Here is a 103144-nt window from a genome sequence, read left to right on the forward strand (position 1 = left end):
ACAAGAAAGTCCAGTTGCCTCGTGAAAAAGCATCTTTGGGATCTCTCAACCATCCTTGTTCTGTTTTGTTTTGTTGCTCAAATACAAAACTGTAAAGCAACGGCAAGGAGAGTAAATAAATGTTTCCTGCAGAGCAGTGGGGAAGAAAGCTATCTGTGTCCACAAGTTCCATTTAATTCTTCCAGTTAAAGCGACAGGTTCAGATTGCTCTTGGCCCATATCAAGCTAACAAAAATATCACTTATCACTTTGTCCCTTTGCTTTTATCAAACCAGCATTGTTGATCCTCATATTTTAAGTTCTTAGAGGTGATGGACACTCTTCTGATGACTCTCTTCTCAGGTGCCCTGCACACTGTGTATAAAGTAAAAAAAAAAACACACTTCCAAAACTCAAGTCCATTTGGGGGTGAGATATTTTAAGAAGAATGTAACAAATTGGGACCAGAATAACAGAGTTGGAAGGCATCTTGGAGGTCTTCTAATCCAACCCGCTGCTTGGGCAGAAAACCCTGTATCACTTCAGACAAATGGCTGTCTAATCTCTTCTTTAAAAAAAACTCCAGTGTTGGAGCACCCACAACTTCTGGAGGCAAGCCGTTCCACTGGTTGATTGTTCTGACTGTCAGGAAGTTTCTCCTTAGTTCTAGGTTGCTTCTCTCCTTGATTAGTTTCCATCCGTTGCTTCTTGTCCTGCCTTCGGGTGCTCTGGAGAAAAGGTGGACCCCCTCTTCTTTGTGGCAGCCCCAGATCAAGTGGAGGGCAAAGGAGTCAGGACGAAGTGTGGAAATAGGTCCTGTAAGGAACAGTTGAAAGAAATGTTGATCTTGAGTTTGGAATAGAAGAAGATAATACGGACAGGAACGGTTGGATAAGCATTCTTCTAATTCCTGAAGAAGGCAAATACTCACTTTCTGTTTGCCCAGAAGACAAGGCTTAAGGAGTTAACAGAGGAGAGCCTGTTTGGAATAATAGTTGAATGCATCAGGTCGAAAACTAGGAGACTGGGAGTTCTAGTTCTGCCTTAGGCAAGAAGCTAGCCGAGTCACTGGAAAAGAGACATTTTCTTTTTTTAAGAGCTGGGGGCCATAATATTACACATAATGTTCAGGGGCGTAAGAGCCATTCTGTCCAGAATAATGATGTGAAGTGGATGACACCAGATGACACCCTGGCAGAATCCAAATATTCTTATTTTTCTGAATTTTGAGGAAGCAGTGAAGGATATTTTCCCTGGTTATATTGGGTGAGTTCCCTCCTTCAAGTTGGCAGGACCAATTTTTGACCATGTGGAGGTCACATAGTTCAAAGGCAGTTCAAATACACTCTGCAGAGTGAAGACAGGTCCAGAACTATTTCGTATGGAGAAATCACTTTTCGGTGGGCAGTTCTGCTGCACTTCTTTGCTCTTGGAAGGAGACAAAATTTGGGCCTGCCAACAAGAAAATAATTTGGAGAAGCAACAGTGGCAGCATCTATTTATTGGTTAGAGGGTGCATCTGGAGGCTGCTGTTCCTTAAATGTATTCCATCTGGCTCACAAACGGTTGGGAAAAATCACTCAATTCTTAGAGGAGCACCTTATGCTTCTGTGTACACACGGTTCAAAGTTAGTCGTTGAATGGAATGATGGCAGCAGCTTTAGAGCAAATACTCTGAGTGTAGAAAGCTTCAAATTCAAAGACGGCGCCTGCAGTTAAAAGGATCTTATGTAGCAATAGAAGAAAAGTTATTTCTGCCCCCGCTTCTCCCTGAATTATTACTATGGGATTTCAAATTTCTAAACTACCTGGCTCCCATACAAATGCATATATTCTTATCCTTTTGCTGTATGCTTGTGTACAAAGACACATACACATACACAAAGAGACGCACACACACACGCACACACACACACACACAGAGCAAGGATAATAAAGGACATGGGTTTCTCTGCAAAACAAGACAAACTGCTCTTCAGCTGCCTACCCTTAGTGCCTTCCCCAGTCTGGTGCTCTTCCCCCCCAAAAATTGGATCATAGCCCCCATCATCCCTCACTGAAGATGATGGGAGCAGGAATCCGCTACGACGTGCCAGGTTGCAAAAGATATCCCCACAGCACTTTCTCGTAATCTCTATTAGCTTTCGGTCCTCCTCCATCTGAACTGCTCTCAATCTGGCTGGTGGCCTTTGACGGTCACTGTTAGAATTTGGTCTATCGGCGGTGGTGACAGACTTTATCCCCCTTGAGTTTGTGACAAGAGCAGCACGCTGGTGTTCCGTTGCATTAGGTTTTGCAGCCGGAGCCGTTAAGTATCACCACCGGGGCTCCGGGACTCTCGTTCTGGAAGCCTTCGAGCTTCTCGACCTTGGCTAAAGGGTTGTTTACAGTCATGGCTTCTTCTGTATCAATCTCCATCTTCTCCTTGTAAAGGTTCCCTTGGAGAAAGAGGTCACTCTCTGCTGAGGGAGCTGCGCTGTCCTCTTTGGCTGCATCTTGATGGCGCTCATATCTGCACCCCTCGTGGTGGCTGTGGTTGCCGAGACGGCTGGATGCAACCACTGCTTTCACGGCAGCCTGTGTATGTTAGACATGACGTGACAAAGAGTGACATTGGTTTGAACGTATGTGTTTGTTATTATAAAGGAGCTTGTAAAAGGAATGTTGCTGGCGGGGACTGTTACGTCTCCCTGGCTAGCAGGGTTTTATATATTTTATATCTATGTTATATGCGTAGTTTGGTCTAGTAATTAAGGCGCCAGGCTAGAAGCCTGGAGGCTGTGAGTTCTAGTCCCGCCTTAGGCATGAAAGCTAGCTAGGTGATCAGGGCCCAATCGCCAGGAGATGGTGAGTTCCGGTCTCTCCTTAGGCATGAAATTCAACTGGGTGACTTTGGGTCAGCTACTCTCTCTCAGCCCAACCCAACTCACAAGGGTGTTGTAGGGAAAAAAGGAGGAAGAAAAAGTATTAGATAGTTTTTCCACTTTAAGTTCTTTATAAAAATAATGAAATGCAGGCTATAAATCAAATAAATAAATAAATACTGTTGGTTGCTTTTAACTGAGTTTTAATTCTCAATTAGACACCCAAGAGCTGCCCCTCTGGGTGAGATGCAGAACCACACAGGCAGTCCTGCTTTAATGTCTGCTCCCTCAGCGACTATTTAACGTTATGATAGCGCTGAATGAGGGATAATGGGTTCTCCTTGTTGTCCCATCCCCATGGTCACATATTCACTATCTGGAGGCTTGGCAACTGGCTCACAATTATGATATCACAGCATCCCATAGTCATGTGATCACCATTTGTAGCCTTCCCTGCCAGCTTCTGACAAACAAGGTCAGTGGAGAAGCAAACAGGAAGTTGAAAATGGCTGCCGTGTGACTGTGAGTAATGAATGGTACGTGGGAATGATCTTGAGGGATGAGGGGAAGGGATGGTGTTCAGAGGATGATCACACAAGAAGGGGAGGAGCCCCCAGTGGCTTAATGGTCAGGAAAAAAAAGTTAGGAAGGACCCATCCTAATGGATCAAACATTTAAAAGTGATGGTGGGAAATTTGTATTTTCAGACTTGCAAGACTGATGTCAGCCCTTCCAGTTAAACCAGACCAGGAAATGTAACCAGACGAGCTAATTCTACTTTAATTGTAAGGTTACATTGTCAAAATCTTGCAGGTCTGAAAGTACAAATCTCCTCCCATCTCTTTTAACCGTGTGATCAGTTAGGGCAGGGGTAGGCAACCTTGGCTCTTTTAGGACCTGTGGACTTCAATTCCCAGAATTCCTGAGCCGGCCATGCTGAGGGGAAAGGGAGAGGTTTCCAAGCTGAGCCATGCTGGCTCAGGAATTCTGGGAGTTGAAGTTCACGAGTCCTAAAAGAGCCAAGGTTGCCTACCCCTGAGTTAGGGCGAATCCTGCCTTAGTTCTTTTCTCTGACTGTTAAGTAACTGATGGCTCCCCCATCTTTTATCTGATCGTTTCCTAGACAGCATCTCTACCCCTTATCCCTCAAGGTCATGCTAAATTTAATACTGAAGTTCAAATCCTGCATGTTTCTTAAGAAGTTAAAGAAAAAGATACACTAGAAAGTTTTGATTTTAGAAATGTGCTTAAAGGAAAGTTTTAACTTTTTTTTTTTAAAAAAAGGTATTTTTCCCTGTAAGGTCAAAGAATCTGAAAGAATATAGTGAACCTTGTTAATAAAAATGGTGATAGTTCAGAAAGATTATTAGGCGCAAACAGAAATTTCCATAGCAAGAAAGATAAAGCAGGAAGGGTTAAATTGATCAGTTTATTCAAAGAGGAGAATATATTTAAGTATGTTTTTCACTTGGATATATCACTTCTAGATTTTGTGCTTGTGGTGGAAAAAAAAATAAAATTTTGACTTTGGTTTTGTCGATTAGATAGATTTGTCATTACAGAAATGTCTAGTTATATACTAATGTGTAAAAACAAAAAGTTGAGGCTGGAGTGTTTTTATTTTGTACTGTGCTAAAGAGAATCGGAAGTCAGCGCCATTTTTTCCTTTTTTCCCTAGTATCTCACCTTTTCCTCCCCCCTCTCTTTTTCCTTCTCCTATTTTATATATTACATAAATAAATATAAAAAAATATACCATGGGACGCTGGGCCTGTATGGGATTTACCTAACAACAGCACTGGGATTGCTGGAACTGCCAATGTTAAGTCGGCATGGTAATGTGACATCATGCCTTATGATTGCATTGCTTAGCAATGGAGTTCCTGATTCCAATTACTGTCGGTCACTGAGGACTACTTGTATACATTTATTTTAATTAATTACATTAATTCATTCTCATCGGCACCATGTTCTCTAATACTAAGCACAGGTGGCTGAGTGCCAATGGAATAAAAATGTGGAAGAGTGAAATAAAAGCCACAACTGGATCACAGTTACAAACATCTGGCAGGCATTGTTAAGACCTCCCAGGCAAGAGATCTCATCCACCCCAGCCTGCCATTGGCTGCAGGTGTTTCTGTCTCAGAAGAATCACACACCTAACATTTTTTGCACAAGAGGAAAACTTCAGGCCCTCTATTTTAACTCAGAGAATGCCCTCCCTGGGTTTAAAATCACCCTCCTTCCAAAAGGAAAGATTAAGGGACGAGAACCGTCACTCTGTTCCTGCATGATTCTAAGTTGGGACACTTGTAAAATGGGTCGGTCGGGTGTCTGATCCGATTTTATGACCTTTTTTGCAGTGTTAGTTAAGCAAACCGATGGTTGGCTGTGGGCGTGGTTTTGCTGAAAGCAAGTGCTGGTTTATGGCAAAACCGTCGTGAAAGACGGTCATGACTTGATTTTGACACACACACCCTGCAGGCAACTGTACTATGCTACTTTGGGGTGGCTTGCCTTGCACCCTGATTCTGAGCCTCTGGCATTGAGCTTGGGCCCCTAGTTCCCAGCCCCCATGGGGGACCCCAGACAGGAGGGCAGCGTCCCCAGAATCTTACCTTTAACTTCCTCCTGGCATTAAACTCCTGCAGTTTCTTCTGAGTGCTGTCCATGTGTGCAAACTTTGCAGCTTTGCCAGTCACCCAAGGGTGCTCTAGAGCTTGATGAACTGTTAGCCTCTTCTGGGGATCCAGGACAATCAGCTTTTGGACCTGCAAAGGCCAGAGACAGATCTAGTGTGACAACTCCAGGTCGTAACATGTCGTGTCCACCTAGAGTAGCCCCCACTGCAGACCAGCATTGGGCCACGCATGCCAGCAACCGGGCCATGCAAAGCCCCATTCGTGTGATGCAGGCAGCACCCAACGCCTCCCTCTGGTCCGCAGAAAAACCTTTCTCCATGGAACCAGTCTCTTGGGGGGCCGCTGAGATGGGCAGCAAATAAATTTAACAAATAATAATGGATGTAAATAGCCTTTAGGGCCGTGGTGGCGAACCTATGGCACGGGTGCCACAGGTGGCATGCAGAGTCCTCTCTGTGGGCACATGCGTCGCCCCAGTCCTAGGCCTTCAGCTGGGTTTTATAAAACCTTTTCGTTTTAGGCTTCCGCCACCGTGTACAAAAAAAAAGGTTCAATCAATCAATCAATTTCAACTTCTCGGGGAAAAAAAAGTTCTCACAAAGTTGGAATTGATTGATGGAACTTTTTAGTCCCACCCAGTTTGCTGTTACCACCGCAGCCATGCCCACCCAACGGGCCACGCCCACCCAACAGGCCACGCCCACCCAGCACCTGACTGTATATAAGTGGGTTTTGGATTGCAGTTTGGGCACTCGGTCTCTAAAAGGTTCGCCATCACTGCTTTAGGGCATGGCTCCAGGCTATCTGAAGAACCGTCTCGCCCCATAGGACTGTCCTGTCCCACTTGCTCTAGCAGACGACATTTGCTTCAGAACCCCTCTGTCAAGGAATTCCGGTGGGCCGGATCTGGGAGCAGAGACTTTTCTGCTGTGGCCCCTACCTTTTGAGATACTCTGCCTCCAGAGCTGAGGTCCACCCCCCCCCCACTCTCTTGGCCTTCTGGAAGGGCTTTAATTCCTGGCTGTTCTGTGGCCCCAATGGGTTGTACTATACTGGGAGTGGCTGATGGAGTACAGAGACAGCCCCACGCCCATGCTGCCTGTTCTCTTGGTTTTTAGTTTCTATTTAATCCTCGTTAATTTTAATTTTAATTGTTTCCATATTGGTCTTTTTATCATTTTGCAAACTGCCCAGAGCAGCTTCAGTAGCGTAAGGGAAGGCATAGAAATTTAATCAATAAAATAAAACTGTGCTAATTGAGGGTGTCTGCCTGGCGAGGGGATGTTGGAGAAGTCAAAATGATGGCCCTCACTGTGCAGTCCAAGCCGTATCTCTTATACAGGGGTCTTCAAACTTGGCCTTTTTATCACTTGTGGACTTCAACTCCCAGAATTCCTCAGCCAGGCACACGTCCACAAGTCATAAAAGGGCCAAGTTTGAAGACCCCTGAAGTCTTAATATATTGGAGCAACAATGATCCAGTCTTAGAGCTAGGAACACATTTGATATTTGGAGATCATGTGGTCTTGCCCTAGCAGAAGGGATTGATTAGGAATGTCTCCTCTTCACAAAAAAAGGAGGACCATGGGGTGGACTCAGCCAGTCAAGGCACTTGTAGCAATAGAAGAGAATATGTGTAGCTCAGGTTCAAACTGTGGGATCCTTGGTGCTCTCGGAGTTTGATTGTTTTCTTGCAGACATCTCCTTATCCAACTAGGTAACATCATCAGGGCTACAGGGGCAAACTCCACTCCCTTCTAGCCCTGAACAGGTTAACTAGTTGGGTAATGAAATGTCTGCCACAAAACAACCAAGTTCGGAAAGCACCAAGGACCCAGGGACATGGAATCGGTGTCCCATTACTCTCTCCAACCCCAGTGAGATCCAAGGATATCTCTACAGAAGAATGGAAGGCGAGTCTGCTACTTTCATTTGCAGGATGATGTTTGAGGGGACATGGTGGCTGAGGAACAGGGCTTCAACCCTTCAGAGCAAGAGCAAGAGCATTTAGGCTTATATACCACTCCATATATTACATCACTCTCTGGGCAGTTTACTATCTAGAGCAGGGGTAGGCAACCTCTGCTCTTTTATGACTCATGGAGTTGAAGTCCATGAGTCATAAAAGAGCCGAGGTCGCCTACCCCTGATCTTGAGCAAAGGTAGGGACTTACGGCCCCTTTATGACTTGTGGACTTCCAACTCCCAGAATTCCTGAGCCAGCATGGAATTCTGGGAGTTGAAGTCCACCAAGTTCCACAGTTCCCCAACCCTGAGGTAAAACATTATTTGCATTTTCCCCCCAACCATCAGGGTCCTCTTTTTACTGACTTCGGAAAGGTGGAAGTCTGAGTCAACCTTGAACCTTGAATCAGGATTGAACTCCAGGTTGTGGGCAGAGTTTGCCTCCAATATTGCACTTTAACCACTGTGCCACCAGGGCTCCTTTATGCCTGCCGAGCAGATGCAGACAGGGGCCAGTCATCCATCAGGGCCGTGCTCAAAATACAGGAACTCACCAGGTCCTTGGCATTGAGGGACACTTCATCCCACCAAGGGGAGACAAACTCATAGTCACAATTTAGGATTCGGCTGTACATGTATTGGTCTCCTCTTGGGTCAAAGAAAGGCTCAAAGCCACACAGTCTGGGGAAAAAATGGAAGAAACAGATGCCTATACCCTTATTTATTTATATTCTGGCTTTATTATTTTTACAAATAAATCAAGGTGGGAAACATATTCAGCACACCTTCCTCCTCCTATTTTCCCCACAACAACAACAACCCTGTGAGGGTGGGTTAGGTTGAGAAAAAGTGATTGGCCCAAAGTTACCCAGCTGGCTTTCGTGCCTAAAACAAGACTAGAACTCACAATGTCCTGGTGGCAGACACTCCCCAAATCACAAGAGTATAAGAACTACAGGTATGGTCATTCTAATCTAGACCTAAGCATTCATTTAGAGTAGAGGTCGTCAAACCTGGCAACTTTTAAGACTTGTGGACTGGAGTTGAGGTCCACAAATCTTAAAAGTTGCCAAGTTGGAAGACCCTTGATTTAGAGACCATTCAATGACTCTGAAAAAAGTGACTTGTAACCATTTTTCACACTTACGACCACTGCAGCATCCCCACACGGTCAAGGGACCAAAATTCGGACCCTTGGCAAGATTTATGACGGTTGCAGTCCCCTGGGGTCACGTGATCACCTTTTGCGACCTTCTGACATGCAAAGTCAAAGGGGAAGCCAGGTTCTCTTAATAACCACATGACCAACTGGACAACTGCAGTGATTCCCTTAGCAAATGTGGCAAGGAAGGTTGTAAAATGGGGCAGCAAAGCCCATTTAACAATTGTCTCAGCAGCAGAAATTTGGGGCTCAATTATGGTCATAAGTTGAGGACGATCGGTATTTCTTTTTTGATCATAAGTCAGGTCATCATAAGGATGACCTGTAATTGGGCTTTGGTTAGCTATCTTTTTTCCCCCCTTCTTCTTGATGTATTTTGTTTTCTTTTGCTTTTTATCTGTTAGTCACGCTGAGTTATTACTGAGCCGGGCAGACTTGAAAGTGCATCAATCAATCAATTAATGTGGGAGGGGCTTAATTCACTGACTCATCATCATCATCATCATCAAGTTGGAAGGGACCTTGGAGGTCATCTAGTCCAGGGCTTTTCAGCTTTTTCACCCATTGTACCACTTTTAGGATATGGCAACCTCCGAGTACCACCAGTCGCCTAGCAAGGTGTTAAAAACTTGATGACCAAAAAAAAAAAAAAGAAAAGAAAAAAGTGATGAAGTACAGGTAGTCCTCGACTTACAACAATTCGCTTAGTGACTGTTCAAAATTACAATGGCACTGAAAAAAGTGCCCCCCAAGCCACAGCCAAGCAAGACACCCGCCCGCCTGCCCGGAGGCGCTCTTCCTCCTGTCCGAGGTTTTCATTGTTGTGAGCATTTCTGTTGAGGATTGGCAGCGGGGGTGGGGTGGGGGGGAGTTTGTTTTTTATTTCCCCCCCCCTCTGCTGGGTGGTTGCAGCAGGTTTTCGTCACTTCACATGACCCTGGGACACTGTGACCGTCATAAATATGAATCAGTTGCCAAGCATCTGAATGTAAATCAGAAGACCCTGGAGATGCTGCAACATTCCAGCTGATCGGCGCTTCTTCTGGGCTCAGAAGTGCCAGGATCAGCGCCGAGCTCCAGCTGGAGTCTGGCGCTGATCCTGGTGCTTCTGCTGAGCCCTGACAGCCCTGCAGCTCCAGCCGTCTCTCGCTCAGGCTTGTGTGGTGCTGCCACCAGTCCAGCTCATTCCCCTCCCCCGCTACCACTTTTCTAGGATGGTCGTGTACCACCTGCCAGGTGCCAATGTACCACAGGTGGTACCCGTACCACTGGTTGAAAAGCCCTGATCTAGTCCAACCCCTTGCTCAGGCAGGAAACCCTATACCATGTCAGACAAATGGTTGTCCAGTTTCTTCTTTTCCACTACCCCCTCTGCTGCATTCCTGTTCACTGGTTTCTTCTCCAATCTCTTCCCTCTGTAGGGCCTGCACTTACATTGCAAAAGTAAAACTAAGGTCTTTTTTCGCATACACTGCCCCAAATATATTAAGGGCTTCCTTGTGTATCGGCTTTCGATGCCACTGCGATCAAACAACTCTCAGTGATATAGAACAAGTCACTGCAAAATATAGGCACGTAAGCTATCCTTAATAGTTGGATCACACGTTAAAAATCATAACTTACAATAATATAAACATCGATAGGGTGTTCCTTCAATAAACTACAATTTTAACAGACTTCTGGAAGAGCTCTGATTTAATGTGCTTCTGAAATGACAATAATGTGGAGGTTAATCTAGCTTCTCATTAACTGAGAAACATTTCCTGCTGGCCTCAGTGGCCCTCACTTCATGGTTTTGGAGAACTACAAAGCATTGTTTCCTGAAGTGTTCTTATTGGGCCATTGATTCTTAGCTGAAGGCGGTGACCCTTAGGGCATCTCAGTACTGGGCCAACTACAGTTTTATAAGTGGAAAAAAATCCCCCCCTTAACTAGAAGCCTGTTAGCAACAGATTTATTAGCCTCATGCAGCAGAGGACCTTCTCCATGGCTCCGGGCTGTTCCTTAGACAAATAATAATAATAATAATAATAATAATAATAATAATAATAATAATAATAATAATAATAATAATAATATAATAATAATAATAATAATAATAATAATAATAATAATAATAATAATAATAATAATAAAGTTGGAAGGGACCTTGCAGGTCATCTAGTCCAACCCCCTGCTCAGGCAGGAAACCCTATACCATTTCAGACAAATGTTTGCCCAGTCTCTTCTTAAACACTTCCAGTGTTGGAGCGTTCACTGCTTCTGGAGGCAGGTAGTTCCACTGATTAATTGTTCTAACTGTCGGGAAATTTCTCCTTAGTTCTAGGCTGCTTCTTCCCTTGATTGGTTTCCATCCGTTGCTTCTTGTCCTGCCTTCGGGCGCTTTGGAGAATAGCTTGACTCCCTCTTCTTTGGCGCAGCCCCTGAGATACTGGATCACTGCTATCATGTCCCCCCTTGTCCTTCTCTTCATTAAACCAGACATACCCAATTCCAGCAACCGTTCTTTATATGTTTTAGCCTCCAGTCCCCTGATCATCTTTGTTGCTCTTCTCTGCCCTCTTTCTAGAGTCTCAACATCTTTTTTATATCGTGGTGACCAAAAACTGGATGTAGGATTCCAAGTTGTGGCATTATAAAGTGGTATTAACACTTCGTGTGATCTTGATTCTATCCCTCTGTAAGTGCAGCCTAGCACTGTGTTGGCTTTTTGGGCAGGTGCAGCACACGGCTGGCTCCTATTTAAGTGATAGCCCATAGTCTTTCTGTATGGCATAAAATCATAGGGCCAATCTCCTAGCAGGCGGTGGTGTCCATATTTGCCCTGTGCAGGGTAACAGTAAGGAAAGAAACTGTACAGGTAGCCCCTGACATATGACCACAATGGAGCCCAAAATTTGCATTGCCATGTGTGACTGTTGTTGAGTGAATTGCGACGCATTTTACGACCTTTTCTACCCTAGCTGTTAAGTGAATCACTGCAGTTGTTAAGTGACTCATGTGGTTGTTAAGTGAATCCGGCTTTCCCCCATTGATTTTGCTCATTGGAAGCCAACTGGAAAGGTTACCCATGGTGAGGGTTAGGCAACCTTGGCTCTTTTAGGACTCGTGGGCTTGCAACTCCCAGAATTCCTGAGCCAGCATGGCTCAGCTTGGAAACCTCTCCCTTTCCCCTCAGCGTGGCTGGCTGAGGAATTCTGGGAGTTGAAGTCCACGAGTCATAAAAGAGCCAAGGTTGCCTACCTCTCACCATGGTGATCACATGACTGGGGACATAAATTACATGTCAGTTGCCAAATGCCCGAATTTTGATCACATGACCGTGGGGATGGTGCAAAGGTCATAAGTCACTTTTTTCAGTTACCAGAACAACCTGTGATCTGGAACAAGCCCCCTCTTGGCATCCTTACACTTTTGCCTATTGGCATCCTTACACTTTTGCCTATTCCTATTTATTTGAAAGCAAATAAAAAAGAAAACAGTATGCCTGTCAGCGTGCATCATGTGTGAGTGTGGGAAGTCAGAATTTTGTGGTTTTTACTTGGAGAGAGAAATAAACAAAGTGAGTGGGAGGGAAAGAGATGGAGGCTGAAAGGAGCTGATTTATTTTTAAGTCGGAAGCAGAGAATGGTAGAAATTAGGGGTGGGTGAGAATCACCCCCTCTCTCTCTCCAAAAAAACGATAACCCAGAATAAGAAAAGGCACACTTCACATCATGCTGGTTTGCTGGGCCCTGCTTGAAAGGAAGAGAGCGCGAGCGAGCAAATCACAGTGACAGGAGTTTTGTGTCAAAGTATTTTAGCATTACTCACAAAATGTATGTTATGACGCCTACAGACCACATATCCACTTCAGGGCCATATGGTGAGCCATGGAGGATTTCAGGTGCTGAAGGCATTTGAAAAATAAACAAAAGACAGAAGAGAGAGAGAGAGAGAGAGCAGTTGGCAGACATATCTTTGCTTCCATTTTTCCCCGCCTTCTCCCTCTATGACTCTCTTCCCTGCTCATCCCCTAAGCATCAAGGTTGAAAACTCACACTCCTTCAGGGATGATTGGCAATTTTCTTGCAAGTTTTCCAACCTGACACTTGCTATCACTTTCACTTTTGCAAACTCATGGGGAAGGAAAAGAGAGTGGCATGTTATTATTTGCCCATGCTTCCCTGGTGGCCCGTTGAAGCAGAATGGATAAAGCCTAACACACCTGTAGCCCAAATTATCTGCCCAAAGGCCTTCTCCTTCGAGTCAGGCTAGGTCACAGGTCTGCCGCATGCGGCTCTTTCAGCCGTCTCCTGCGGCTCCCAGTCCTCTGCCATGTGCAGTCCCAAAAAAATAAGTGGGACTAAAAAAGTTCAACCAATCAATTCAAATATGCAGGGTAGGTGCATCTCTCGCCTTGGCTCCACTCTTCAGTCAAACCCTGTTCTGCGCATGCGCGCATGTACATGCATGTGCACACATTTTTTGCGGCTCCCAGTTTTTCCTTTTGTGAGGGAATGGGTTCTGAGTGGCTCTTTCACTGTTTCAGGTTGCTGACCCCTGGGCTAGGTGGTAAAATGAGGATGCTAAAGCCAGATGACCACTAGATCAATGTTCCCCAACCTTTCTGGATTGGGGGCCTGGCACGGGGGTGGGGGGGGAGGAGAGGAAGGGAGAGGAAGAAAGGATGGTTTGATGTGAGGGGCAGGCATGGCTGCGCCTGCCGCTTACACCAGCGGGGCTGCAAGCACCAGCACCCGCTGCTCGCATGACTCAAGCTGTGTATGTGCACCGACCCGCCACTCACGCAGCCCGGTTGCCATTAGGCCACAGCCCGGTAGTGGGTTACGGCCCACAGGTTGGGGATCCCTGCACTAGATGGTAGAAAAGATCCCTCAAACACTCTCTGTTGCCATCTGGTGGTTGTCTGAACGTCTGCAGCTCAGATCCTTTAGGCCAGGTAGCCATTTTCTCATTTAAGGCATCTTTCCACAAGCTTCGTAATGTTTCTCCAATGGGCCTTCCAGAGGTGAATACTTCAGCACACTTCATTTACACGCTGGTTTGGGAACAGTGGCAAGAAACAGTTTTTAGGAGCGAATAACACTGGTTGCTAAGCTGAAAAAAAACCACCAGATCTGAGCTGCAAATCTTCACATGACCACTAGGAAGCAGTAGAGAGAAAGTAAGTCTAACATTTTGCTGGCATCTTAGTGGACATCTGGATTTTCACATCCCAAATATAGTATTCCTGCAAAAGGTCCTTTCCTAGAGAGCACAATTACGTATGCTGTTATGTGCTTTTTTCTTAAAAATAGGGCCCAGAATACCGAGCTTGCCTTTCTCTTGCACCCATATCTCTTTAACAGGGACAGAGTTCCCCATTGCTCTCCATCACATACTCACCGCAGTATCCTGGTGTGCCACATACAGTTTTCATCGTATCTTGCTCATCCACAATTTTAGATAAACCGAAATCACCTGGGAGGGGGAAAAAAGAAATTGTTGTGTGTACTGATAAAAAGAGAATATTTGTAGCTTAGGGTTAAACTGTGGGATCCTTGGTGCTCTCTGAGCTTGATGGTTTTCTTGCAGACGTTTCATTACCAAACTAGGTAACATGATCAGTGACTGCAGGGAGTGGGGTTTGCTGTCGTTTTATATTCTAGTAGCTCGCCCTATATTCTAGTAGCTCAGGGTTGGTGGGAGCGGTGCTGGAGATTCTTTAGTTGGGCTGTTTACTGTTAGCTTGTTTGACTGTGTGTCATATAATATATGTGGGTATATGTATAATTCTGTATTTGTTTGTTTGTTTTCATCATATTTATGTAGTGTATATTGGAGATGGTGACCCTTTGAGAGCTATATGCAATGAAATTTCATTTTAATGTATGCCGATTAGTGTACATTCAAACTGACAATAAAGTTATCGTTATTCTATTCTATTCTATTCTATTCTATTCTGTTCTGTTCTGTTCTGTTCTATTCTATTCTATTCTATTCTTATTCCTTTCCATATTCTATTCTATTCTATTCTATTCTATTCTATTCTATTCTATTCTATTCTATTCTATTCTATTCTATTCTATTCTATTCTATTCTATTCTATTCTATTCCCTATTCTATTCTATTCTATTCTATTCTATTCCTTTCATTCCAATTTCTATTCTATTCTATTCCAATTTCTATTTTATTCTTTTTTTTTTTAATTCCATTTATATCCCGCCCTTCTCCGAAGACTCAGGGCGGCTTACAAGCTTAGCAGTAGCCTTCATTCTATGTATATGCCTGCTTATTAGGGCTTTCACACACACCCCAAGCGGCATTATTACAAAGTCAGCTTAATTGCCCCCAACAATCTGGGTCCTCAAACACTATTCTATTCTATTCTATTCTATTCTATTCTATTCTATTCTATTCTATTCTATTCTATTCTATTCTATTCTATTCTATTCTATTCTATTCTATTCTATTCTATTCTATTCCCTTGATTGGGGTACTGTTTACTTCCTGATTATTGCTCTGATGTTAATCTTGCTGTTAATCTCTGCTCAATTAGATGTTGGAGGGCACTGAAAAAATTGTCACAGCATCCACTTTGGGCGCTTGGCAATCAGAAGATATTTATTTTGGTTGCAGCACCCTGAGATCATTTGGTCACCATTTGCAAACTTCCCAGGGGGCTTCCAACAAGGGAAGCCAATGGGCGAAGCCAGATTTGCTTAATGACCATGTGATTCACTTAACAACTTCAGTGGTTTGCTTGGCAACCGTGGAACAAGAGTCACAAAAATCAACTGCAACTAACTAAATCTCCTTGCTGAGGGATGGAAATTTTGACCCCAATTGTGGTCGCAAGTCAAGGACTACCTTATCAGTAGCTCAGGGTTGCAGGGTGAAGTCCTTCATGCTCTCTTGGCTTGGTTGATGTTTTTCACAGTTCATTACCCAATGAATGACTTAGCAATGTCATCAGCGTAAGAAAACCAGCCAAATAAGAATTTGGAACTCCAAGTGAAAAGAATATTTATAATTCAGGATTCAGTTATGGCAGGGCTCTTCAAACTTGGCAACTTTAAGACTTGTGGACTTCAACTCCCAGAATTCCTCAGCCAGCCCAGTTTGAAGACCCCTGTTCTAGTAGTTCTGGCATGGTTGGCTGAGGAATTCTGGGAGTTGAAGTCTACAAGTCTTAAAGTTGCCAGGTTTGAAGGCCACTGAGTTATGGAGTCCTTGATGCTCTCTCTTTGACGCTCTCTGAGCTTTTCTTGCAGACGTTTCATTACCCAACTAGGGAATGTCATTATTTGCCAGGAAAGAATGCTATGTCATTCTGCTTAGAGCAGGAAATACTGTTAAAACAGTAATTCCAATACAGATACCGGTAGTCCTTGACGTATGATCACAACTGAGCCCCAGATTTCTGTTGCTAAGTGAGACATTTGTGAAATGAGTTTTGCCCCATTTTACGACTTTTCTTGCCACCGTTGTTAAGTGAATCACTACACTTATTAAATTAGTAACATGGTTGTTAAGGGAATCTGGGTTCCCCATTGACTTTGCTTGTCAGAAAATTGGAAAAGGGGAATCACATGACCCAGGGGCACTGTGACTGTCAAAAATATCAGTCAGCTGGCAATCATCTGAATTTTGACCACATGACCCTGGGGATGCTGTAACAGTTATAAGTGTGAAAAACGGTCATATGTCACTTTTTCAGTGATGTTGTAACTTCGGTCACTAAACGAACTCTTGTAAGTTGTTGTGTTTCTGCATGTAATGCTGTTAAATTAGTCAACCCTTAATTTAAGGTATAACCTGAGGGAAAGAAGACCCATTTCTCCCAAACATCTGTTAAATTCAAAATCCTGTCATTTGTGTAAGCTGCATAATGAGATTATAACGCAAATCAGGTACATTTACACAAATGTCACATCACATAACATCTTACAAAATGCATCATAAATTCTTTTTTTTCTTTGCTTTGGATCAAATGATTTTATATCCTTCATATCAGTTTACGTCAAATGACATGTACTGACGCAAAGGGCATGATTTGCAACGCCTGCAAAACGACATCATCACGCAATTGAAGTTAATTGCCACAGTGGTGTATTTTTCCACCTAGCGGTTCTTTGCAAACAATGGATTCCTGCCCCCCTCTTAGTCTGTTAAAATAAGTTTTCATTACATAATATTTTCTGTTTACTTCATCCCAAACATACCAATTTTGAGTGGAGCATCGGGGGAGAGATCTGCGTAGAGAAGGTTTTCTGGTTTGAGGTCCCGGTGGACGACTCCATTTGAATGCAGATACTAGAAGAGACAAAGATAGAAAAACACGCAACATTTTGTGGTAAAAAGTCCCTTACTTCTGTATGCTGTCAAAAAGAATTCCTTTGGAACAAGCGAATTAATTATTTCTTAATTATTTAATGTAATTAATCAAATTATCCAGCTCAAATGACAAAGTAGCTTTAGGTGGCATTTGAAGGCATTTCAAATTTTTCTGACTCGTGGCCTTTGTGTACCACAACAGAACTGAAAAAAATGACTTATGACCTTCTTTCACCGTTATGGCCTTTGCAGCATCCCCATGAGCATATGATCAAAATTCAGATGCTTGGTAGCTGATTCACATTTATGACCGCTGCTGGGTCTCAAAATCATGTGACCAACTTTTGCGACTTTCTGACAAGCAAAGTCAATGGGGAAGCCAGATTCACTAAACGAGTGTGATACTAACTTAACAACAGAGGTGATTCACTTAACAACTGAGGTAAGAAAGGTTGTAAAATGGGGCAAAACTCACTTAACAAATGTCTCACTTAACAACTGAAATTTTGGGCTCTGTTGTGGACGTAAGTCAAGGACTATTTGTATTAATACAGGTAAGCCTCGACTTACGATCACAATTGGGACCAGAACTTCTGTCATTAAATAATGTACATGTTGCCCAATTTTTGCTACTTTTTTTTGTCACGGTCATTAAATGAATCCACCATCCCCCGTTTACTATGCTTCTCAGGAGCCTCTGAGAGGGTCACAATGGGCAATTATGTGGCCCTGGGACACTATAAACATCATAAATGCATGCCAGTTGCCAAGTGCCCAAATTCTGATCGTGTGACTGCAGGGATGTTGCAACGGATTTTCTTTTTCAGCACCATCACAATTTTGAACGGTTGTTAAATGAATCATCATAAGTCAAGGACTATTTGCAGTAGCATTCCAATGTAAATCAGTAAGGTGTTACAAGTACTGAGGCTTTTCAAGCCTAGTGTACCATTATTTGGTATCTTATTATATAAGGCCTCCTGCTTGAGAAGGATGTAGGACTAAAAGAAAGACTAGAAAGAGTACAGAGAAGGGCAACAAAGATGATTGGGGGACTGGAGGCTAAAACATATAGGGAACGGTTGCTGGAATTGGGTATGTGTAGTTTAATGAAGAGAAGGATGAGGGGTGACATGATAGCAGTCTTCCAATATTTCAGGGGCAGCCACAAAGAGGAGGGAGTCAAGCTATTCTCCAAAGCACCTGAAGGCAGGACAAGAAGCAACGGATGGAAACTCATCAAGGAGAGAAGCAACCTAGAACTAAGGAAAAACTTCCTGACAGAACAATACACCAGTGGAAGAACCTGCCTCCAGAAGCTGTGAATGCTCCAACACTGGATGTTTTTAAGAAGAGAATGGACAGCCATTTGTCTGAAATGGTATAGGGTTTCCTGCCTTAGCAGGGGGTTGGATTAGATGACCTCCAAGGTCCCTTACTACTACTACTACTTCTTCTTCTTCTTCTTCTTCCTCTTCTTCTTCTTCTTCTTCTTCTTCTTCTTCTTCTTCTTCTTCTTCTTCTTATTATTATTATTATTATTATTATTATTATTATTATTATTATTATTATTTGTCTAAGGAACAGCCCGGAGCCATGGAGAAGGTCCTCTGCTGCATGAGGCTAATAAATCTGTTGCTATTATTATTATTATTATTATTGTTATTATTATTATTATTATAAAAGACCTCCAAGGTCCCTTCCAACTTTGACAATGTTCTGTTGTGTTCTAAATTTATTAGCTTTGCATCAACGCTTTCTGCATTCTGTTCAGGATGGTTATAGCCTTGTTTCCGAATCATTAAGATAAAATCCAGCTTTTATTCAAATAAGTGCCTCAGTTCCTAAGCAATTGGAGGAGATTATTTATTTCAATTGCTAATTTCTTTTCATTTTCTTGTTTTCTCCCAAATCATTAATAAAGACAACATGTATTCACAGATTACACCGGAACCGCAAACTGATCAAATGATAGGCAATTCTTCACTCGTGCTGTGAACAAATGATAGACACAATTCCAGGCCCAAGAACAAATTATAGGAACAAAATAAGATTCTCTACTATTGAAATTATGGGCAGAAAGTGCACGGAAGCTGCTTCTGCTTAAAAACGGCAGGGAGCCCTTTGTTGGATTATTTCTGAATAATTCTGAATAAATGTTATATCAGGAGTTTAACCACAGCAACAGCACATTGCTCTGTACTGTTGTTTGGCCGGCTGGGGAATTCTGGGAGTTGGCGTCCACAGGTCTTCAAGTGGCCAAGGACGGACATCCCTGTCTTGCATCCCAATTGTACTTTTTATTCGCTCAGCTGTTAAGATCTCTGACCATTTGGATAGCATTTCTTTCCCAGCTCAGAGCGATGGAGCCAAATTCTCACTTTTGCACAAAGCCAACGACGGACTACTTTTGTAAAAGAATGTCTCTCATATTTTAAAACCCCTGGTTGCCTTGGAAACCATCTTCCCTGGCCTTTAGTACTGCGAAACAGCGGCCTACTAATGTTCCCTCAAAGAATTATAGATTTCTTCTTGTTCTTTTATGCAGTGCTGAAATTTAGACCGCAGGAAAGAGCTTAATGCCAAATACACGCTACCATTTCGTTCCCTGCTCGTCCTGTTTTTTTAAGCGGCTTCTCGTCAGGAGCAATTCCTCAGGGGCCGGGAGGGAGGGGGCTGAATACCAAATATGGAATTGTTTGCATTTCAAAGGTTTGGGGAATGTTATTTATGAAACTCGTGCGGAATAGAATTACACATAGAATTAAGAATGTCCCTTAAGGGGGTGTCATTCCAAACCAAGATTAATGTATGATTTGCAAGGTGAAGCCAGCCACCTTCTCCCTGCTTGTGAATTATGCTCTCCAACCTCTGTTGCTGGCAGCTTCCACATTCACAAAGCAATAATAATAATAATAATAATAATAATAATAATAATAATAATAATAATAATAATAATATAATAATAATAATAATAATAATAATAATAATAATAATAATAATAATAATAATAATAATAATAATAGAAAGATTGTGGCAAATGCAAGCAAGGGTAGTACCAATAGTAATAGGCGCCTTGAGTGCAATCCCAAAACAACTGGAGCACCAATTGAACACCATCATCGGCATTGACAAATCTGCCATTAGTCAATTGCAAAAGGCAGCCTTACTAGGAACTGCTTCCATCCTGTGACTATATCCGTAATACCATCAAACATCCACATCTGCCAATCCCAGGTCCTTGCTAAGGACTCAATAGGTAGACAAAAATGACAAATCCAGTCTGAACATCTGGCTGACTGTGCAATGATTGATGATGATGTTGTTGTTGAAAAGGACCTTGGAGTTCGTCTAGTCCACGGGTCGGCAACCCAAGGCTCCAGAGCCGCATGCGGCTCTTTGAGCCGTCTCCTGTGGCTCCCAGTCACCCGGTGCGCGTGCACCTCTCTGAACGGGAGGAGGTGCGCGCGCACCACTCCGAACGGGAGGAGGTGCGCGCACACCACTCCGAACGGGAGGTGCGCGCGCACCACTCCAAAGGTTTGGAGAGGTGTGTGTGCACCTCTCGCACCTCCGCCCGAATACCCGTTTGGAGACCTGCTGATGTTCAGGCGTAGGTGCGGTTTGGAAACCTGCTGGTGCTGGTTTAGAAAGCTGCCGCGGCCCGCAGCAGCTTTCTAAACCGTCAGCAGGTCTCGACACAGGTGTTCGGGCGGAGCTGGGTGCGCACCTCTCCAAACCTTTGGAGAGGTGCGCGCGCAGCAATGCCCGAACACCCGTGATGAGACCTGCTGGTGTTCGGGCGGAGGTGCGGTTTGGAGACCTGCTGGTGCCGGTTTAGAAAGCTGCCGCGGCCCGCAACAGCTTTCTAAACTGGCAGCAGGTCTCGACACGGGTGTTCGGGTGGAGCTGGGCGCGCACCTCTCCAAACCTTTGGAGAGGTGCGTGCGCAGCTCCGCCCGAACACCCGTGTCGAGACCTGCTGGTGTTCGGGCGGAGGTGCGGTTTGGAGACCTGCTGGTGCCGGTTTAGAAAGCTGCCGCGGCCCGCACACAATTCTCCAAACCTTTGGAGAGGTGCGCACGCAGCTCCGCCCGAACAGCGGTTTGGAGACCTGCTGGTGCCGGTGGACGCACCTGCACACCAGCGGCGACGGGTCTCTGTGGTGACGGGCGCCGGAGTCACCCCCGGGACCTCCAAACTGCCACCCGACCTCCGCCCGAACACCAGCAGGTCTCCAAACCGCTGTTCGGGCGGAGCTGTGTGCGCAGCTCTCCAAAGGTTTGGAGAACTGCGCGCGCGCGCAGCTCCGCCCAAACACCCGTGTCGAGACCTGCTGGTGTTCGGGCGGAGGTCGGGCGGCAGTTTGGAGGTCCCGGGGGTGCCTCCGGCGATGCCCGGGCTGAAGGCGGTGCCGCAACCCAGCGCCCATCACCACGGAGACCCGTCGCTGCTGGCGTGCAGGTGCGTCCACATAAAAAAAAGTGGAACTGCGTGCGTGTATCCACGCGCACGCATGCGCAAAAAACATTTTGCGCATGCGCAAAACATTTTGTTTTATGCGTGTGCGTGTGCGTGGATGCACGCGCGCGGCTCCCACTTTTTTTTATGTGTGATGGAACCGGTTCCCAGTGGCTCTTTTGCTTTTTCAGGTTGCCGACCCCTGGTCTAGTCCAAACCCCTGGTCAGGCAGGAAACCCTATACCGTTTCAGACAAATAACTACCCAGTCTCTTCTTAAAAACTTCCAGTTTTGGAGCATTCACAGCTTCTAGAGGCAGGTAGTTCCACTGATTAATTGTTCTAACTGTCAGGAAATTTCTCCTTAATTCAAGGTTGCTTCTCTCCTTGATTAGTTTCCATCTGTTGCTTCTTGTCCTGCCTTCAGGCGCTTTGGAGAATAGCTTGACTCCCTCTTCTTTGGGGCAGCCCCTGAGATACTGGAACACTGCTATCATATCCCCCCTCGTCCTTCTCTTCATTAAACTAGACATATCCAATTACAGCAACCGTTCCACATGTTTTAGTCTCCAGTCCCCTGATCATCTTTGTTGCTCTTCTCTGCACTCTTTCTAGAATCAGCCTCTACTTTCAGACATTGGTTGAACAAGCTGAAACTTGGTTGGTTAATCTGTCAAATAAACAACTACAGGATGTTCTCGACTTACAACCATTCATTTAGTGACCATTCGAAGTTACAATGGCACTGGAAATAGTGACACGGTCATTTTTGACACTTACAACTGTTGCAGCATGATCAAAATTTAAATGCTTGGCAAATGGCGGGTATTCATAATGTTAGTTGTAGTGTCTGTTGCAGAATTCTGACAAGCAAAGTCAATGGGTAAGCTGGATTCACTTAACAACCATGTTACAAACGGAACAACGGTGGAAAGAAAAATCATATGAGGCAAAACTTACCTGATTGCCAACAGAAATATGGGACCAAATTGTGGTCGTAAGTCGAGGTCTACCTGTGCTAATTAGACCTAAACAACACTGCACCAGTAATCCTTGAATTACGACTGTAATGGAAGCTACCCATTACAATAATAAATCATGACGGTGGGAAAATGGGTCACCCACATCACCTACCCGATTTTACAACATTTTTGCCGCAGTTGTAAAGTGAACACTGCATTCAGTAAGCAAAGCCATGGCTTACTATAGGGTGTTTTTATCAAAAACAAGAAGCAAACGCCTATCTTTGGCAAAAAGATTATAAATGTATTTTTACAGCTGTAAATGCAAAATGGCTGCTGAATACCTAAAATGCGATCATATGACTGTGGGGTAGGGGCCCCGGGCATCAGAACTAGGCTATAAGTTGTAATGATCTGTGGTAATATCAAGGACTACGTAGCTAAGCACCTGGTTATAACCTGAGGACTACTTGTAAATCATGATTTTTCAAATCACATCCATTCAAATAAATCTTTTAGTGTTTTAGTGTTTTAGTTCTTCCTTTCTGCTCCAATTTTTCCCTCAGGCCTGTTCTTTACCCTAGAACAGGGGTAGGCAACCTCGGCTCTTTTATGACTCATGGACTTCAATTCCCAGAATTCCTGAGTCAGCTATGCTCCATGTATCATAAAAGAGCCGAGGTTGCCTACCCCTGGCCTAGAAAAAGTTTGCCTGTAACACATTGGATCTATTGCTGCCGTCCATCAAATAGTTTCTTTGATGGTGCAAAATAGAGAAAGGATCACCTGATGGCCTACTTTCCTTCTTGATTCTACTGCTGTGATGTACATAAAAGAGTTAGGGCTGGAATAGCCATAGGTCACTCCCTTACTCTCCACGTTAAATTACCCCCAGAGAGCTCGAAGAGCCAGGTCTTCAGGTCCCGGCGGAACGAACGGAGGTCAGGGGCAGTCCTCAGCTCCACTGGCAGCTGGTTCCAAAGGGCAGGCGCACCCACTGAGAATTATTATTATTATTATTATTAATAATTTTATTATTATTATTATTATTATTATTATTATTATTATTATTATTATTATTATTATTATTAGAGCCTTGGTGGCGCAGTGGGCTAATGCCTCCTTAAGTAACACCAGCTGCCTGCAATTAGTGCAGGTTCGAGTCCCACCAAGCTCAAGGTTGACTCAGCCTTCCATCCTTCCCAGGTAGGTAAAATGAGGACCCAGATTGTTGGGGGCAATTAAGCTGACTTTGTAATAATGCCGCTGGGGGGGTGTGTGAAAGCCCTAATAAGCAGGCATATACATAGAATGAAGGCTACTGCTAAGTTTGTAAGCCGCCCTGAGTCTTCGGAGAAGGGCGGGATATAAATGGAATTAAAATAAAAATAAATAAAAAATAAAATTACCAATGGCTCAGGAAATTGCAATTCATTTTGAGGTCAATTCTTGTTCATATCTCTCTCACACATTGCCTGCATTTTATTCTGTTTTGCCAGTTATTTTTATTTTTTTAGAGAAAACAATCTTTGCTGATGCTTTATAAATATCCCTCAAGCTCTATTTTGGCTCGCTGAACTGAGCGCGCATGTGCTTACTGTGATCTGAATGTAGTGATCGACTGGCTGTGTGCTAGGGGTAAAATAAATTGGAAATCATCCATAATAATTTTCCAAGACAGCACTCAGTCGCAACCAAATCCCAGGGGAAATTGTGCAGCTATTTTTTTGTCACAGTTGTTAAGCACGTTACTGCGGTGGTTAAGTGAATCATAAGGTCATTAAGCAAATCCAGCTTCTCCCTCTGACTTTACCTTGCAGAAGCTGGCCAGGAAGGTCACAAAGGGCCATCGCATGACCCCAGGACGCAGCAACCATCATAAATACATGCCGGTTGCGAAGCATGTATTTGGATCAAGTGTGTGAGGATCGGTTGTAAGACTTTATGAGAAAAAAGTCCTAAGTTACTTTTTTCAGTGTCACTGTAACTTTGAACAGTCACTAAATCAGGGGTCTTCAAACCTGGCCCTTTTATGACTTGTGGACTTCAACTCCCAGAATTCCTCGGCCACAAGTCATAAAAGGGCCAGGTTTGAAGACGCCTGCCCTAAATGAATGGTTGTAAGTCGAGAACTGCTGGTAAAGGCGGAGAGAAAATTCCAGAGGTTGACAGAAGAGGGACTCAATTTGATGGGAAATCTGTAGTTACTGAAGGAACAGCTGGCTGTCAGTGACCGAGGGAAGAAAATATTCACTCTGCCTATTGAGATCCTATTTTCTCAAACAGCCTTGTGAAACTACAGTAAAAAATATTGTGCACATTAGTACATACAAATATGTCAACAGATTTTAGAGAGAGGTAGTCCTTGAGTTACGACCACAACTGAACCCAAAATTTATGTTGCTGAATTTATGTTTGTTAAGTAGGTTTTGCCCCATTTTACAACTTTTCTTGCCACACTTGTTGAGTAAATCATTGCATTGGTTAACTTAGGAACACGGTTGTTAAGTGAATCTGACTTCCCCATTGACTTTGCTTGTCAGAAGCTCACAAACGCGGATCATGTCAACCAGGGACACTGCAGCCGTCATAAATATGAACTAGTTGCTAAGTGTCTGAATTTGGATCGTGTGACCACGGGAACGCTGCAACCGTCGTTAAGTGTGAAAAACGGTCATAAGTCACTTTTTAGGGCTGTTGTAACTTTGAACGGTTACTAAATAAACTGGTGTAAGTTGAGGACTTACTACAAATTTTTGACTATAGAAAACAGATGGTTTTCACAGTCCCCAACCACTGTGGACTGGGATTCAGAAAACTGTATTCCACATCGTCTAGGACGCTATTTCTTAACCTCAGCAGCTTTTAAGATGCTTGGATTTCAACTCCCAGAATTCTCACAATTGTAAGATGTGTGGCCCTCAGCTCTCAGAATTCCCTGCCTGTCAACGCTGTAAACATTGGAGGACCCTGCTCTGACAACTGATGAAAATCTCAGCCATTTTCTCTTTGCTTTTAACATGCTTTTCCTGTTTATAAATCAGGTGCAGAAGGGGTGGGGGTTGGGGGTTGGGATGAAAGGGTGAGCTCAGCTAGCCATAATAATAAATGCTGCTTTGTGGGAACCCAAGGACGAATTGCTAAAGTTTTGGCGGGCTGAGGAGCTGGGGAGAAAGCCCAGGTTTCAGGCTAATTGGAGAACGTGATTTATGACTGCTTATTGGAGGGTGGGAATTGCAATTTGTTACTTTGTATCCGGGGGAAGGAAAACTAGTTTTGGGTTCAACTATGTCACGCCGATACTTGGTTTCCTGAATAAAATGTTCTTTGAGGAAGAATTCTTGCCTTGGAGTTCTTTTGATGGGTTTCATCTATCGGAACCATGACATTAACCGCAAACTGCCTTCTATCCTGACCACCCTTGGGTCCTGAGTTCCAGTCACCTTCCCTAAGTCAAGGGATAGGCTGATAAAGACTTAGGGAAAATCTCAGCACGGAGAAAAAAGAAGCGCCTGTAACCAGCACCCCGGCCATGGCTGCTGGCTCAGCGGAGGGAGTTGAACTCCACACATCTTAAAAGTTGCTGAGCCTGAGACACACTGATGTAAACGACCCCCAGATGCCTTTTTCATCTTTACTTTCTTTTTCTCTGCATCCCTCCCTTCCTTTCGGTGCCAATTATTATTGGAATTATCTTTGCTTTCTTTTGCCCCAGCTGTTCTACTTTTTTTTTCCAAGTCTTTCCATTTTGTCATTTTCACCAGGTCTTTCTCCTGCTATCCCCAGGTATTGCAATGTGCACCATTTATTATTCTTCCTACCAACGTAGGGAAACTACTGGTTATAAGCTGCTGATTTCAGAGCACTGAGAAGGGCAGCTTTCAAAGATAATAATAATAATAATAATAATAATAATAATAATAATAATAATAATAATAATAATAACAACAACAACTGAACGTTGAAAAAAAATTAAGTCACAACTTCAAAAAACGAAGCACACGCACAAACTTCCCACCATCAGAGGGGCACTCCTGCATAAATCCATGAAAAGCAAAGGCCTCAATTGTGTGCCTGCCTATGAAATTCCACTTACAGAAAAGGTGCCTTTGAAAGGTGGCAAAATTTATGTCTCCGTTTCCTTGGCAACCAAAATTCTACCCTCCAAAACAGATGCAAGGACATGAGCCTAGAAAGAAGGAAGGAAACAATTCAAATGGCTTACGGAGACAGCTTCCAGGATCTGTTTCACCACGTGGGCTGCATCCCTTTCGCTGTAGAATCCCCTCTCTACAATCCTGCGGAGATGAAACAGCGTGCAGATTTTTAAAATATATATATACACATTTATATATTTTTACCCTGCACAGCCAGCCTGACTGCCAACCTGTAAATCTGCTTTGGGGGTGGGGTGGGATGGGGGAACGCTTAAAAATAAATAAGCTGGCAGGTGTATTGGTTTCTTTTCTGTTGCTTTAATGTGTGATACAAGGCGGAGGAGGCGGGGAACGTTTGCAGCAGAGATGGCAGGAATGGCAGGTTGCTAGGCAACCAGAGCACTCCTTTTCCTGGTGGATGCAAAAGGGAGAAGGCTGCAGGGGTTGCTAGGCAACCATCCACACATTCACTCCTCCCTGGTTCTCTGTCTTTGCTGCCATCTAGAAGTCACCCAAAGTATCGCAGCCCAGATTTGTTAATGCTCCTAACTTGTGAGCATCTGCAATGGGTTTGCGGGGAAAGGCCTCGGGCAATAGAAAGGAAAGGCCTTGGGAGATAGAAGGGAAAGATTTAGGGAGAAAAGGAAGGAAAGGCCTTGAAAGATAGAAGGAAAGGATCTAGGGAGATAGAAGGGAAAGACCTTGACAGACGGAAGAGAAATGTCTTGGGAGACAGAAGCAAAGGCATTATAAGATAGAAGGGAAGGGCCTTGGGAGAAAGAAGAGCTGCAGACTAGATTAGGGCTTTTCAACCAGTGGCACGGGTACCACCTATGGTACATTGGCACCTGGCAGGTGGTACACGACCATCCTAGAGAAGTGTTAGTGGGGGAGGGGAATGGGCTGAACCGGTGGCAGCACCGCACAAGCCTGAGTGAGAGACGGTTGGAGCTGCAGGGCTGTCAGGGCTCAGCGGAAGCGCCAGGATCAGCACTTCTTCGGGGCTGTCGGGGCTCAGTGGAAGCGCCAGGATCAGCACCAGGCTCCAGCTGGAGCTCGGCACTGATCCTGGCGCTTCTGCTGAGCCCAGAAGAAGCGCCAATCAGCTGGAATGTTGCAGCATCTCCAGGGTCTTCTGATTTACATTCAGATGCTTGGCAACTGAATCATATTTATGACAGTCACAGTGTCCCAGGGTCATGTGAAGTGACCAAAACCTGCTGCAACCACCCAGCAGAGGAGGTGGGGGAATAAAAAACAAACACCCTCCCACCCCCCACCCCCGCTGCCAATCCTCAACAGAAATGCTCACAACAATGAAAACCTCAGACAGGAGGAAGAATGCCTCCGGGTGGGCAGGCAGGTGTCTTGCTCGGCTGTGGCTTGGGGGGCACTTTTTTCAGTGCCATTGTAACTTCAAACAGTCACTAAGCGAACTGTTGTAAGTCGAGGACTCCCTGTACTTCATCACTTTTTTCCTTTTTTTTTTGGCCATCAAGTTTTTGACACCTTGCTAGGCGACTGGTGGTACTCAGAGGTTGCCATATCCTAAAATTGGTACAATGGGTGAAAAGCTTGAAAAGCCTTAAGGATACAGCATTAACCCTTTAAATGCTAAATGTTCTAACACAGTTCTTAATTCCTAAGCTAACTATGTAATGGACCAGCTGGCTGTACACTGGCCCAGCACAGGCACCCTTGACATGCAAGGAGCTTCAGATCCAACCATGTCACACGTGGGTGTCGTTCCTTTTAATGGCAGGAGAGCACACCAGACTCTTTCCTTTTACATTTTCCTTAGTCCAGGGGTGGGGAACCTGGGCTCTTTTATGACTTGTGGACTCCAACTCCCAGAATTCCTGAGCCAGCGCTGCTGGGAGTTGGAGTCCACAAGTCATAAAAGAGCCCAGGTTCCCCACCCCTGCCTTCGTCTCTCTTTTGGAACCTTCATCTTCATCAGGGAGAAATTGGATCTGACCACCAGTGACTGTCCTTCCAGAGCGGTGGGAATCCGCCCTTACTTCCTTTTCACAGGCTGGACTAGATAACCAACCTGGCAAAGGTACCTCAGCCCACAGATAGAGGGAGGGCATAGGAAGCTGCTCAGAAGGGACCCTCACCGTTTTTTTGTTTTTTTTTTTGCAGAATAAAAGGAAAGGAAGGGAGAAATATTTTTAGACTTGCAAGATTGTATTCGGATAACCTTACAATAAAGATAAGAGTTGGTATTCATTGTTGTGCTTCTTGTCTGGATTACCTCTCAAAGAGCTAACAGCACCACACATTTAAAAGGGGGAGCTGGGGGCTTTGATCGTGACTTGATTTTTTTATTTCCACCCCCCCCTCAGGGTGTCCCTTTGTGCAGTTAAAGATTCACAGAAAATGAAAGGAAGCCCATTTTTTAAGAAGAGGGGGAAAATTGCTTCCCTGTCTATTCTGGAGCCCTGATTTCCTGGTGGTCTCCTATCCGTAACTAACCAGGCTTGATCTCGATTAGCTTTCCAAAATCTACCAAAATCAGGCAAGAAGGGAAAAAGAAACCCTTTCTTTGCTTATATATCCTATTGCTAGTTACTCACGATCTCTTGTAATCACTAGATATTCATGGAAGTTTATCTGGCTTCTTAAACAATTATTCAGTAACTTGGCCTCTTGCCCCAAAGTGGCTAATTCTATTTCCTCTTGATATCAACCAATTCATCCTTTCATTTCATGCCTGGTTTGCAATGGCCATTCACAGACATCGTGATTAATTCCCCATCCCAATGGGTCACGGCCATCCATCGTATTTATTTTCCAAGGACTCTAGGTTGTAGGTGAAGCTACAAGCTGTTTGAAAACACAGACGATGCTAGAATTTCTCATTTCCCTTTGCAATTGGCCATTTCCCCTTTAGCTCTGTTGGTAAAAACAAAACAAAACTAAAACAAATTTAAACAAATTAAAGTAAGGTCAATCAAGGAAGCCTGGCTGGTGCAGGCACATTTATGTCCATCAATTCTAAAAAATTAACTATCTCCATTTTCACCAAGAGCTGATGCCAGAAAGGCAGAAGGCAAAGCTATAGACTCTGTACTGATAGTTGTGAATCAAACCAATCAACTTTTCTGTGTCCCAAACACATCTTTTCCCCATGGCAACAAATTACTCTCCTTCCCTTTGTTCAATTAGTCATCTTTAATTAAGAACCTGCCAATTAAGCCAAGGTTTCTCCTGTGTTACCTGTCAAACAGCTCACCACCTGTCACCAGCTCAAGGATGAGTGTGATCTCTGTGGGGGTTTCAAAGATGTCTTTGAGTTTGATCTAAAAGCAAATAGGAAGAAATATAAAAGGATGAGTAACTTTGATCTAAAGCTTTGCAGAAATGAGGAAAAAGCGATGGAAAAAGCGATTCCAAACACACTTTTTGCATGCCCATCTTCACAGATGCAATTATTGTGCAGATTGCGAGATTTAGAAAGAAACCTCAATCTTCTTGATCTTATGACATTATATGCATCAATATTAGAGGTTGGCAAATCCTTTGAGGTTTATTAATTTGGCACAGTACATTATGCCCTTTGGGTTGAAATTAAGAATAATTTCAAAACTGTACTAAAATCTCTATCCATATTACAGGTAAGCCTCTACTTACAATCACAACTGGGACTAGAGTTTCCGTTGCTAAGCCAAGGTGGTTGTAAGTGAATCGCACCTGATTTTAAAACCTTTTTTTGCCATGGTTGTTAAGTGAATCACTGCAGTTGTTAAGAGAATCTTGATAAAGCAAATCCAGCTTTGTCAATTGACTTTGCTTATCAGCAACTGGCTGACAGTGGCGATCTCGTGAATAGGACGCTGCAACCATTGTAAATACATGCCAGTTGCCAAGCACCCAAATTTTGATCATGTGACCGTGGGGATGCTATGATGGTCATAAGTGCGAGGATGGTCGTACGTTAATTTTTTTCCATGCCACAGTACTTCAAAAAAAATGGCTGTAAATCAAGGTTTAGGTGTAATACACTTTCTCTAAATATACACATTTTGTTTGCCTTTTTTCTGTTTTGCAAACTATTTTCCCTAGCAGGTCTTTTTCCTTTTCCCCCCCTCAAATGTTCTTGTAACCTGGCACATTTGGAGAACTGGGAATTTAAAATGATGATTCAGTTTTATTTTGGGAATTTTGCTGCAAAAAAAAACTGATATTAGATCAGTTTTCATTCAGATGCAAATTGCACACATTTCTCACCAATAATGATTCAGATGCCTAAGCTGTTCTGATTTGTTTGTGTGTGTGTGTGTGTGTGTTATTTTTAGAGTGCTAATTTATATTAAAAAGTCCAAACTGCATTGCCAGCAGGGTCCTCCTATTCTGAGACCTCAAATAATATATCCTTAGGTGGAATCTCTTCTCTGACCCAGAACAATGGTATATCAAAGACACTGCAAGAAATAAAGTTAAGAGCATTGTGGAAAGCAAAGTGAAGGTCTATATCCAGCCCAGAAAGGTGAAGGATTTATACAGGTAAAGGTAAAGGTTCCCCCGCACATGCGTGCTAGTCGTTTCCAACTCTAGGGCCCGGTGCTCATCTCCATTTCAAAGCCAAAGAGCCAGCGCTTGTCCGAGGACTTCTCTGTGGTCATGTGGCCGGCATGACTAGATGCCGAAGGCACACGGAACGCTGTTACCTTCCCACCGTAGTGGTCCCTATTTTTCTACTTGCACTTTTACGTGATTTCGAACTGCTAGGTTGGCAGAAGCTGGGATGAGTAACAGGCGCTCACTTTGTCACGCAGCACTCAGAATTCGACCCACCAAACTGCCGACCTTCTGATCGACAAGCTCAGTGTCCTAACCCACTGAGCCACCGCGTCCCTTTTATACAGGTAGTGCTTGACTTATGACTACTTGCTTAGTGACCATTTGAGACTATGTCATTCTCCCCAAAATGTACTTATGACCTCAATTCAAAGTTCGATGGCCACCCCCCTGCAATCATATGATAAAATTTTGATGCTCGGCAATCAATCTGCATTTATGGCTGTTTGCAGCATGCCACAGTCACATGACAACATGAACAATGTTGTTGGCTTTTTTGCCAGAAATCAACATTTACTTTCGGTTCCCTAAAAAAAACAAAAAAAACACGCCCCTTGCTGACAATGTGTTCATTCAATGATCACGGTGTTTGTTTAATGACCGTTGCGTTCACTTAATGCTAGTTGCAAAAAAAATAATAATCAGGTTGGTCACATGGCTGACTTCACTTGTGACTGTCATGACATATGACAGAAAATCTGGGCTCCATAACGGTCATAACTCAAGGACTACCTTTAAATGCCTTAAACAAGCAATAGCATTCACTGAGACACACTATGGAAGCAAAAATTGGATTTTGAAGAAGTAGAAGAGGAAGAGTGAGGATGCTTTTGAGTTTTGCCATTAGACAGCTAGTATGGACAGGCTAAAAATAAACGGATCATCAAACAAATCAATTCAGAGATGTCAAATTATCATACTATGGATGCATTAAGCAAAGAATTCAGCTTCCTGTGTGCTGGACCAGTATACATTCAGCTGTTCCATTTTTTATCTAGTTTAGGAATTAAGAACTGTGTTAGTGTATTCAGCATTTACAGGGTTAATACTAGCAGCATTGTATGTAAGAACCGGTAGCCTTTACAGGGTTAAACGTTATTTCCTCAAGAGATGCCTTATGGGAATTGTAGTCTTAACTGTTTAGTGAATACCATGCTTCTAGTTAAGTGGGTGGAGTTTTAAGTTTTATAGCAGGACTTCCTGCCTTTGTCTATGTTCTACATCTCTACACGAATGCATGCAAGGACGCTTCTTCGCTCCAAAACAATATGGGGTAAATTTACCTTCAATCTTTTACACTGTCAGGATGGACAGATGTGCCATGTTGGAGGATCTTATCAGCAAACGATGCCTGACCAATAAAGTCTGTTTAACACCATTCTGCAGAGTTTATGCTATTTGGATCATTAACTATAAAGCAATTTAGTTCGTGTTCCATCATACCCTGGCGGAGACTCTAATGCTGGGAAAGCTGAAAGGAGGAAAGGAAAGAAAGGAGGAAAGGAAAGAAAAGGAGGACAAGCAGCAAAATGATAGAAGGACTCTGTTACAGTGGCGAGGAGTACCACGTTGGAAGATCTGAAGGGCCAGGTTGGGTAAAGACAAATTTATCTCTGTGGATACTAAGAGTCGACACCAACTTGAAGGCTAGTCCTTGACTTATCACTATTTGCTTAGTGACTGTTCAAAATTACAACAGCCCTGAAAAGAATTTATTTATTTATTTATTTTAATTCCATTTATATTTATTTGTTTATTTGTTTGTTTGTTTTATATACCGCCCTTCTCCCGGAGGACTCAGGGTGGTGTACAGAGCAATGAAGTAAGATACAATAAAACAATAGAGTGAGAAAATTTTAAAACCCATTCAGTCTTGTCCGGGTTGAGTTGAAGCCTGTTCCTCCCCATCCATTCCTGGACCGCTTCCAGGCAACGGGACATCACGTCGAGGGCATCACTGATGTGGTTTGAGGTCAAGATGAAAAGCTGGGTGTCATCAGCATACTGATGATAACCCACTCCAAAACCACGAATGATCTCACCCAGCGGTTTCATGTAGATGTTGAACAGGAGAGGCGAGAGGACCGACCCCTGAGGAACTCCACAAACGAGAGACCTTGGGGTCAACCTCTGCCCTCCTGCCAACACCGACTGCGAACGTCCCAGGAGATAGGAGAACCACCTTCTCCGAAGACTCAGGGCGGCTTACAAGCTTAGCAGTAGCCTTCATTCTATGTATATGCCTGCTTATTAGGGCTTTCACACACACCCCCAAGCGGCATTATTACAAAGTCAGCTTAATTGCCCCCAACAATCTGGGTCCTCATTTTACCTACCTGGGAAGGATGGAAGGCTGAGTCAACCTTGAGCCTGGTGGGATGCGAACCTGCACTAATGGCAGGCAGCTGGTGTTACTTAAGGAGGCATTAGCCCACTGCTCCACCAAGAATGACTTATGACCGCTGCAGTATCCTCAGGATCACGTGATCAAAATCCAGGCACTTGGCAACTGGCCTGTATTTATGACGGTTGCGCTGTCCCGGGGTCCTGCAATCCCCATTTGTGACCTTCCCAGCTGGTGTCCACAAGCAAAGTCAATGAGGGAAGCCAGATTCGTTTAACGACCACACAATTCACTTAAGAACTGCAGGGATTCGCCTAACCAGTGTAGCAAAACGGTCATGAAATGGAGCGGAACTCACTGCCTTGCTTAGCAAGAGAAATTTGGGGTTTCAGTTATGGTCGTAAGTCGAGGTCTACCTGTAATCTCTGAACCAGAACATCAGCTGTGGATCACTGCAAAGGTTTTGGTTGGAAAGAGCAACACACTGTGTAATAAGGGAGAAGACAAAAGACACAGTACAACTGAAAGCAACAAAGACTCATATCTTCTAGGCTGACCTGGATTGATGATGGGTTTTTAAATATGTTTTAATTTTTAACTGTAGTTAATTTATTTTGGGGCTGTTATTTAATTCTTTTTTAATTTTTGTATTGTTGTTTTTATTGTTGTAAGCCGCCCTGAGTCCTTCGGGAGATAGGGCGGCATATAAGTCCCAAAAAATAAAATAAATAAATAATAAATAAGCATTACACACACTGCATAGCTGCAACTCAAAAATCAATGGAAGACATAAACCATCTTTTTTTTTAAAAAAAAAATATTGCCTGGAATCAGTTTTGATGAGTTTTTAGCCAGCAAATATATCAAAAATTTTTTATATTTATTATAAATACACATGAATATTATATCTGATCTAAATATACTAAACACACGTCAAAAGGTTTGACTTTTTAAGGCTTAGGCTTAGCAACAAAGGAAGTAAATCACAAGATTATTGAAAGATTCCCAGCTGTCATAGCAACCTTAAATCACAGCTTTTTGTATTCTTTATGAAAATACAATGAAGCTAAAACCTACAGCCTATTAGCTGAGAGAGAAATATTTGCAACCCCCCCTTCAAATTTTCTTTCTAACTAACCCTCCCTCCCTTCCTTCCAGAAAATTGTTCCATAATAGTTTCTTAAGATGTTAGTGACACTGTGAATTTCATACCACTTTAATCATTACTTTCCCAGCTCAGGGTGCTTCCTTCAGTGATCCTACAATACCAGTCACACCAGGAAGAGGCTTAATGCTTCCTTTAATATAGGGCTCTTGCAATCTTTTTTCTTATTAACTTCAAATGTTTACAATCCTATTATCACTTCGTATCAGCTGAATGCTGGCAGCAGAAGGGAAAGTTACACGTCGCAAGGGTAAACAATGAAATGAGTTTTGTCATCTTCTCTTTTCTTTAATGGAACTTTGAAGAAAGAAATGTGTACAGAGAACAAAAAACAAACCTGGTATTATTATTTTTTTAGAAAAAGGAAAAAAAAGAAAAGCTGAGATTTTATTGTTCGTGCAAGAAACTAGATCGGTAACTATGTAGGTAGGAGAAAGAAATTCATAGCGTTTGGTATATTCTCAGGGCCACTGCACAGAATCTATCAGTTTGCTAAGGAAGGGGGGGGAGAGAGAAAGGGATAGAGAGGCAGATGAATAAAAAGATGATAGAAGATAAATGATTGTTAGGAATAGATGACGTATCTATCTGATGATACATTAATTCATGGATAGAAGATAGAAAGAGAGAAAGATAGATGAGGATAGATAATAATAGATTTATTATCTATCCTAGATGATAATGATTGTTAGACGACAATAAATGGATAGATAAGACAGACAGACATAGAATCAATGGTGGATGGATAGATAGAATTGATGATAGCTAGTTAGATGATAGGTAGCTATCTAGCTAAACAGTCAGACAGAGAGAAAGAAAGATCGTGATCTTATAGTGGACATCTCAATGAAAATCCAGAGTGCAACAGCGTCATTTATTTATTGATTAAATTAATTTGCAGTCCATCTCGCTGTCATGTGATTGGGCAACTTACAACCTATTCAAGAGGATTCCGTGCTCGGAATCATTAGGAAGGGAATTGATAATGGAAATGGCAATTTAATAAAGCCATAATAAAGGAAGTTTATGGTATTTTGGCCTGAAGAGCAATATTTTAGAGCTGGCAGAACTGTAAAAGGAACACAAAAAGAGACACCGGCTGAAGCAGCTCCCTGTGAGAAAGAATAAAGCGACTGTGTGGTTACAATTTAGTGACCATTCAGAGTTGTGACGGACCTCCCCAGGGTTACTTACGACCCAGATTCGAAGTTTTCACAGCTGGACTTTCCAACAGTCACGTGACTGTATTTTTGGATGCTCGGCAACAGGAAATCAGGAGATTAAAAAAAAACCCACCTCAGCATGACACGAAAACAAACCAAATATGATTACCGATGTAAGCTAACCATTTTAAGTACTACAGAGATCTGTTACTTACAATATTTGGATGGGAGAGCCTCAGCAAAACTCCAATTTCAGTTCTGACAATTTTCTTGTCAATCTGCAAAGAATAACAATAACAATGATGTTGCTATACTGGGTGATGCTAGGATTGAGGAAAAGCAAGACTATTCTAGACAAGTCCCTGTAAGGTTTTTGGCAAGGTTTTTCAGAAATGATTTTGCTATTCAATCAGTTTTGGCTTCCATCCTGACTTTTTTGATGCCTCCCCAAAGATAATAATAATAAGTTGGAAGGGACCTTGGAGGTCATCTAGTCCAACCCCCTGCTCAGGCAGGAAACCCTACCTACACCATTTCAGGCAAATGGCTGTCCAGTCTGTTCTTAAAAACTTCCAGGGTTGGAGCATTCACCGCTTCTGGAGGCAGGTTGTCCCACTGGTTTATTGTTCTCACTGTCACATACCCAATTCCAGCAACCATTCCCTATATGTTTTAGCCTCCAGTCCCCCAATCATCTTTGTTGCTCTTCTCTGTACCCTTTCTAGAGTCTCAACATCTTTTTTACATCGTGGTGACCAAAACTGGATGCAGTATTCCAGGTGTGGCCTTACCAAGGCATTGTAAAGTGGTAGTACTTCACGTGATCTTGATTCTATCCCTCTGTTAATGCAGCCTAGCACTGTGTTGGCTTTTTTGGCAGCTGCAGCACACGGCTGGCTCATATTGAAGTGATACTCCTTTTAACAATCATGCATTGTTCTTGGCTATCAACCCTTTAAGGTAGGCCAGGTCAGAAAACAGATAGCATGTTAGAACTCTACTGATTTAGATTATACAGACAGTCCTCGCTTAATGACCGCAACTGGGACAATCCGCATAGCCTAAATCAATAGAGTTCCATGACTTGTGAGAGTTTTGCTGGTTTCTGGCCCAAAACGCCCATTTGGAAGAATTGGTTGATGGTCCCAATTGTGGTCATTAAGTGAGGATTATCTGTATAGGCTAAATCAATAAGGTAGAGTTCTAAGATGCTATTGTTTTCTGATTTGGCCTACCTCAAAGGGCTAATAATAGCTAAGAAAAATGCAAAGAGCAAAGAGGTCATTAAGTAAGATGCTCGTGTGACTGCTTAGCTCAATGACCACAATCCTAGCACTCCCTGTTGCAGTTGTTAAGTGATCTCATGGGCCATTAAGTAAGCAGAATCCTTCACTGTGCCTATAGAGTTGCAGAGAGGGAGGGATTTTAAACTCAGGTCTTAGCAGGTGTGGCACTTAAAATCCTTCTCTCCCTGCCTCTGTGTGGCTCTCCACAGAAGTGGAGAGACAAGTATTTTAAAGTTTATCCAATGGTGGGATTTAGCCGGTTCACACCGGTTCGGCAGAACCGTTAGCTAAATTTTGTTGAGTTCGGAGAACCGGCTGAACGCACACTGCTTCCAGATGTCCATTCTAGGCCTCAGAGGTCCACCAGAAGTACGTGGCTGTCACTTCCAGAAGTCCATTCTAGGCCTCAGAGGCCCAGTCCTGCATCCACGCAGAGAACTGGTTGTTCAGGTATTTGAATCCCACCAGTGGGTCTATGGATTTCAGATGTTGAGGTTCAAGCAGGCACGGAGCTGGGGGCTTTCTTTGCATCGAATGAATGCAAATATATGTATGTCCCAGGATAATGTTGCAGGATCCAATCTGGGTTGGTCACTGGGACCGGAGGTTTTTTTTTCTTCCGAGCTTTCGGACTTGCGCTAAACCCATCTTCAGGGAACTTCTCCCTAACGGAAGGCATGCTTTGGGTTATTTTATGCACAGTGTTTGTGTGGTGCTTGGTTTTGTGTGGCTTTTTATTTGTTGGTTGGGGTATTGATGGTCGGCTATTAAGTCGTTGGCTCTTGTTTTGTCGCAAAGGTGCTTTTTCAACAGGCAACTGGACTTTTTTGTTTTTCTTTGAAGTAGTTTCCCTTCTCATCCAAGAAGCTTCTTCAGCTTCAAAGGAAAAAAAAGTCCAGTTGCCTCTTGAAAAAACACATAGACCTTGGCTCTTGTTTTCTTGTGCTGCCAAGTCCTCAGCTCCTACGGTAAGTACCTGATAAGAAATTTCTCTGCATCCTTCCATGGAGTTCTCAAGAGGGATTTTGAGCTTCGTGCCTGCTTGGATCTCAGCAGCCGAAATCCAAGCAGGCATGGATTGGCAGGGACCACTTTCAGCTAGAGAAGGAGTCCTTGGACCATCAGCTTGCTGGCTTCCCCACTGACTTTTTGGGGAAGCCAGCAGAGAAGATTGCAAATGGTGAGTGATCAGGTGATTGCTAGGTGCTTGGCAATTGGTTGTAAGTGTGAACAGGTTGTATGACACCCTGATAGTGATCATGTAACTGCAGGTGGTGTGTGTGTGCAAAAACTCTGCAAAAATCAGAAGCGCTTTAATACGGCACCCTTTCCAAGGCCGTCGTAATTTAAAACAGTCATTAAGTGATCAGTTGTTAAATGAGGACCATCTGTAATAACAGAATCTTGGAAGCCTGGCAGAATTTCCCCTTCCTTCCCTCTTCTGCAAGGTTAAGATAGAGTCACTTTAAATTTGTTTCTAACGTTCTATTTCTGTCCTGGGATTAAATCATGTATCATTATCGTGTACATTTTCCAAGGTCACATCTGTGATTCTCTGTACTATATTTCCATTATTTGTAATTTAACAAGATACAGAGAACTCCAGATTTTGGAAGCCAAGAGGTTGGCTGAGTCACAAGCAAACATTGGAAGAAAAAAAAATCTAAAAATGATTTGCAGAATGGATCGCTGGCTTATCAACATGTAAATTAAGCTATTCTTTCCACTAAGAGGTCAAGAAAGAAGATTTTTGAGCAATATAAACAACATTCTGCCAATTATTCTGTTTCGAATATAATCTGCCAGGCCCTTTTAATCTTTTTTTAAAAGTATTAAGTTTGAAGTTATTCCATTAACAAGTTATTCCATTAATAACATTAATGGAATTATGGAATTCCATTATTTCCATTATAAAGATGTGTACTTGTCTTGGGCTAATTAATTTAGTATAATAAGATTTGTTTGTTTTCAAAACAACATGAAACCAGAGTATTCTGTGGAACTTACACAGAGGCTGGGGGTATTGTAGTGTGTGGGTGTGTATGAGTCAAAATGATGGGGTTGTGATTGTGTGGTCATGAATTCCATCTTGACCTTTCCCACCCCTTGCCTGCATGTATGCCTCTGCAGCCACCATGTTCCCAAACTCATCTGAAGGCTTGCAATGAGTTACCACTAAGATGCTGACGATATACAATTATAGAATTGTATATTTGTATATAGAGTGATCCTAACTAACAGTTATAAGTAGAGGACCATCTGTACTTTTGCCTGGTGCTGGTTTTGTGTCTTTTGTCTTTTTCTTTATTTTTTAAATGGTTTAACAATTCCAATCTGCTAGGAGTCCCTGAGAATTGGGTATAGATACACTTAATAAATTATTATTACTGTATTATGAATGATTACCCAAGGTCATACAGGCAGTCCTTGACTTACAACGTTCGTTCAATGATCGTTTGAAGCTATAATGGCACTGAAAAAAGTGACTTAGGAACAGGCCTCACACTTAGGACCGTTGCAGGATCCCCACGATAATGTGATCAAAATTTAGGTGCTTGGCAATCCGCATGTATTTATGTTGGTTGCAGTTTTCTGGGATTACATGATCACCATTTGAGATCTTCCCAGCTGCTTCCAACAACCAAATTCAATGGGCAAGCCAGATTTGCTTAATGGCCATGTGATTCACTTAACTACAGTGGCAAAAAGGTCATAAAATCAGCACGACTCACTTAACAATCACTTTGTTAGTAATGGAAATTATGGTCCTAATTGTGGTCATAAGTCAGGGACTATCTGTAGTCCCTAAAAGGAGCAGTTCTGTGTCTTGGGAAGGGAGGTCTCCTAGATTCACAGCTTCTGCTGGATCAGCAGGTAGAGCCAGTGGTGGGATTCAAATACCTGAGCAACTGGTTTTCCGCGTGGATGCAGGCCTGGGCTCTGACTTCTGGAAGTGACATCCACGTACTTCCTGTGGGCTGTTCTAGGCCTGGGAGGCCCCCCCCCCAGGCCTCAAACGGACTTCCCGAAGCAGCGTGCGTTCAGCCGGTTCTCCAAACTCAACAAAATTTAGCTACCAGTTCTACCGAACCGGTGCAAACCGGCTGAATCCCACCACTGGGTAGAGGGAACCAGCTGAATCCCACCACCGGGTAGAGGGCATTGATGCACCTTGGCTGACCCTTCCTAGATCTAGAAGCCCTAGCAATAATGGCTCCTGCTTTGATCTAGACGTGTCTTGACTACTCCAGTGCACTCTTTGTGGGGCTGCCATTGAAGGTTACTACAAGACTGTCAAAACCATCTTACTGAGATAGACTTCTGAAGAGCAGGTGAGATTACAGATAGTCCTCAATTTACAACCACAATTGAGCCCAAAATTTTTGTTGCTAAGTGAGGCATTTGTTAAGTGAGTTTTGCCCCATTTTACGACTTTCTTGCCACAGTTGTTAAGTGAATCGCTGCAGTTGTGAACTTAGGTACACAGCTGTTAAGTTAATCTGACTTTCCCATTGACTTTTCTGGTCAGAAGGTTACAAAGATGATCAAATGACCCTGGGACACTGGACCCGTCATAAATAGGAAAAGTGGTGATATCTCAGGGGCTGCCCCAAAGAAGAGGGAGTCAAGCTATTTTCCAAAGTGCCTGACGGCAGGACAATAAAGCAACGGATGGAAACTAATCAAGGAGAGAAGCAACCTGGAACTAAGGAGGAATTTCCTGACTGTTAGAACAATTAACCAGTGGAACAACCTGCCTCCAGAAGCGGTGAATGCTCCAACACTATAAGTTTTTAAGAAGAGACTGGACAGCCATCTGTCTGAAATAGTGTAGGGTTTCCTGCCTGAGCAGGGGGTTGGACTAGATGACCTCCAAGGTCTAAAATGCACCTTAAAAATTCACTTTGACTTATCCATGGACTAGGGCTCAGATTTATTTTTTAATCATAGGCTTTAAAGGATGATGTAAATGTTTACGGTTTCCCGTCTCTTGCTGAACACATTTCTGGGAGATAGGTAATTGCCCTATCTGGAAATCGTTAACAGTTTGAGTATGATGCAATTTTCAAGCAAAAAGTCATTAGTAGATTGGAGAAAGGAACAGTTCTGCTGCTGTCAGAGAATTTAAGTTAAATGAAAATTAAATTTCCTTGTGATTTTTGATTGTGATTTTGTAGCTCAGTTTATCTGCTGATGGGTTTATCCATGAGAATACAGTCATAGAAATTCAGTCTTTAGTACAGTGTTTCTCAACTTTGGAAGATGTGAAGCCTTCAACCCCCAGAATTCTCCAGCCAGCTGCCTGGGAAATTCTGAGAGTTGAAGTCCACAGATTTGAAAATTGCCAAGGCTGAGAAACACTGAGCTAGTATCTCTGCTTTAAAAATGATTCAGGCAGCCAGACAGAGGAGCAGAACCTTTTATTAGAAAATACTGGGGGAGCAATCAGAATCCCGTGGGTGTGGAATCATGACAGACAAGATGGCGGATGCAGCATTGCAATCCAAGCCTAGCCCATAAAAGGGGCTTGGATTATGGTATCACATCCACTGTTTTGCCTGTTCTGGGCCACACAAAAGGGTGGTGCTTTTTTGACCCTTTCTATCTACAGATGTTGCTGAAGAGTTACTTGTTGTTGTTGTTAGCTGCGAAGTCGTGTCCGACCCATCGCGACCCCATGGACAACGTTTCTCCAGGCCTTCCTGTCCTCTACCATCTTCTGGAGTCCATTTGAGCTCACGCCTACTGCTTCAGTGACTCCATCCAGCCACCTTGTTCTCTGTCGTCCCCTTCTTCTCTTGCCCTCGACCTTTCCCAGCATTAGGCTCTTCTCCAGTGAGTCCTTCCTTCTCATTAGGGGGCCAACATATTTAAGTTTTAGCTTCAGGATCTGGCCTTCTAAAGAGCAGTCAGGGTTGATCTCCTCAAGGACTGACCGGTTTGATCGCCTTGAAGTCCAAGGGACTCACAGGAGTCTTCTCCAGCACCACAATTCAAAGGCCTCAATTCTTTGGCGCTCAGCCTTTCTTATGGTTCAGCTTTCACTGCCATACATTGCAACTGGGAAGACCATAGCCTTGACTATACGCACTTTTGTTGGCAGGGTGACGTCTCTGCTTTTTAGTGTGCTGTCTAGATATTCCATGGCTTTCCTCCCCAGGAGCAAGCGTCTTTGAATTTCTTGGCTGCAGTCCCCATCTGCGGTGATCTTGGAGCCCAGGAAAATAAAATCTGTCACTACCTCCATTTCTTCCCCATCTATTTGCCAGGAATTGAGAGGGCAAGATGCCATGATCTTGGTTTTCTTAATGTTAAGTTTCAACCCAACTTTTGCACTCTCCTTCTTCACCCACAACAAGAGGCTCTTTAGTTCTTCTTCACTTTCTGCCATTAGAGTGGTATCATCTGCATATCTTAGGTTGTTGATATTTCTCCCGGGAATCTTAATCCCAACTTTTGATTCATCTAACCCTGCCTTTCTCATGATGTGCTCTGCATATAAGTTAAATAGGCAGGGTGACAGTATATAACCTTGCCGGACTCCTTTCCCAATTTTGAACCAATCAGTGGTTCTGTGTCCAATTCTCACTGTTGCTTCTTGACCCGCATATAGGTTTCTCAAGAGACAAATAAGATGGTCTGGTACTCCCATCTCTTTAAGAACTTGCCACAGTTTGTTGTGATCCACACAATCAAAGGCTTTAGCATAGTCAATGAAGCAGAAGTAGATGTTTTTCTGGAACTCTCTAGCTTTCTCCATGATCCAGTGTATGTTGGCAATTTGATCTCTAGTTCCTCTGCCTCTTCGAAATCCTGCCTGTACTTCTGGTAGTTCTCGATCCATTAATTTGTGACCAGCTATTTTACGAGTATGGCCTTGGAACAGGAGTTCCACAGTTTGCAAAGCATTTCTGGCCATTTTAAAATGTCACACACCCTTCGGCAATAATGAGAGCACATTTTGGGCACTTGGCAACTGGCTTTCCTTTGTGACCCAGTGTTGTGATTTTGTGTCAGCCTGTGATCCTGGCAGCTGGGTCCAGGGAATCAGGGGAGGAGGAGGAGGGGTCTGGGGAGCCATCAGAGGAGGAGGAAGGCTCTGATGAGCTACACGCTACAGGACTTACAAAGTGAAGAAGAACCTGGCCCCTCCACTCATGATCAAGCTGACAGCCAGCTGTGCTGGGAGGCTGAGTCGGACTCGGAGGAAGCATAGATGGAAGACCTCAGAGACGCTCGTAAATGCAGACAGGTCATACGAGTAGGTCAGAGGGAGGCAATGGGGCGACTCCAGGGGAGAAGGAGAAAGCAGTGAGAAGCCACGCCTTGGGGGCTGCATAACAAAAAAGGAATGTGTGGGCAGGGCTGGTTGCTGGAGGCAACCGTTTGCAAAGAACTTCAGTGTCAAGAGATCATGGTCTGTTTATTTTGCCTGTGAGTTATTTCCTGTTTGACTCGTGGTCCGTTTTGCTTTTGGAAAAGTGTTTTGTTGCTTTTGTTTTTTGGGGTTTATTTTTCCAGTCTACTGTTAAAAGAAGGGTTGTCTTTGTGAAGTAACAAGGACGTACGTAGGCTGGGAGAGAACACCCAATTGCAATATCCCTCAGATCACAGTTTGTGACTTCCTTGTTGGTTTCTGGCAAAAAACAGAGCAAGAACCCCTCATTTCAATCCTGAGCTACAAATATTCTCCTTTTTCAGTATGTATTGGTTCATTTAATGACCACAGTGAAAAATGGCAAAAAAATGGATCTGGTCATGTGGTTGCCTCAACGTATGACTGCAATGACTTACAAATGGATTTCTGATCCCAACTGTGGTCATAAGTTAAGGACTACCTGTATTGCCATGCAGTGTAAACTGCTCTAAAGTTAATCTGGAGCAAGTTGCCACTGTTTTTACAATGGTATATCAATTTCTTGGGAGACTGGTTGTCCCCCACTGCAGAAAATCATCCATGTTCCTCTGTATTCATATTCTCCCCTAGGCTATTTTGTAAGGAACACGGAAAAACACGAGAGAGTCAGTTTGGCCTAGTGGTTAAGGCACAGTCTAGAAGTCAGGAGTCTGGGAATTCTAGTCCTGCCTTAGGCATGAAAGCTAGCTGGCTGACTTTGGGCCAATCATCAGGAAACAGTGAGTTCTAGTTCCACCTTAGGCATGAAAGCTGGCTAGGTGACTTGGGCCAATCACCAGGAGCTGTGAATTCTAGTTTCATCTCAGGCATGAAAGCCAGCTGGCTGACTTTGGGACAATCATCTGGAAACAGTGAGTTCGAGTTCCACCTTAGGCATGAAAGCCAGCTCATTGACTTGGGCCAATCACCAGGAGCTGTGAATTCTAGTTTCATCTCAGGCATGAAAGCCAGCTTGCTGACTTTGGGCCAATCATCAGAAAACAGTGAGTTCTAGTCTGCCTTTGGCATGAAAGCGGCTGGGGGATGTTGGGTCACCCAAAGCCTCTCAGCCCAATCCACCTCATATGGATGTGATTGTGGGAAAATAAGAGCACCCTTTACACCAGGCATGTCAAACTCGTGACGTCACGTGACGTCGCACGATGTATCGTGACTTTTTCATCATTGCCGGCAATGGGGAGGGCGCGGTTTCGTTGTGATGCATCCGGCCCGAGGGCCAGCAGATTGGCATGCCTGCTTTACACTGTCTTGTCTTAGTACAAATTAAGGCAGGATACAAAGCTAGTAAAAAAAAGTGTGATGGAAGGAAGAGATTTACACTTACCGTTTTCTTCAATATTTTGGCAGCATACTGGACCTGCGATCCTTTCTCTTCGCAACTGTAAACCACAGAGGTGGCCCCCCTAAAACAGACAAGGATCAGAAGTATTGTCCCCAAAACCAAGACTGGAATCACACACACAAATGGACACACAAAAAATATGACTGATTAATATTAATCTATAACCCCCCCACACACACACAAATAAAGGAAATTATAGATCCATCATAACTGTGCATTTTCAATATCTGGATTTGGTGCGCACAATCTCTGTCTGGAGATAATCTATTTTTGACTTGACTTTTTCTGGGTCCTTCCTGCTGCTATGTTGGATTTTCTAACCATTCTTCAATCAGAAGAAAAGGTTTCTCCCTCAGCCCTGAATCAACACTTAAGCAAAATCAGGATGACCACAGGGCACCAAGGAAAGTGAGCCCGTCAAAGACTCTGGAAAGGGTGCAGAAAAGAGCAAAATAAAAAAAAGATTAGGGTCTGGAGGCTAGAACATATGAAGAATGTTTTCAGGAATTGGGTATGTCTAGTTTAATGAAACCCCTTCATGGATTACTGCCTTGTCGTGGCGAAGGGGCTTGCGTAATTCAATGAAGCTATGAGCTATGCCGTGCAGGGCCACCCAAGACGGACAGGTCATAGCAGAGAGTTCTGACAAAATGTGATCCACTGGAGAAGGAAATGGCAACCCACTCCAGTATCTTTGCCATGAAAACCCCATGGACAGTACCAAAAGGCAAAACGATATGATGCTGGAAGATGAGCCCCTCAGGTCAGAAGGCGTCCAATATGCTACTGGGGAAGAGCAGAGGGCTAGTACTAGTAGCGCCAGAAGGAATGAAGCGACTGGGCCAAAGCCGAAAGGACGCTCAGCTGTGGATATGTCTGATGGTGAAAGGAAAGTCCGATGCTGTAAAGATTTTTTCTCCATAGGAACCTGGAATGTAAGATCCATGAATCAAGGAAAGCTGGATGTGGTCAAACAAGAGATGACAAGACTGAACATCGACATCTTAGGAATCAGCGAACTCAAATGGACAGGAATGGGTGAATTTAATTCAGATGACCATCAGGTATACTACTGCGGGCAAGAATCCTTCAGAAGAAATGGAGTAGCCTTCATAGTCAATAAAAGAGTAGGAAAAGCAATACTGGGATATTATCCCCAAAATGACAGAATGATCTCAGTTCGAATCCAAGGCAAACCATTCAATATCACAGTAGTCCAGGTCTATGCCCCAACCACCAGTGCTGAAGAGGATGAAATTGACCGGTTCTATGAAGCCCTACAGCACCTTATAGAACTAACACCAAAAAATGATGTCCTTATCATCATGGGGGATTGGAATGTTAAAGTAGGAAGCCAAAAGATAATCAGAATAACAGGCAAGTTTGGCCTTGGAGTACAAAATGAAACAGGGCACAGGCTGATAGAATTTTGTCAAGAGAATACGATGGTCATAGCAAACTCTCTTTTCCAACAACCCAAGAGACGGCTCTACACATGGACATCACCAGACGGTCAACACAGAAATCAGATTGACTATGTGCTCTGCAGCCAAAGATGGAGGAGCTCTATACAGTCAGTAAAAACAAGACCAGGAGCTTACTGTGGCTCAGACCATGAGCTTCTTGTTTGCAAAGTTTAGGCTTAAACTGAAGAAAGTAGGGAAAAGCACTAGGCCACTCAGGTATGAATTAAATCATATCCCGGTTGAATATTCAGTAGAGGTGACAAATAGATTTAAGGAATTAGATCTGATAGACAGAGTGCCTGAAGAACTATGGACGGAGGTTCGCAACATTGTACAAGAGGTAGCAACTAAAACCATCCCAAAGGAAAAGAAATGCAAGAAAACAAAATGGCTGTCTGAGGAAGCTTTGCAAATAGCTGAGGAAAGGAGGGAAGCGAAAGGCAAGGGAGAAAACGAAAGATACGCCCAATTGAATGCAGAATTCCAGAGAATAGCTAGAAGAGATAAGAATGTCTTCTTAAATGAACAGTGCAAAGAAATAGAAGAAAACAATAGAATAGGGAGGACCAGAGATCTCTTCAAGAAAATTGGAGAGATGAAGGGAACGTTTAATGCAAAAATGGGCATGATAAAGGACCAAAATGGTAGGGACCTAACAGAGGCAGAAGAGATTAAAAAGATGTGGCAAAATTACACAGAAGAACTATACAAGAACAAGCTTAATGTCCCTGATAACCACAATGAGGTGGTCACTGACCTTGAGCCAAACATCCTAGAATGTGAAGTGAAGTGGGCCTTAGAAAAGCTGAGCAACAACAAAGCTAGTGGAGGTGACAATATTCCAGCTGAGCTATTCAAAATCGTAAAAGACGATGCAATAAAAGTGCTACACTCAATTTGCCAGCAAATTTGGAAAACTCAACAGTGGCCACAGGATTGGAAAAGATCAGTTTACATTCCAATTCCAAAGAAAGGCAGTGCCAAAGAATGTTCAAACTATCGCACCATTGCACTCATTCCACATGCTAGTAAAGTTATGCTTAAAATCCTACAAGTTAGACTCCAGCAGTATGTGGATCGAGAATTACCAGAAGTACAGGCAGGATTTCGAAGAGGCAGAGGAACTAGAGATCAAATTGCCAACATACACTGGATAATGGGGAAAGCTAGGGAGTTCCTGAAAAACATCTACTTCTGCTTCATTGACTATGCTAAAGCCTTTGATTGTGTGGATCATAACAAACTGTGGCAAGTACTTAAAGAGATGGGAGTACCAGACCACCTTATTTGTCTCTTGAGAAACCTATATGTGGGTCAAGAAGCAACAGTGGAGAACTGGACACGGAACCACTGATTGGTTCAAAATTGGGAAAGGAGTCCGGCAAGGCTGTATACTGTCACCCTGCCTATTTAACTTATATGCAGAGCACATCATGAGAAAGGCAGGGTTAGATGAATCAAAAGTTGGGATTAAGATTCCCGGGAGAAATATCAACAACCTAAGATATGCAGATGATACCACTCTAATGGCAGAAAGTGAAGAAGGACTAAAGAGCCTCTTGTTGTGGGTGAAGAGAGAGATGCAAAAGTTGGGTTGAAACTTAACATTAAGAAAACCCAGATCATGGCATCTGGCCCTCTCAATTCCTGGCAAATAGATGGGGAAGAAATGGAGGTAGTGACAGATTTTATTTTCCTGGGCTCCAAGATCACCGCAGACGGGGACTGCAGCCAAGAAATTAAAAGACGCTTGCTCCTTGGGAGGAAAGCCATGGCAAATCTAGACAGCACACTAAAAAGCAGAGACATCACCCTGTCAACAAAAGTGCGTATAGTCAAGGCTATGGTCTTCCCAGTTGCATGTATGGCTGTGAAAGTTGGACCATAAAAAAGGCTGAGCACCAAAGAATTGAGGCCTTTGAACTGTGGTGCTGGAGAAGACTCCTGCGAGTCCCTTGGACTGCAAGGCGATCAAACTGGTCAGCCCTAAAGGAAATCAACCCTGACTGCTCTTTAGAAGGCCAGATCCTGAAGTTGAAACTCAAATCCTTTGGCCACCTAATGAGAAGGAAGGACTCACTGGAGAAGAGCCTAATGCTGGGAAAGATCGAGGGAAAGAGAAGAAGGGGACGACAGAGAATGAGGTGGCTGGAGTCACTGAAGCAGTAGGCGTGAGCTGAAATGGACTCCAGAAGATGCTAGAGGACAGGAAGTCCTGGAGGAACATTGTCCATAGGGTCGCGATGGGTTGGACACGACTCCGCAGCTAACAACAACAACAAAGTTTAATTGGTGATATGATAGCTGTGTTCCAGTATCTCAGGGGCTGTCACAAAGAAGAGGGAGTCAAGCTATTCTCCAAAGCGCCCGAAGGCAGGACAAGAAGCAATGGATGGAAACTAACCAAGGAGAGAAGCAACCTGGAACTAAGGAGAAACTTCCTGACAGTTAGAACAATTAATCAGTGGAACAACCTGCCTCCAGAAGCTGTGAATGCTCCAACACTGGAAGTTTTTAAGAACAGACTGGACAGCCATTTGTCGGAAATGGTATAGGGTTTCCTCCCTGAGCAGGGGGTTGGACTAGATGACCTTCAAGGTCCCTTCCAACTTTATTATTATAAAACTTTTATTCATTAAACATGAAACTCAATCAACTGAACACTCAAATTGACTGGCACTGATGGTTGACACGGGTTGCTGCCAGCATCCTAGGTATCAACCAGGTATCTCCTTAAAATGTAAGATGTTCCGAGTAGCACAGTTTTTTGTAGCTTTGCTGGAGTTATTGCAGGAAGCTGCAATTTCTTGATGTATTTTGCAAAGTTTTTGGACATAGTTCCCAGTGCCCTGATGATAATGGGTATCACTGTTAAACGTTTCATCCATAATTGCGCAGTTTCGATGGCCAGGTTGCGGTATTTCGTAATTTTTTCCAGTTCTTTTTCTTCGACTCTGGCATCTCCTGGTACAGTGATATCAATCAACTGTACGCTTTGGTTCTCTAAAATTGTGGTATCTGGCGTTTTGTGTTCCAAATGGCAATCTGTCTGTATTCGGAAGTCCCACAAGATCTTCACCCTCTCATTCTCGACTTTTTCCACCCTACGTTCCCACGCTTTTTGGACAGAGGCAAGTTGTATTTTTTACACAATGCCCAGTGGATTAGTTTAGCAACTTGATCATATCTAGCTTTGTAATCAGTTTGCGTAATTATTATTATTGTTGCTGTTATTATCAACTGTAGCAAAGAAGGGCGTAATATGGGACAAAATTCATTTAATAGCTGTCTTGCATAGCAATAGAAATGTTGGGCTCAATTGTGGTCATATGTCGAGGACTCCCTGTATCTCAGTCCACAGAAGGATGGGTGTGGGAAGACTCTTGGAATGGACTCTCCTTGTTTTCCAGAGAATAAAAGGAAATGTAGCAAGGAATACATTCAGACTTGGAAAAATTCTGTTAATACAGAGTTCCCCAACCTTTCTGGGTTGGCAGCCCAGAAAGGGGGGTGGGTGGGGGAAAGAGAGGATGATTTTGTGGGAGGGGCAGCCGAGGGAGGCCCTGAGCGCCTGTGATGCTCACTCGAGTGAGGCTGTGCGTGTGCGCACACCAGCCGGGCACTCACACAACCCGGTTGGGAATAGGCCGGGGACTGGTAGTGGGCCATGGCCCACAGGTTGGGGACCCCTGTTGTTAATATAACCTTAGAATGAAGATAGAGTTAGTCAGTGCTTTTTTTAAAAAAAAAAGGTGCCAGAACTCAAAGGTACTGTCACTGGGAGCGATGCCGGTGTCTTGCTACGGTGTCGTCGCCCGTCCTTTGCACCCCCACCACATGCTGCGGGGATTCCCCTCCACACAGCCACCGTGGGGATTCCTCTCCCTGAAGTTGCCACGCCGCGGCCCGTGCTGAGCCCCCACCCGGAGCTGCTCCGAACCCCGACCCAGAGCTGTGTTCCTCGTGGCAGTGGTCTCCGGCACCAAACAGCCGCTTTCCAACCACATCCAGAAAAGTTTGTAACGAACATTGGAATTCTCAAGGCCATGTTTGGTATTTCCTGGAAGGAAAAAGCAATCCCTGCTGCGTTACTGATCCCAGAGAAGCATTTGCATGTATGCCCGGCCACCCTGTTTAGGGTGACCCGTTCCCTTTTAAATCAGGGGATGGGGTAAGATCCCTTGCAGGTACGGGCTGAGGAGTTTAGTCAGCATCTGCTGGACAAAATCGCTCAGATTCGGACCGGTCTGGACTCTGACTGGGCAGTATCTGACGAGGGGGAAACGACGGGTCTGGCTGATATTATTTGGGAGGAGTTTGACCCTGTGACGCCGGATGAAGTGGATAGGATCATGGGTAGATTGAGTACCGCCACATGTTTGTTGGACCCATGTCCCTCCTGGCTGGTTTATGCAGCTCGGGAGGTCACACGAGGCTAGTTCCAGGCAGTGATTAATGCTCTGAGTGAAGGGTGCTTCCCTGCCGCCTTGAAGGAGGCGGTGGTGAGGCCCCTCCTCAAGAAACCTGCCCTGGACCCAGCCATTTTGAATAACTTTCATCCTGTCTCCAACCTTCGTTTTCTTGCGAAGGTTGTTGAGAGTGTGGTGGCACGGCAACTCCCGTTGGTCCTGGAGGAAACTGAGTATCTGGATCCATACCAATTGGGTTTCAGGCCCGGGTACAGCATGGAGACAGCATTGGTCGTGCTGGTGGATGATCTCTGGCGGGCTCGGGATAGGGGTTATTCCTCTGTCCTAGTCCTATTAGACCTCTCAGCGGCTTTTGATACCATTGACCATGGTATCCTGCTGCGATGTCTCCTGGGGTTGGGAGTGGGAGGCACTGTTTTACAGTGGTTCTCCTCCTACCTCTCGGGCTGTTCACAGACGGTGTTGGCAGGGGGGCAGAGGTCAACCCCAAGGCCCCTTGATTGTGGGGTGCCCCAGGGGTCGGTCCTCTCTCCCCTCCTGTTCAACATCTATATGAAGCCACTGGGCGAGATCATCCGTGGCTTCAGGGTGAGGTATCATCAATATGCTGATGATACCCAGCTTTTCATCTCCACCCCGAACCAACCCAGTGATGCCCTCGACGTGATGTCCCGGTGCCTGGAAGCGGTACGAATCTGGATGGGGAAGTACAGGCTCCAGCTCAACCCGGCCAAGACCGAATGGCTTTATGTATCGGCATCTCGTGTAGTCCAAGATCTTCCATCTTTGGTTATGGGGGGAGAGGTGTTGCCTCCCGTTGATAGGGCGCGCAACTTAGGTGTCCTCCTGGATGCACGACTCAGTTTAGAAGACCACGTTGGAGTCGTGGCCAGGGGGCCATTTGCACAGGTTCGCCTGATGCGCCAGTTGTGACCCTATCTGGACTGAGATGCTTTACGTACGGTCACTCATGCGCTCGTCCCCTCCTGTGTAGATTACCACAATGCTCTCTACATGGGGCTGCCCTTGAAGACCACCTGGAGGCTTCAGCTGGTGCAGAATGCGGCTGCGCGGGTTGTGATGGGAGCATCCCGATACTCCCATATTACATCCCTCCTGCGCGAGCTGCATTGGTTACCGGTTGCCCTCCGGGTGAGATTCAAGGTGCTGGTCCTTACCTATAAAGCCCTACATGGCTTAGGCCCGGGTTATTTGCAGGACCGTCTGCTGCCAGGAACGATTTCCCATCGCCCTGTGCGCTCGCACAGAGAGGGCCTCCTCAGGGTGCCATCAGCCAGACAATGTCGGCTGGTGACCCCCAGGGGGAGGGCCTTATCTGTTGGGACACCTACTTTGTGGAATCAGCTTCCCTGGGAGCTCCGGATGGCCCCAGACCTTCGGTCCTTTCGTCGTGACCTTAAGACATATCTTTTCCAATAGGCCGACCAGGACTGATGATAATGGGGTTTTAATTATGATTTTAAATGTTTTTATTGGTTTTAGTGGGACTTCGACATAATTTAATTCCTTTTTAATATTTGTATTTATTGTATTTTATTGTTGTTAGCCGCCCTGAGTCCTTCGGGAGATAGGGTGGCATACAAGTCTCATTATAAATAAATAAATAAATAAATAAATGCAGGTATCCTTAGGGTGCCATAGTTTTGGGTGAGAAATATTGGTTGCAAAGTTGGCATTTCTGGATGTAATACAGATCTTTTGGACTTATTTTTGTTTCTTTGCATGTTTGATATTTTTAAAAAGGCATATGCTACTGACTACTCTTATGCACATATGTAACATCTTTTGAAAGACTGTGACTAAACAAAATTTTAATGTTCAGATAATACCACCCGAAATTATTTTAGCCTTTTTAATAAATGTTGTTATTGATGTTAAGCTCACCATGGAAAATATCATATATTGTTATGTATATCCTAGGTTAATTATTTAAAGACTGAAGTGCAACATAACTAGATTCTAAATTATCTATTTTTCAAAACACACAACAGTCCAAAGAGTAAAAGTAAAGTCCAAATTAAGAATATTTCATTCTTAAGAATTGTTTAATTTAAAATGGTTCAGTGGTTATAGATTCAAAATAGTTTTCAAGGGTGTACAAAAGATACTATTTTTTTCTAGCATCAGCTAAATTAGACATATTACATTGAGAAAAATGTATCTCATTTCTTTCCTGTTACCTTTATTGATTTCATTGCAGAGATGTTAACATAGGAAATAAGATTATTTTGTTATCTAATTTTACCTTCCAAAAGACAGAAGCAGATGAAAAATGTGAGGTTCTTTCCTGTTGACTTTTTTGAATTAGCTGTTTTAGATTCTAAAAGTTTAGTTCCCAAAAGAAGTAACTTTGTAAATAATTTTAATGTCCTCCTTTAGTGCAGGGTTGGCAACCTTGGCTCTTTTATGATTCAAGGACTTCAACTCCCAGAATTCCTGAGCCAGCACAGCTCAGCTTGGAAACCTCTCTCTTTCCCCTCAGCATGGCTGGCTCAGGATTTCTGGGAGTTGAAGTCCACGAGTCATAAAAAAGAGCCAAGATTGCCTACTCCTAAAGCCAATAGAGGGAGGGGTTTTTTTGCACAAAAAAAAGGTGCTGGAATGCAGTTCTGAGCATTCTATGAGAAAAAAAGCCCTAGAGTTAGCACAATATTCACTATTGTGAATATCTCAAAGGGCTAACGCAGGGGTAGGCAACCTTGGCTCTTTTATGACTCGTGGACTTCAACTCCCAGAATTCCTGAGCCAGCATGGCTCAGCTTGGAAACCTCTCCCTTTCCCCTCAGCATGGCTGGCTCAGGAATTCTGGGAGTTGAAGTCCCCGAGTCATAAAAGAGCCAAGGTTGCCTAACCCTAGGCTAACGTTAACCTTTCAAGTATGAAAGCGTTCCCCCCCCCCGTCCTTTTACTCTCCGGAAAACCTGGGGAGTGTCCCTTCCTTTCGCAAAGCAGAAGGGGAGGTAAGAGAAATGGTCACTAATCCCTTTCTAATCTCCTGTTGCAGGGAGATGCTGACAAGATGGGGTCCAAAAAGGCAAGATGGCAGCCATTACAGTGAAATCAGAATGTCACCTGTTGTTGTTGTTTTTTTACATGCCCTAATATACTTTTAGATACAGGTGATCCTCGACTTACAACGCCCAGCTGAGCCCAAAATTTCGACTGCTAAGCAAGACAGTTGTGAGGGGAGTTTTGTCCCATTTTACAATCTTTCTTTCCACTGTTGTTAACTGAATCACTGCAACTGTCGCCGTGGGAATGCTGCAACGGTTGTAAGTTGAAAAGCAGTCATAAATCACATTTTTCCGGTGGCCGTTGTAGCTTCGAACAGTCACTAAGCGAACAGCTTGTAAGTCAAGGACTTTGCGGTATATTGCTTGTTGACAGGAAGCAGATCTGTCACTGGAATTCTTAGAACGCTATTTCTTCTTAATAAATCTTGCTAAGGAGACTCTGAGGGTTTGCCAGGAAAACCAATTACTTTGGGTTTTATGCAGAAGCCGAGTCAAATTTGGGCATTTTAAAGCACTTTTCTGAGATCAAATCCAAACCGCTTCACAGCTTCAGGGCACAGAAGCCACATTAATTGTATACCTAAGTGGTGTTTGCTAGATCCAAAAATCCTGCAGTACAGAATGAAATTCCCCCTCCTCTTTCCTCACAGAAGGATTTTTTCCCTTCTGGCTTCCTTTGGTAAAACTCTTCTAATTAAAATTGAAACGCTCCAGAGCTTTAAACGGTTAGGCTGCTTTTAAGACCAAAGGCACTACTAGAGGGCTGTGACCTCTGTCAAGTACAGCAGTTCCCAGAGAAATAAACCTGGTAAATTTATATCTACACAGACATGATATCCCAGATGGGATATCTAGGATGACCTGATGGAAAAAAAACTCTCAGAGGCCCCAAAATATCTTTTATATACATGGAGCAAAGTTTCCTTTTAATGCGTGTCCCAACAGGATACACTACATGAAGCAGTCACAATTCATTTCTGCCCCGTGTAGTGCATTTTTTCTGTACTCCATTTCAATAGAAAATGGTGCGACTTGATTAGTTTTAAAAATTTCCATACAGGGAGTCCTCGATTTACGACCACAACTGAGCCCCAAATTTCTGTTGCTAATTGTTAAGTGAGTTTTGCCCCATTTTACGACCTTTCTTGCTATAGTTAAGTGAATCATAGCAGTTGTTAAGTTAGTAACGTGTTTGTTAATGACTTTGGCTTCCCCATTGATTTTGCTTGTCAGAAGCTTGAAAAAAGGTGGTCGCAAGATGCTCGGATGCTGCAACCGTCATAAATATGAGCTGGCTGCCAAGTGGCTGAATTTTGATCACGTGACCACGGGGAATGCTGCAATTCTCTCCAAGTGTGAAAACAGCCTTAAGTCACTTTTTTCAGTGCCGTTCGTTGTAACTTCTAACGGTCACTCAATGAGTGGTTGTAAGTCAAGGATTACCTGTATTCTTCTCTACTGCATTTCAGTAGAAAATGAGGTAGTTTGGTTAGTTCTTGGTGTAATGTGATTAGTTTTTTTAAAAAATAACCACATTACTACTCCTCTGCACAGCGTAAATTTAATATATACAGTTGTTCCTAACTATGAAACACATTGCTCCTGAAAAGCACGAAAAATATTGCCTTCTGCAAAATCTCCCATTTGAGATTGAATGGAGACACACTGCTCATATCGATAGTCCTCAGTTTACAACCATAATGACCGTTGTAAGTTGTGATGGCCATTAAGCAAGTCAGATAACAGCATCATATTTTAGGACACCCTCACTTGTGCTAGCGCCACGGCCATAGGCACAAAAACAGGATGCTGTGCCATGGGGTGCGAAAACAGGCTGCTGCTATGCTTCAGGGAGTGAAAATGGGATGCCACCATGCCTTGGGGCGCAAAAATGGGCTGCTGCCATACCACAGAGTGCAAAAACTGGCCGCTGCTACACCACAGGGCACAAAAACGGGTTGCTGCTGCACCGTGAGGCATGGAAATGAGCTACCACTGCACTGCAGGGTGCAAAAATGGGTACCACCGTACCACAGGGCACAAAAATGGGTTGCCACCGCACTGCAAGGTGAAAAAATGGCCACCGCCGCACCATGGGGCGCAGAAACAAAGCACTGCGCCACGTAAGAATGGGGCAGAGCTAATGAGTATCACGTGGGTGCTAGCCCCGCCCCATTTGCAGCATGTGCATGCTTGCGGCCCCGTGTGCACACATGCGCGTGTAGAATGCTTCCCCCTCCCTTTTCCACCGGTCCGCCAACCAACAAAGGTTGGTGACCTCTGACTTAAGAGAGTGCTGTAAAGCACTATGAAGCAGTATAGAATAGAACACAGGTAGTCTTCTATTTACAATGGTTCATTTAGTAATTGTTCAAAATTACACCGGCACTGAAAAAGTGACTTATGACCATTTTTCACACTTATGACCCTTGCAGCATCCCCATGGTCACAAGATCAAATTTCAGATGCTTGGCAACTGACTCATGGCTATGACGGTTGCAGCGTCCCAGGGTCACGTGATCCGCTTCTGTGACCTTCTAACATGCAAAGTCAATGGGGAAGCTAGATTCACTTTACAACCAGATTACTAACTGCTGCAGTGATTCACTTAACAACTGCAGTAAGAAAGGTCGTGAAATGGGGCAAAATTCACTTAACAAATATTTCACTTAGCAACAGAAGTTTTGGGCTCAATTGTGGTTGCAAGTCAAGGACTACCTGTACTTCATTGGGCCAGGTGTGATCAGACACACAAAGCATTTGTCTCTGGTGCAGAAGCTCTCAGTGTACATGCAAAACAATAGAGTAATAATAATCATAATAATGATACCAATAAGAGGAAGTAGTAGAGAAGATGACAAGGATAATAATAATAATGCTGTAGCCATACCATTTGGGTAAATATACTTAAGACATAGGACAGTACTGTGGGAATTAGGTGTGATGACACGAGGGGACAAATTTGTCCCCGTGTCTAGTTGTTTTGGCAAGCAATGCCCTGTAGTGGCGTCTCGAGGGGGAGGAATTGAAATAGTTTATGTCCAGGATGTGAAGGGTCTGTAGATATTTTCTCAGCCCTCCTTCTGACCCTTGTAATATACATATTCTCAATGGAAGGCAGGCTGGTTGCAACTGTTTTTTCTGCAGTCTTCATTATCTGTTGAAGTCTCTACCTATCCTGTTTGGTCGCTGTGCCGAACCAGACAGTTATACAGGTACAAATATAAGCCTAAATGCTACTGCTATTGCTATGGTCACTGAAATTACAACTCGTCCCTTCTGCTTCAGAAATAAGATCAGGAAAATTAGAATACCAATCTCCAGAAGGAGCCCTTCCACGCATCCCTCACTCCGCACAGAATGCCTGTTGCATGAATATACTACGTATGTGTATTTTTACTCTGTTCGAAAGCGTCCCTCAATTCAAGGGTGGCCTTTGGCAATTTAGCGGAGACAAACCTGAGTTTTCCTGGCAAAGGAAAAGGCACTTGGTTCTTGCGTGCAAAGGGGATATTTGCTCCACCAGAATCTTACAGCTTTATTCTGCTGGGTTCCCAAACGACTGATCAGATCGGACTCAGCTCCACTTTCTGAGTTTAGCAACGACTGGGTGCTTGCTGTCACTAACTGGGATTGCAAGCAGGGTATAAATCAAATCTGTAAAAGGTAAAGGTTCCCCCACACATGTGTGCTAGTCGTTTCCGACTCTAGGGGCCGGTGCTCATCTCCGTTTCAAAGCCGAAGAGCCAGCGCTTGTCCGAGGACGTCTCCGTGGTCATGTGGCCGGCATGACTGGACGCCAAAGGCGCACGGAACGCTGTTACCTTCCCACCAGAGTGGTCCCTATTTTTCTACTTGCATTCTTACGTGCTTTCGAACTGCTAGGTTGGCAGAAGCTGGGACGAATAACAGGCGCTCACTCTGTTACGTGGCACTCGGGATTCGAACCGCCAAACTGAGGATCTTCTGATCGACAAGCTCAGCGTCCTAACCCACCGAGCCACCGTGTCCCTCTAAAATCAAATCTGTAAAGAATCTCAAATCTTCATCATGGATTTTATATAGCTGCTTATCTCACAGATGGGCCTCTGGGCAGCGTACACACTTAAAACAACAGAAACCAAAAACAATCAAAACAATGAGAACAAAGCCATTAAAACCATTAAAAACTATAAATAGAAAAGAAAGAAGCAAACCAAGAACTCACAAGAGAGTGTATCTCGCCTTCAACACAGCCATCTCACAGGATCCATACAGGTGGACTTTGACTTATGAGAAGGCTGAGCAACCGCACAGCTACAACAGACTTTCCTGAGAGTACTTACAACCCAGTTCCTAGGTTACGACAGCTGCCCTTCTCCTATAGCAGGGGTGTCAAACTCAATTTCATTGAGGGCCACATCAGCATTGCGGTTGCCCTCAGGGGGTTGGGTGGGTGTGGCCTGGGTGGGCGTGGCCTACTGGGTGGGCGTGGCTAGAGTGTGTGTGGCCTACTGGGTGGGCGTGGCCAGCTCTACATCGTTGGCATCAAGGGTGCCTATGGGGGCCTGGACAGGAGTGGGGCAGATCTGGGGGTCTCTGGCAGGAGGAGGGTCTCTGGGCCAGGGCCAAGGCAGTGGGGGCCGTTCCCTCACTGTTTCCAGGATGGCTTTGCGGGCCGCATGAAACCACTTTGCGGGCTGGATCTGGCCCCCCCAGGCCTTGTGTTTGACATGTCTGTCCTATAGTCACACAACCACATTTCACAATGGTTTTGCTGAAAACAAACGTTTACTTCTCATTTTGGGAAAAAACGGCTCATTGTGAACCACTCATTCTCTTAACACTTGTGGTGTTTGCTTAATGATCACTGCAAAAAAAGATAGTAAAATAGCCACGATGGGCAGGCTCCATTACAGTCATAAGTCTAAGGTCAGGACTACCTGAATTTCCATGGGAACCCCGGGGCCAATAATCAGTGATGTCGTAATTTCAAACGGTCACTAAACTAACATTTATTTATTTATTTATTTATTTATTTTATTGCAATTATATACCGCCCTTTCCCTGAGGACTCAGGGCGGTTTACAGGGAATTAAAAATCAAACATACAAAAGTTAAAAACCAAGTTAAAAAATATTAAATCAACCCTGTACTATTAAAAACCCCAATTAAAATGAGTGTCTCCTCAGCCTGGGCCCGAGAGCTCAAAGAGCCAGGTCTTCAGGCCTCGGCGGAATGATCGGAGATCGGGAGCAGTCCTCAGCTCCACCGGCAGCTGGTTCCAGAGGGCAGGCGCCCCCACTGAGAAGGCCCTATCCCTGGGTGTCACCCGCCGGCAATCTCTTACCGGCGGGACCCTGAGCAGACCCTCCCTGTGGGAGCGCACTGGGCGAAGGGCGTTTGATGCCGGCAGCAGGTGTTCCCTCAAATAAGTAGAGGACCATCTGTACTTTTGCCTGGTGCTGGTTTTGTGTCTTTTGTATTTTTCTTTATTTTATTTTTATTGAAAAGTTTTAAAATACATTTTGGAATACAAAAAAAACCCCTCTCCCCGTCCCCTCCCCCCAGCCCTCCCCAACCCTCCCCTCCCCTCCCCGACTTCCCAGAGCTAAATACAGGGTAGAAAAATACAAACAAACATAATCTAAAATATGCAAACAACAATAAAATATTAAATTCTATCGCACTTTAACTCTTAATAAAGTAACTACAAACTAATTATACATCATATAAATCCGCTACTTATTCAAATGCTAAGTGAACCTTTTTAGTCCCATATTTATTCTGAATATAATCAATCCATCTCTTCCACTCCACAGTGTATCGCTCATCTCTTCCACTGTGTATTTTTCTTTATTTTTTAAATGGTTTAACAATTCCAATCTGCTAGGAGTTCCTGAGAATTGTCTATATATACACTTAATAAATTACTACTACTGTATTATGAATGATTACCCAAGGTCATACAGGCAGTCCTTGACTTACAACGTTCGTTCAGTGATCGTTTGAAGCTATAATGGCACTGAAAAAAGTGACTTAGGAACAGGCCTCACACTTAGGACCACTGCAGGATCCCCATGATAATGTGATCAAAATTTAGGTGCTTGGCAATCAGAATGTATTTATGATGGCTGCAGTTTTCTGGGATAACATGATCACCATTTGAGAATAAAAAACCCAGTTTTAGGCTCTTTTGTATTATCAGTAGAGGTCAGGTGCAAACACCCAGACTATTTGATTGTTCTCTCCCTGTTACACAGGGTTTTCCCTAGACTAGCATCTTTTGCCTGGGAATGACCAGATAGGTATTCAAAGGAGCTCAGATCTAGTCCTTTTGTGTTTATGTGGCGAGTCCAGACTGATTCCTTGCTTGACCCCACCTCCCCACTTGGGATGGTTACATTCCAACAATAAAGCTCGGACCAATCTCACCTCCTTTAAGCTGAACTTAATTCCTTGTGCCTTCATAGACCAGGGGTCTTCAAACCTGGCCCTTTCATGACTTGTGGACTTCAACTCCCAGAAGTCCTCAGCCAGCGTGCCTGACTGAGGAATTCTGGGAGTTGAAGTCCACAAGTCATAAAAGGGCCAAGCTTGAAGACCCCTGTCATAGACCAGTGTTTTTCCACCTTAGAAACTTTACACTGTGTGGACTTCAACTCCCAGAAATCCCCTTGCTGGCTGGGGAATTCTGGGAGTTGAAGTTTACACTTCTTAAAAGTTGCCAAGATTGAGAAACACTATCTTAGACCATGCCATTTTCTTGGCCGTGGTATAGATGCAGAGTCCCACTATTTTCCAGATTTTGTTTTTAAATTTCCCAGTCTAGCCAACAATCCCATGATTTCTTAGTGGTCTTCCATCCAAGTACTAACCAGCTCTGACTCTGCTTTTGGTGTTACTAAGTTCAGTCTAAGTAGACCAGATTCTACCGCCTCCACTAAACCACAAAGTGTTGGTGGGAGAAATCACAGTCCCAGGTCAATGGTTTTAGGGTCCGTGACCCTAAACCTGTTCCTCAGCATATTTCTTAACCGAGCATTTCCCAACTTCCTTTTTCCACAGCATAGGTGTCAAAGATTGCATCATGTGACGTATCGTGACATATTGCAATGTTTTTTGCCTTTGCGGAGCCGGGGTGGGCATGGCCTGCGTGTGACATATCTGGCCCGCGGGCTGCCAGTTTGACACTCCTGTTCTACAGTGTGTCAAGACTACAACTCCCAGAATTCCTAGCTGCACCGGCCAAAGAAATGCCCATCCCGGCTGAGGAATTCTGGGAATCCTAATCTCACTTTTTCACTTCACTTTTCACTCTATCTGCAGATTCCGAGGACCTTGGGGTTTTTGTTTTTTTTTTGCTTTCCAGTGTTAAAAGCACTGAAGCCAGATCGGAGGATTGGGGGAAAATTAGCCACTTTAATCTGAGAACAGTTTTTTGGCAGCACTTTCAAAGAAAACCCACCCCACCACACACACAGGAAGACTAAAATAGCAGCATTATGGAACAGCAGCATCCACGCTACATATGTTCTGTTTTTGCCTGCTAAGAATAGTTGTGCTTTTCTACCTTTGCATCCACCCAATTTCATTAAAGGCAGCCCTATCTGGATCAGAGGGGGATGCAAAATTAGATTCCCCACCCCCACCCCCTATGAAATTCACTGCCCCACCCCCCCACCCCATCCTGCCAGATGTTTTGTTGATGTAACATATGGGGGAATCCATTTATGGAAACCATGTCCTAGATTTGATTTCATTTTTCTTTGATGTAAGACAGCTGGAAAACGTCTGCAAAATAAAGCTCTGCTGACGACGAAGACGAGCATGGATATCTTCCGTTGGATTATTAGACAGATGAAGCCACGGGAAAAGTATCAAATGAGAAAACAGCGCTGATTTTCATGGCTTAGTAAGAGGCAGGCAGGAGAGTTGGCCCAAAACAGAAAGACAAACGCCACCACCAAGAGTATTTTGTTAATCTAAGGGACAAGATGGGTCCACAAATTGACCTGAGGCTTAACTCACGATAATCCCTAATGGAAAGAAACACCATAGAACATAGAATAATAACAGAAGGGACCTTTTAGTCCAGACATGTCAAACACAAGGCCCGGGGGCCGGATCTGGCCCGCGAAGTGGTTTCATGTGGCCTGTGAAGCCATCCTGGAAACAGTGAGGGAACGGCCCCCACTGCCTTGGCCCTGGCCCAGAGACCCTCCTTCTGCCAGAGACCCTCAGATCTGCCCCACTCCTGCCCAGGCCCCCATAGGCACCCTTGATGCCAACGATGTAGAGCTGGCCACTCCCACCCAGTAGGCCATACGCACTCTAGCCACGCCCACCCAGTAGGCCACGCCCACCCTGGCCATACCCACCTGGCCCCCTGAGGGCAACTGCAATGCTGAAGCGGCCCTCAATGAAATTGAGTTTGACACCCTATATACCCATGGTGGCGAACCTATGGCACGCATGACACAGGTGGCACGCAGAGCCCTCTCTGTGGGCACGCGCCCCGTCGCCCCAGTCCCGGGCCTTCAGCTGGGTTTTATAAAAGCTTTTCGCTTTAGGCCTCCACCGCCGTGTGCCAAAAAAAAAAGGTTCAATCAATCAATCAATCAATTTTAACTTCTCGTTGGAAAAAAAAAGATCTCGCCAAGTTGGAATTGATTGATGGAACTTTTTAGTCCCACCCAGTCTGCTATTACACTGCAGCCACGCCCACCCAATGGGCCACACCCACCCAATGGGCCACACCCACCCAATGGGCCACACCCACCCAATGGGCCACACCCACCCAATGGGCCACACCCACCCAATGGGTCACTCCCACCCAATGGGCGACACCCACCCAATGGGTCACTCCCACCCAATGGGCCACACCCACCCAATGGGCCACACCCACCCAATGGGTCACTCCCACCCAATGGGCTACACCCAACCAATGGGCCACACCCACCCAATGGGCCACACCCACCCGGCACCTGATGATACATAAGTGAGTTTTGGGTTGCAGTTTGGGCACTCGGTCTCTAAAAGGTTCGCCATCACTGCTATATACCATTTCACACAAATGGTTGTCCAGTCTCTTTTTGAAAGCCTCCAGTGATGGAGCACTCACAACTTCTGAAGGAAAGGTATTACATTAGTTGATTGATCTCACCGTTAGAAATTTTCTGCTTAGTTCTAGGTTGCTTCCCTCCTTGGCGAGTTTCCATCCATTGCTTCTTGTCCTGCCTTCAGGTGCTTTGGAGAATAGCTTGACTTCCTTTTCTTTGTGGAAGCCCCTGAGATATTGGAACACAGCTATCAGGTCCCCCCTCGTCCTCCTCTTCATTAAACTAGGCATACCCAATTCCTGCAAGTGTTCTTCATATATTTTAGCCTCCAATCACCTAATCATCTTTGTTGCTCTCCTCTGCATTCTTTCTAAACTTTTTTACATCGTGGCGACCAAAACTGGATGCAGTATTCCAAGTGTGGCCTTAAAGCCATTATAAAGTGGTATCAACACTTCACGTGATCTTGATTCTATTCCTCTGTTAATGCAGCCTAGAACTGTATTGGCTTTTTTGGCAGCTGCAGCACACGGCTGGCTCATATTTAAGTGACTGTCCACTAGGACTCCAAGATCCCTCTGTTACTACTATGGAGCCAGGTACCATCTATACCAGACATGTCAAACTCATGATGTCACGTGATGTCACTGCTAAGCTTGTAAGCCGCCCTGAGTCTTCGGAGAAGGGCGGGATATAAATGGAATTAAAATAAATAAATAAAATAAATGTCGCTCAACATATCAGAGCTTTTTCACCATTGCCGGCAATGGGGTGGGCGTGGTTTCCCGGTGACGTGGGCCGGCAGTTTGACACCCCTGTGCATTTGGTTTTTCTTGCCTAAATGTAGAACCTTACTTTTTTCACCATGGAATTTCATTTTGTTAGATAGCGCCCAGTGTTCAAGTCTATCCAGATCCTCCTGTATCTTAAGCCTATCTTCTGGAGTGTTGGCTATTCCTGCCAGGTTGGTATCGTCTGCAAATCTGATGAGTTCCCCATCTATCTCCTCGTCCAAATCGTTGATGAAGATGTTGAAGAGCACTGGGCCCAGAACAGAGCCCTGGGGCACCCCACTACACACTTCCTTCCATGTAGATGCAGTTCCATTGAGGACCACTCGCTGAGTGTGGTTGGTCAGCCAATTATGAATCCATCTGGTGGTGATGCTGTCTAGCCCACATTTTTCTATCTTATCAAGTAGAAGGTTGTGATCTACTTTATCAAATGCCTCTCAGGTTGGTTGCTCACATCTCAGTCTCCCAAGCAAGAGTACTATGTGAGTTCACAGGTATAGAATAGGTGGCACCTGGCTCAACAGCAGTAACCGAGCGGGATCTAGGAATCCTAGTGGACAATCACTTAAATCTGAGCCAGCCGTGTGTGCTGCAGCTGCCAAAAAAGCCAATGCAGTCCCAAGCTGCATCAACAGATAGTATCAAGGTCACATGAAATATTAGCACCATTCCTTCAGGAATAGGGCGGTATACAAATTGAATGAATGAATGAATAAATAAATAAATAAATAAATAAATAAATAAATAAATATACTGCTTACAGAGTGACTTGCAACTACAAATTGAATAAATAAATAAATAAATAAATAAATAAATAAATAAATAAATAAATAAATATACTGCTTACAGAGTGACTTGCAACTAATCCTTGCATGACCGCTGCAGCATCCCCATGGTCACATGATCAAAATTTGGCAACTGGTGTGTATTTGTGACAGTTGCAGCATCCTGGGGTCATGTGATTGCCCTCTGCGATCTTCCCAGCTGACTTCTGTCAAGTCAATGGGGGAAGCCAGTTTCTCTAAACCAGAGGTCCCCAACCATTTGGGCACCAGGGACCGGTTCCGTGGAGAGAGGTTTTTCGGCGGACCGGAGGAGGCGAGGTTTTGTGTGCTGCCTGCATCCCACGGATGGGGCTTTGCTTGTTTGTCCGGACCAGTTGCTGGCATGCTGCGGACCGAGACCGGTCCACAGACCCGGGGCTTGGGGACCCCTGCCCTAAACAACCAGATGATTCACTTAACTGCAATGATCCACTTAACCACCACGGCAGAAAAAGTCATAAAATCAGATACGGCTCCCTTAACAACTGCCTAGCTAAGCAATGGAAATTCTGGTCCCTTCGTGGTCATAACTCGAGGACTACCTGCACAGAGGCAGAAGAGTATTGGGGGCAAGGGGACAAACAAAATAATTCTCGGGAGGCTCCTAAGACCCACTGTTTGTTGAAGGAGATGTCAGGAATGGCGCCAGGAAAGCAATGGGACTGTCCCCCCAACCTCTCTAATCTCCTTTGATGCTGCACCCTTCAGGATCGGCAGCTGTTCTACCCCCTCCCGACTTTCCAGAATTTCTAATATACCACAAAGAGCACTGAGCATGCAGACTGATGCAGCCTCAGGGTCTTTTCCACACTTAAAACGGCCCCAGGAAATCGGCTTCTTCCTTTGCACAGCATCTTATACCAATTGCACGTCACACCTACTCACTTTTCTACACCGAACTCCCTGCCCAGCTGTGGGAGTAGGTGGGCCAGCTCAAGTCCTCCAAACAGCTCCAAGTATTATAATTTCATGGATGGGCTGCCTCTGATGCTTGGGCAGGGTGTTAGAATGTAAAACCCAGGCAAAAAAAAAAAACCCACACGCATGAAGAAGTAAAGGTTTGGTCCGTTTGATTATTTCAAATACCAAGTCACATACTGAAGCAGAAGTGGGCATTTTACAGTCCCTGGGCTATATCTGTCCCTTTGCCTGTTCCTGTCCAAGCCCGTGTGAACTGCTTTTATACGGAAAGCAATTCCCATTCCTTTTCAATGTACGTATGTGCGTGCATGCACATTCACACACATTCACAGCCCTATTGGTTTGGTCCTCAGCTACAATTCCAGTTTCTCGTGTGGCCCGTTGGGAAAATTATTTGCCCACCCCTGCGTTGAAGGGATGTCCCCCTTGCATGCAGGACTTGGGCTAATATTGTTCAAGGAAGCCTTTGCAAAATAAACAAAATAAGCACTTTACATACGGGAGTACTGTAAGAGCCATTTTGAGATGTGTGGACTTCAACTCCCAGAAAACCCCAGCCAGCAATCACATGTCTCTATCAGCGATTCTCAACTTCAGCTAGTTTAAGATCTGTGGACTTCAACTCCCAGAATACCCCAGCCAGCAATGCTGGCTGAGGTATTCTGGGAGTTGAAGTCCACACATGTTAAACTGGCTAAGGTTGAGAAACGCTGATAGACTTTTGATGGGATGTCCTGGCCGAGATTTACTGCATTCACATCTGTATTCTGCCCAAGGTTGTCTGCAAGGTATGGTCAAAAAAGTCAAGATGGTGTCTGCAACTGAAGTCCCACTTATTTTTATATGTGACCCTTCCGCTTACTTTGAATACTTGAACACGGCAAAGGAGATCATCCTCTAAGTGTTTTATCTATCTGCCCGGGGTTGAGATTGAGGATTTAATGTGAGATTTCAATGGCCCTCTGCTCTCTTCCCCAACTACGGGGATGAATCGGAAAGCTTTCCCTGCTGTTGTGATTTTTAAAGGGGATGCCCAAAAGGAAGAATTTGAATTCCACGGAAGGCAATCAGTGTCCCTGTAATTTAGCTTATTTTTAATTGAATTTAAGTGAAACTGGTGCGTGTAAAAGAACAGGTGGGGCTCAGGTTGTAACTGCTATGTTTATTTTTTTGACATTTCCCCCCCTAATTCTTCTACCTGCTTGAAGATGATAATCAAGTAATAATTTTTCAGGGTTAGGTAAAGGTAAAGGTTCCCCCGCACATGCGTGCTAGTCGTTTCCAACTCTAGGGGCCAGTGCTCATCTCCGTTTCAAAGCCGAAGAGCCAGCGCTTGTCCGAGGACGTCTCCGTGGTCATGTGGCCAGCATGACTGGATGCCAAAGGCACACGGAACGCTGTTACCTTCCCACTGTAGTGGTCCCTATTTTTCTACTTGCATTTTTACGTGCTTTCGAACTGCTAGGTTGGCAGAAGCTGGGACGAGTAACAGGCGCTCACTCGGGATTCGACCCGCCAAACTGCCGACCTTCTGATCGACAGGCTCAGCGTCCTAACCCACTGAGCCACCGCGTCCCTTTTTTCAGGGTTAATGAGCATTAATTCATCCCAAACATTTATAGAACTCTGCTTCCCTGAAATTTCAGATTTGTTCCACTGACTGAAGTACATGAGCTTATCAAGGACCGCTTAAAAAAGCAGAAAACTGAAGCTGGGAATTTTGGAACAACCAGAGCAAAAATAAAGAAACACAGACCCAAGCAGCTGCACAGAGTTCAAAAACGTTTCAACTTGTATTTCTTTTGTAGGGGGGGGGCTGCTTCAGCGCAACTGCGCCTGCCATTGCTAGCCATATAGTAGACTTACAAACATTTAGTGACCCTTCAAATTTAACAACAGCCCTGAAAAAAGTTGACTTAGGACCACTTTCCACACTTACGACCGTTGCAGCATCCCCACGGTCACGAGATCAAAATTTGGACGCTTGGCAACTGGCTCCTATTTACAACGGCTGCAGTGTCCCTGGGGTCATGTGGTCACTTTTTGCGACCTGACAAGCAAAGTCAATGGGGAAGCCAGATTCACTTAACAACCCTGTTACTAACTTAACGATTGCAGTGATTCACTTAACAACAGCAGCAAGAAAGGTTTAAAATGGGCAAACTCACTTCATAATTGTCTCACTTAACAACAGAAATTTGGGGCACAATTGTGGTCCTAAGTCAAGGACTACCTGTATACCTTTCCAGGAAATACCACAATTTAAGAGTCAAACTCTGCAGGTGGAATCCAGAGAGAGATCTTATCCTTTTCTTCTTTTTCTTGAGCAGAAAAGAATCACCGTTCTTTTAGAGAAGAATCATGTCTTTGGGGCTGCCATCACCCTGCTGGTTTTTACCCCACTTTGTAAGCCTCATACCAAGTAATCTGCATCAGAAGGCCACAAAGAGATTAAATGCCCAACCTCACCTGCCCAGCTCCGGTCCCATGAGATAGAAATCTTGCAAAGCCGATTCTCTCCGGGATCCTTCAATCCAATATTCTCCCTCCAGAGGTTTCAAAGTGAGCATCCTGGAACAGAGAAGAAGGATCTGCTTGCGTTTGCTTGTCATTTTCTTTTTCTTTTTTTCCCCCCCTCTTCCTCTTCCTCCTCCTCCTCCTCTGATCACATTGCAGGTGGAGAAATAAAAAAAAGAGCAAGAGAGAAGGGGGCGGGGTGGGGAGCGTTTTGGAGAAGCAATTTCTAGGATTATCCAGGAGGGTCACAATACCGTGTCCAAACCTTATTCTGCTAGAATATATACGGTGGGTGCAGATTAATCAGCAGCTTCACACGGGAGGTGCTGGCATCTTCATAGTCCTCAATGTCCCCCTCAGCCTCCTTAAAAAAAAAGGGGGGGATTTTTAAAATCGTCAGGAGCAAAGAGCCTTGGTGGAGCAGTGGGCTAATGCCTCCTTAAGTAACACCAGCTGCCTGCAATTAGTGCAGGTTCGCATCCCACCAGGCTCAAGGTTGACTCAGCCTTCCATCCTTCCGAGGTAGGTAAAATGAGGACCCAGATTGTTGGGGGCAATTAAGCTGGGGTGTGTGTGAAAGCCCTAACAAGCAGGCATATACATAGAATGAAGGCTACTGCTAAGCTTGTAAGCCGCCCTGAGTCTTCGGAGAAGGGCGGGATATAAATGGGAATTAAAATTAAAAAAATTAAAATTAAAAGATGAGCACCACGCAGGTGAAGATGGCACCACTCCCTCTCCAGATCTTCACCTATTCTTTTTCTTTCTTTCTCAGCCAATAACTTCCTTCCTCCTCTTTTCCACCCTTGGGGCTGCCTTAGAAAACCAACCCTGCAGAGGAGGTCAACTTTCCACCTGCTTCTGCAGAGCCGTAATCCACAGCACAGTCTTCCTGATGGCAGTTATTTCAAGGGAGGCTCGCCCCGTTAGTAGAAAGGAAAAAAAAACAACAACTCTCCTCCCGTTCCAGTGGCTTACTTGGCTGGCTTGCTTGCTGGCTTGCTTGCTTCCTCTTTCCAATCCTTGCAGGAAGGTGCTGAAGTGGAGAGCTTGGAGAAGTTGGGAACCATCAGCTTCCACTCGGGAGAATTTTGCTCGCTCGGCTGCAGCCCAAGCGTGAATCCAGTTTAAAAGTGACAATCCCGGGTCTCCGAATCCGACGGGCTGGCAGATGCATGGGAGCCCAGATGCGAGGAAGGCTTGGTCGTCAAAAGGAAGTTTTCGCCGTCAGAGCTCAGATCTTTCCCCTGGGGGGAAATCCTCCATTCTGCAGGGGGATGCTCTGGCGGTGCAGGCAGCGCCACGCCCGACTGAGATGAGATCCCCTGACCTCTATTGAGGAAAGCGTGGCTTTGCCGCTCCGCCTTGCAAATCCAGCTCTCTCCTGCCTCCTAGCGGATCCTGCTTTTCATTTCAAGAGGACGGACCGAAGAACGGTCGGTTGCAGGAATCGAGTGTGTCTAGTTCAGGGGGGGGGGGGGGTCTTCCAACTTGGCCCTTTGATGCCTTGCGGACCAACTCCCAGAATTCCTCATCGTGTCTGGCTGAGGAATTCTGGGAGTTGAAGTCAGCGCTAGCTCTTCGGCTTTGAAACGGAGATGAGCACCGGCCCCTAGAGTCGGAAAGGACTAGCACGCATGTGCGGGGGAACCTTTACTTTTACCTTTAGTTCAGGGGGGTCTTCAAACTTGGCCCTTTGATGCCTTGCGGACCAACTCCCAGAATTCCTCAGCGTGGCTGGCTGAGGAATTCTGGGAGTTGAAGTCAGCGCTAGCTCTTCGGCTTTGAAACGGAGATGAGCACCGGCCCCTAGAGTCGGAAACGACTAGCACGCATGTGCGGGGGAACCTTTACCTTTAGTTCAGGGGGGGGTCTTCAAACTTGGCCCTTTGATGCCTTGCGGACCAACTCCCAGAATTCCTCAGCGTGGCTGGCTGAGGAATTCTGGGAGTTGAAGTCAGCGCTAGCTCTTCGGCTTTGAAACGGAGATGAGCACCGGCCCCTAGAGTCGGAAACGACTAGCACGCATGTTCGGGGGAACCTTTACCTTTACCTTTAGTTCAGGGGGGGTCTTCAAACTTGGCCCTTTGATGCCTTGCGGACCAACTCCCAGAATTCCTCAGCGTGGCTGGCTGAGGAATTCTGGGAGTTGAAGTCCGCAAGGCATCAAAGGGCCACGTTTGAAGACCCCTGGTCTAGTTTGATGAAAAGAAGGATTAGGGTGACAATGATAGCAGTCTTCCAAATATTTGAGGGGCTGCCACAAAGACGAGGGGGTCAACCGATTCGCCAAAGCACCTGAACGGCAGGACAAGAAGCAACGGATGGAAACTGATCAAAGAGAGAAGCAGCCTGGAATTAAGGAGAAACTTCCTAACAGTGAGGACAATTAACCAGTGGAACAGCTTGCCTTCTCAGAAATCAAGGGCACTCCATCATTGGAGGTTTTTAAGAAGAGATTAATTAGACAGTCACTTATCTGAAATGGTATAGGTTCTTCTGCTTGAGTAGGGGGCTGGACTAGAAGACCTCCAAGGTTCTACTCTACTCTACTCTACTCTACTCTACTCTACTCTACTCTACTCTACTCTACTCTTCTCTTCTCCAAAGCACCTGAAGGCAGAACAAGAAGCAATGCCTGGAAACTAATCAAGAAGAGAACTAATCTAGAACTAAGGAGAAATTTCCTGACAGTTAGAACAATTAATCAGTAGAATCGCTTTGCCTTCAGTAGTTATGGGTGATTCATCATCACTGGAGGTTTTTAAGAAGAGACTTGTGTTGTATGTGTAAACAGTAATAATACTTCATTAACAGATTGTAAAAACTAGGGAAGCCGCCTGACAGAAAAACACGCGGGAACTTTGACAGCTGTCAAAGTTCCCCGCACAGCGCAGGCGCCACCACTGACAGCTCGCGGCTGTCAAACTCCGGACCAGGCGGAAGCCTGAGCTGTCAAAGTTCCCCGCACAGCGCAGGCGCAACCACTGACAGCTCGCGGCTGTCAAAACACCAAACCATGCGGAAGCCGGAGCTGTCAACAGAAGACGATGCGGATTGGTCCCGGTTTGACGCGGCGCCAAAATGAACACTCCTGATTGGCCCTCGCTGCCAGCTGCCGGCTATAAAAGCCGGACAAGTTATTCTATGTTTGCCTTGTACTAAATAAACCCTGTTGTTAACTAGCCTGTCGTCCCGAGTGGTCCTTAGGCTACTTCACTGGCGACGAAGGTGGGATCGCTCCGGAGTTGAAGTCACGGCCGAGGAAGAGAGTTCCCGGCAAGAGCTGTCACGGGAAGTTTTAACTTCCAAAGGAGCAACCCAGGACCGGACGACATGGCAAACTTCGGGCGTGTGAGGGAATTTGATACCCGCCATCCCGAGAGATGGCAATCACACTTAGGCCAGGTCGAGGGATTCCTCCTCGTCAGTAAAATCACTGACGACAGAGCAAAGGCCGCCGCTCTTCTATACATCAGCGGACCAACAGTGTATGATGCAGCCGTTGGCCTGTTCAGCCCGGTGCCCATCACAGAAGTCTCCTACGCGGACCTGGTGGACCAGCTGAACAAGTACTATATGCCGGCTCGCTCAGAACTGTACTGGCGGGTCCAATTCGCCCAAAAGAAACAGCGGCCGGACGAGCCCGCCAACGAGTTCATCGCCGGGGTCAGACACGCCGCACGGAACTGCTGTTTCCCCGACCTGGAGGACCGCATCAGAGACCAGGTGGTGATCGGTCTGAAGGACGAGAAGCTGCAGAAGAAGCTAACATCCAAACCCGACATGAGCCTGGCAGAGCTGACCAGAGAAATAATGGCCTACGAGCACAGCCACAAGAAGAAGCCGACAACCTCGACCCCAGAGAGCCCAGCGACCGTCTTCCAAGAGAGCGCAACCTTCAGCGACAGCGAAGAGTCGGTGGATTTCACCGACGGAGAAGCCCTGCAGCGCAGAATGGAACGCAGGCAACCAAGGAGAGGCGACACTTCAGACCGCCGTAGGTCCAGGAACCCCCCTCCGCCGCCGCCACGTTACGAGCAACGGGCCGCCTGTGCCAGCTGCGGGGGCAACCATGCCCGGGGAAGCTGCCGATTCAGAAACGCTAAATGCCACAATTGCGGAAAGACCGGCCACATCAAGCCGGTGTGCCGCAGCAAGGGCCGTGACAACGTCCATGATCTGGAGGCAAACTCCCCAGGTAGGCCAGCTACCCAGGCCAGCAGAGAAAAACCGCCAGGGCCCCTGGTAGAGACAATTGACAGGGTAAACAGCCTAAGCGCAAAGGTTAAGGTCTGGGTAAAAATTCAGGGGGTACCCTGCCACATGGAGGTGGATTCAGGGTCAGCAGTCTCCTTAATTTCATTAAAAACGTATCAGGAGATCTGTCGGCAAGGCAAGGGACAAATTCCCCTGAGGCAAACCCAAGTACACCTAGCTGACTTCCAGAAAACCCCCATTCCTCTGGAAGGGAGGGCTAAGGTCATAGTGCAGTACAAGGGGTTCAAGGGTCCCTTAGAGGTTTTAGTTACGCCAGGGAACCGCACCAACTTGATAGGGTTAAACTGGTTCGGGCCGCTAGGGATCGCCATAACGGGGGTAAACACAATTCAATCACCCAGCCTAGAAGCCGTTTGCAACAAATATGCAGACGTCTTCGATGGCACTTTAGGAAAATACACTGGACCCCGCATCTCCTTACAGTTAAACCCAGCAATCCAACCAATTAAGATAAGAGCTAGGAGAGTACCCTTTGCCCTAAAAGAAAAAATAGAAAACGAACTTGATCGCCTCATAGGCCTCGGGGTGCTTGAACCAACGGAGGGGGGGACCTGGGAGACCCCTATTGTCACCCCAATTAAACCTAATGGAGAAGTGAGAGTCTGCGCAGACTATAAAGCGACAGTCAACCTAGCCCTCAGCCCCCACGCTTACCCGGTGCCAGCGGTAAGGGACGTATTTGCTTCCATCCGTTCTGGCGCCATTTTCGCCAAACTCGATCTCACGCAGGCGTATTTACAACTGCCTGTCACTGAGGACACCGCAGAAGCCCAGACAATTGTCACCCACCGCGGTGCCTTTAAAGTAAAGAGACTCCAATTCGGCATATCGGCGGCCCCAGGTATATTTCAGGGTATCATGGAGAAGACCCTGAAGGGAATACCCGGGGTCTGCCCCTATTTCGACGATGTTCTCATCGCCGGAGAAAACGAAGCAAACTTAGCTGACAGGCTGTCAGCTGTGCTGAGCCGGCTCAGAGAAGCCGGCCTCAAACTAAAGCGAGAAAAGTGCTCTATTGGAGTCACATCCACTGAATTCCTAGGGTACAAAATAGACGGCCAGGGCATCCACCCCACCACAGATAAACTAAGGGCTATTCAAACTGCACCCAGCCCAAGGAATAAACAAGAGCTTCAAGCTTTTTTAGGGTTATTAAACTTCTACCATGCCTTCATCCCCCATAAAGCCACTATCGCGGAGCCCCTGCATAGGCTCCTGGACAAGGGCACTGTTTGGTCCTGGACCAAGATACATGAGAATAGTTTCCAATCATTAAAACAGATTATCTGTCACAGCTCAACTATCACCCTATTCAGAGAAGATACCCCAATATGCATCGCTTGCGATGCCTCTCCCTATGGAATCGGGGCTGTATTAAGTCATCTATTCAAGGACGGTACACAAAGACCCATAGCCTTCTATTCACGCACTCTGACCAAAGCAGAAAGAAATTACGCACAAATAGACAGGGAAGCCCTAGCAATAGTTGCAGGGGTCAAAAAATTTCATGACTACCTTTATGGGAGGCCATTTACTATATTTACTGACCACAAACCCCTGCTGGGCATATTCACTTGGAATAAAACTACACCACAAATTCTCTCTCCGAGAATATTACGGTGGTCCACATTCTTAGCAGCCTATTCCTATCAACTAATACATAAACCAGGAAAAGAATTAGGACATGCAGACTGCCTCAGCAGACTGCCCATGCAAAACAAGGACTCTGACCCAGCCCCAGCCGGTCTGATTTTAGCAATCTCCCAACTTCCAGATTGCCCCCTGACTGCAAACATTATAGCCAACAATTCAGCCAAAGACAAAATACTTACCAGAATCCTCAAATGGGCCACAACAGGGTGGCCAGCTCAAAACCCACAACCCCAATTCCAACCATATTTTAACAGGAAAAATGAGATCTCCACCCATAGGGGATGCCTGCTGTGGGGAAATAGGGTCATCATACCAGAGAAAAACATAGACCAAACATTACACATTTTACATGAAGGACACCCAGGCATTGTAAAGATGAAAGCGATGGCTAGAAGTTATGTATGGTGGCCAGGCATTGATAAACAAATAGAAAAGTACGTGGGAGGGTGCTATACCTGTCAGGCGACCCGAAACGAGCCACCCCAAGCACCGATCCACAAATGGGAAACTACAAGGAACCCTTGGTCACGTATACATTTAGATTTTGCAGGACCTATCCAGGGCCAAAGTATCTTAATTGTAGTGGACAGCTATTCTAAATGGCTAGAAGTCACTCCCCTTAGAAAAACAACGTCCGAATCCACTATTCAAGCCTTAAGGAAAATATTCGCCACACATGGCCTTCCAGACACCATAGTTTCAGACAACGGACCTCAATTCACCTCTCGTGAATTTCAGATGTTCGCTATGAAGAATTGTATTAGGCTGGTAACGTCGGCGCCGTTCCACCCATCGTCGAACGGGATGGCTGAAATTATGGTACGGTCCACAAAAGAAGCCTTGAAAAAATTCGTTAAAGGGAATTGGCAGAGGCGTCTCAGCCAGTTCCTCTTGTCACAACACTCAACCCCATGCACAACAACGGGCAAATCACCAGCGGAATTGAGATGGGGGAGGAGGCTAATAACACGACTCGATAGACTGCACCCTGACACATACCCAGAAGAAAAAGAGCACCCCTACCCAAACCGCACACTCAACCCAGGACAATTGATATGGGCACGGTCATACACGGATAAAAACAAGTGGGTCCAAGGGACAATACTAAAACAAACCGGACCCATTTCATACCTTATTGCCACACAAGCACACGGCAACATACGCCGCCATATTGACCAACTCAGACCCAGACAACCACCACACAACTCTGAGCACCCAAAGCATTCCGAGCTACAACCCCCCCCGGAAATACTTCCTATGCCAAACCAGGAAGAAGAACAGCAGGGGAACGAACTACCAGAACCAGACAATCCCCCACCCCTTCGCCGCTCCAACAGGAATCGAAGAGCCCCCACCTACCTAAGAGACTATCAGTGGGCAGGTTCCAACGTCCAAGGGGGAGGAAACGCGCCAGGGGAGGGGTAAGGGGTGTGTTGTATGTGTAAACAGTAATAATACTTCATTAACAGATTGTAAAAACTAGGGAAGCCGCCTGACAGAAAAACACGTGGGAACTTTGACAGCTGTCAAAGTTCCCCGCACAGCGCAGGCGCCACCACTGACAGCTCGCGGCTGTCAAACTCCGGACCAGGCGGAAGCCTGAGCTGTCAAAGTTCCCCGCACAGCGCAGGCGCAACCACTGACAGCTCGCGGCTGTCAAAACACCAAACCATGCGGAAGCCGGAGCTGTCAACAGAAGACGACGCAGATTGGTCCCGGTTTGACGCGGCGCCAAAATGAACACTCCTGATTGGCCCTCGCTGCCAGCTGCCGGCTATAAAAGCCGGACAAGTTATTCTATGTTTGCCTTGTACTAAATAAACCCTGTTGTTAACTAGCCTGTCGTCCCGAGTGGTCCTTAGGCTACTTCAAGACTGGACAGCCATTCGTCTGCAATGGTATAGGGCAGGGATCTTCAAACTTGGTCCTTTTATGACTTGTGGACTTCAACTCCCAGAATTCCTCAGCCAGGGTCTCCTGCTTGAGCTGGGGGTTGGACTAGAACAGGGGTCTTCAAATTTGGCCCTTTTATGACTTGTGGACTTCAACTCCCAGAATTCATTAGCCAGCTTGCCTGGCTGAGGAATTCTGGGAGTTAAAGTCCACAAGTCATAAAATGGCCAAGTTTGAAGACTCCTGGACTAGAAGACTTCCAAAGTCCCTTCAGCTCTGCTAGTCTCTTATACTGACTGTTTGATGCTGCAAGAGAGACCTGGAGATGGGCAGTTTCGCAGGTGCTGGCATTGCAATGTTTTCTGTTCCAATTTGGCATTAAATATCCCCATTCCTGTACTGCTTTTCTGACCCTGTTCGGAGTCAGTCCCAGATCACTGGCTCCTCTCGAACAAAAAGGCACCTCCAACGAAGGTCTGAAAAATCAAGATGGCAACGGCGGCCACCATCTTGACTTTTTGGATTGCCTCTTCCCTCAGATGCCCCTGTTTTCTATCAACTCTAAATTATAAAATCCTTCGAGGCTGCCCTTTCAAGGTGTCATCATAAGAAGAAAAATATAACGTTGATTCCAGGTTATCAAAGATAACGTCAGTCTGTTTCTACTCCTGGGTTGGGAATGATGCAAAAGCAACGTCATGGAGATGTAGCTGAAAAAGAAGGATTCCTTTTTAAAATGTCCTGCCAGTTTTTTTATACGTGCATCAGAGGAAATTTCCATTAGGGGAAGCGAGTTCAAAAAAATAGGTGCCTGAAATGGAGACTGTGAGTTCTAGTCCTTGCTGGGTGATTTTGAGCCAGTCCCTGTCTTTCAACCCAATCCACCTCAGAGGGCTGTTATTGTGGGTAAGATAATAGGAGGAGGAAAAAGTATTAGTTATGTTCACTGCCTTGCGATTTATAAAAATAACAAAGGCGGGATATACATAAATAAAATGCTTGCATAAAAATGTATTTTACTGGGGGAAGTTGTGAACAATGCTGCATCTCTGAAATAAGGCTAGGCGAAATGGGGTGATCCAGCCACAGAAATGGGACTAAGGAATAGGATCATGAACCATTTCCTGTTTTGGTGAATAAACTTCTGGAACTGCAGGAATGACCTAACCCCCCCCCCCACACACACACACCCCAGAAACCCTTGGACTGGCACATTATGAAGGATAATAAGGCTGTTCCATTGTCAAATTGCCCCATTTTTCTCATCTCTCTGCTTTTAAGAAAAATGCAAGCGGAAATGGATATTCCTTTTTTCTATGAAATTTTTAAACATTCTCAAGCTGATAGAGCAGGGGTGTGTCAAACTCGTAACGTCACGTGACGTGTTGCGGCATATCGTGACTTTTTTTCCATTGCTGACAATGGGGTGGGCATGGTTTTGCTATGACGCATCCAGCCCGCGGGCCGGCAGTTTGACACCCCTGTGACAGAGAAACAATATGAATCTGATTGCAGGTCTGGAAAAAATGAGATAGCAAGCAAAGTCAAAAGGCTTTGCTGTAAACATGGAATCTTGGCTTCAATGAAAACCATGAAAATCTCAATCTTGTTCAGTATGGCCCTCAGGCTGCTGGGTGAGGGAAGAAAGGGAAAGACGTATGGATGGATGGATGGATGGATGGATGGATGGATGGATGGATGGATGGAAAGACGGATGGATGAAGAGCGGGTGACTAGATAAGAGATAGATGGCTGAATGGAGAGAAGATGGGTGGATTGATGATAGCACTTAGACTTATATACTGCTTTCACAATGCTTTACAGCCAATCTAAGCAGTTTACAGAGTCAGCCTATTGCCCCCAACAATCTGGGTCCTCATTTTACAGACCTTGGAAGGATGGAAGGCTGAGTCAACCTTGAGATGCTCAGAATTGAACTCCTGGAGCGAGCAGTGAGTTAGCCTGTAGTACTGCATTCTAACCATTGTGCCACCACAGTTTTGATGTGAGAAGATGGGTAGCTGAAAGATGGATGGGTGGATGGATGGATGAAGGGATGGGTGAAGAGATAGAAATAGAGAGGATGGGCAGATTGATGAATGGAGGGACAGATGGGTGAAAAGATGGGTGAAATAAATGATACATAGATGGAGAGAGAGAGAGAGATGGACATTAATGGATGGAGAGGGTAGGTGAATAAGAACGGATGGATGGACGGATGGATACAGGATGGGCAGATAGATAAATGTATGGTTGGACAGATGGGGATAGATAGATAGATAGATAGATAGATAGATAGATAGATAGATAGACAGACAGACAGACAGAGGATGGGCCATACTGGATGGATGGATGGATGGATGGATGGACCAATGGGTGAAGAGAAGATAGATAGATAAATGAGAGAGGGGAGGAGAAAGAGAGAGAGAAAGAGATACTGCCTATAGAGGGGTTGCTGATATAATGGACTACAGTGAAGAGGCAAATTCCAAGGAAGGAGGGAGCACAATCCAGAAAGGGGTCAATACGAGGCAGCACAGCCTGCATTGCCTAGAGGTCAGAGCAAAAGAGTTAGGATAGTTTCTCCCTAGACTCTACATTCACTAGGGTGAGAGTAGGAAAGGTTTAGTTTGCCGAGAATTTGTCGTATGTAAGCAAGTAAAGACATGAACATTGGCTGGATTGCTCTATTTCATTCTTGAGCTTCGCCTGACATGGATGACTGATGAGAAGATGGGCAGATTGATGAATGGATGGATAGACAGACGGATGGGTGATTGGATAGTGGGTGGGTTTATAAATGGATGGTTTGGTAGACAGGTAGAGTAGTGGAGGTAAATGAATGGATTGATGGATAGATAGGTTGATGTTAGGTAGATAGGAAGTTAATAAAAGAAGGTAAGAATATTTATTTATTTATTTATTTATTTATTTATTTATTTATTATTTATTTATTCGTTTTATATACCGCCCTTCTCCCGGAGGACTCAGGGCGGTGTACAGAGCAAAGTAAGTATACAGTAAACCAACAATAAAACAAATAAAACCCCAGATCTACAAATAAAACCCCAAATCTATCAGGCCAAGCCGGCTTGCTGGAATAGATAGGTTTTTAAATCTCGCCGAAAGGTGCGAAGGTCGGGGCCCATCCGGATTTCGGCTGGTAAGCGGTTCCAGAGGAGTGGCGCACCCACCGAGAATGCTCTCCCCCTGGGGGTCACCAGCCGGCATTCTCTGACCGGTGGCACCCTGAGGAGGCCCTCTCTGTGGGAACGTACAGGACGGAGGGACGTTGACGCTGGCAGTAGGTGCTCCCGTAGGTAATCCGGACCCATGCCATGTAGGGCTTTGTATGTCATCACTAGCACCTTGAATTTCACCCGGAAGGCAACTGGAAGCCAGTGCAGCTCACGAAGCAGAGGTGTAATATGGGAGTATCGGGGAGCCCCCAAAAGCGTCCGTGCAGCTGCACTCTGTACCAGCTGAAGCTTCTGAGTGATTCTCAAGGGCAGCCCCATGTAAAGAGCGTTGCAGTAGTCAAGACGAGAGGTCACAAGTGCATGGGTGACTGTACGTAAGGCATCCAGGTCCAGATAGGGTCGTAGCTGGCGCACCAGACGAACCTGAGTGAAAGCCCCCCTAGTCACAGCTCCTATGTGATCTTCTAAGGAGAGCTGTGAATCTAGGAGGACACCCAGGTTGCGAGCCCTATCTACGGGGGGCAGTAACTCGCCCCCAATATTAAGGGATGGAATACTCTGAATATCCTGACATGCTGGTATGTACAGCCATTCAGTCTTGTCCGGGTTGAGTTGAAGCCTGTTCCTCCCCATCCATTCCCGGACCGCTTCCAGGCAACGGGACATCACGTCAAGGGCATCACTGATGTGGTTTGGGGTTGAGATGAAAAGCTGGGTGTCATCAGCATACTGATGATAACCCACTCCAAAACCACGAATGATCTCACCTAGTGGCTTCATATAGATGTTAAACAGGAGAGGTGAGAGGACCGACCCCTGAGGAACTCCATAAATGAGAGGCCTCGGGGTCGATCTCTGGTCACCCGCCAACACCCACTGTGATTGATATATAATGCAAGACAAGGCAAAATACAACTCTATTAGATTTATCTTGGTCCCACTCGAAGGCAAGAACTTCCCTGCTTAGTGTTCTGTTGTGTGGATGTTTTGTTTTCGCCATTTGGGGAACAGATGAGTATCTTGTGGCAGCCATTTTGGGAGTGTGCCCATCACATTCTCTCAGAATTCAAAGGCGTCTTTGGTTCAAAAAAAGGCTACAATTACTTTAAGAAGTAAAGTCAAAGTTATGTTTATAAGATGGCAAGGAAATTATATCAAAACATAATGGAAGGATCTCCTCAAGACAGCAGGCCACGGTTAAGGCTTTTTGAAAGAAGGGACTAAATAGGATTTAGCATCTAAAGAAGGTTTCCTGGAAGCCCATGAAGACTAGAGTTTGTGTTTCTCACTTTTGGCCACTTTCAGATGTGTGGACTTCAACTCCCAGAATTCCCCAGGCTGAGGAATTCTGGGAGTTGAAGTCCCTACATCTGAAAGTGGCCAAAATCGAGAAACACTGTTTAGCAGCTTCTCTAAGGTGGAGCACAAGAGGCCTCTCTTCCTCAGGACTGGGGACTCTATAGGCTTCTGGTGGTTACTAAACTACAACTCCCAGCATTCCTCACCATTTAATAGCCTGCTGCTATTGCAGGTTCTAACCACAAACTGGGGCTATTGCTTTCTTTTTAAGCAACTCTGCAGCTTTTGGTAGACCAGTAGAATTTAGTTGGGTTAATGTATGATTTATAGCTGGCTTTATCAGCGGCTAATGGTGAAGAAGCAGCATAATAAAAACACGCATCTTTTAAAAAATAAAACTGTAGAATTCGAAAACACTGGAGACACCATTAACCTTTCAAAGCTGTCCTTGTTAGAAAAAGCGCACAGCAAATCAGTATTGAAATAGTGTCTTCTAGCTTGGCTTTATATAAATAAATGAACAGTATGACCTCCAGGGGCCCAGAGATCTCTCTGAGGTGGGCAAGGTATTAATTCAGCTTTTCCAGGATGCTATAATCTTATTCAGTTTATTGTTTTTGAAACAAAATGCAAACCAGAATGCAGTTTTATGCACTTTTAATTTTGATCCACAGTTTGCCATTTTTTAAAAAAATAAATAAATAAAAGACATACAAAATATTATAAGTTATTCTGTTAAACATTGTCAACACTTCCTAAAACGCATCAGTAAAAACCAGTGCATATTAATTTTTTGATTTTTAAAAAATTATTACGAAATGTAAGAAAACCATCTTAGGGTTATAAAAATTAGAAACGGACAAGGCTCATTTGCACATACCGAGCATGAACAAACCAGTAATTATCACTGTAGTACAAATTTCACCATAGGAAGATGACACGAATCATTTGATGACTTTGTTTTGCTAATTGTATGCTAAATGCTGTTCATTTTCTATAGTCCCATTTACAACATTAATTAAAATGCATTTTGAAAACTGAATGGTAATTAAGCGGTCAAAAAGACACAGAGGCTAATCGTGCAATGTGATAAAATGCCTGATATGAAATATACTCTATTCAAATCACCGGGGATGTATTCCTACACCAGGACAAGAGGTTTGCAGCCTAAATTCCAGCCACGAACAATTTTAAAGAAAAGGGGTGTCAGAAGAATAATTTGGGGTTCCGACTCAAGCCAAGGCTGTGTAAGAATGAATGAAAATGAGATCCGGACAGCAATGAGGAAAGAAGAAATATTTATTTCTAAAAGCAAAACAGTTTGCATTTCGGGGCAGGCTGCAGAAAAATGGGGTAAAGCAGCAGATTTTTATAGGGGGAGTTTGTCCAGGCTGTCAGGTGCTGATTCTAGAGTGGCACTTGATGTGTGTGTGTGTGTGTGTGTGTGTGTGTGTGTGTGTGTAGGTAGGCATGTTTATTCTTGTGAACATGCAGTTCCTCTGGAAGACATAATTTAATTAACTCTGTTTGTGCTTTCAGACCTTATCCTTTGATATGTGGATTGGGTCTGGGTACCTTATTTGGGGGTATGAAGAAGTTTGAGAAAGGGATTTTCCCCTCTTGCTATTTAGTACTTGATCAGTGGGTTAGGACACTGAGCTTGCCGATCAGAAGGTCGGCAGTTTGGCGGGTCGAATCCCGAGTGCCGCGTAACAGAGTGAGCGCCTGTTACTCGTCCCAGCTTCTGCCAACCTAGCAGTTCTAAAGCACGTAAAAATGCAAGTAGAAAAATAGGGACCACTACGGTGGGAAGGTAACAGCGTTCTGTGCGCCTTTGGCGTCTAGTCATGCCAGCCACATGACCATGGAGACGTCCTCGGACAAGCGCTGGCTCTTCGGCTTTGAAACGGAGATGAGCACCGGCCCCTAGGGTCAGAAACGACTAGCACGCATGTGCGGGGGAACCTTTACCTTTAAAGAAGGTAATGAGGATAGAATTCTGAGTTATTATCCTAGCACATCTTGGAAGGCCCCGTCATCCCTGCAAGGTTATCCAGACAAGAAACACAAATTTTGAGTGTTATCTTGCAGAATAGATGAGCACCGGCCCCTAGAGTCAGAAACAACTAGCACGCATGTGCGGGGGAACCTTTACCTTTACCTTTGTAATTTAGTTTCAGCTTGACCGTCACTTATCTAGTGGAGACGCTGTTCCTCAGACCATTGTGGATTCCGTTTATATCTTAAGGGAACGTGGGAACAGTCTAAAGAGTAAAATATATTTTGATATAGAACTTCTCACAAAGGGGTCTCTTTAAAAGCATTATCTAGAACTGTGTTTCTCAAGCTTTGTGACTTTTAGGTACAATATGTGGGCTTCAATTCTCAGAAGTCCCAAGCTAGTAAAAGCAAAAATGTGTGAACAATTGGTCCCCAATGCAAACTGAAACTGTTGGCCACACTCAACACCCGGGAATTCCAGCAGAGAGATGCTGAAAGGAATTGTGTGGTTCACAAATTGTACAGTGATAGAAAAGGTGCTTCTCTGCCAGAATACAGGTCCTTGACTTTGTTGTTGTTAGCTGCGAAGTCGTGTCCGACTCATCGCGACCCTATGGACAACGTTCCTCCAGGCCTTCCTGTCTTCCACCATCTTCTGGAGTCCATTTAAGCTCACGCCTACTGCTTCAGTGACTCCATCCAGCCACCTCATTCTCTGTCGTCCCCTTCTTCTCTTGCCCTCAACCTTTCCCAGCATTAGGCTCTTCTCCAGTGAGTCCTTCCTTCTCATTAGGTGGCCAAAATATTTGAGTTTTAGCTTCAAGATCTGGCCTTCTAAAGAGCAGTCAGGATTGATCTCCTCTAGGACTGACCGGTTTGATCGCCCTGCAGTCCAAGGGACTCGCAGGAGTCTTCTCCAGCACCACAGTTCAAAGGCCTCAATTCTTTGGCGCTCAGCCTTTCTTATGGTCCAACTTTCACTGCCATACATTGCAACTGGGAAGACCATAGCCTTGACTATACACACTTTTGTTGACAGGGTGATGTCTCTGATTTTTAGTGTGCTGTCTAGATTTGCCATGGCTTTCCTCCCAAGGAGCAAGCGTCTTTTAATTTCTTGGCTACAGTCCCCATCTGCAGTGATCTTGGAGCCCAGGAAAACAAAATCTGTCACTACCTCCATTTCTTCCCCATCTATTTGCCAGGAATTGAGAGGGCCGGATGCCATGATCTTGGTTTTCTTAATGTTAAGTTTCAACCCAAGTTTTGCACTCTCCTTCTTCACCCGCAACAAGAGGCTCTTTAGTTCCTCTTCACTTTCTGCCATTAGAGTGGTATTATCTGCATATCTTAGGTTGTTGATATTTCTTCCAGCAATCTTAATTCCAACTTTTGATTCATCTAGCCCTGCCTTTCTCATGATGTGCTCTGCATATAAGTTAAATAGGCAGGGCGACAGTATACAGCCTTGCCGGACTCCTTTCCCAATTTTGAACCAATCAGTGGTTCCGTGTCCAGTTCTCACTGTTGCTTCTTGACCCGCATATAGGTTTCTCAAGAGACAAATAAGATGGTCTGGTACTCCCATCTCTTTAAGAACTTGCCACAGTTTGTTATGATCCACACAATCAAAGGCTTTAGCATAGTCAATGAAGCAGAAGTAGATGTTTTTCTGGAACTCCCTAGCTTTCTCCATGATCCAGCGTATGTTGGCAATTTGATCTCTAGTTCCTCTGCCTCTTCGAAATCCTGCCCCGTACTTCTGGTAGTTCTCGATCCACATACTGCTGAAGTCTGGCTTGTAGGATTTTAAGCATGACTTTACTAGCATGAGAAATGAGTGCAATGGTGCGATAGTTTGAACATTCTTTGTAAGTCCTTGACTTACAACCTTTCATTTAGTAACTGTTGGAAGTTGCACCAGCATTGAAAAAGTGACATATGATCATTTGTCACATGACAGTTGCAGCATCCCCGGGGTCATATGATCAAAACTGGGACATTTGGTCAATGGCATGTATTTATGACGGTTGCAGTGTCCTGGGGTCATGTGATCATCTTTTGCGACCTTCTGATGAGCAAAGGCGACGGGGAAGCCAGATTCACTTAACAACCATGTTACTAACTTAACAACTGCAGGAGTAGGAGAAGGAGAATGATAGAAGTAAAGGAAAGCTCTTCAAAAATGTAATATTGAAAGAGAAATTTAAAATTGAATTTGCTGCAGTGGAAATTTACTGAGTGGCGAAGCAACTATAATAGATGGGAACCAGGAAAGGATAGCATAAAGGAAGGATGTAAGAGAAACACATAGGCAGAATTGTTATCTGGGTCTTCAGAATGGGAACAGGAGCTGTAAGAGCCGATAACTAGCAAAGCAGGAAAGAACCTATTTTTTCTAAGAAGTCATTAAAAGGGGGCGGGGCAGAACTCAGGCAACTGAGCATGTGCAATTAGTTGATTAATATTAACTGACACACCTTGCATAAATTATCTCTTAATTTTAATGCACACGTGATGTATGATTTAGTATGTAGCAGGAAATATGTAGGAGGCGGTCAGAAAGAGTGTAACCTCATAGTACCTCAGCCAATGGAGAAAGAGGAGGGATGTGGCGGCCTGGACAGGGCTGTATAAAGAAGGGAATATTTTGGGTTGGAACTTTGGAGAGAACCAAGCTTTGATAGCTTCTCTTCCCGCTTATTACAATAACCGAAACGAAAGGCTTTCACTGTGTCTTGGATGGTTATTGGTCAGGTGAGCTTGCCTCTGGTCATGAAGGAAAGTCGCCAGGAGCACATAACAAAGGAGAAGATTGATTTGATTCCTGTTGACTTTATGGCTCCGGTAATTTTCCTGGCAATAAGATAGCAGTGATTTGTCTCTGTGTCTTTCAGAATCTTTTATTGACTTCCTAGCCTAGTCTACAATCCTGAAATTTCTTAGTGGTCTCTCTTCCAAATATTAATCAAGCTTAACCCAGCTAACATTGTTTAGGTGCTGTTAACTGGACAGATAATGAAACAGACTTAATCTAAAGCAGTGTTGCTCAACTCTGGCTGGGGAATTCTGGGAGTTGAAGTCCATACATCTGAAGGTTGCCACTGTTGAGTCACACTGCTTTAAAGGACCAAAAGGAACATTAAAAGACCTATGGCAGTTTTCTAGAGTTTTTCCTTGCTTCTTCTTTCAAGGAAATGGATGAAATGTCACAGTGACATTTCATGCATCACACCTTTGTCACACAAGTGATGTGCGATGACATCATGACCTTCATGTGCTTTATTTCAGAGATCGCCAACCTTGGGAACTTTAAGACTTGCGGACTTCAACTCCCAGAATTCCTCAGCCAGCCAAACTGGCTGAGGAATTCTGGGAGTTGAAGACTGCAAGTCTTAAAAGTTACCAAGGTTTATTTATTTACTTAGATAGCCATAACAGGAAAGCAGGGGAGGGGTTACACAATAGATTTGAACAAAACGTAATATATCAGATAAAAACATAATGATAGAAAATAGCATATTCTTGGCTATATTCTCAGTTTCAATCCATCGAGACCAAATCAACAAATCCGCCCACAAGGTTGCTTAAAATCCCCAGCTCAAATGCCTGGGGAAACATCCAAATTTTTATTGTCTTATGAAAGGCCAAAATATTTGAATCTCCCTCCCATTTTGCAGTTTTGGAGGCTGAAGTTTGTAGAAGAAGACAGGAGGAAAAAAATCATGTTTCTTAAATTTGGCCACTTTAAGATGGGTGAACTTCAACCCCCAGAATTCCCCAACCAGCAAGCAACACCACACTTGGAATACTGCATCCAGTTCTGGTCACCACAATATTAAAAAGATGTTGAGACTCTGGAAAAAGTGCAGAGAAGAGCAACAGGAATTATTAGAGGACTGGAGAAATGAAGAACGGTTGCAGGAATTGGGTATATCTAGGCCAGGGGTAGGCAACTTTGGCTCTTTTATGACTTGTGGACTTCAACTCCCAGAATTCCTGAGTCAGCATGGCTGGTTCAGGAATTCTGGGTATTGAAGTCCACAAGTCATAAAAGAGCCAAGGTTGCCTATCCCTGGCCTAGTCTAATGAAAAGAAGGAATAGGGGAGACACGTTAGTACTAGTGTTCAATATTTGAGGGGCTTCTACAAAGACGAGGGGGTCAAGTTATTTTCTAAAACATCAAAAAGCAAGACGAGAAATAATGGATGGAAACTAACCAAGGAGAGAAGCAACCTAGAACTAAGGAGAAATTTCCTAAAGGTGAGAACAATCAACCAATGGAACAACTTGCCTTCAGAAGTTATGGATGCTCCATCACTGGAGGCTTTCAAAAAGAGACTGGAAAATTATTTATCTGAAATGGTATAGGGTTTCCTGCTTGAGTGTGTGTTGGACTAGAAGACCTCCAAGGTCCCTTCCAACTACATTATTCTATGTTCTATCTTAAAGCCGCCAAGTTTGAGAAATACTGTCTTAGATGGTGCAGGACTTTATACCAAGTTAATCATGGAATCTGCTAGGGCTGTTCGCCAGACCTTACACCTGTTTTAACCTGTAACTCAGCTCTTTCTTGTTTCTGGCACGGCTCTTAATTGGGCCACGTCTCGTGTTCGGGAAGAGTCTGTCGGCAAAGACAGGCTTTTAAAAGCTGTCTCCTTCCAAGATCTTCAAGAGGCTGTTAGAATTCTCTGCCCACACAAGGCAGATGCTTCCAAAGGCAGACAATGTCATTGCACTAGGAGAGAATTCTAATAATGCTGGATCTCTTGTACCTACAAGGCAGGGAATTACTGATCCAGCAGGGGCAACGCATGAAGTCGTGGCCTGCCATGGTTTCCTCTGATAGAATTCTGGATATTGAATATGCAAAATGTGCATTAATGGGATTTTAATAACACGCTCCATTTCTTCTGCCTGGTTAGTGAGGAATCAAGGGACAAATTTGCACTCTCCTTCCTTTCTCTCCCCCCCCCACCTCCTCTGGGTTGCAATTCCCTCTGAATTTTGCACAGACCAAACTTAAAAGCAGCTGGTCCACATCAGAGATTCTGGCCATCCGAGTAGTCCCACTGGATTATCCCAACTGTCAAATGTCACCCCAATGGACTTAAAGTTTACATCTCTGGCTTGGCTGATGCACGTCTTTTGCAGAGCTGGAAATTCGAATTTGGCTTTCTTGATACGTTCTCCTCCTAGGAAGGAGGGAAGATCTGGCCGGAGATGACACCAACTTGGCAACGGGCCACCAACATTCATTGAACTGTGCGAAGCAGTGTGTGCGAGGAGAGAGAGCTGTTTCTAAAACTCAGCTTGGAAGGGCTATGGAGAGCAATTAATCTCCCCCAAAAGACACCATCTTTTGAGACCAGCAATTGGTCTTGGGAATGTCTAGAGAAGGACACAAATGTGGTGGAATTGTAGCGAGAAGAATGCCTCTCTGTTGAGTAACTTTGTTGTACTGGTAGAAGAGAATATTGGTAGCTCAGGGCTGAACTGTGGAATTCTTGGTGCTCTCTGAGCTTGGTTGTTTCCTTGCAGACATTTCATTACCCAACTAGGTAACATCATCAGTGTTAGTAAGGGGGTAGGGTTTGCTCTCATTGTATATACTAGTGGTGTGCCCTGTCAATGTTGGCTGATGGTTCCTAGTTTGGGGATGTTGCTTACTGTTAGCTTGTTTTGTCTTGTTTGGCTCTTGATTGTTGGTCTGGTGCTAATCTCCCACCATCTCTTTTATAGCCAGAGAAATAGGGGGGAGGGGGTTTCCTTCCTAAGCCTTCTTTAGTGCTCATTATGGAGCTGTGGGCTATGCCCTCTGTTGTGTACTGGGTTTTTTACAAGCAGCAGGCGAGAGGAGAGAGTTCAAACAGGAACATTGCTTTATTGGATAACAGGAACTGAACTGGTAACCAAGGCTTCTGCACAGCTACTTATACTGCTGGCCACTAGGCGGCAGCCAATAGGTTTGAAGGAGCCTATTGCCGCCCTAGAGCCAACCAATGGTCGTCCTGGAGACTGCATGTCTGGGAAGCCAGCGACTGTTACACAGACTCCCTGATTAAGCAATCTCAAGCAGCATTCAAAGACAGGTGGAAACAGCACAAGTAAAAAGGCCCAATACATTACACCCTCTCTGATTGGTTCCCAGAGACCATCTTTTCTCCCCACCCTATCTCCCAAGAGCATTCCCACATACCATTGCACCAATTCCCAGAAGTGTAAAATGGTGGAGGAGATACAAGATACTATTATACTATGATTAAACCCTAATCTTAAATAAAAGCAGTTTTAGTCTTTCTGTGGAATGGATTTCCTGCTCTGGTACACCTGGTGAGGTTGATACCACCTAGTAAGATCCAGTAGGGTGGACTTTTAATAAGTCCCCTTAGTCAGAGGGTGACATGTCATTTCCACCCTGCCTCCTTTCTCTAGATTAGAGCTCCCTGACCTAGGCTCCACCTGATCTTAAAGCAGGGGTCTTCAAATTTGGCCCATTTATGACTTATGGACTTCAACTCCCAGAATTCCTCAGCCAGGCACGCTGGCTGAGGAATTCTGGGAGTTGAAGTCCACAAATCATAAAAGGGCCAAGTTTGAAGACCCCTGTCTTAAAATCTGCAAAGATTTGGCTAACTCACCAAGCCTCAGCAGGTGAGCTACCAGAATTCACCTTCTGGATAAGTAATTAGTTTTAAGTACATTTAAGTATATTTTTGAAGCATATAGCATTAAGTATATTTTTGTAGGCTATACGGTAATATTTGGGTTTTAATTTGGGTTATATTTTTTAATCCAAAATATGGACCTGGTCAGCTATACATCTCTCAGCTGGATTGAAATAGAGCAGGGCTTTTCAACCAGTGGTACAGGTACCACCTGTGGTACATTGGCACCTGGCAGGTGGTACACGACCATCCTAGAAAAGTGATAGTGGGGGAGGGGAATGAGCTGAACTGGTGGCAGCACCACACAAGCCTGAGCGAGAGACGGCTGGAGCTGCAGGGCTGTCAGGGCTCAGCGAAAGCGCCAGGATCAGTGCTTCTTTGGGGCTGTCAGGGCTCAGCGGAAGCGCCAGGATCAGCGCCAGGCTCCAGCTGGAGCTCGGCGCTGATCCTGGCGCTTCTGAGCCCAGAAGAAGCGCCGATCAGTTGGAATGTTGCAGCATCTCCAGGGTCTTGTGATTTACATTCAGATGCTTGGCAACTGATTCACATTTATGACGGTCACAGTGTCCCAGGGTCATGTGAAGTGACCAAAACCTGCTGCAACCACCCAGCAGACGGGGGAAATAAAAACCAAACACCCCCCCACCCCACCCGCTACCAATCCTCAACAGAAATGCTCACAACAGTGAAAACCTCAGACAGGAGGAAGAGCGCCACCGGGTGGGCAGGCATGTGTCTTGCTCGGCTGTGGCTTGGGGGGCACTTTTTTCAGTGCCATTGTAACTTCGAACAGTCACTAAGGAACTCTTGTAAGTCGAGGACTATGTGTACTTCATCACTTTTTTCCTTTTTTTTTTGGTCATCAAGTTTTTGACACCTTGCTAGGCGACTGGTGGTACTCGGATGTTGCCATATCCTAAAAGTGGTACAATGGTTGAAAAAGCTGAAAAGCCCTCAAATAGAGAGCATCCAGAAGCTCTGCAAATAAACAAGTATCTCCTGAATCTGTAGCTTGGTTCTGGCTATCCAACTCTTCCCACTGAGGAAGACAATTCTTCTTTGATGATTATCCTAACTCTGCAATGCTACTATTTCTATTAGTAATGTTACTGTTTGCGTTGATTTCTGGCTCAATACAGTATTGAGTAATTCTCGACTTATGACACAACTGGGGCCAGAGTTTCTGTTGTAAGACCCAATTTTACAATAATTTTTACAGAGTCACTGTCATTGTTAAGCAAACTGCATGATCATTAAGCAAATCCAACCTCCCCAATGGGTGTTTTTCACCCAGGAAACCAGCAAAAAAGATTGCAAATCATGATCATGTGACCACAGGACACTGCAATTGATTGTAAATGTGAGCCGGTTGCCAAATTGCAATTACTTAATCATGGGGGGGGCGGGGTGGGGGGGTGGGGGGAGTGACAGTGATAAATTCTAGCTTAGGTTCTAGGTCAGGGGTGTCAAACTCAATTTTATTGAAGGCCGCATCAGCATTGCGGTTGCCCTCAGGGGGCTGGGTGGGTGTGGCCTGGGTAGGCGTGGCCTACTGGGTGGGCGTGGCTAGAGTGTGTATGGCCTACTGGGTGGGCGTGGCCAGCTCTACATCATTTGCATCAAGGGTGCCTATGGGGGCCGGGGCAGGAGTGGGACAGATCTGAGGGTCTCTGGCAGAAGGAGGGTCTCTGGGCCAGGGCCAAGGCAGTGGGGGCCGTTCCCTCACTGTTTCCAGGATGGCTTCGCGGGCCGCATGAAACCACTTCGTGGGCCGGATCTGGCCCCCGGGCCTTGTGTTTGACATGTCTGTTCTAGGTCATCTTTTTCAAGGCTGTCATAACTTTGAACCATTGTTATATGGTTGTAACTTTGAGCCCGCAATTTCTATTGCTGAGCGAGACCTTTGTTAAGTGGGTTTCACCACATTTTCCAGCTTTTCTTGCCATGTCAGTTAAGTGAACTATGGCAGTGTTTAAGTTAGTAGCGTGGTTGTAAAGAGAATCTGGCTTCCCCATTGACTTCCTTGTCAGAAGGTCACAAAACTTGATCACATGACCCTGGGATGCTGCAACCGTTATAAATACAAGCCAGTTGCCAACCGGCTGAATTTTGATCACGTGACCATCGGGATGTTGCAACAGTCGCAAGTGCGAACAATGGTCATGTCCTTTTTTCAGCCCTGTTGTAGCTTTGATTAGTCACTAAATGAATTGTAAGCTGAGGACTTCCTGCATTCGCCCTGGTGGTGCAGTGGTTAGAATGCAGTATTGCAGGCTAATTCGGCTGACTGCCGGCTGCCAGCAATTCGGCAGTTCGATCCCGACTGGCTCCAGATTGACTCAGCCTTCCATCCTTCCGAGGTCGGTAAAATGAGGACCCAGATTGTTGGGGGTAACAGGCTGACTCTGTAAACTGCTTAGAGATAAAGCACTGTGAAGCGGTATATAAGTCTAAGTGCTATTAATATTAGATATTAGATAAAACTGGTCGTAGGTGTGAAAAATGGTCATAAGTCGCTTTTTTTCAGTGCCATGGTCACTAAATGAATGGTTGTAAGTCGGGGACTACCCGTACTGGCTCGGATTGATGTCTTACAGCACTGAGCCATGCCTCTCCCAGCCCCTTGTAATTCTTCCCTTGGCTCCTAGTTCTCATCCTTCATAACTGTCTGTGATCCATTGCTCTTCAGTCTTGGCCCAGGTTCTCCTGAAGTTGTTCCCATCTTTGGTCTCGCTGTGTTTCTCATCTTCTCTCCAATATCTGGCATGACCCTCAGAAGGGGCTCAAAGCTTAGCGGTTTCTGAGCAAGCAGGAACGCCAGCTCAGAATTTATACCCAGTCAGATCAGACTTCTTCATGCTCTCTTGCAACATTCCCCTTGTGGAAGAAGGCGCTTCTGTGTCGTCTTATCTCCAGCCTTTGGAGTGTCAGTAAATGACAGCTGCTTGTTTACATCCTCTGCTCTCTTACTCAGATCAGTATGAAGCTAAGATCTTCAGCACCTAATGGAACCCAAATGACTCCTGTCTCCTGGGATGGTGTCCTATGCAGCACAGCGCTCTCTCTCTCTCTCTCTTTCCGTATTTCCTTACCATACCACACCTGGGTGGCCTTCAACCTGGGTTTCTCTCCTTCTGTCAGGTACGAACAATCAGATCCATATGTGAAGAGCTCAACTAGCTATTTTATTGCTCAAGCCTATGTAACACAGGAATCGCCTCAGACTGGTGGTTTGTACCTGGGTGAAACAAGGTGGCATTTAAGGTTAGACTTTGCCTCTTATGCCCATGTAGGGATTCCAGACTAATTACCTGTTTGATTCCTTCCCCTGGCCGGGCCAGTCTCTCTCTGACAGTTTTTTCGCTGCTAGTCACTTGGACTGAGAGAGAGAAATTGACCTAGAACAGTGATGGTGAACCTTTTAGACACCCACTGCACAAACTGCAACCCCAAACCCACTTACTTATCACCGGGTGCCGGGTGGGCGTGGCCTCGGTAGTCATGGCAGACTGGGTGGGCGTGGCTAGGATGGCAGGGGCCAGTCCCTCGCCATCTCTGGGACACAGCACGCATGCCCACAGAGAGGGCTCTGAGCGCTGCCTGTGGCACGCGTGCCATAGGTTCGCCACCACTGACCTAGAATAATCTTCAGTTGCCGAATGGGGACTAGAATCTGGGGTCTTCCTCTCCAGTTCACCCCCTTCCCCACTGGACTACAGTGATTTTGGCTGAGTCCCTGTACGGCCTGTCATAGCTCAATCTGACGGTCCATGTTCCCCATCTTCATCGGAGCACCTTTTTGGGGAGACGATGGGATCTCTGCTCTCGGTGGGCTTCAACAGCCAGAAACCTCTTGCACTCTTAGAGGTCCCACTTCTAGAATATAATTCTGGCAAATCTTTTAGCAAGACCACAATTCTGGAGGAGTGAGCCACATATGATCAGACAAAATGATCAAGAGATATCCAACCTAGAACTAAGGAGAACTTCCTGACAGTAAGAACAATTAACCAGTGGAACAGCTTGCCTCCAGAAGCTGTGAATGCTCCAACACTGGAAGTTTTTAAGAAGAGACTGGACAGCCATTTGTCTGAAATGGTATAGGGCAGGGGTGTCAAACTCAATTTCATTGAGGGCTGCATCAGCATTGCGGTTGCCCTCAGGGGGCCGGGTGGGTATGGCCAGGGTGGGCGTGACCTACTGGGTGGGCGTGGCTAGAGTGCGTATGGCCTACTGGGTGGGCGTGGCCAGCTCTACATCGTTGGCATCAAGGGTACCTATGGGGGCCTGGGCAGGAGTGGGACAGATCTGGGGGTCTCTGGCAGAAGGAGGGTCTCTGGGCCAGGGCCAAGGCAGTGGGGGCCATTCCCTCACTGTTTCCAGGATGGCTTCGCGGGCCGCATGAAACCACTTCGTGGACCGGATCCGGCCCCCGGGCCTTGTGTTTGACATGTCTGGTATAGGGTTTCCTGCCTGAGCAGGGGGTTGGACTAGAAGACCTCCAAGGCCCCTTCAAACTCTGTTATTCTGTATACTGAATCATGCAGTTGTTAAGCAAATCCACTTTCCCCCATTGAGTTTGTCGGACGTTGGCTTGGAAAGTCACAAATGGCAATCACATGACCCCAGTGGTATAAATGCTGTACATGTGCCTACCAAGCGGCTGAATTTTGATCATGGGACCATCGAGATGCTACGGGTCATAAGTGCGAGCACAGTAAATCACTTTTTTCATTGCCACTGTAATTAAATGAATGGTTGTAAGCCGAGGACTACCTGTAGATATGCAGGTGCTCCCAGCATTCCTAACCAGCTTGAAATCCAGGCCATCCTCGCCGTTCTTGCTGTGCGTTACAGGCCTAAAATATCTGGAGGACGACGAGTTCTGTGGAAAGTTGTCCTAAATATATAAAAAGGAGAAAAGCTGCAGGTCAGCTGTTCTTGTCCCACTATGCTGGAATATCTGAGCATACAAAATCATGGGAGCGGAGAAGGTCAAGAATATTTAGGAATGACCTATAAAATGCGTGTTCCTAATGGAGGAGGAAAAAAAACAGTAGAAAGAGAAATTGAGGCGAAAGACGGAGGGAGGGAGAAGGGGGGAGAAAAACAGTCACTTTCTTGTTTGCAAACCAAGCCAGCTGTGTCCTCTGTTTAAACATATTTATCTATTTTTTGTGGATAAAACAGCAAGCTTGGAGGTGGCCAAGATGAAACGGAAAAATAGTCATTATCCTTGACCATCTCCCACTTTCTCTCTCCCTCTCCGGAACATAACAGGACAGCAGAAGGACATGAGATAAAGTCAATGTATTCTACTTGTCTAACAAGAAAACAAGAAAAAAGAAAAAAGAGGGCCACTCCGTTTGAAAGGAGTCACTGCCAGCGAGAAAACGCTGAGAAAGGCTGGCATCGTTACAGAGAGGAGAAAAATATTCTGCATTTCCTAAGGCACTTGGGTGTTGAGAGGGTTTTCTCTCTGTGTGTGTGCGTGTGTGTGTGCGTGCGTGTGTGCTGTATGTGACGCAAAATTTGGCTATGAGCCACAGGATTTGGACAGTGGTTTTCTTTGGGGGTAGAAATACAGATAGTCCTCGACTTACAAAAGTTTGTTTAGCGACCGTTCGAAGTTATAACGGCACTAAAAAAAGTGATCATTTTCTCAGGCCTGTGACCGTTGCAGCATCCCCGTGGTCACATGATTTACATTCAGATGCTTGACAACTGGTTCATATTTATGACGTTTGCAGTGTCCCGGGGTCACGTGATCCCCTTTCGTGACTTTCTTATACAAGCAAAGTCAACTGGGAAGCCAGATTCACACGACAAGCGTGCTGCTAACTTAACTGCAGTGATTCGCTTAATAGGGCAAGAAAAGTTGTAAAATGGGGGAAAACTCACAACAAATTTATCACTTAATAACATAAATTTGGGGCTCAGTTGTGCTAATAAGTCAAGGACTACCTGTACACATTTTTCTGTTGCATTCCACCAGTCAGTTTGCATGAACAAGTCGCATTTACGACCATTTGCAACATCCTGCAGTCACATGACCATGATTGGTGCCCTTTTGAGAAGCTGGATTTGCTTAACAACCATAACAAAACTGATCGTAAAACTGGGTCTGGTCATGTGAAGACTTACTACCACCTTGACTTAACAATGGAATTTTTGTCCCAATTGTGGTTGTACAGTAAATCGAGTACTACCTGTTTTAATTCAATTTAAATGTCCCTGTTGTTATCCAAAAAAAAATCACTTTTACCCAATTTTGGGGTACAAGTAGTCCTTGATTTGTGATAATAATAGCACTTAGACTTATATACTGCCCCATAATGTTTTAGAGCACTCTCAGAGTCAGCCTATTGCCCCCAGAAATCTGGGTCCTCATTTTACTGACTTCAGAAGGGTGGAAGGCTGAGTCAGGCTTGAGCCAGTGAGGATTGAACTCCAAACTGTGGGCAGAGTTTGCCTGAAGCACTGCAGTCTAACCACTGCACCACCAAGGCTCTATTGATCACAAATGATTACAAATGAGTCCAACATTTCTGTTGTTCAGCAAGACAACTGTTAAATGATTTTTGCCCCATTTTAAAACCTTTCTTGCCACAGTTGTTAAGTGAATCACTGCAGTTGTTAAGTTGGTAACATGGCGAATAATAATAATAATAATAATAATAATAATAATAATAATAATAATAATAATAATAATAATAAGAAGAAGAAGAAGAAGAAGAAGAAGAAGAAGAAGTTGGAAGGGACCTTGGAGGTCATCTAGTCCAACCCCCTGCTCAGGCAGGAAACCCTATACCATTTCAGGCAAATGGCTGTCCAGTCTCTTCTTAAAAACCTCCAGTGTTGGAGCATTCACCACTTCTGGAGGCAGGTTGTTCCACTGGTTAATTGTTCTAACTGTCAGGAAGTTTCTCCTTAGTTCTAGGTTGCATCTCTCCTTGATTAGTTTCCATCAGTTGTTTCTTGTCCTGCCTTCAGGTGCTTTGGAGAATAGCTTGACTCCCTCTTCTTTGTGGCGGCCCCTGAGATATTGGAACACTGCTATCATGTCACCCCTCGCCCTTCTCTTCATTAGACTACACATACCCAATTCCAGCAACCGTTCCCTATATGTTTTAGCCTCCAGCCCCCTAATCATCTTGGTTGCTCTTCTCTGTACCCTTTCTAGAATCTCGACATCTTTTTTACATCATGTTGACCAAAACTGGATGCAGTATTCCAGGTCTGGCCTTACCAAAGCATTGTAAAGTGGTATTAGTACTTCACTTGATCTTGATTCTATCCCTCTGTTAATGCAGCCTAGCACTTTTTTTGGCAGCTGCAGCACATGGCTGGCTCATATTTAAGTGATTGTCTACTAGGACTCTGAGATCCCTCTCACAGTTACTACTATTGAGCAAGGTACCACCTATACTATACATGTGCATTTGATTTTTCCTGCCTAAATGTAGAACCTTACTTTTTTCACCATTGAATATCATTTTGTTAGATAGCGCCCAGTGTTCGAGTCTGTCCAGAACCTCCTGTATCTTAAGCCTATCTTCTGGAGTATTGGCTATTCCTGCCAGCTTGGTGTCATCTGCAAATTTGATGAGTTCCCCATCTATCCCCTCATCCAAATCGTTAATGAAGATATTGAAGAGCACTGGGCGCAGAACAGAGCCCTGGGGCACCCCACTACACACTTCCTTCCATGTAGATGCAGTTCCATTGAGGACCACACGCTGAGTACGGCCTGTCAGCCAGCTACGAATCCATCTGGTGGTGATGCTATCTAACCCACATTTTTCTATCTTACCAAGTAGTAGGTTGTGATCTGTCTTCCCCTTTGTCATTGCTGGTCAGAAGAGTGCAAAAGATCCCAGGACACTGAAACCGTCATAAATATGAACCAGTTGCCAAGCATCCAAATTTTGGTCATGTGAAGACTGGGAGGCTGCAATGGTCGTAAGTGTGAAGAACGGTCATAAGTCAATTTTTCAGTGCTACTGTAACTTTGAAAGGTTACTAAAGGAATGATCATAAGTTAAGGACTACCTGTAGGTTACCCAGGTTGGGAAAGTAATGGCTTAGAAGATTTCCCCCCCCTTCACTTGTACTTTCCTTCCAAGTCCTGATGCAGTAAAAATAATATTTATGGACATTGAGAGTGAAATTTATTAGATGAGGAATTTTCCAACCCACATTACATTTTGGCCATTGTCTTGACACTCTACAGTTGATGTTCATAATAGGTTTTGACTGATTTGGCTACCATCAAGGGAATAGGAAGAGACAGAAGAGGAGCAGGCCCAAGGCAGATTCATCGAGGTAGTGGGAAGAGAGATGAGGGCACATAGGTAATGTTGCGGGACTGAGCCAGTTGTTTTGCTATGTCCTCAGCCGCCTCAAGTTTGCGCAGTTCCACAAGACCTTCCCCTGCGGAAGCCAGGGAGTTGGCAATTAGCTTCGCAGCTTTCGAGTCTCCTTCGGCCATTATGATAGAGGCTTTCTTCTGGTACTCAGCCTTTTCCACAAAGAACCTTGCCTTTTCTGCTTCCTGCTGTGCCACTTGCTTCATTTCTATGGCATCCAAGAAGTCCTTGCTGAACGTCAGGTGAGTCAAGGAGACGTCATCCAGGAGAATACCAAAGCTAGCTGCCCGTTCTGACAGGTCTTCGTTCACCTGCCTGGAGACCAACTCTCTCTGCGTGATCAGCTCCTCTGCATCAAAGCGAGCCACCACTGACTTGAGCACCTCCATCGTGATGGAGGGTAGCACTCGGTCATCATAGTCTTCACCGATCGTCGTGTAAATCCGGGGAAGCTGCATTATCACTGGCCGGAACAAGATCCGGAGTGTAATATTCACATTCTGGAGATCTTTGCTCCCTGTAGTTACAGGGACATTGTGAGGGCGAGAACGGCAATCAAAAATTATGGGCTTCTGCAGCCAGGGGATGAAAAAATGAGTCCCCTCTCCTACCACCTTGTCCTGAACACCCAGATATCGGTCAAAGATGACTGCCCGGTGACCTGCATCCACATTATAAAGAATAGAGTTGACCACTCCACCAGCAAACATTAAGCCCAAACTAAGTTTGCCAATATTCTCAAAGATCTTAGCAGCCATTGGGGGCAGCTGAAGTCTCTCTTCTCTATGTCCAAGGATGCTGTCCCATTAAAAATACACATGGCCAAAATCCTTGCAGGCAAGTCCTTGTGGTTTTGGTTGTCACAGAGGTGTTGGATGGAGCTGGTGTTTCTTCTAACCACCGTCAATGAACTGGGGGGAGAATGACAGTCCCCTCCCAGTCTTGTGTTTTCAAGTTCAGGAGATGACAATCTTGAAATCCCATCGAGGATGGGATCACCACCATCACTGCTTCATCCTGTCCAGGTCCAAGCCCTCTTGACATCACCAAGGGTTCTTTTGTGACATGGCCCACCCTGACTTTTTACCTTGGTTAGTGGACTTCATATTTGAGGGGGCTTAAGAGCTGGCCACCATTTCCTACAAAGTCTTCTTGTTCAGCTGTTGGGGTCATGAGTCACAAGTCCACAAAAGGTAGGATGGGAGCAGAGAAGTGAAAATCTGGGCAAGTCCTGGACAAAAATCTCCATTCAGACAGCAATTTTGATTAACAAAGGCTAGCCTTTTAAAGCTAGGTTTTAGTCATTTTTTAAATTACAATTGAAGACAGCGACTTTGAGTGCCCTCTGGATAAAAAAAAAGTGGAGTATCAGTCATTTTAAAAAATGAAAATGCTTGAGCTTAAATTTGAATTGAATTTAAATCAAAATAATTAAATAAAGGGAATATGATCATTCCTCACTCAGGGGATAATTTTATCCCTTTTTGTCACATTAGGAAGGATAACAGAAGGCCTTCCGGGAGCTGCAGTTAAGGCCATGTAAAGCTTCAGGGTGAATCATCTCGTCCTTATGTCACTCGATAACAACTCATGACATCACCTAATGATGTCATTACCCCTTCCCCCCAGCTCTTGACATCAGAGTTTTGTTTTAAACATTACCAGACCTTCCTCTTCCTGCTCTGGATTTAGCAATGCACGAAATACAGAGTTTACTTTGCCAGTCCTGTAATATCCCCAAGCCCAGGGGTCGGCAACCTCGGCTCTTTTATGACTCGTGGACTTCAACTCCCAGAATTCCTGAGCCAGCATAGCTGGCTCAGGAATTCTGGGAGTTGAAGTCCACGAGTCATAAAAGAGCCGAGGTTGCCGACCCCTGCCCAAGCCCTCCATTATGACATCACTAAGTCCTGCATTGTGATATCATAGTGACACCCCCGCCAGTGGTGCTACAGACGCAGAAAACATACCTACTCTTGATTCTTTGTGAGGGACCCCATGGAGGGATAATCTAGCCAGGACTTGCATGGCTGGAGACAAACTAGAGAGTTAGGGACAAAGAAGTGAGGTGAAATGAAATCATGGATGCTCCAGAACTGGAGGTTTTCAAGAAGTGTTTGAGCAGCCATTTGCCTGGAATGAGGAATGAGGATTCTTGCACTGGGCAGCGGGTTGGACTAGATGACCTCTAAGACTCTTTCCAGTTTTAGGATTCTCGGGCTTCAAGGGCAGTCTACTACAATAGATCATAAGAATGGATCTGGAGTACCTTAGGTCTACCAAGAAGAGAAACTTGAAACATTTTACTAACTTATAGGCAGTCTTCAACTTATAATGAGTTGCTTAGTGATGAAAGTTACAATGGACCTCCCCAGTGCTACTTATGACTGGGATTTGAAGCTCTGATAGCCACTGCAGTCATGTGACTATATTTCAGGTACTCAGCAACTAGCCCACATTTATGGCCATTTGCAGCATCTGGAGTTCACATGACCATGATTTGCAATATTTTTGCTGAAAACTGGCATTTTGGCAAAAACAGACCGTAGCAAATAATGAGTTTGCTTAATGACAGCGGCATTCGATAAATGACCACAGCGGTCACCTAATAACAAAAGGTCATAAAATTGGGTCTGGTCACATGATGACCCACTTTGCAACCATCATGACTTATGACTGTAATGGACAGGCTCCATTACATTTGTAAATCGAGGACTACCTGTATCCAAGAATCTCTCTCTAGATTTGACAAACTCTGTTCTCTCAAATCCTGGAATTTTCCTCCCCCATTAAGTCACCCAATAAGTCATGCATGTCAAACTCACAAGGTCACATGACATCGCGCAACATGTTGCAACTTTTCCCCCATTGCCAGCAATGGAGTAGGTGCATTTTCGGCGTGATGCATCTGGCCTGCGGGCCAGCAGTTTGACATGCCTGCAATAAGTGGTGTGCATTCGATTAGATTTTATTTTAGCTAACCTTTATTGTCATTTTTTCCTGCACACAATGGCACACATTAAAAATGAAATTTAGTTGCTTCCTCTCAAAGTGTACACATACATAACACACATTTAAAACATACTATATACAACATACGTATAGACCTACACCCTTACATATAAGTAACATATAAATATGTTATTATTGTTATTATTCACTTAATGTTATTATTCACTTTTTGTCTTAGAAAGAGGAATTTTTGTTCCCTCACATGGGAGTAACTTCCATTTTCAGTGGGAATTATGGAATCTCTTTCCAGAGTTCATTTTATACCCTATGGTTCCCCCCCACCTTTTCATTCATTGTTTTAATAATTTTTTAAATAATTTTATTTATTTAAATGAATAAAGCTTTGTCAGGGAATTGCACAGCTGGTGTCCAAATGAAATCAGAGACGTAAAAAAAGAACATGTAATTTTATATAAATAAATATATTTAACATCTATATTTCCAGTAAACAAGATAGTCAGGCAAAATACTACATTATGAGGTAAATCATCAGGTAAATCACAAAACAGCATACAGAACACAGAACACAGAAGAAAAAGGTGGGAAAAAAGGGAAACTCCCCCTTTACACCCAGCAACCAATCATAACATAGATTGCCTCATGCAGGCGCCTGCACTCTCCAACCAATCAACCACCACTGTGTGTTCTGGTCCATCACCTACCTGTTCCAGATATTAAATTATCTTAACAAGCTTTTAATTTCTTTACTGCCGTATCTGCTGCAAAATCCAAAGGCGAGAACAGGTTGTTCTCGACTTACAACCATTTATTAGGCGACCGTTCAAAGTTACAACGGCACTGAAAAAAGTGACTTATGACCATTTTCCATACTTTACAGCCATTGCAGCATCCTCATGGTCATGTGATCAAAACTTGAACACTTGGCAACTGGCTCATATTTATGATGGTTGCAATGTCCAGGTTGCAATGCGATCACCTTTCGTTATTTTCTGATGAGCAAAGTCATTGGGGAAGCCAGATTCATTTAACAACCATGTTAATAATGTAACAGCTGTTGTAATTCACTTAACAACTGTGGCAAGAAAAATCATAAAATGTCACTTAACAATTGTTAAGTTAAGCAACAGAAATTTGGGGCTCAGTTGTGGTTGAAAGTTGAGGACTCCCTCTGTCTTGCCTCTTAAAGCAAAAAGTTTGGCTGTGTTTTCTGCCAATACTGAGCTTCTTAAAATATGAATTTATCAGCTGCAAAAATCTATTTTAACCTGGAGCAAACTACTCATGACAGTCCTATTCAGTTTTGTCTTGCTGGGGAACCAAACAGAAGAAATCTCACATAAACGTTATCAAATTAGCTTTTATGTTACTTGGAGATTCTTCAAACATTGGCACATTACAGTGTAGTTGTTGACTTATGAAGGTAATTGAGCCCAGAATTATGGTCATTTCGGACATAAGGCATCCTTGTGACCGAAATTAAATTTCCAGCCCCTTTCACAGCAGTCTTTTAGCAAATGTCACAGTCATTAAATGAATTCAGTGGTTGTTAAGTGAACCCATTCATTTGAATGGGCTTTTTTTTGCTGTAAACTAGGAAAAAAAATGCCAGATTGAAGTCACATGACCAGAGAACACCACAACAGGCCATAAAGCTGATCGGTCCAAAATCTGCTCATATAATTGGTGGGAGTGGCACAACAATTTACAATGTGCTTTATAGGCCACAAAGCACCTGTTCCATGGCCATCATAACTTCAACTAGTCATAAAATGACTGGTTGTTAAGTGAGGACTACCTAGAGTTGTGAAAGTTTCCAGGACTGAGAAGAAATGATTGTCCTCCTCAGTGTCTCTCTATACGTGTGTGTGTGTGTGTGTGTGTCTTTGCTTATTAAAAAAACAGGGAGACATTTGTTGTAATTTTAAAAGCTTTAGAAATCTAGATTATTAAAATGATAATCAGCTAGGAGGCATCATCTCCATCCCAGGTTTTGATTGCAACAATATCTCAAGCAGGGCAGGGGTGTCCACAGGCTGTGGTCTAAAAAACAGATCAACCCCCTAAAAAAACCCCAGGAAGAACCCTAATTTGGTCATCCTCGTGGCTTTTGGATCACACCATTTGACCCCTCAGGATCTATGGCGACCACCTCTCCACAGTTTAGTTTATTCAGCTTACGGTAAAATAATGTGTCTTAAAGACAGCAAACCTTAGTCTCTCATTCCCTGGCGGATTTCATTCAGTCTAAATTGCCCAAAGAATTGTTCTTGTCCAAATGGCAGCCCTGGCCTTGCTCGGAGAGCAGAGCAGAGATCCGGATGGTAAATCCATCTAGCCAGATCCCCACTTTCTGCCGACATCCCCTCTTCTGGAAGCTCAACTTTCTCTCTTTCTCTCTTCCTAACTGAAAGTGAGTTGTCTCATGTGTGATTCAAGACCCTTTTGAATTGTCAGCGGCAGCTGAGAAGGCTCCTTGTTAGCATTTTGCTCCAGGTAAAAGAATGGATTTTCCCAGCTGATAAATTCATATATTTATAAGCTCTATATTTGCAGAATATGTGATAGCAAGCGGAAGGGTAGTTGCTGGAGAGCTGCAGACTGACTTGTTCTTCCTCGTCTTTTTTTGTTGTTGTTGTTTTGGAGATTAAAGGGGGACATTTGTCCCCTTGGCACTTGGGTATTTATGCCATTCTCGCCTTCCTGGGGAAACGTTTTTGGGGTTGGGGTGGATGGCTGTCAAAATGTCAGCTCAGGGTGCATCAGTCGAATAGAATAACAGAATAATAAAGTTGGAAGGGACCTTGGAGGTCTTCTAGTCCAGCCCCTGCTTGAGCAAAAGACCCTATATCATTCCAGAAAAATACATTTTGTATTATGGTTATGAAGAAGGAGCTTCAATTTTATTAACAAAGCATCTGAAATCAGGCACCCTATTTTAGGGATATCTTCTCCCAAAGGGTGAAAGT

The 103144-nt window shown here is 44.7% G+C and overlaps 2 protein-coding genes across 2 annotated transcripts; both read right to left on the bottom strand.

The window, feature by feature from the left end:
• Nucleotides 1-2265: 2265 nt before the first annotated feature.
• On the bottom strand, nt 2266-68843 carry LOC310641351 (calcium/calmodulin-dependent protein kinase type IV-like; the record flags this gene model as incomplete). Its single annotated transcript, XM_083364325.1, has 13 exons — nt 68819-68843; nt 68106-68204; nt 67793-67894; nt 44795-44873; nt 35982-36044; nt 29733-29815; nt 26579-26651; nt 16820-16910; nt 14001-14075; nt 12426-12501; nt 8005-8131; nt 5462-5614; nt 2266-2556 (listed from the first exon to the last, which is right to left on the bottom strand). Exons 3-13 carry the CDS (start codon nt 67891-67893, stop codon nt 2266-2268), a joined length of 1212 nt encoding a protein of 403 aa, XP_083220451.1. The 5' UTR covers nt 67894; nt 68106-68204; nt 68819-68843.
• Nucleotides 68844-97153: 28310 nt separating this feature from the next.
• LOC310632477 (prohibitin 1-like) lies at nt 97154-97963 on the bottom strand (the record flags this gene model as incomplete). The annotated part of the gene is made up of 1 exon (XM_083349697.1): nt 97154-97963. The coding sequence occupies one exon, from the start codon at nt 97961-97963 to the stop codon at nt 97154-97156; it is 810 nt and encodes a 269-aa protein (XP_083205823.1).
• Between the last annotated feature and the right edge of the window lie 5181 nt (nt 97964-103144).

The sequence above is a fragment of the Vipera ursinii genome, assembly GCF_947247035.1.
Source record: "Vipera ursinii genome assembly, chromosome: 1".
NCBI lineage: Eukaryota > Metazoa > Chordata > Lepidosauria > Squamata > Viperidae > Vipera > Vipera ursinii.